This window comes from Rhinoderma darwinii, chromosome 1, assembly GCF_050947455.1.
Source record: "Rhinoderma darwinii isolate aRhiDar2 chromosome 1, aRhiDar2.hap1, whole genome shotgun sequence".
NCBI lineage: Eukaryota > Metazoa > Chordata > Amphibia > Anura > Rhinodermatidae > Rhinoderma > Rhinoderma darwinii.
In genome coordinates, this window is record NC_134687.1 from 270,259,740 (window position 1) to 270,403,918 (window position 144,179).

The window sequence follows — 144,179 nt, forward strand, 5'->3', positions numbered from 1 at the left end:
GGAGGTTCGGATTATGGAGGATTTTAATCTAAGGTCGTTGGCAGAACGTAGAGCCCGAGTAGGGTGGTAGACAGAGATGAGGGAGGAAATGTAAGGAGGTGCAGCACTGTGGAGAGCTTTGTGGGTGAGAGTAATAAGTTTGAATTTTATTCTGAAGGGGATGGGCAACCAGTGCAGTGACTGGCACAGGGTAGGGCATTGGTGTAGCGGTTGGTCATAAAGATGAGCCTGGCTGCTGCATTGAGGATAGATTGGAGAGGGGAGAGTTTGGTGAGGGGAAGACCGACTAGTAATGAGTTACAGTAGTCAAGACGAGAGTGAATCAGAGCAACAATGAGAGTTTTGGCGGTTTCCTCCGTAAGAAAAGAGCGGATTCTGGAGATGTTTTTGAGGTGAAAATGACAGGAGCATGAAAGTGATTGAATTTGAGGAGTAAAGGAAAGATCTGAGTCAAAAATAGAGATAGCGGGCGTGCTGCTTAGGAGTTATGATAGTGCTACACACAGAGATGGAGACATCAGGTTTACGGAGGTTAGTAGATGGTGGGAACACGAGGAGCTCAGTTTTAGAAAGATTCCGTTTCAGATAGAGAGAGCACATGATGTTAGAGACAGCCAACAGACAATCACTGGTGTTCTGTATTAGAGCAGGGGTGATGTCACGGGAAGAGGCATATAATTGGGAGCGTAGAGATGGTACTGGAAGCCAAATCTGCTGATGGTTTGTCCAATAGGAGCTGTGTAGAGAGAAAAGAGAAGCGGACCTAGGACTGATCCCTGAGGAACCCCGATAGCAAGGGGAAGAGGAGAAGAAGTGGAACCAGCAAATGACACACTGAATGAGCGGTCATAGAGATAGGAGGAAAACCAAGAGAACTGCGTCCTTGAGGCCAATAGAGTGGAGCATGTTAAGTAGGAGTTTGTGGTCTACTGTGTCAAAGGCTGAAGAGAGATCCAGAAGAATCAGTAGAGAATATTTGCCGTTAGATTTAGCCGCCAAGAGATCATTTGAGACTTTAGTAAGGGCAGTTTCTATGGAGTGTAGAGTGCGGAAACCAGATTGTAAGGGGTCAAGAATGGAGTTGGCAGAGAGATAGCGGATAAGGCGAGAGTAGACCAAGCGTTCCAGGAGTTTGGAGATGAAGGGCAGATTAGAGACTGGTCAGTAGTTAGCAGCGCTGGATGGGTCGAGTTGTTTTTTTCAGTAATGGCTTTATAATGGCATGTTTAAAAGAGGAGGGAAAGATACCAGAGGAAAGAGAGAGGTTAAATATTTTAGTCAGGTGACTAGTGACAGCTGGGGAGAGGGACTGGAGGAGGTGGGAGGGGATAGGGTCACTAGGACAGGTAGTAGGACGAGAAGAGAGGAGCCTAGAGACTTCTTCTTTAGTTATTGGGTCAAATGCTGAGAGTGAAGAAGAGGGAGTGCGGGAGGGAAGGGGATCGATGTTACTAGGGGACTGGGAGATAATATCATGCCGGATATTGTCAATTTTAACTTTAAAATAAGTGGCCAGGTCTTCAGCACTGAGATCTGTGATCGGTGTCTGCACTTTAGGACTAAGGAGGGAGTGAAAAGTATCAAAGAGGCGTTTTGGATTATTAGATAGTGTGGTGATGAGAGAAGTGAAATAGACTTGTTTGGCGCGGTGAAGGGCAGAGTTGTAAGTTTTGAGCATAAATTTGTAATGGAGGAAATCTGCATCCAATTGCGATTTTCTCCAGTCGTTCGGCACATCTCAAGCACAGCTGAAGAAAGCGGGATTGAGGCGTGTGCCAGGGTTGTCGTCGTCTTTGTCTGGTGGTTCGGAGTGTAGGGGGGGGGGCTGCTTCATCCAATTCATTTTTGAGAGTGTTATTGTAAAGTTTGGCAGCCAGATTGGGACAGGAGAGGGAAGAGATAGGGGACAATGAGGACTGTAGACTGTCTAGGAGTTTCACAGTGTTAATGGCATGTAGATTTCTGTATGTCTGATACGTAGGGATGACCTGAGGAGGCAGAGAATATTTGATAGTAAAGGAGAGAAGATTGTGGTCAGAGAGCGGGAGAGGAGAGTTAATAAAGTTAGAAACTGAGCAGAGACGAAAAAAGACCAGGTCAAGCGAATGCCCGTCTTCATGTGTAGGAGAGTTAGTAAGTTGTGACAGACCTAGGTTAAAGATAGAAACTGGGAGGCAGATGGGGAGATTGGGTTATTAATGGGGATTAGAGATGAGCGAACTTATCAAAAGTTCGGTTCGGCTAGTTCGCCGAATTTCACAAAAAAGTTCGGTTCGGACCGAACTAGTTCTGACCGAACCTGTCACTTACGTGCGCCGAGCATGCTACTGTCCAGGGTGCTGATAGAGTTAATGGGCTGCACTAACTCTTTCAGCAACCTTCACAGTACATGCTCGGCGCGCGGAAAATACCATTTAAATGTAATAAAAAAATAAAAATTATACGTTCGTACTTACTTTCCTCCTGTCCGGCCTCCAGCGATGACGTTTCATCCCTTTCGCCGCTGCAGCCAATCACAGGCTGTAGTGGCGGTCACGCACGTCAGGATGACGCTTCATCCCACGTGACCGCCTCTGCAGCCAATCACAGGCTGCAGCGGCGACATGAATGAAACGTCATCGCTGGAGGCCGGACAGGAGGAAAGTAAGTATGAACGTATTATTATTATTTTTTGGCATGTATGTATGTATGTATGTATGTTGGCATGTATGTATGTATGTATATCTGTGCATGTATGTTTGCATGTATGTTGGCATGTATGTATATATGTGCATGTTTGTATGTATATTTGCATGTATATATTTGCATGTATGTATGTTTGCATGTATGTATTTTTGCATGTATGTTGTCATGTATGTATGTATGTATGTATGTATGTATGTTGTCATGTATGTATATATGTGCATGTGTGTATGTATATTTGTATGTATGTATGTATGTATGTTTGCATGTATGTTTGCATGAATGTATGTATATTTGCATGTGTGTATATATATATATATATATATATATATGTATGTATGTTGTCATGTATGTATGTATGTTGTCATGTATGTATATATGTGCATGTATGTTGGCATGTATGTATATATGTGCATGTGTGTATGTATGTATATTTGCATGTATGTATGTATGTTGTCATGTATGTATGTATATATGTGCATGTATGTTTGCATGTATGTTGGCATGTATGTATACATGTGCATGTTTGTATGTATATTTGCATGTATATATGTTTGCATGTGTGTATGTATGTTTGCATGTATGTATGTTTGCATGTATGTATGTTGTCATGTATGTTTGTATGTATGTTGTCATGTATGTATGTATATATGTGCATGTATGTATGTTTGCATGTTTTTATTTTTGCATGTATGTTTGCATGTATGTTTATATATGTGCATGTATGTAATTATGTTTGCATGTATTTATGTTTGCATGTATATTTGTGCATGCTTGTATATATGTATGTATGTATCTTTGCATGTTTGTTTGTATGTATGTATGTTTTCATGTGTGTGTGTATGCATGTATGTATGATAGTTTGCATGTATATATGTGTGTATGTTTGCATGTATGTATATTTGCATGTATATATGTGCATGCTTGTATATATGTATGTATGTTTGTATATATGTATGTATATTTGTATATATGTATGTATGGCCATGTATGATACTGTCTGCTGGCGCCCTGTATCTAAGTCAACTTCGCGGCAGGCTTCTATACATGGTATAACAGTCAGTATCACACATTAAACTGAATCTAAGCCTACAACATGTTTTATTTCATTATTTTATTTTTTTACAGGTTTGGTGTTTGGACTACGTCGGTTTCGAGGACTACTTCGATGACGGTTTTTTTTCTACAATAAAATGGTTAATGAGGGTTGTGTTGGGGGTGCTTTATTTCAATAAAATATTTTATCTATATCTTTGTCTTTTTCTTTTCAAATTTTATTATTACCACTTTAGTAATGGCCGCTGTCTGAGTGACAACATCCATTACTAATGCGAGGCTTAGTGTTAGCCGGTGCAGAGGCTAACACTAACCACCATTATTACCCCGGTACCCAAAACCACCAGGGGTGCCGGGAAGAGCCAGGTACGATCCAGTACCCGACCATCTGTTGTGATGGTCGGGCCCTGGGGCGGCCGCAGGCTGGTATTATGAGGCTGGGAAGGGCCAAAAACAGTGGACCTTCCCACCCTTGTAATGCTAGGCTGCTGCTGCTGTGTTGTATCTGGCTGGTTATAAAAGTGGGGGGGACCCCACGTCATTTTTTTAAATTATTTATTTATTTACATTTTTTTTTTAAAAAAGACATGGGGTTCCACCCAATTTATCATAACCAGCCACATACAACACAGTGTTATTAGCCTGGGAATGGACAAAACCAGTGGCCCTTCCCACCCATGTAATGCCAGACTGCTGCGGCCTTGTATATGGCTGGTTATTAAAAATGTGGGGGACCCGTCTATTGCTAAATTTGTTAAATTCCAAAAAAAAAACGACGTGGGGGTCCCCCCCATTTTTATAACCAGCCCGATACAACACAGCAGCAGCAGCCTAGCATTACAAGGGTGGGAAGGTCCACTGATTTTGGCCCTTCCCAGCCTCATAATACCAGCCTACGGCCGCCCCAGTACCCGACCATCACAACAGATGGTCGGGTACTGGATCGTACCAAGCTCTTCCCGGCACCCCTGGTGGTGGTGGGTACCGGGGTAATAATGGGTGGTTAGTGCTAGCCTCTGCACCGGCTAACACTAAGTACCGCCTTAATAATGGACGCTGTCAATCAGCCAACTGCCATTATCTAGGCACTAATAAAGTTTGAAAAAAAAAACACAAAGACAATTCTTTTTTATTGAAATAAGAAATCCCCAACAAAACCCTCGTTAACCATTTTATTAAAATTTGAAAAAACGCAGATCTACGCAGTAGTCCAACGAATCGTAGATGTAGTCCAATCGGTACATCAAAATCTGCAACAACATAAAAAAACAGTTATCAATGTGAACAATACCAATACTTCTACTCACCTACACACATATATACACGCACACACAAACAAACAACCATACACAGACACACACATATATACACAAACACAACAAGATATACACACACACATAAACAGACAAACACACACATATACACGAACTCACACATATACAAACAAAAACACACATATCCAAACACACACACACACAGTTATACACACATACACGAACACATATACACAAACACATATACAAACAAAAACACACATACCCAAACACACATATACACAAACACATATACACAAACACACCCATATATACACACAAACACACACCCATATACACACATATACACATATACAAAAACACACACAAACATCTACACACAAACATATACACAAATACACCCATATATACACAAACATATACACAAAACACATATACACAAACACACCCATATATACACACACACATATAAAAACAAAAACAGACAAAGTCACATACCCAAACACACATATATACACAAACACACACATACACAAACACGGTTTCTTTTAAATCCTGCTGGGGAACCCGCTCGATCCACTATATACGGCTGCGCTACAGTGCAGCATTTAAAAGAAACAGGATCCTGACCTGTCCATAGAGTTTAAGGCAGCACAGAGTATTTCAGGAGATGAGCGTGCAGATTCAGTGCTGCTGCGAACTCTGCTCTTACCATTACGTAGCTCTCAGTCTGTTACCTCTCCTCCACTCCTGTCCTCCAGAACACCTTCACATGATTGGCAAGTCACCACGTAATGGTAAGAGCAGAGTTCACAGCAGCACAGAGTATTTCAGGAGATGAGCGTGCGGATCTTGTGCGGGGTGGTGACTTGCCAATCACGTGAAGGTGTTATTGAGGACAGGAGTGGAGGAGAGGTAACAGACTGAGCTACGTAATGGTAAGAGCAGAGTTCACAGCAGCACTGAATCTGCACGCTCCTCTCCTGAAATACTCTGTGCTGCTGTGAACTCTGTTCTTACCATTACGTAGCTCAGTCTGTTACATCTCCTCCACTCCTGTCCTCTATAACACGTTCACATGATTGGCAAGTCACCACCACGCACAAGATCCGCACGCTCATCTCCTGAAATACTCTGTGCTGCTGTGAACTCTGCTCTTACCATTACATGGTGACTTGCCAATCATGTGAAGGTGTTCTTGAGGACAGGAGTGGAGGAGAGATAACAGACTGAGAGCTACGTAATGGTAAGAGCAGAGTTCACAACAGCACTGAATCTGCTCGCTCATCTCCTGAAATACTCTGTGCTGCCTTAAACTCTGTGGACAGGTCAGGATCCTGTTTCTTTTAAATGCTGCACTGTAGCGTAGCCTTATATAGTGGATCGAGCGGGTTCCCTAGCAGCATTTAAAAGAAACAGGATCCTGACCTGTCCACAGAGTTTAAGGCAGCACAGATTATTTCAGGAGATGAGCACGGGCAGCCGTTCGTTTTTCCGAGCCGTGCTCCCATCATGCACACGACCGTAAAAACACCCGTTATTGCGGGTCGTAATTACGACCCGCAATAACGGGCTCATAGACTTCTGTTACCCACGGGTACCTTTCCGTATTCTCACGGGAAGGTGCCCGTGCCGTTAAAAAAATAGAACATGTTCTATTTTTCTATTTTACGGGCCGTGCTGCTATAATTATAATGACAGCACGGTTCGCAAAAGCGGCCAGCTGCCCGTGGCCGGCCGGCCGTGCTCGTACTTACGAGTCGTAATTACGAGCACGGCCCGTAAAATAAAAAAATAGAACATGTTCTATCTTTTTAACGGCACGGGCACCTTCCCGTGAGAAAACGGGAAGGTACCCGTGGCTAACAGAAGTCTATGGGCCCGCTATTTCGGGTCGTAATTACGACCCGTGATAACGGGTGTTTTTATGGTCGTGTGCATGAGGCCCCGTAATGATGGGTGGCTACATGTGTGCACCCGTCATTACGGCAGCGTTGCTAGGCGACGTCAGTAAGGGTATGTGCACACACACTAATTACGTCCGTAATTGACGGACGTATTTCGGCCGCAAGTACCGGACCGAACACCCTGCAGGGAGCCGGGCTCCTAGCATCATATTTATGTACGATGCTAGGAGTCCCTGCCTCTCCGTGGAACTACTGTCCCGTACTGAAAACATGATTACAGTACGGGACAGTTGTCCTGCAGAGAGGCAGGGACTCCTAGCATCGTACATAAGTATGATGCTAGGAGCCCGGCTCCCTGCACTGTGTTCGGTCCGGTACTTGCGGCCGAAATACGTCCGTCATTTACGGACGTAATTAGTGTGTGTGCACATACACTAAATAGTCACTGTTCAGGGTGCTGAAAGAGTTAACTGATCGGCAGTAACTGTTTCAGTACCCTGGACAGTGACTACCGATCACAGTACCTGTAAAAAAAAAGACGTTCATACTTACCGAGAACTTTCTGCTTCCTCCAGTCCGGTCTCCTGGCCGTTGCCTTGGTGACGCGTCCCTCTCGACATCCGGCCCGACATTCCTTGATGACGATGCAGCCTTGTGAGCGCTGCAGCCAATCACAGGCTGCCGCGGCCTCTGCAGCCAATCACAGGCTGCAGAGGCCTCTGCAGCCAATCACAGGCTGCCGCGTCAGAAAAGGTCGGACTGGAGGAAGAAGAGGGACTCGTCAACAAGACAACGACCGGGTACGTATGAAATGCTTTTTATTTTATATTTAATCAGCAGCCTCTTTTCTCTATCAGTGATTGATAGAGATAAGTGGCTCCCGATTTGTATAATGTTTTTGACCGGGTTCGGTCAAAACGGGTTCGGCCGAACCCGGTGAAGTTCGGATTCGCTGCGAACCGAACTTTACCGGAAGTTCGGACCGAAACCGGGTTCGGTTGTCCCGGTTCGCTCATCTCTAATGGGGATGTTGAAGTCACCCATGATGAGAGTGGGTGTTTCAGAGGATAGAAATTGTGGAAGCCGGGCAGCAAAATGATCCAGGAATTGGCGTGGTGAGCCCGGGGCGCGGTAGACAACTGCCACTCGGAGGGAAAAAGGGTGAAAAAGTCTGAGGGTGTGGACTTCAAAAGAGGGAAATGTGAGCGAGGGGACTGGGGGGAATGACCTGAAAAGTGCAGTGTGGGGAAAGAAGTATACCTACTCCTCCACCCTGCCTGTTCTCAGGTCTGGGGGCATGAGAGAACTGGAGACCACCATAAGATAGAGCAGCAGGGGAAGCAGTGTCAGACAGGTGTAGCCATGTTTCTGTAAGAGCCAGAAGGTTGAGAGAGTTAGCAAGGAATAAGTCATGAATAAAGGTGAGTTTGTTGCACACGAACCGAGAATTCCAGAGAGCACAGTTCAAAGAGACAGGAGAAGACATACAAGGAATGGTAAGAAGATTTGCAGGGTTTCTATGTTTGGCAGGTAAGTGGTTGAGCTTGGCAGAAGAAAAGGAAGGACCAGGGTTGGGAGAGATGTCCCCTGCAGCTAGTAGCAGGAGAATGGAGAGAGACAGCAAATGGTTCTGTGATTTATGAGAGCGTTTTTTAAGTTGAGCAGTGGGAATAGATGGGTTAAGTTGACTGAGGAAAGTGAATAGTGCATGGGAGTTGTACATGGGCGAGGAAAGAAGAGAGGGACTGATGTGGACTGTTTTTTGCCAAGGCCTAAATGGGCGATAGAATTGTAAACCAAGAGCAGCTATAATGATGAGCGCGGTAGCAAACATGTTTGTTTGTAAACAGATAGAGTTTGGAATCTAATAATTAGAGTGTGTAATAGTTTGTTTGTTTTGCTAATGCAGCTTACCTGTCACTTACCCTGTCCAACTGCCATGTATAACTGCCAGGACACTTTGACAGTAGCCGGTCGTAGGCGAAACGCGCGTCGAGGCGTTTTTTCCTTGTGCCACATCTCAGCACGTCCTTTCTCCCCACCATGTCTCTAGGTATGCTTAGACATCTTCATCACTAGACTTTTCTGCTCTTGCTGGCATTGTGCCCATTTACTTATATAGGCTTCATTGCATACCTTTGATTATTGCTCTATATACACTATGCAGCTGGTTTAGCGTTATTTTGTCTGGTAGTTCCTAGTTTATACATACATCATTCTTTATCATTTATTTTGTATGGGGTTTATCATATACAGGACGTCACATGTTGAGATGGGTTAGGTCTGTTAACCTCTTGGTATATGTATTTATATACCTGTTGCTGCTGCTTTCCGTGTGACCATTTGTATTTTTATTATATTCTATGTGATGCCGTGTATTGTTTACTAATAAAATTATACTCTTTTACTATACGTGGCTGTCATTTGTGCTATATCATCTATTGGGGAGTTTTGTCCCCTTGCTTTTTGTGCTTTTAGGTTGTTCTTACCAGTTGTTGGGGATTCCCCGTTCCTTTCTCTTTTGAGGCTGTTTTGTAGGTTTACTACACTTTGACAGTATGACACTTCGACAGAGATGACCTCTGCCTTCGTGCTCCCCTGCATTAAACTTCATTTGCCAACTGGATGCCCAAACCCTTAGTTTGTTTAAATCCGCTTGCAATTCACGAACATCTTCCATAGACTGAACTATATTACATAGCTTGGTGTCATCTGCAGAAATAGAAATAGTGCTATTAATCCCATCCTCTATATCATTAATAAATAAGTTGAATAATAGTGATCCCAGCACGGAACCCTGGGGTACACCACTTATAACCGGGGACGATTCAGAGTAGGAATCATTAACCACAACTCTCTGGATACGGTCCTTGAGTCAATTCTCAATCCAATTACAAACTATAGTATCTAAACCTATAGTCCTTAATTTACCCATCAGACGTCTATAAGGAACAGTGTCAAATGCCTTTGCAAAGTCCAAAAACACTATATCCACAGCGGCCCCTCTGTCTAGGCTTCTGCTCACCTCTTCATAAAAACAGATCAGGTTGGTTTGACAACTTCTGTCCTTAGTAAAACCGTGCTGGCTGTCACTTGTAATACTATTTATTGTCACATAATTCTGTATATAGTCCCTCAATAGCCCCTCAAACATTTTCCCCACGATGGATTTTAAGCTTACTGGTCTATAATTACCCACAATTGCAGGGCTCTGGGGTCAAATAGTAAAATAAACCCCCAAGTTTTGGAAACTGCGCTCAAGGCATTTTTTTAAGGGGTATAGTGAGCATTTGGACCCCATAGGTTTTTTTTTATTACACAATATGTTGTGCCCAGTTTGTGCCACTGAAGACAAATACCACATAAACTAAATGTTAAGTAGGTTCTCCCGTGTATGGCGATGCCATATATGTGGACGTAAACTGCTGTTTGGGCACGATGTAGGGTTCAGAAGGGAGGGAGCGCCATTTGGCTTTTGGAGCGTAGAATTTGCTTGGTATTTGTTCTGTTTGGGGTTTTGCTGGTATTTCAGTTTATAACGTGGGGGCATATGTAAGCTGTGTGGAGTACATCAGGGCATAATAAGGTGGTATAATAATGGGGTAAATAAATAATAATCCACAGACGTGAGGCCAGTGTCGCACTGATAATTGGTGCCCGATCTTATCCGCTTTTAGAACGCTCTGCACATTTTGCATTGCCATATTCTTAGAGCCAGAACTTTTTTATTTTTTCACCACCGAAGCTGTGTGAGGGCTTATGTGTTGCAGGACAATCTGTAGTTTTCATTGGTACCATTTTGTGGTACATGCGATTTTTTGATCACTTTTTATTTAATTTTTTGGCAATCAACGTTACAAAAAAAAATCAATTCTGAGGTTTTTTATTCTTTTTTTTTTTCGGCGTTCACCGTGCGCTATAAAGGACATATTTACTTTATTCTCCGGGTCAATACCATTACGGAGATACCATATGTATAGTTTTTTTTGTGTTTTACAGAGTTTGCACACAAAAAAAACAACACTTTGGTTTCAAATAATTTATTTTTTGTGGCGCCATATTCTGAGAGCTATAACTTTGACGAAAAAATAAAAAAGTTGCAGGAGGGCTTGTTTATTGCAGGATGGGCTAGTTTTTAATGGTATAATTTTGGGGTACATGCAACATTTTGATCACTTTTTTTATTCCGTTTTGGAAGGGGTAGTGACCAAAAAACAGCCATTCTGAAATCATTCTTTCGGTTATTTTTTTTGGTGTTCACCGTGAGGGTAAAATAGCGTGATATTTTTATACTTCGGGTCATTACGGACACTGTGATACCAAATGTTTACTTTTTTTTATGTATTCCATTTTTTCCTATAATAAAACTTATGAGAAAAAAGGCTGTTATTGTTTTTCTTAACTTGAAACGTTTATTTTTTGACAAACTTTTTTTTTTTTAACGTCCCACTATGGGACTTGAAGGCATGAAGCACTGATTGCTATTCCAATACACTGCACTACCTACATAGTGCAGTGTATTAGAGCTGTCAGCTATTCAATGACAGCAAGCCTATTAGGCGTGGCCTAATAGGCTTCCGTACTAGGAGGCCATTGTTAGGCCTCAGATTGCCATTAGCAACCATTGGGTGCAACCTAACCACCTAGATGCAGCGATCGCTGCATTTAAGGGGTTAATCGGCCGGATCGGAGGCTAGCTCCGTTCCAGGCCGTTATAGCGAGAGGTCAGCTGTAATATACAGCCAACACGCTCCATCATGTACAGTTACAAGAGAAGGCGCTAACACACTAGCGCCCATCAGGTAACTGTACATGATTTTGCGGATAAGTGGGCACACTGTTACATGTCCGATCTCCTCACTTTCCCACTGAGGAGATCAGACGCTGTAACAATGTTTATAGCCAGTTTTGTTGTCAAGATGTGATTGGTCAGTCACAGCGATCGCCAGCAGGAGACCGCTGTGATTGGTCCCCTGCTGTCTTACTGTGCCGATCAACTGTCAAACGGTTGATGGCACAGTTCTGTCACCTTGTCCCTTGACAGTGTGACAGTTTAGATCCATGATGTGCCAGTGCGATAAAGCATTACAATGAATGACATACCACTACGTCCTGGTGCATCAAGGGGTTAAAACAGTAAAAATGAATAATGTGCTTTAACTTTGTATTGTGTTAGGCTTTGCAGCATAGTGTGGCTATAGAATAAGGGAGGAGGGACCAGTAGTACAGACTGCAAGGTCTATGGTGTCTTATAAAGTGAAAACAACTGATCTGGAGTGTGTACACAGCTTTTAGCATCCTGAAGGATTGTAAGATGGCGCACCTTGAGTGGTCATTCAACAGTAAAAGCAGCGAGAAAAATAAACTTTACAATGTGCAGTAAAAGAACACAAATACTATATGATAAGCAATTTTTTCAGTTTTACTTTCATTTTATGTGACCTGCGACAATGCAGCTAAACAGACTGAATTTCAAAGTTTATTAACTTGCGCCATCTAGTGGTGCTAATATTTAAAGGGTCTTTCTTCACCAAATCAAAAATCAATAAAGATTTCAGAAAACACGTCAAACACTTAGACAACTTTGTGTCATGTATTTCTGACAATAGAACATGGTTTATTAAATTATTTAATAATTCTTCATTAAAATGAAACTCATTCTCTAACAAATTCAATACAAAAAAAAAATAAGGGACATCCTAATTTCCAGTCTACAACGTAATAATGTGCCCCTTAGGGTAGGTTCACACGCTTACTAAAAAACGTCTGAAAACAGCTCCTGATTTTCAGACGTTTTTTAATTAACTCGCATTTTTCACTGCATATTTGGAGCGGTTTTCTATAGAGTCAATGAAGAAGTGACATGCACTTTTTCACAGTCCTTTTTTTTTTTATACACGGCCGGTTTTCAATACAGCCACATAAAACACCGTCCCGTCGGAACAGAACACCGTTTTTCACATTGAAATAAATGTGCAGATGCTTGGAGGCGTTCTGCTTCCGACTTTTCGGCCGTTTACAGCCCGAAAATAAGCCGTGCGAACATACAGTTTACGATAACAGTAAAGTACTAAGAAAATGTTGCGGTGCAGGTCCAGTGCAGAATGTAGTCTCTAGTTTCCAAGACTAAAATAGGGATTACCAGAATAGAGGTACCTACAAAAATATATCCTTGTATTCATGTTGTGTTAATTTCAATGAAGCCGAATAATAATAATAATAAATCGTATCCTTTATTATGTCATATGGAAAGATTTATGACCACTCCCCACTTGTTCAACAGTGGCCTGGTTTCAAGCGGATTTACAATTGAGCCACTTTTTTTTAAAGTGGTTGTCCCTGTATTAAATGTTATTGCAATCTGTTATGTAATCTATCTTGCGAGATATTGCCTTTACTTTATTATAATAGCGCCTCCTTGTGTACAATCTGTACAGTAAAGTGCACATCCTACTTAGCTGAACATGCTAAGTTCCACTCTCCAATTGCCACCAGCCAAAAGAAAATGCCTTCTCTGCTTGTCAGTGAAGAAGTAGAGAAGAAGCTTTTATTCATAAACCCAGCTTGAAGTGTGGATGGAGATTCACACAGTAAAGCCTTATTCACACAAACGTGTTTTACGTCCGTAATACGCGCGTCGCACAGGCCTATGTTAGTCAATGGAGCCGTTCAGACAGTCCGTGATTTTCAGGCAGCGTATGTCCGCTGCGTAAAAAACTCACAAAATGTCCTATACTTGGTCGTTTCTCGCGCATCACGCACCCATTGAAGTCAATGGGTGCGTGAAAACCACGCATGCCGCACGGAAGCACTTCCGTGCGAACTGCGTGCTTCGCGCAACAGCTGTCAAACTCTGAATGTGATTCGCACTACAGTTGTAAAAATAAATGAATGAAAACATAAAAGCACCTCCTGCTTTTATGTTTGTAAACATAAAAACAGAGTGTCATAAGCATGGCATATGCGTGAAAATCACGCAGCCACGCAGGACATACTGATGACACACGCAACTGCAACGCACAAAAAACGTAGCATTTTTGCGCGCGCAAAACGCACACGTTCGTGTGAATAAGGCCTAAGGCTATGTTCACACGCTTAACGAAAACCGCTCCGTATTTTCATCTGTATTTTAAGGAGAAAACAGCTCCTGATTTTTAGCCGTTTTTTAAGCAACTTGCGTTTTTTACACCCGTTTTTGGAGCTGTTTTTCTATTGAATCAATGAAAAACAGATCCAAAAACAGCTCAAGAAGTGACATGCACTTTTTTACGATGAGTTTTCTTACGTGGCCGGTTTTGAAAACGGCCACGTAAAAAACACCCCGTGGGAACATAACGCAGTTTTTCAAATTGAAATCAATGGGCAGATGTTTGGAGGCATTCAGCCCTCACAATTTTAGCCGTTTTTCGGGGGGTTTACGGCCGAAAACAGGTCTTGGGAACATACCCTAAGAAACACACAGGAGAACTAGCAGCTTGCTTATATGGAGAGAGCTTCCATACAGCATTGCATACATAAAGCATTGAGCTCTCCCCTCTCCATGTGTAAGCTGCAGGCTCTCCCTCTTCTTGAATTATATAGCGCTGGGATCTCCCTCTCAAAAGACATGTAATGGGGGCATTTGTTAATCTCCTCCTAGAGAGGAGGCAGAAGCAGTGAAAAAGAAAGATCTGCCTATACAAAAGTCTAGGACAACCCCTTTAAAAAGGTAGACCAGTCGCGTGTGTGTGCAGATTCATGATGATAACATTCCTTTACAAAAATTAGCTCATTCTCTGAAAAAAGGTTGTAGATAACATTAAAAAATCTATGCCATAGGTAGCATACAATCAGTATAATTATTATTATTCTTTTTTTTTTTTAAAGCTTAGCTTCAACTAAAAGTAAACATTAACTTTGAGTCTATAAAGAATGTCGAGTAGTATTTTTCCCAGCTTCTCCACACATCCTAAACCTAGAGTACAGGACTTACATATCATCATTGTATTTAGATAGTAAGAAATCATGATCCACTGTATATACTTCTGTTGCTCTGTCTTAGACTTTATACTCCTGCAGAACTTCCTCCAACAGCAGCTTGGTAGATTCCGATTACTGAAGAAATTGTCCCCATCAGACCAACCAACCATGTGGGAGAGCATCCCCCCCATAGAAAACCAGGGGGCATCCAATGAATAGCATTAACTAGATCAGAGAGAGAGCTGATAACACACAAAAGTTCTGATCTCATCTGGAACTTAACTTCTCCTCGGCTCTTTGGAGGATCATCCCTGCAAAATAAAAGTACTGTCAAAACAATGCAACCCATATTTCCTAGTGGGACCTAATTCCCTGTAGGTCTCTCCCTCTGATCATATAAAGCAAGTGCTGCCACCATATTCCCCCCAAAAGCCCTTCTACCCAATGTGAGTGACAATGCTGGATCTACACAAGAGCATGAAGATCCAGCGTTGTCGCCCACCAACTGTGTCCTCTGTTGGTAAGATGCAGCCCAAACACATTCAGGCCACTGCTTAGGAAACACATCAGCTAAACGAATTCCAGTAAAAACAATGTGAATATACCATATTTTTCGGACTATAAGACGCAGTTTTTAGCAAGAATAAATCTTGCTAAAAAGTCCCTGGGCCTTCTAGTCCGCAGCCAAGGGACCCCCTGACCGCTTTATTACTTAACCCCTTCCCGACCCATTACGTGCTTAGCCCGCTCGATACACTGCAGGTGTCAGCTGTGTTTTACAGCTGACACACTGCTCTAACGGCCAGGAACAGCAATTTCACTGTAGAAATTTCAGAGAGATAAATAAGAATCTTCTGCGAATGCGTGAGCGGCTCTCCACTCCATTTCTATGGAGCTGCCGAACAAATAAGCCGGACACAGAACCCGGAAGTCCAAACTTCTCATGTAATGCTCTGGGTGACTTTCGGTCCCCTGTTCTTGTTATCGCCTGACCCCACATGTAGCCGCTTTCCTGTGGATAAGGGATACATGTGTTTTATAGCAAACCCCTTTAACTAATAAAATGCCGCGGTCAATAGCAACTGCAGCAATTATAGTTTTTTTTTTAATGAAGGACCTCTGGGACCCGCACCCATCTCTGGAACGGGGCCGCCAAAACCCTGTTCTAGCTTTGTGTGCTCTCCCGGCCACTTGGTTACATGTGGAGTTACTGAAATAGCGTCCCGCAAATAATAAGCCCTCACACCGCTCGATGAAAAAAAAAATATGGCTCTCAGAATAAGGTGAAACAGGAAAAAAAATTAGCTAAAAAATAATTTTGTTCTATTTTCTGTTGTCTAAAACCTGGGTGCGCCTTATAGTCAGCTGCGATTTATAGTCTGAAAAATACGGTGTTTTCTTTTGCCATGGACAACTTTACAAAACTGCATAGGACAACATCCAAAAAAGCAGAACAATGGTCTAAATCGGCCTTTAAATGGCCAAATTAAGGCCTTATTCACACAAGTGGATTTCACGTCCGAGTTACACGCGCTTAAAACAGCGGACGGCACACGGCCCTATGCAATTCAAGGGCCATTGAGACATTGTGTTTTTTACGCAGCGTGCGTTAACTGCGTGAAACTCACTGCATGTCCTACATTTATGCGCAAAAAAAAAGTCAATGGGTGCGTGATTCACGCAACAGTTGCTAAAGAAATGAAGTGATGCCACATGGGTTCGGATGCTGCTTATGCCCTTTCCCTATGGCAGAAACATGCTGGGCTTCTATTTATGGCGGAGTGAAGGGAGACCAGATAGCTCATAAGCTGAGGCAGTTATGTGTATGGCATGCTCTAGTATTAAAGGGGTTGTCCATTCTCAAAAAATTGATGGCCTACCCTCAGGATAGGCAATGAATAGCTGATGGGTCAGGGTTCGACTCTCAGGACCCCCGCCAATTAGCTGTTTTGAAGGGTGTGCAGCGCTTGTAGGAGCGCTGCTTCCCCTTCATTTCTACTTTCTCACGGTGAATAGTCGACACATGTAGCGACGATTCACAGGTAATGCAGCCTTTTCTCCCATTCCCCGACCGATCAGCTATTGATGGCCTATCCTGAGGATAGGCCATACATTTTTAGGGCCTGGACAACACCTTTAACGATAAAGTTACCACACTGTATAGAACAGCTTGCAGTCGCACTTACTCTGAAAGTTTTCCTTTGCTTCTTCTTAGCTTTATTAACGCTCTTAATGACCTATGGATGAAGAGACATAAACAAACATTATAATGTCAGCTGGTTGTCTGCATCCGGTGTGTCGTCAGAGGTTAAACATTTGACAGCCCCATTTTTCAATATTTACAGTAAGAAAAATTCATTTGGAGTGGACGATTGAGCCCGTATAAAATGTTATATTGGTCTTTTCTCATTTTTGACCAGGACAATTGGATGTTCTCCAGAGTTTCCACATTTGCATAATAACCATTATAGTAAAGGTCCACTTCTGGTCTACAATATACATACATTTCACATTATCTACATAAAAAGATACGCAACTGTAAATACTTTATTTCTTTAATACTTTATTTGGAGCCAATTTGGAGTTACATGGCTTCTACTTACTATAAAAGCACTGCATTTTCAAAACAGCCGCGTAAATAAACGCTCCGTCGGAACAGAATGCCGTTTTTCCCATTGAAATCAATGGGCAGATGTTTGGAGGCGTTCGGTTTCCGATTTTTCTGCCGTTTTCGGCCCAAAAAACTGCAGAAAATAAGCCGTGTGAACATACACTAAGGCTGCCCAATACACATTATATTTATGAATAAGTGGATCCACTGAAAGCCTACTGTGTATGGGGGTGGAAGTCAAGGGAAACAAAGATCAGGCATGTGAGATGAGCTACGGTCAGAAGTGTTCGACAGTGGCTCGTCTCCCTCTACCCACTAAAACAATCATGCATGTTTGGCTGAACATGGGAAGGTTGGGAGAACATAGTTGTTGTCTGAACAGGTGTTAAGCTTACTTATTAAACGGTTAGGTCACATGTCTGTTAGTATAGTAATAAACTCCTGTTTCCAAGTACAACCTAAACAAAATTAAAAAGTAGCTCAATATTTGTTTATTGGGAGAAAAAAAAAAAAAAAAGGCATGCACTGCATTACAACAGGTGTTTTACCTGTAAAATGCCCATGCGGATTGGATGGATCTTCCAGCCAATCACACGCGCCAGAGATCCAAAACTTTTAGGGCATTGTATATTTAATGTGGTTTCAAGTTACAATGGCCCATGAAATACCATTGTATGTTGAAAATATTGTAACCAGAGGCCATTGTAACTTCAGGGACCACTGTATTTGTATCCTTCTTGCAACACTCGAAGGCCGGATTTACACGAGCGTGTGCGTTTTGCGCGCGCAAAAAAAGCGGTGTTTTGCACGCGCAAAGGGCACTCAACAGCTCCGTGCGTCAGCAGCGTATGATGCGTGGCTGCGTGATTTTCGCGCAGCCACCATTATGACACTCTGTTTTTATTTTTGTAAACAGAAAAGAACGTGGTGCTTTTCTGTTTTCATTCATACTTTTTACTGCTGTTGCGCGAATCACGCGCGTCACACGGAAGTGCTTCCGTGTGCTGCGCGTGATTTTCACGCACCCATTGACTTCAATATGTGCATGATGCGCGAACAACGCACAAATATCGGACATGAGAGTTTTACGCAGCGGACACACACAGCGTGAAACTCATGCACAGTCTGCACGGCCCCATAGACTAACATAGGTCCGTGCGAGGTGCGTGAAAATCACGCGCGTTGGACGGACCTATATCACGTTCGTCTAAATAAGCCCTTAGACATGGTCGTATTTTCAATATTGTTTTTATATCCCCTTCTCCTTCGGATGGGTACAGGATATTTATAGGCTGAAATCTATCACGCTGTTAAAAACGGTTACACATTGATCCTCCTTAATGTTTTGGCGTCATTTACGGCTTTATCAGGGGACAGGGATCATAGACCAGTAAAGATCACATTGTGGAGATCCAGTAGGTAGGGATTCTTACAGGTAATGGTTCCTGGAAAGAAAATATGCAAAATAGGTATTTTTCTTCAATATTTTTTGCACTTAACCGCTTCCCGACCGCCCACTGTATATTCACGTCGGCACATGCTGGGCTCTGTGCAGTGCCGACGTGAATTCACGGTGGGTGTTAAAAGCGCGATCCGGGTGTCTCAGAGTAGTGCCGACACCCGGATCGCACTGTTATCACCTGCCTCTGGTCCCGGAGATATGATCGGGACCTGATTAGTTCAGGTCCCGGTCATGTGATCGCAGGGAAAGTGTGTTGTAGCAACGAACTGGAAAGTTTGTTGCTATAACAAACTGGAAAGTTTGTTGCTACAACAAACTTTCCCGGGTACCGATTGCGGGTGCTGCAGTCGGTTATATGGCAGAACCGGGGGCCATATAACAGCCCCCGGGTCTGCCATGCACAGCAGCCTATGAGAACCAGCCGGAGGCCGGTCCTCATAAGCTTCTTGTCAGTGTGACTCTCAGCGTCACACTGACAGTTTATAATACGTTACACTACCTAGGTAGTGTAACGTATTATAGCAGCGATCAGTGCTGCCAGTCTTCAAGTAAAACAAGTAAAAAATAAAGTAATAAAAAAGTTTTATAAAAGTGTAAAAACAAGTTATAAAAGTTACAAAAAATGCTTTTTTTTCCTATAATAAGGCTTTTATTATAGGAAAAAAATGAAAATTTTAAAAAAAGTACACATATTTGGTATCACCGCGTTCATAACGACCCAAACGATAAAACTATAATATTATTTTTCCCGCACGGTGAACACCGCAAAAAAAATAATTAAAAAACAATGTCAGAATCACTATTTCTTGGTCATCAACCCTCCCAAAATATCATAGCATGTCGTGGTGCGAGGGGTTATATATGGAGCGGGCTCACGCGCTGCGCCCGCTCCATATTCTGCAGGTGTCCGCTGTGTATTACAGCTGACACCCGGGACTAACGGATAAGAACAGCGATCGCGCTGTTACAGGAGCCTGTAAAATGAAATTATACTGCAATACATTAGTACTGCCGTGTATTGTACCAGCGACCTAATGATCGCTCGTTCCAGTCCCCTAAAGGGACTTTTGGGAGGTTTCCACTGTTTTGGTACCTCAGGGGATTTGCATATGCGACATGACACCCGAAAACCATTCCAGCTAAATTTGAGCTCCAAAAGCCAAATATTGTTCCTTCCCTCCTGAGTCCTGCCGTGGGTCCAAACAGCAGTTTATTACCACATATGGTGTATTTCTGTAATCAGGATAAAATGCTTTACAAATTTTGGGGTGATTTTTCTACTTTATTCATTGTAAAAATTAAACATTTCTATGTTTTTTCAGAAAAAAGTAGATTTTCATTTTCACTGCCTAATTCCACTAAATTCAGCAAAAAAACTGTGGGGTCAAAATGCTAACTATACCCCTAGAACAATTCCTTGAGGGGTGTAGTCTTCAAAATGGGGTCAGTTTTGGGGGGATTCCACTGTTTTGCTTACTCCAGGGCGTTGCAAACGCAACATGGCACTGAAAAACAATCCAGCAAAATCTGCGCTTCAAAATCCAAATGGCGCTCCCTCCCTTCTGAGCTCTGCGGTGGGTCCAAACAGCAGCTTAGTACCACATATGGGGTATTGGCGTAATTGGGAGAAGTAGCTTTACAAGTTTTGGCGTGCTTTTTAATCTTTATTCCTTGCAAATATTTTTTTTTTTAATATTTCAGAAAAAAAGTAGATTTTCACTTTCACAGACAAACTCCAATAAATATAGCAAAAGACCTGTGGGGTCAAGATGCTAACTGTACCCCTAGATAAATTCCTTGAGGTGTGTAGTTTCCAAAACCATCTCACTTTTGGGGGATTTTCACTATTTTGGCACCACAAGACCTCTTCAAACCTGACATGGTGCCTAAAATATATTCTAAAAAAAGGAGGCCCCAAAATCCACTAGGTGTTCCTTTGCTTCGGAGGCCGTTTTTTTTCAGTCCATTATCACACTAGGGTCACATGTGGGATATTTCTAAAAACGGCAGAATCCGAGCAATGAATATTGAGTTGCGTTTCTCGGGTAAAACCTTCTGTGTTACAGAAAAAAATGTATTACAAATGAATTTTAGCAAAAAAAATAACATTTGTAAATTTCACCTGTACTTTGCTTTAATTCCTGTGAAGCGCCTAAAGGGTTAAGAAACTTTCTGAATGCCGTTTTGAATACTTTGAGGGGTGCAGTTTTTCATATGGGGTGATTTATGGGGTCTATCTTGTACATAAGGCCCTCAAAGCCACTTCAGAACTGAACTAGTCCCTGTAAAAATAGCCTTTTGAAATTTTCTTGAAAATGTGAGAAATTCCTGCTAAAGTTCTAAGCCTTGTAACGTCCTAGAAAAATAAAATAATGTTCAAAAAACAATGCAAATATAAAGTAGACATATGGAATATGTAAAATAGTAAATTTAAAGAGGTATCAATCTACCCAGATCTATCGGCAGCTACTATGTTACGTAGAAAGGAATACTTACCTATGACCAAACTCCTGAGAGAAAAACGTATCCTGTACAAATGGGGATTTCCGGTCAAGCTAATAATTTCAAGGAATGGATCTCAACATGTGTGTTTCTCTCCGGCGGAAGCAAGAAATCTTCTTCACACCCGGGGTCTCCTTTCTACCCCACCTAACAGTCCGATTCATAATCAAGGCACAAGACCAGAAATGATGACTCCTCTCTTGTCTGAAAAGGTTACTCGTTCTAAGCGCAGAGCTGAGGATTGAAACTGTCCATGTCTACTTCACTTTCAGATGGCTGAGCTTCACATAAGTGTGTAACTTTCTGCTTTGTTCGCTTTGTGGCCCTTTGTCAGAGGGTAAAGAAGTTCCACGGACTTTTGCCTCCGTTGTTTTTTCCCTGAAAGAGGGATATTGGTTCTACTGTTCATGAGTTATATACTGTTGTGTGTTGAGAATAAGATTGATTACTTCCTGATTCTTTTGCAGTACCATTGATGGGAATCAAGTTTCTGTCCTTAAATGTCCATGGTTTGAATTCTCCATTTAAAAGGTCGCTTCTTTGGAAAGAAGCAGTTAAATCGAGATGTGATGTTTTATGTATCCAAGAATCTCATTTGTGTGCTAAAGATACTTCTCTCCTTAAACATTCTAGATTTCCTCATGTTTTTTCCGCTTCCATTGATAAGAAGAAGGTGGGAGTATCCATTGCTGTTAAAAACACAGTTGCGTTTAAACATGTGAAAAATGTCATTGATCCAAAGGGTAGATACGTGATCCTGATTTGTGAACTTAATGCCATTACTTTCACTATTGTATCGATGTATGCTCCTAATTCTAGACAACATTCCTTTATCAGAAAAGTGATTAAAAAAGCTAAAGCTATCCAACAAGGGGGGATGGTCTTCTGTGGAGACTTTAATATAGTTACGCATGCTTGTTTGGATAGATCTGTAGCCTCTGCTAGAGGGTCTCGTGATATAGGGGATATTTTATTAGAAGAAAACCTCCATGATGTTTGGAGATACCAGCATGCTTCAGAGAGAGACTATTCCTTCTTTTCCTCTCCTCATCAGATTTATTCAAGGATAGACATGTTTTTGGTGGATAGAGGTATGCTTTTAAATTCTATATCTTCGGAAATTGGAACTATAACTTGGTCTGACCATGCCCCTATTGAGCTAGTAATTTCTGACAAATATGACTTACCCCCTAGATCCCCTTGGAGACTTGGAACTCACCTTTTGAAGTCCCCAAAGGTTCAAACGTACATTGAAAAGGGCTTATCTGAGTTTTTTGACATTAATGCTCCCTCTGCTTCTTCTCCGGAATTATTATGGTGTACCCACAAAGCCTTTGTGAGAGGTTTATTTATACAAGTAGCGTCTAAGGCCAAAAAAGAAAGAACCCGAGAAATAGATCTCTTACATAAAATCCAACAATATGAGGGTTTAATGAAACAAAGTCCTTTACCAGGGTATATTGATATATTGAAAAATTTACGAAATAAGTTGAAATCCTTGAATTTGGGCTATTATGAAACTAATTTGAAACAAATGAAATGGAATTTCTACACTCAGGGCGATAGGCCTAGCAAATTATTGGCGAATAGAGTAAAAAAGAAATCCGCTAAAGCTAAAATTTCTCACCTCAAAGCGAAAGATGGCGTTGATACTTATGATCCTCAAAAAATAGCAGATGCGTTCGCAGACTACTATAGTGATTTATATAATTTGAAGGAAGATCCTTCTCTTCCACAAGTAACTTTAGAAAAGGCTCGGGAATTTTTGTCAGCCCTGAACTTACCAAAACTATCTGATCAGCAATTGAACTGCCTAAACAACCCTATTTCAGAGCAGGAAGTCAGGAAACTTATTAGATCCTCGAAACAAAATAAGACCCCAGGCCCAGATGATCTTCCCAATGAGCATTATAAAACTTTTATTAACGTTCTGTCCCCGTACTTTATGGGTTTGGTAAATAATATAGCACGTAATGGCTCTCCTCCCGCGGAAATGTTGAAAGCCATAATTGTTACTATCCCTAAACCTGGTAAACCCCCTGATTCTCCGGCTAATTTTAGGCCGATTTCACGGTTAAATAATGATATAAAACTCTTTGCTAAATTACTGGCTTCGAGACTTAACAGGTGCCTAGCTTCTCTGATTGCTTCAGACCAGGTGGGCTTTATTACAGGCCGTCAGGCCAGAGACGGAACTAGGAGGAGTCTTGATCTAATTCAAATTGCGCATTCCCTGAGGGTCCCTGCGGTGCTGATTTCATTGGATGAGGAAAAAGCCTTTGACAGGGTTAATTGGCATTTTCTAGAAGCGGTCCTGGACAAATTTTGTTTTCAAGCCTTTATTAAGGATGCAATCCTTTCTTTATATACCTCCCCATCGGCCCAGATCTTTACGTCTGGTTTCTTTTCAAAACATATTCAAATCAGTAATGGCACTCGTCAAGGGTGTCCGTTGTCCCCCTTAATTTTTACCCTATGCATGGAACCATTTGCTGAACTTATACGTAGTTCCCCTGATATCCAGGGCCTTCAGGTCGGCCCTATTGAGCACAAAATCGGGTTGTATGCGGATGACGTCCTGTTATTTTGTAAATCGCCTCTAACAACGATTCCCTCAATTCTTAAAGTTATAGAATCTTATTCAGCAGTCTCCTTTTATAAATTGAATGTTGCTAAATCCTCCATGATGCCTATTCATATTTCCCCACAAATGAGAGCGTCTATCTCTAAATTTAAATTTACTTGGGCGGAATCGGGTCTGAAATATCTGGGGATTACGCTCACTCCCAACCCTTCTCAGGTAATCCCTACTAATTTTTCATCTCTTATTGAGGCTCTTAAACAGGATTGTATACACTTTGAAAATCTTCATCTTTCATGGTTCGTTAGAATTCAATTAGTTAAGATGTTTTTGCTCCCCAAATTTTTATATCTATGCAGAACTATTCCATATATCCTTCCAGGTTCTATTACAGCACCACTCCAATCCTTATTTCTTAATTTTATTTGGAATAAGAAGAGAGCTAGAGTAGCTAAGAATCTCCTTTATCGCAAAATAAAAAATGGAGGGATGGGTGTACCAAATGTTGTAGCCTATAACGTAGCGGCTATTGCAGACCAACTATATCCCTTTTCGAATGATACGACCCCCTTTCTGTGGGCTGTCTTAGAAGAGAATAGTCACCCTAACGTTTCATTTAAATCTACTCTTATAGCGACTTTATTAGGAGCTAAGATACCAAAATTTACTTTGACTTCTATGACCGACTCTTTACAGGTGTGGGTACGATATGTTTTCAAAAATAAGTGGGTTCATGTGTCGAAAGATTGTATTCCACTTTCTGTTCTTGAGTTCTTTATTCCTCATATTTCCATGTCTCCTTGGGTTGCCGCAGGTATAAAGGTTATTTCTGATTTTTATAACTCTGACACTTTTCAGACGTTTGAAGACTTACAGAAGGTTTATCAACTCTCCCATAACCTTTTTTACCAATATCTGCAAATCAGACATTGTATCCAATCCATGAAACTTCCCCAATCACCTATTAATCTCACTTCATTCCACAAATTCTTAAATAAAGGGCAAGCATATTCAAAGGGTTTACCAAAGTTTTATGATTTGATCCTTGCTCTGGATAATAAGGGTAAAACAAGTTACATGTTAAAATGGGAGAGGGAACTGGGTTCAGTTTTTCCTGAAGATACCTGGATTAAAGCTTCAAATTGGGCCGCAAAACACTCTAAATGTGTAAATCATACTGAATTAATGCGTAAAATTCACCTGCGGTGGTATTTAACACCTTCTAGACTAGCGCATATCATCACGGGTTCTTCTAAACTTTGTTGGAGAGGTTGTGGACAAATAGGATCCCCTTTACATATGTGGTGGTCGTGTCCATCAGTGTCTGGCCTTTGGGTTCGGGTATTTACACTTATTTCGGAATTCGTACAGGTTCCTGTGCCGTTATCCCCTGCCATAGCAATTTTGGATATTAATCTGGAGGAAATAGATCCGCTAGATAGATTACTTATCCACCATATTCTTATAGCCACTAGAATGGCCATCGCACAATCTTGGAAATCTCCGATTTCCCCCTCTATCCAGGAGGTCATTAGAAGAGTTAATAGCCAATGTTATCATGAAACTTATTTAGTTTCTGATTTAGTTCTTCATGGTCGGAATGTAAAGAGATGGAATTCTTGGACTCATTCAACATACTATATTTAATTATGATCTTAAATGGCTAATTTTAGATGTGTTTTACTTATATGGAGTGTCATTCTAATACGAACAGTATTGTGTGTCTGTTACTTATGTGTATTTTTGTTTGGTTGTAATGTATAAAAATCTTTCAATAAAAATTTAAGATTTAAAAAAAAAAAAAAAATGAATATGTAAAATAGTAACTATTTTGTGTGGCATTACTATCTGTTTTACAAGCAGATACATTTAAAATGAGAAAAAAACATAATTTTGGCAAATTTTCTCTACATTTTGGTGTTTTTCACAAATAAGCAATGAATTTATTGACCAAATTTTTCCACTAACAAAGTAAAATTTGTCACGAGAAAACAATTTCAGAATCGCTTGGATAGGCAAAAGCATTCCAGAGTTATTAACACATAAATTGACACGTCAGATTTGAGAAAATGGGGCTGGTCATGAAGGTAAAAATTAGCTCGGTCTTGAAAGGGTTAAGACTCTCTACCAGCTGGATCTCTGCAAGGAGAATAAGTACCATCAAAGGCATCTTATTCAGCCAACGAGAACCGTACTCTGCACGGTTTCAGGAGTTGTTGCATCTCATCAGTACAGTCTTTACATGGGAGTCTCTGGCTTGGCTAATAACTCAAGTCATGTTTCAAAGGTCAAACATTGACTTACAGAGCAGTTACCTACAGGTGGCACTAAAAAGACCGTTTTCTTCTTTCTGGAAAAGATGAAAATAAATAATGTTTTAAAGGCTATGGAAACCTTTGAGCACATTTTTTTTAATAAAACCTTTTGAATTATTTTTTTATTAAACAAAAATTAAACTTTGATCCATAGAAGCTGTATCTCGAAAAGTGAAACTATTCTTTTGTAATACAAAGTTGTTTTAAATTCTCTCTTATGATGTTTTCTCGTGACATATTGTACTTTGTAAGTGGAAAAATGTGGCAGATAAATTCAGTATGTTTTTGTGAACAACACCAAAAGTTTGTGAAAATTTCCAAAAAGTTAACATTTTTCTAAATTTAAATGTATCTGCTTGTAAGATACATAGGAATACCATACAAAATAGTTACTAGTTCACAATTTTCCATGTCTATATTATGTTGGCATCGTTTTTTGAACATCCTTTTATTTTTCTAGGGCGTTACAAGGCTTAAGTTTAGCAGCAATTTCTCACAATTTCAAGAAAATTTTCAAAACCTATTTTATTTTCGGGACCAGTTCAGTTTTGAAGTGGCTTTGAAAACCTTATATATTAAAAAAAATGTCACCCCATTTTAAAAACTGCACCCCTCAAAGTATTCAAAACAACATTTACAAAGTCTCTTAACCCTTCAGGACGCAGCCTCTTTTGGCCTTGTGGCACAGCCGATTTTTTCAAATCTGACATGTGTCACTTTATGTGGTAATAACTTGGGAATGCTTTTACCTATCCAAGCGATTCTGAGATTGTTTTCTCGTAACATATTGTACTTTATGATAGTGGAAAAATTTGGTCGATAAATTCAATATTTATTAGTTAAAAACACCAAAATTTTTAGAAAATGTGCAAAAACTAGCATTTTTTTAAATTTTTATGTATATGCTTGTAAAACAGATAGCAATACTACACAAAATAGTCACTAGTTAACATTTCCCATATGTCTACTTTATGTTTGCATCGTTTTTTTGAACGTCCTTTTATTTTTCTAGGACGTTACAAGGCTTAGAATTTTAGCAGCAATTTCTCACGTTTTCAAGAAAATTTCAAAAGGCTATTTTTACAGGTACCAGTTTAGTTCTGAAGTGGTTTTGAGGGCCTTATATATTAGAATTCCCCAATAAATCACCCCATTTTAAAAATTGCACCCCTTAAAGTATTCAAAACAGCATTCAGAGAGTTTCTTAACCCTTTAGGCGTTTCACAGGAAATAAATGAAAGTAGAGGGGAAATTTACTAATTTCATTTTTTTTTTGCCGAAATTCATTGTAATACATTTTCTGTAACACAGAAGGTTTTACCAGAGAAAAGCAACTCAATATTTATTGCCCAGGTTCTGCCGTTTTTAGAAATATCCCCCATGTGGCCCTAGTGTCCTAATGGACCGAAACACCGGCCTCAGAAGCAATGAAGCACCTACAGGATTTTGGGGTCTGCTTTTTTTTAAGATTATATTTTAGGCACCATGTCAGGTTTGAAGAGGTCTTGTGGTGCCAAAACAGTGGAAACTCTCCAAAAGTAACCCCATTTTGAAAACTAGACCCCTCAAGGAATTTATCTAGGGGTATAGTGAGCATTTTGACACCATAGGTATTTTGCGATATTTAATGGAGTTAGTCTGTAAAAATGAAAATTACTTTTTTTCTGAAAAAAACATAGAAATTTGTATTATTTACAAGGAATAAAGAAGAAAATGCACACCAACATTTGTAAAGCATCTTCTCTCGATTACGGAAATACCCCATATGTGGTAATAAACTGCTGTTTGGACCCACAGAAGAGCTCAGAAGGGAAGGAGCACCTTTTGGATTTTGGAGAGCAGAGTTTGCTGGATTAGTTTTCAGTGCCATGTCACGTTTGCAACCCAAGTGACCCCATTTGGGAAATTACACCCCTCAATAAGCTTTTCTAGGGGTATAGGTAGCATTTATATCACACAGGTTTTTTTTTTTGCAGAATTTAGTGGAATTAGGCCGTAAAAATGAATATCAACATTTTTGTCCACTAAAATGTTGGATTTTATATTTTCACAAGGGATAAAGGAGAAAAAGCCACCCTAAATTTGTAATGCAATCTCTCCAGAGTATGACAATACCCCATATGTGGTAATAATTGTTTTTTTAAAAAGAAATTAATTAACATTTGCAGGACTGATCCTTTTTTGCTTTTCTATTTTAGTTTTTCACTCCCCGCCTTCCAAACGCCATAACTTTTTTATTTTTCCATCAACAGAGCGGTGTGAGGGCTTATTTTGTGCGGGAAGAATTGCAGTTTCTATTGACACCATTTAAAGTACCATATAATGTACTGAGAACCAAAAACAAATTCTTTGCGAGGGGAAATTGGAAAAATTGCGATTCCTCCATTGTTTTTTTGGGTTTAGTCTTTACTGCTTTCACCGTGCGGTAAAAACGTCAAATTAACTTTATTCTGCAGGTCAAAACGATTACGGTGATACCAAATGTATATATATTTTTTTTATATTTTACTACTTTTAAAAAAATAAATAAAGTATGTTAAATAAAAAAAAAATAGCTTTGTATTAACACATTCGGAGAGCCATAACTTAGATTTTTTGGTCAATTGAGCGGTGTGAGGGCTTATTTTTGGCGGGATGAGCTGTAGTTTTTATTGGTACTTACAACTTTTTGATCACTTATTACATTTTATTTAGAGCCAAGGTGACCAAAAAACTGATTTTGGCGTTTTAAATGCTTTACTTCATGGCGTTCCTTATGCGCTAAAAATTACAGTTTTACTTTATTCTGCGGGTCGATACGATTACGGCAATACCATATGTATATAATTTTTTTTATGTTTTTCAGCGTTTGCACAATAAAATCACTTGTTTATAAAAGAACACATTTTCTGTGCCACCAAATTCTGAGAGCCATAACTTTTTTATTTTTCAGTCACAAAAGCTGTGTAAGGGCTTGTTTTTTGCGGAACGGGTTCTAGTTTTTATTGGGACTATTTTGGGGTGAATGCGACTTTTTGATCACTTTTTATTCGATATTTTGGGAGGAGTTGTGACCAAAAAAGTGATTCTGGCATTGTTTTTCGTTTATCCCGTGCGGGAAAAACATAGTTTTACAGATTCTGTCGAACGCGGTGATACCATAGAAAAAAACACAAAACATTTTTACACTTTTGTAAAACATTTTTATTACCTTTTTTTTTACTTTTTACACTTTCTTTTTTTTACCTGCAGCTCTGATCGCTGCTAGAATACATTACACTGCCTAGTAGTGTAATGTATACCAACTGTCAGTGTAACGTCACAGTCACTCTAACAGTAAGTTCACGAGGACCAGCCGGAGGCTGGTCCTCATAGGCTTCCATACATGGCAGACCCGGAGGCCTTTACCTGGCCTCCGGATGCCATCACAAGCATCAACAACCCCCGCAATTGCATGGGGGCTGCTGATGTGCTACAAACCCCCTAAATGCGGCAATCGCAATCAAGCGCCGCATTTAACAGGTTAATTGCCGAAATTAGCGGCGTTGAGCCGCTGATCAGCAACTGTGGAGTGTCAGCTGACCTCTCGGTTCCCGATGCACAAGGTCACCGACAGTGTGCATCGGGAATGACACAGCGACATCCTGTCACTCTGACAGGAAGTCTATCAGGAGGCTTGTCTTCATAGGCTTCCGTACATGGCAGACACTGAAACCATTACTTGGCCTCCGGTCACCATGCTAGCCATCTGTAAACCTCACGATTTCATTGTGAGCTCTGCCGATGTGCTAGGAACCCCTAAAATGCGGCGACTACAATAGATCGCCGCATTTAATGGGTTAATTGCCGAAATCAGTGGAAATGAGCTGCTGATCGGCAACAGTGGTGTGTCAGCTGTCGGGGACAGCTGGCCTCCCGGTTCACACTGTCCCCGACAGTGTGCACCGTGAACCGCGCAGAAACTGTACGTCCTGGTGCGCTGAGACACTGGCCACCGGGACATACAGTTGCGTCGTGGTGCGCCTAGGGTTTAAAGCAAAGCAGAGTTGACATTTTACAAAAAACATTTCTTCCTGTAACAGAGAAACAACTCTATATTTATTGCCTAGATTCAGAAGTTTTTAGAACTATCCACAATCTAGCCAGTGTGTGCTAATGGACTGAAACTCAGTTTGCCATGCCAACCATCAGCACCACCCGCGATCGCGTCGATCTGCTAAAAACCCCTTAAATGTAGCGGTCGCTATTGACCTCCGCATTTAGGGGGTTAATTGCAGAGATCACCGCCGTTGAACCGGGGACTGCTGATCTCCTGATTACCGGAAACGGTCCGTTAAGACTTCGAGGACTGGGAACGGTCCAGTAACTGTACGTCCTGGTGCGGGAAGTAATCTTTCGCCAGGACGTACAGTTACCAACTGATGCGGCTAGGGGTTAAAAGAGCATATTTTACAAATCCTTTTGTTTGGGCATACGTTGTTAAATGGACTCAGCACAAGCTCAAACTTTGAATCAGGATTCAGTCCCTAAGGGGTTGTTCACACAGTGCAGACTTGCATGTATTTTTAAAGTCAAAACCAGGAACAGAAACAAAACATAAGAAATATGTAAAGGAAGGCCTTAGGGGTCTGCCTGGATCCAATTCTGGTTTTGGCTAAAAAAATAAAATTAAAAAAAATGCAGGCAAAATCTGCACTGAATGAACAAGGCCCAAGTGTCGATCTCAAGAACTGGGAGCACTGTTTGTTTAGTCCCCATCTGTATGAAATGCTAGAAACATGAACTACATGCAACCTAGCAGATTTTAACCGCTTGCCGCTGCAGCTATTTTTAATTTTTTTATTTTTCTCCCCACATTCCAAAGGCCATAACTTAATTTTTCCGTCGACTACTTGAAGGAAGAGTTGTAGTTTTTCATGACAGTGTACTGGGAAACTGGAAAAAAAATCTATGTTGTAGAATGGTAAAAAACTAATTCCTCCATTGTTTTAAAGGGAATGTGTTGTTAGCAAAAAATGTATTTTTTTCTTTAGTTAAACAATTAGTGTGTAGGTGATTAAACATTGTTCTAATTTTTTTTATTTTTTTCACGAGTCAGGAAATATTATAAATTAGATTCTAATTTATAATATTTCCCAATGCTGGTCACTAGATGGAGCAATTCCCAAAATTGCAGCATTGCATGTGGTAAAATTGGGAAAAACTCACTCGCTCTAGTGAGCTCTCAGAATCCCCCCCTCCTTCATCCTGGCTAGTGCCGGGAGAAACGAGGGGATTGAACGGTCAAACCTCCTACACTGTGTGTCGCTATTTTTTGAGCTAACACACAGTGTAGTAAGTTTACATACAGTAGTAAACACACACTGAAACACGAACATACATAGAAATCACTTACCTGCTCCAGTCGCCACCGCTCCCTCCGGTACGTCCGCTGCTCCATGTGCACAAGTCCGGAAGCCGCGACCGGAAGTAGTAATCTTACTGTCCGACCGCGACTTCCGGTCCACAGGAAAATGGCGCCGGACGGCGCGCAGTTCAACTTGGACTGTGTGGGAGCGGCGCATGCGCCGTTCCCACACAGACAGTGTACACCATAGTGGATGGAACGGGCCCCGTTCGCATTCACTATGGGACTGGGGCTGCCGTACTCCATGTCTGTATGTGTCGTTAATCGACACATACAGAAATAGAGTAAAAAATGGCAGCCCCCATAGGGAAGAAAAAGTGTAAAAATAAAAAAAAGTAAAAACACAAAACACACAAATAAATATAAAAGTTTTTAATAAAAGACTAAAATCAAACTGATGTTAAAAAAATTTTTTCGGGACACTATTCCTTTAAGGGTTTCGCTTTTATGGTATTCATCATGCGATAAAAACAACATGTTAATTTCACTCTGTGGGACAATACAATTACAGTGATACCAAATTTATTTAGTTTATTTTTTACTACTTTACAAAGAAAAAACTAATTGTTACAAAAAATAAAATAAATAGGTCACCATATTCGGAGAGGACCTCTAGTTTTAAGGCCCTGTTCACACAGTTTTTTTTGCATTCAGAAAATTCTGCCTGGAAAAATCAGCTCCGTTTTTTTTAAGTGGTTTTGCAGCACCCGCGTTTGAGGCCTTTCTTTTTTTTTTAGCTAGCTCAACAGAAAGGGGAATTTTACACTGAGTTTTTTGATGCGGAAACCGCGTCGGAAAACGCACCAAAAACCGGCCGAAAATGGCTCCCATTGATTTCAATGGGAGGCGGAGGCATTTTTTCCCTGCGAGCGGAAAAAAACGTCTCGCGGGAAAAAGAAGGGACATGCCCGATTTTCGGGCGTTTACGCCTCTCACCTGCCACGGACATCAATGGGAGGCAGAGTAAGCGTATTTGGCTGTGTTTTTTGCCCGTGGCGCTCAATGGCTGTGGGCAAAAAACGCTGCAAATATCGGCGTGCAGGCAGAGCAAAATCTGCCTCAAAATTCAAAACTGAATTTTGAGGCACATTTTCCGCCTGCAAAAAAGATGGATTACTTACCGGCAATCTGTTTTTCATGAACCTATGATAGCACCCCTGGAGAGACATCCCATTCGCTGGACAGGAAGCCCGACGATATAAAAAAAAGGACACACACCCAGTACTTAGAAAGAACTTAGGATGAGAATTAGTTATCTATTATTCATATATACACCGAGTGTGTATAGACACACACCCGTATTCATTTGTTATATCTTTTTTTTATCCCGCGCCACCTTAGTGAAAAACCACCTCACACTGTAAATATATCTCTCTAATATATATATATAATATATATATACACACATACACACACACACACACACACACACACACACAAAAAAGCAGAGGATTGGAGCAGCACTGTGAACAAATGCCTGACTAGGCTGGTACAAAGCTTCAAAAATAAAGGAGTGACCTCTCCTTATATGTTAGATATCCAAAAAAAGAGAACGTGAAGCAGCACTCAAATAAAGTGAATTTATTCATCCAACATGGAACCACAACGTTTCACCTCCTCTATGAAGGCATTTTCAAGTTGAAAATGCCTTCATAGAGGAGGTGAAACGTTGTGGTTCCATGTTGGATGAATAAATTCACTTTATTTGAGTGCTGCTTCACGTTCTCTTTTTTGGATATATATATATATATATATATATATATATATATATATACACACACACACCCCAAGTTAGTTTACTGAAGAGGGGGGGGAACTAGGGGGGGGGGTGCTGTCATAGGTTCATGAAAAACAGATTACCGGTAAGTAATCCATCTTTTACCCTTTCACCTATGACAGCACCCCTGGAGATGTAAAATAGAACCCCAGTTCTAGGGTGGGACTACAAATTGTAGAACTTCCTGACTGAATGCAACTGTAATCTATAATGTTTAATAAAGGTGTGGGGTGAGCTCCATGTAGCCGCCCTGCAAATCTGGTCTAGAGATATGTTGGCTCTTTCAGCCCAAGATGTAGATACAGATCTGGTGGAATGAGCTCCGAAGAACTCTGGGCAGAAATTTGAACCTTTAATGTACTGGGCTTGAGGTTTTTGTCTAGCCCTGCCTGGAGAAAGTCTAAAATCAGGGGAATATCTGGATCTGCTATGGATCTATATCAATTCCTGTAAAGGTAAGAAAAGCTTTCCAGACCCCAAAATATATCTTAGAGGTAACCTGTTTTCTACTTGACCGTAAAGTAGGGAGATGACAGTTTCAGAGATACCCCTTTTCCTGAGGATTAACCTCTCAGCCTCCAAGCTGTAAGATGCAGCTTGGAGATGTCTGGATGAACTACTGGGCCCTGAGACAGGAGATCTAGTCTGTCTGGCAGGATCCATGGTTTGGTTACGGACAACTTCCTCAGCCAGGTGAACCACGGCCCCTTTGGCCAAAATGGAGCAATCAGGATTACCGAGGAAGTGTCCCCTCTGATCCTTTTTAAAACTCTTGGAAGTAGACAGAGGGGGGGGGGGGTATAACCCTGTTCCAGGCCCCAACTCTGGGAGAGAGCATCTACGGCTACTGGATATTCCCTGGGATCTAGGGAAAAGAATCTCGGTCTCTTCTTGTTCTCCCTGGTAGCAAACAGGTCTATGGAAATATTCCCCCACCAGGCCACAATCATCGGGACGACGTCCTGATTCAGGGACCACTCCGACTGCAGCAACGGTCTTCTGCTCAAGAAGTCTACTACCCGATTGTCCCTTCCCCTTAGATGGACAGCTGAAAGGAATGATAGATGTAGCTCGGCTAGGGAAAAGATCTCTGTAGCTAACTTCATCAGAAGTCCTGACCTTGTACCTCCCTGATGGTTTATGTATGCTACTGTAGAAGTGTTGTCTAAAAGAATCTTTACCCTTTTTTCCGAAAGTATAGGAATCGTGTCTTTTATTGCCTGAAGTACTGCCCCCAGCTCCCTGTAGTTGGAAGATCTTATGGAGGTTTGAGGATCCCACTGACCCTGAAGGCCGACGGATTTGCCATGAGCATCCCACCCCCAAGGAGTTGCATCTGTTGTAATGTTCAGGGTTGGGGACATTTCCCATGAAACACCCTTCCTGAGGTTCTCTACCTTCATCTACCACCTGAGCGAGAGTTGGGCTACCGAGGAAAGGAGCAGGGAGTGATCTAGTGAGTGCTTGCTTCCCACTTTTCTAATATGTCCCTCTGCAGAGGTCTGGACCTAAACTGAGCCCACATTATGGCCGGGGTACAGGAGGTGAAGAGGCCTAGGACCGACATAGCCCTTCTGAAAGAAGTCAAAATGATCCACAGGAGGACTGAGACCCTTTCTATCAAAGGCTGGATCTTTCCCTTAGGGAGCAAAATAAATCTAGAAGGATCCCCAAAAAACTGCATCTTTTGGATGGGGTTAAGTTTGATTTGTTCATGTTTATATTCCAACCTAGATCTGTCAAAGTCGATTGTACTGACTGTAGATGGAGTGTCTATGCTTGGGCGGTGTCTGCCACCATCAAAAAAAGTCGTCTAGGTAGGGAATGATCAGAATGTCCTTTGTTTGTATATAGGATGTCATTTCTGATATAATCTTGGTAAAGACTCTCGTCTGAGAGATGCCAAACGGGAGTGCCCTGTATTGGAGGTGGATTAGGGAGTCGTTCAAAACTACTGCCACCCTCAGATATTACTGGTGAGTGATGCAAACAGGGACATGTTAATAAACATCCTCCAGATCTATTGATGCCATCATACAGTCCTTGAAAAGAAGATTTACTCTAGAGGGGATATTTTCCATCCGAAATGTTTTGTAAATCAGGAAGGCGTTCCCAGTTTTTATGATATCTAGAACCAATTTGTACGAGGAGATCCTTTCCCATTCTTGATAGAAAAGGGATAAGCAACCTCCTACCCCGCTCCCTCTGGCGTCATTGCTGGTGATCTTTATTCTTGGGATCGCTCTGAGGCCTAAACGAGAAACCCCTGTTCTTTTTAGGGGATTTAGAGGATCTAAAATCCTGTCCCTTGGAAATGGGTTTTCTATTAAATTTCCTGGGATGAAAGGAGTCTGGTTTGCCCTTGGTAGGAAACCCATTCCTCCTATCGGATGCTTTCTCCAGGAGATCATCCAGTGGGGGGCCAAACCAAAAAATCTCCTGAACAAGGAATAGCACAAAAACTTTCCCTTTGGAGTCTGCATCTCCCTTCCATGTCTTCAGCCATATTGCTCTTCTGGCTGAGTTGGAAAAGGCTGCGGATCTGGCGGCCAGACGGACCGAGTCCACCGAGGCATCAGCCAAAAAAAATCTGTGGCCTTGGACAAAACCGGGAGGGAAGCCAGTATCTGATCTCTAAGGGTCTTGTCCCGGAGATGAAGCTCTAACTGAGCTATCCAGATCCTGAGAGACCTGGCTACACAAGTAGATGCAATACCTTGCTTAAATGCACCTGCAGAGGTTTCCCAGGTTCTTTTTAGGTAATAGTCTTCTTTCCTATCCATAGGATCAGGGAGAGACCCAAGATCCTCAAACGGGAAGGCTTTTTTCCTGGATATCTCGCTACCGGGGCACCCAGTCGTGGAAAACTATCCCAGTCTTTACTTAAGTAAAGTAAAAGTATCCTCCACAAAAGTGATATTTTCGCTTCAAAATCTTGGGAATGCCTAATTTCCTGTCAGGGTTCTTCCATTGCCTCTTAATGAGGCTGGTTATATTCCCGTGAACAGGAAAAGTCCTTTGTTTCCTAGGACCCAGGCCCTCAAACAATGTCCTGAACAGACCGGCGTTCCTTGGAGTCATCGATATTCATAGTGGCCCGGACTCTTTAAGAAGTTGGTCTATGTCATGGCTGGGAAGAAGTTCTTCCCTCCCCCATCCTCGTCAGAGGAAAAACTCTGAGGAGCCTAGCTCCCCTTCCTCCTTAAACCTTTCCTCTCGCTAGAGAAATTAGAAACACCTAGCTCTTGCCGTGTCTTGCCAGACGAGGTGCTAGGACGATCCTGATTCTTTCTGAGGGATCTAAGGGAGCTCTTAACCTCTGTACGCACTATATCTCTTATGCTAGAGACAAGGCTAGTGGATTCTTCTGCCAGGATCTTATCTAAACCAAACTGGCATAACCTTGTCAAATTTTTTCCCGGGACCCTCTCTGACCTAGGAAACATGAATATACAAGGAAGGACAAAATCAATAATGGAAAAAAAGGTTGGTCCTACCATGCTTCCTAGAAGATCCCATTTTGTTTTAAAGTACCAGACTGGAGATCGTTCCACGCGTCCTGCTGCTTCCACGCTGGTTGCTTTGCTGGAGAAGGAACCGTTCTGGTTCAGGCCTTCAAATAGGCCTAGGATTGGTTGGGCCTAGGATTGGCAGGGGAGGCTCCCAGGCCACGACTCGAGAGTTAGAAAGAGGGGGGCAGTTTATCACCCCCCCCCCCCCCAAGCGATGCGATCGCGAGGTGCTGATGGTTGCTACGACAGCCTGGAGGTCTAATGAAGGCAACCAGGTCTGCCATTTTTGTGCTACTATTAATAGAAGCCTTTCAGAAAGACGACATACTACAATACATTAATGCCAGTGATCGCTGGTTCAAGTCCCCTAAGTGGATTAGTTAAAAAAATATATATAACACAAACATAATTGGTATCGCCGCGAACATAAAAGTCTGAACTACTACAATATATCATTATTTAACCCGCAAGGTGTACACAAAAAAAAATAAGAGAAAAAACGGCCAGAAGCGCTGGTTTTTTTGGTCACCTCCACAAAAAAATGGAATAAAAGTGATCAAAAACACTGCATGTACCCCAAAATGGTAGTATTGAAAACTACAGCTTGTCCCGCAAAACATATGCCTCATGACGCTTAAAATCGGCAGAAAAAAAAGAAAAAAAAAAAAAAGTCATGGCTCAGAATTTGATGACAAAGTAAATTTTATTTTTCACAATCAGTTTTTGGTAAAAAGTAGTAAAGTAAAGAAAGAAAAAAAAATAAAAAATACTATATAAATTTGATATCACCATAATCTTGTTGACCCGCAGAATAAAGTTAACATGTCTTAATTGCACAATGAATTCTGTAAAATCGAAGCGCAAAAACCAATGGAGGAATCGCGGTATTTTTCAATTTCTACCCCACAAATACAATTTTTACCGTTTCCCAGTACATTATATGGTACCATGAAAAACTACAACTCGTCCCACAAAAATCAAGCCCTCATAGGACTATAATCGGCCAATATAAAAAAAAAAGAAAAAAAAAAAGGAGTTATGGCTTTTGGAAGGTGGGGGAAGAATTTTTTTTTTTATTGGAAACTGGAAAAATGGCTGCGGCCGGAAGGGTTAAAAGGACTTCCTGCTATGGAGGACTCTTTGGCTAATTAGAATAAGGCGCGTTGAGGCGTTTAAAGTTCTTGTTTAGAGTTTTGGAAGAACCAAGACATCCTATAAATGTATGTGGACTGTGCTTTTCACAATACCATGCCAGCGGTGTAAACCGCTTGGGGGAGAGAAAATCTCGTGATAAACTGCCTTTAACCCCTTCCCGCCATTTCACGTAACTGTACGTCATGGGATGTGGTCTGTTCCAGCATCTCCACGTACAGTTACGTGAACGCTTTAAACTGTCGCCGCGCCGGGATGTGCGGCGGCAGTTTAAAACAGACGGCTGTCTGAGACAGCCAAGAAGTTGAGGATGCCGGCCGAGGATGGACCAATTGCAGATGGACCAATCACAGGTTAGTGTGACGTTTCGAACAATTTAAACTTCCGCCACACATCCTGGTGCGGCGGAAGTTTGAAAAAGACGGCTGTCAGAGACAGCCTAGCAACTCTGGATGCCGGCCGAGGACCAATCACAGCTGTCCTCGGCCGGCGATCGCTGTGACTGGTCCATCAGTGCAGATGGACCAATCACAGCTTAGTATAATTTCCCTTACAGGTAGAACTCATTCTTTTTTACGAAATACGGCTGTCCAAGACAGCCTATTAACAGGGGATGCCAGTCGAGGACCAACCACAGCTGTCCTCGGCCGCCGATCGCTGTGACTGGTCCATCAGTGCTGATGGACCAATCACAGTTTATTATGACAGTTGGAGAGGCGAGTTTAGTGTAGTCTCCGTCTCTGACCGCTTCACTTCTGTCAGGGAAGCGATCAGAGAAAGAGCGATTGCTAGTTAGAGTAAAATTTATAATTAACTATATAAATTAACCCCTGGATCACCCAGCAGCCAATCTACTGTGCCCTATACAGGTGTCCTGTGACCTATACAGGTGTCCTGTGACCTATAAAGGTGTCCTGTGCCATGTGCCCTATACAGCTCTCCCGCGACCTATACAGCTCTCCCGCGACCTATACAGCTCTCCCGCGACCTATACAGCTCTCCCGCGACCTATACAGCTCTCCCGCGACCTATACAGCTCTCCCGCGACCTATACAGCTCTCCCGCGACCTATACAGCTCTCCCGCGACCTATACAGCTCTCCCGCGACCTATACAGCGGTCCCGCGACCTATACAGCGGTCCCGCGACCTATACAGCGGTCCCGCGACCTATACAGCGGTCCCGCGACCTATACAGCGGTCCCGCGACCTATACAGCGGTCCCGCGACCTATACAGCGGTCCCGCGACCTATACAGCGGTCCCGCGACCTATACAGCGGTCCCGCGACCTATACAGCGGTCCCGCGACCTATACAGCGGTCCCGTGACCTATACAGCGGTCCCGTGACCTATACAGCGGTCCTGTGACCTATACAGCCGTCATCGCTACCGTCCTGTATTCTGCGCCTAATTGGGACATACCAAACTCCATCCACCTGCGTTGGACACCTGTTACCCGGGAGTTTTTGTAGATCTATTAAAAAAAATACCTTGGTTTTAGGGAAAAACACAAAACAAAAAAAAAACTAAAAAAAAAAAAAGTTTTACGTTACTTTCAACGCCAGTGACACCTTGTTCGTTTACAGAAGAAAAAAAAGACTAAGTGTCTGTATACTGCCAAAGAGGCATGTGCCATGCTCTTTGAGGACTCTGATTCTTGTAGTGGGGAAGGGGTGACATTTTTAGTGTCCTCTTCGTCTAGTGACTCGTCTACTGATGAACCGCCACGTAGGCGTCCAAGGGTAGGCGTCAGTAGTGCACAATCGCAGCCCAGTACAGCTGACTCCACATGGATCCCCGCAGATAATTTTGTGCCCCAGGTGCCTGAATTCACTGCGACTCCAGGCATCAATGTAGATACCGCAGGCTTCAGTGAAATGAACTATTTCCAACTGTTCTTCACTGATGACCTTGTAAATTTGATTGTGGTACAAACGAACATATATGCCCAGCAATTTATTTTCCGCAATCCAAATAATTTTTTTGCCAGGCCCCAAAAATGGACCTCCACAAACCTCACTGAAATCCGCAAGTTCTGGGGACTTCTATTGAGTATGGGCATTACCAAAAAACACACGATACGTTCCTATTGGAACAGAGACATCCTTTATCATTCCCCTCTTTATTTTCTTGCCATGCCCAGGGCCCGTTTTGAAATTGTATTAAAATTCATTCACTACAACAATAACGATGAGTGCCCACCCCCAAAACGACCCCAATTATGATAGACTGTATAAAATTAGGCCAGTAGTTGACCACTACAACTTAAAATTCAGTCAGGTCTATACGCCCCAAAAATGCCTTGCAGTGGACGAATCCCTAGTCCACTTTAAAGGCAGATTACACTTCCGCCAGTACCTGCCCAATAAAAGGGCTAGGTATGGCGTGAAGCTGTATAAGGCCTGTGAAAGTGTGTCTGGGTATACACTGCGCTTTCGTGTATATGAAGGGAAGGATTCTAAGATCGAGCCACCAAACTGTCCCCCTGTCCTGGGAATAAGTGGGAGGATAGTATGGGATTTGATCCACCCCATACTAGACCAAGGATACCACTTGTATGTGGACAATTTTTACAATAGCGTCCCCCTCCTGAAGTGCCTTTCTGCCAGGGGCACACTAGCATGTGACACAATTCGGCGAAATCAAAAGGGTCTCCCCAAGTCCTTTATAGATCATAAACTGCGCCGTGGGGAAAGCAGGGCTGTTTGCTCCGAAAATTTGATGCTTGTCAAATATAAAGACAAGCGTGATGTCTTTATTTTGACCACACTGCATGCTGATCGATCCACCCCAGTTCCAGTCAGAGGAGCAACAGAGCAGACCATCAAGCCTGTGTGCATCCAGGACTATAACCAATTCATAGGAGGGGTGGATCTTTCGGACCAGGTACTGCAGCCCTACTGTGCCCTAAGAAAATCTAAGGTGTGGTATAAAAAATTGGCGGTATACCTCACCCAAGTGGCACTCTATAACACCTTTGTTCTCTACAGAACAGCAGACAATACGGAGACTTTCCAGGGATTCCAAGAAAAAATTATTTAAAAAATTATTTTTGGAGACCAGGAAGCAGAGGGCAGCAGTGAAGGTAGCAGCACTTCTGGGATCTCCAGAATAATACATGGCCAGCATTTCCCAGGAGTACTCCCCCCCCCCCCCCACAGAAAAAAAACCAAAAACCCCAGAAAAGGTGTCGAGTTTGCTCAAGCAGAGTGATTAGGAAAGACACCACTCACTACTGTATGACCTGTCCCTCTAAACCAGGCCTCTGCATCGGAGAATGCTTCCGTTTTTATCACACCTCTGTTGATATTTGTTAAATCTAATTTTTACTACTCCAATGACATCACATCCATTCCATTTATTTCTTAAATACCCACTGGGCATTTATTTTCCAAATTAACTTGATAGCTCAATAATACCACACCCGCCTCCCCCCCCTCCCCCAAAAAAATACAAATTCCCATTATACCTCTAGATGAATACTGTGCTTGGAAGGGTGCAATTTTATTAAATGAGGCATTTCTTGAACTTACTTTATGTTCTGGAGCCTCTGCAAACATAAGGTAGGCCTTCCCTTCTGAGCCCTACAGTGTGCCCAGGCAGCAGTTAATGGCCACATATGGGGTATTGGCCTTATCCGGAGAAATTGCACAACAAATTTGGGGTGCTTTTTTTTTTTATTACCATTGTATAAAAGAAAAATTTGAGGATAAAGCAGGATAAGCTTTATTGGAGAAAATTAAATTCTGCATTTTCACGGCCCAGTGTTTACAACTTCTAAGAAGCACCTTTCGAGTCAAAATGCTCACTACACCCCTAAATAAATTCCTTAAGGAGTGTAGTTTACAAAATGGGGTCACTTCCTGGGGGTTTCCACTGTACTTGTACCACAGTAGCTCTGCAAATGCGACATGGCACCCGAAAACCATTCCAGACATATCTGAGCTTCAAATAGCGCTACTTCCTTTCTGAACCCTGTCGTGGGTCCAAACAGCAATTTAATACCACACATGGGGTATTCCCGTAATCGGGAGAAGTTGCTTTACAAATTTTGGGGTTCTTTTTCTCCTTTATTACTAGTAAAAATTAAACATTTCTACGTTTTCTCAGAAAAAAAGTCGATTTTCATATTCACGGCCGAATTCCACTAAATTCTGCAAAAAACCTGTGGGGTCAAAATGCTAACTATACCACTAGGAAAATTCCTTGAGGGGTTTAGTTTCCAAAATGGGGTCACTTTTGGCGTGTTTCCAATGTTTTGGTCCCTGCAGGACGTTGCAAACGCGACATGTCACCGAAAACCAATCCAGCAAAATCTGGACTCCAAAATTCAAATGGCGCGGTTTCTCTTCTGAGCCCTGCCGTGGGTCCAAACAGCAGTTTATTACCACATATGAGGTATTCGTAATCGGGAGAAGTTGCTTTACAAACTTTGGGGTTCTTTTTCTCCTTTATTCCTAGTAAAAATTAAACATTTCTACGTTTTCTCAGAAAAAAAAGTCGATTTTCATGTTCATGGCCGAATTCCACTAAATTCTGCAAAAAACCTGTGGGGTCAAAATGCTAACTATACCACTAGGAAAATTCCTTGAGGGGTGTAGTTTCCAAAATGGGGGCAATTTTGGGGGGTTTGCACTGTTTTGGTCCCTCCAGGACGTTGCAAACATGACATGGCATCGAAAATCATTCCAGCAAAATTTGTGCTCCAAAACCCAAATGCCGCTGTTTCCCTTCTGAGCCCTGCCGTGGGTCCAAACAGCAGTTGCCGTAATCGGGAGAAAGTGCTTTATAAACGCTGGGGTTCTTTTTCTCCTTTATTCCTTTGAAAAATAAAAAAATTCTATGTTTTTTCAGAAAAAAGGTGGATTTTCAATTTTACAGACTTATTCCAATATATCTAGCAAAAAACCTGTGGGGTTAAAATGCTAACTACACCCCTCGATAAATTCCCTGAGGGGTGTAGTTTCCAAAATGGGGTCACTTTTGGTGGCTCTCCACTGTTTTGGCACCACAAGACCTCTTCAAGCCTGACATGGTGCCTAAAATGTATTCTAAAAAAAGGAGGCCCCAAAATCCTCTAGGTGCTCCTTTGCTTCTGAGGTCCGTGTTTCAGTCCAAGACGACACTAGGGCCACATGTGGGATATTTCTAAAAACTGTAGAATCAGGGTAATGAATATGGAGTTGCAATTCTTGGCTAAAATGAATTTTGGCAACAAAAAAAAACGAAATTGGTAAATTTCACATCTAATTTGCTTTAATTCCTGTGAAACGCCTAAAGGGTTAAGAAACTTTTTGAATGCTGTTTTGAATACTTTGAGGGGTGCATTTTTAAAAATGGGGTGATTTATGGGGACTTTCTAATATATAAGGCCCTCAAAGCCACTTGAGAACTGAACTGGTCCCTGTAAAAAGAGGCTTTTGAAATTTTCTTGAAAATGTGAGAAATTGCTGCTAAAGTTCTAAGCCTTGTAACGTCCTAGAAAAATAAAAGGACGTTCAAAAAACGATGCAAACAAAGTAGACATATGGGGGATATTAACTAGTAACTATTTTGTGTGGTATTACTATCTGTCTTCCAAGCAGATACATTTAAATTTAGAAAAATGCAAATTTTCAACAATTTTCTCTAAATTATGGTGTTTTTCACAAATAAATACTGAATTTATCGACCAAATTTTTTCACTAACATCAAGTACAATATGTCACGAGAAAACAATCTCGGAATCGCTTGGCTAGGTGTAAGCATTCCGGAGTTATTACAACATAAAGTGACACATGTCAGATTTGAAAAAATAGGCTGTGTCCTGAAAGCCAAAACAGGCTGTGTCTTGAAGGGGTTAAGGTAGCCCATGTAAAAAAATATTTACAGGAGCTTGTGTAAAAAAAAAAAATAAAAAAAAATAAAACAAATACAAAAACTAGATTGTGATATGACCTACCGTACAATTCCCACCAGAAGTGAAAGACCCCAGAGGGCTGTGCTGGTGGTCCACCAATTATCAGACCTGATGTGAATAATTCCAGCATCTGCGGCCCAGGCCATATGCTCACATGGATAGTACAGCTGGTCAAATATGTTGCCCAAGACAGAGATCCACCTGATGAGGCAGTCTTTTTCCTAGCGGCATATAAACAGAGAAAAATTTTACGCAACACATTTACTTTTATTTAGTTGCATGTGTTTCATCAAATGGAATCGGTCAACATGGTCTCCTCCTCATTCCCCCCTGTAATGTCAGGATAGGTGAAAAGACACCGATTCCAGATCTGTCATTTTTAAACTTAATGCTCACTTCCATTCCGCCGCGGTAAGCCTGAAAACGGACCGTGCACCGCGTGCTAATGAAGCAGTTAAGAGTCCTGCTGTAATATTTATTCAAGCTTAGGAGTCCAGGGTATAGCAATCCCGCACACGGGCCTTATGTGGGCTCATTGTGGGGGAATGCAATTGAGCACAAAAACAAAAACCGATAAAGTTGGAATACGCGTCTTTTCACCTATCAATTACAGTAGTTTTGTTTTAGGGAGAAGGGGGGGTTTCCATTGCGTCAGATGCTCTTTAAAGTAATACAAATAGTTTATGTTGTGATAGGACAGAGGTATACCTAGCAATAGTATCGAGATAAGAAGAAAAAAAACAAACAGCAAAAAGTTCAGAGAAAGGTTTATGAAGAGAACAAGTTCAATCATAAGAAAAAAGAAACGCTATTCAGACAATATAAAAGATCTGCAAATCATAAGGTGTTTAAACAATAAAAATGGTACCTCGTAACACACACAAACAAGGATCCATGGCCGCTATTAAAAATGAGCAAATGTGTAAAAGTACCCGATTTCAGATTTTTGTCATATAATGCAATGAAGGCTGAAATGTTGAAATATAAAGACTTACAGTACTTCAGCATCCATAGTCTTATATAGGAGGAATACAACTCGGTTATAGAAAAATTAACATGTTGTCAAGACAAGTTGTCAAAGATTCGTCCAAGTAGACAACAGAAACAACGGCTTCACAGGCTCTGAAATACAAATCGGCCCATTGCTTATCAACCATGTTTTAGAAGACCTACACGGGTCATCCACAGTAAAATGAAGTGCTGGCGGTGTGTATTGCCACAAGACGCAGACACTTTGCTCCACTGAGAGACCAAAGGGGTTTCCTTTCAGGCAAACTTGTTTCCCCCATTTCCCTCTCCAATCTTTTTGGCTAAATAGGGCCCGGGTTTAGAGAACTATCCCTCCTTCCCTTGGTGGCACGCAAATGGCCTTGAAAAAGGTTCTTCTCCTCTATCCCCTCAGGCCTTCTTTCTTATGAAGTAATTAAGGCCTTATTCACACGAACGTGTCAGTTTTGTGCAGCCGACATCATTATGACACTCCCTTTTTACGTGACGACACAGCAAAGGAGGGGATTTTATGTCTCCCTTCTCTTCTTTACCAGTTGTAGCGCGAATCACTCGCGTCACCCGGAAGCGCTTCCGTGTGCGATTTGCACGCACCCATTGACTTCAATGGGTGCGTGCTGCGCGAAACACGGGCAAGTATAGGACATGTCGTGAGTTTTATGCAGCGCACATACGCTGCATGAAATTCACTGACAGTCTGAACGGCCCCATTCACTAATATAGGTCCTTGCAACGCCCGTGAAAATGACGCGCGTATCACGGACCTATAACACGTTCGTGTGAATAAGGCCTAAGGGGAAGGTGTCATGATTTATTATATTGCTTTTAATATAATGTAAACAAAAATTGTATTTATTTGTGTGGTCACTTTCTACTTTTTAATGTATTTATACTTTTACTTCTCTATGGGGGCAGCCATTTTTTCATTTCTGTATGTGTCGATTAACGACACATACAGAGATGGAATTCGGCAGCACAACGCATAGGACACCATGAACGGCAGCCGTTCATTGCCTCTGCTATCTGGCTCTGTACTGCGCAGACGCAGGTCAGTCACACAGCAGGGAAGCTGGTTTGCAGGGAGATAGCAGGCGCCATTATGAAGACCAGCTGCACTGCAGGTAAGGTGTGTGTCGCTCTGTCCCCCTCTCTCTGTCTCTCTCTCACAGACCCCCCGCTCTCGTGACTCCCAACGGGCCGCCCATGCATTGCAGACTACGAGCTGACTTAAACGGCCCTTGTATTCTGCTGACGATACCTGCAGTGCAGCCGTGGAGTGTCATCCCCTGCCGGTTTATTATCAGTGCAGCTCCTGCCGATAGAAGATCAGAACAAGCACGATATGTTAAGGGCCGTTGCTTCTTTGCGTTCCTTGAAAAATCCCTGCCCATGTATGTAGCAGTGCTGACTGTGTGTCAGATGGGGAGTGTGTGTGTGTGTGTGTGTGTAGTAGAGCTGAGTGTGTGTGTGTAGTAAAGCTGAGTGTGTGTGTGTGTAGTAGAGCTGAGTGTGTGTGTGTAGTAGAGCTGAGTGTGTGTGTGTAGTAGAGCTGAGTGTGTGTGTGTGTGTGTGTGTGTAGTAGAGCTGTGTGTGAGTGTGAGTGTGAGTGTGAGTGTGAGTGTGTGTGTGTTTCACTTCCATCACTCTAAGGGTATGTTCACACGCAGTGTTTTCAGCCGTTTTTCGGGCCGTAAATGTCCCGGAAAACGGCTGAAAAATCGGAAGCAGAACGACTACAAACATCTGCCCATTGGTTTCAATGGGAAATACGGCCTTCTGTTCCGTCGGGTGCATATCACTTCTTGGGACGTTTTTGGAGACGTTTTTCATTGACTATAGAAAAAAAAGCTCCAAAAAACGGCCGTAAAAAAACGAGAGTTTGATTAAAAAATGGCTGAAAATCTTTGTTTAGTAAGCGTGTGAACATACCCTTAGCCTTTTGGTGTGTCCTATAGCTTCTGCCAGCTGCAGAATCACACCCGAAATGGCAGTCGGACACTGCTTAGCAATTTGAAGACACCTTTTCCTCACTTGTAGGAGGGGGGGGGGTGAGATTCCCTCCCACATTTACGGCAAGTGTGAGTCAGGTTGCTTTGCCTTATTCACCTTGCTGTAATTCTGGGAAGTGCTCCCTCTGGTGGCCAACGTAGGAAAACATGTCAAATAATTATTACATTTTTAATACTTTCCACCATGTGGGGAAAAAAATACAAAATACAGCAAAAAACGTAATAATAGAAATAAGTAACTTACTAAAAAAAAAAAGTTTAATTCGCGACACATTCCCTTTAAAGAGGCTCTGTCACCAGATTTTGCAACCCCTATCTGCTATTGCAGCAGATAGGCGCTGCAATGTAGATTACAGTAACGTTTTTATTTTTAAAAAACGAGCATTTTTGGCCAAGTTATGACCATTTTCGTATTTATGCAAATGAGGCTTGCAAAAGTACAACTGGGCGTGTTGAAAAGTAAAAGTACAACTGGGCGTGTATTATGTGCGTACATCGGGGCGTGTTTACTACTTTTACTAGCTGGGTGTTGTGCATAGAAGTATCATCCACTTCTCTTCAGAACGCCCAGCTTCTGGCAGTGCAGACACAGCCGTGTTCTCCAGAGATCACGCTGTGTCGTCACTCACAGGTCCTGCATCGTGTCAGACGAGCGAGGACACATCGGCACCAGAGGCTACAGAGGATTCTGCAGCAGCATCGGCGTTTGCAGGTAAGTCGATGTAGCTACTTACCTGCAAATGCTGATGCTGCTGCAGAATCAACTGTAGCCTCTGGTGCCGACACGATGCAGGACCTGTGAGTGACGTCACAGATCTGCACTGCCAGAAGCTGGGCGTTCTGAAGAGAAGTGGATGATACTTCTATACACAACGCCCAGCTAGTAAAAGTAGTAAACACGCCCCGATGTACGCACATAATACACGCCCAGTTGTACTTTTACTTTTCAACACGCCCAGTTGTACTTTTGCAAGCCTCATTTGCATAAATACGAAAATGGTCATAACTTGGCCAAAAATGCTAGTTTTTTAAAAATAAAAACGTTACTGTAATCTACATTGCAGCGCCGATCTGCTGCAATAGCAGATAGGGGCTGCAAAATCTGGTGACAGAGCCTCTTTAAAGATAAATAATCCGCCCCAAATCGGAAATTTTCCATTATACACAACTTAACCCTTTCCTAATATGCCTATTTACGTCGGGAAAGGTTTTTAAAAATGGCGCCCGCTCAGAAGCAGAGCAGGACCCAGCGGCAGTGCTTGCGATCAGAAAGATCAAAAGGCAGGGAAGAAAAAACAAAAGCATAAAACTAAAAATTAGTCTGGCCCTGAAAGGGTTAAATATTGACTCACGACCCTACTTCGCAATTTTTATCCCCCCCCCCCCCCCGTCCTCTTAAATCTTTTGAGTACATACCGTATGTAAAACTTTCCCCACATTCTTGTGGTCTTATGTCCCTTGTCTATTCCAAATTGAACAGCGTTACCCATCATACAACTCACTCTTAGGGCGGATTCACACAAACGTGAATTGCGTCCGTGCAGGCCGCGTGGTTTTCACACGGCTCGCATGGACCAATAGAAGTGTATGGGGCAGTACAGACAGTCCGTGCTTTTTGCGCAGCGTTTGTCCGCTGCGTAAAAAGCGCGACATGTTCAATATCTCAGCGTTTTTCGCGCATCACGCACCCATTGAAGTCAATGGGTGCGTGAAAACCACGCAGGTCGCACGGAAGCACTTCCGTGCGAACTGGCTGTTTTGCGCAACAGCTGTCAAAAGGATGAATGTAAACAGAAAAGCACCATGTGCTTTTCTGTTTACAAACATCCAAATGGCGTGTCATAATGATGGCGGCTGCGCGAAAACCACGCAGCCGCGCATCATATGCTGCTGCCACACGGAGCTGTCAAGTGGCTTCTGCGCAGGCAAAACGCCGCGTGTTTTGCGTTCACAAAAACGCCACGTTCGTCTGAATCAGTCCTTATTTACACGATCGTTGCGCACCTTGGACATGAAAAACTACAGTTTCACGGCCGAGGTGCATCCGTGCTCGGCGCTGCGGGACACGATGTCACGCATCCACCATAGTTGAGAGTCTATGGAGTGATGCGTAAAAAGATAGGACATGTCCTATTTTCCCACGGACCGTTGAAACAACGGCTATGTGAACGGCCACATTCAATTACATATGTCCGTGGGACGGCCATTGAAACACATGGCTTATTTTCTGCAGTTTTTTCAGGCCGTAAACACCTGGAAAATGGCCGAAAAAAATCGCAAGCAGAAGGCCTCCAAACATCTGCCCATTGATTTATTTCAATGGGAAAAACGGCGTTCTGTTCTGACGGGCAGTTTTTTTACACGGCCGTTTGAGATGTTTTTCATGGACTATAGAAATCCGCTACAAAAACTGCCGTAAAAAAAAGTCTGAAAATCAGGAACTGTTTTCCCTTGAAAACAGCTCATATTTTCAGACGTTTTTGAGTTTGCATGTGAACATACCCTTATCTTACTAAGTGGGAAACAGATTGAAATGGCATAAGGGATAGAGATGATTGAAATGATGTGTGGGACGCAGTCTCATCCTGCTCTATTAATACAATTAGGGTATGTTTACACGCAGTGAGCAAAAACGTCTGAAAATACGGAGCTGTTTTAAGGCGAAAACAGCTCCTGATTTAACTACTCGCGTTTTTCGCTGCGTTTTTGGAGCTGTTTTTCAATGGAGTCAATGAAAAACGCCTCCAAAAACTTCCCAAGAAGTGTCCTGCACTTCTTTTGACTAGCCGTCATTTTATGCGCAGTATTTTGACAGCGAAGCGTAAAATAAAGGCTTGTGGGAACAGAACATCAAAAAAAACCATTGCAGGCAATGGGCAGATGTTTGTAGGCGTATTAGGGGCGTAATGGACAATATTGGGTTAATGAAAGATAGACAGAGATAGGAGCAGCATTCTGGCAGTGTAAACCAATATGGCAGGTGCTAGGCTTCAAAAAAAGGAGTGACCTCTCCTTAGAAGATAAATATCAAGAAACAAAGAGCAAGGAAGCAGCGCTTTAAAAAAAAAAAAAAAAAGGTGGATGTTTGAGGAGTAAACTTTTTATTTTTGAGTGCGGCTTCCTTGCTCTTTGTTTCTGGGTTAATGTGTGAGGTACATGATGGGGTTAATTACTATTAATGAGAGGCACATGGAGGTATTAAATTCATAGCACATTAATAAGTGAAAGAAAGCGAAGTGAAAGTTTTTATCTTATTTTTTTACAGCGTACATATCATAAATGTCACTAAATTTGTTATGCAGGTTATTACGGTCGCGACAATACCGAATGTGTATTTTATGTATTGTGAATTTATTTTAATCTTTATTGTAAAAAATTTGTATTTTTTTTTTTACTTTTTTATTTTTAAACTTTAATGTAATGGCATATATCTATATGCAAATACATTAGCCTGGGTACTGATAGGTATGTCCTAACAACTGCCTGTGTACTAAGTATGCCCTAACAACAGGAAATATGGTCAGACAGCCCTGGGGTCCTTTATTGGACCCCGAGCTGTCTGCCCATAAATGGTATGTCCCTCGATCGCGTCACAGGGCAATCAAAGGGGCATCCCCCTTCTCATTTTCCCCTTGAATGCTGCAGTCCGCTTTGAAATCAGCATTCAAGGGAATAGCGGCAGAGATGAGAGGTATCTGTGTAATACAGCCATTGCCCCGCTCCTGACAATAAGTGTGCGCGTGCAGTCAGCATGAGGTGATGCGGCCGGCGCTGCGCTAATGAGCAGCATTGCCAGCACTGAAGACAGATCATGGGGGTGTTTTGAAGAGCTCATTAGTGCAGCGCCGGCTTCATCACATCATGCTGACCGCGCACACACACACACACACTTGTCAGGAGCAGGGCAATGGCTGTATTACACAGCCGCAGCCCCGCTCTGACTACATTCATGTGTTACAATACTAAGATGCGTACTAAGCTGTGCTTAGTATCGAAATACATGAATTAACGGTATTGAACCGTTTGAGGGTGCACGGCATCAAAATAGGATGCATTGTGCAACCCTTGCTTCATGTATGCTCATCCCCACCTCTCAATTACTAGTCTCGTGTTTGCATAGTCCTGAAACCTTCGCAGGATATCTAACTTACACATCTCCCCTTTTTTCCTTGGCTCTCCTTCCCGCTTTCCTTGGATCTTTCTGCTTTTCTCGATACTTGTTTCAGTGCCAAAGGTTCCATTTTTGTGATTATACAGCTTTTTACACTGGAATGGCACACCTGCTGCACCTCATAAAGTCAATGTTTAATCTCCGTTACTTCTTTAAAAAAATTCTATTGTTTTTACAATGTAAAAGCTTCTGTGCTAGCTCTTGCCCGTATGTTTACTTATTGTGAAAATGTAATATAATTGTTTTGAAAAAGTTAAAAAAATAAAAATTAAATGTTTCCTGTAGTTCATAAAACGGTTCTTGTATAGCCTGGTTATCCCTACTCACACTTACATAATTTCTCCATTACTTTTACATGGACGGCCTATTCTTAGGATAGGTCATTAATATCAGATCAGTGGGGATCCAACTCCCAACACACCCAATCGATCAGCTGACTGAGGGGCCGCGGCCTCTATCGTTTACCATGCAGTCATAATCTTCCGTAGAACCTGTGCCTGGGATTGACGTTCAGGTCCCATTCAAGTGAATGGGTCTGAGCAGGAATCCCAGGCACAGCTGCTACAGAAGTGTAGGTGTACTGTGCCTAGTAAACTATGAACGATGAAGCTGCGGCCATCGTAGTCGTAGCCGCTTATTGGTGGAGGTGACGAGATTTGGACCCCCAGCGATCGGATAATGATGGCCTATCCTAAGGAGAGGCCATCAATATAAGAGTAATTGAGAAACCCTTTAACGGTGTACAAACGGAAATACTGGTGACAAAGAGGAATAAACCAAACGTTACATATTTGTAGGGAGCATACATATGAGCATTCCAAAACCAGGAACCTTGCACTGTGGAAAGCGTACAATATAAGCATTTCCTTCCACAACACAACTGTATTCTACCTGATATAGGGAAGCTATATGTGTACGAGTAGATACGTGACTGCATACTGGAGTTTAGCGCACATTGATGAACTGACCTTCTTTCCTAGACCATATTGAAGAGAGTACACCAGCATGGACAGGTCATCAAATAGTCGCAGTACCGTCCGGCAGTGGCTCAGCTGAGAGGCCACAATAAGAAGGCTCTTTCCACACTGCTGCTTCTCCCCATGCTTCTGTGTAATGGCTCCACCAAGCAGTTGACAGCTATAGCAGAGTGTCCGCATCTGACAAGAATGAGAAAGAAGCCAGTAACATGCCCTTAGAAACTCACATGCTAAAAGTTCCCGAAGACCGTACATGTTAAATACAGTGAAGCTCCAGTTAAATGAGTATTTAAAGCAGGAATGCTTCCAAATTCATATTCCCCACCTTTGTACACCAGCAGAAACCAGATCGTGACCGGTCTATGCAATACTAATACTGTTCATTTCTATATTAACAAGATTCAGGTTGCTGGAAAATAGGAAATTTCCAGCAATTCTGCAGGATTATCACTATTATAGTATAACCATCATAGGCAATTGCTAGTTATGCTCATATGCAACAAAGAACAAACAGGCAGATCTCTTTATATTAAGACAGTGTCGTACTGGGCCCCCGGAGAATCTGCCGGTGGGCCCCCAGCACCAACTTCATAATGGCAGCCTCCTGGTGGCTGGTTTACAGAACAGCATGTCTGCCGGAAGAGGCTCTCTCTTGATGTTGCCTCATAGCGGTCTTTCCCTGCAGGCAGTAATCAAGCATAGCGCTGGTTGGTCAAGCTTCAGCCAATCAGTGCTAGGCTTGTATACTGCACTGTACCCAGACTCAACAGTGCACAGTTGCAAAGCAACACTGCAGAAAAGAAGGTCTGTACTCTTCTCTTCATGCAGACTCTATGGAGAAATCAAACCTTGCGCTGGTTGGCTGAACCCTTACCAATAAGAACTAGGCTGGTTTTCTGTACCCCCCAATGCTAATAGGAAGATCAAGGAAATATCCCAAAAAATGCATTGAAAAATGTAAAGAACCCAACGCGTATCAGTGATCACAAAGTTGGCTCAGGGATGATCAATGTTAAAATTGGTCTATCTTAAAGGCTATGAACACCTTTGAAAACAATATATTTTTATATATATATATATATATAAAAATGTGTATTCGTGTGTTGGGTGCAACTTTGTAATTTCTTTTCTGTTAAAAATTATATTTACTTTTGAGATACAGCAGCTTTGTATCCTGTATATAGAGCAGCTGTATCTAGCGCTCATACCTGTATCCGTTAAAGTGATATATTTAGATAGGCAATACCCTCTTACAATTTTATATATAATATGTTGGAGTAATTCACACTAGGTGTACACCACCATTATCGATATATGAACAAAGGAACGGGGAGTGGGAAAAGTAGTGTGTTTCATCAATGTAAAAAATCAAAAATACTTTATTGAATTATTAAAAACAATGTTAGATGAAAAAGTGATGTTGTGCCAAGGTCCCCTAGATTGGCAAACTAAGACGATATTATGTCTGAATTTAAATGCTCCGTTTTATCAAGGATATATGTATCTAGCCTCCCCCTCTGTATAGATGAGGAGGCTCTGCAGTAGTCCCTAGTCCAGAGATTGGAGTGTTAACTAGTAGCAAATGGCTGTCCCCCTCAGTATTGATGACGAGACAGTCAAATTGCAAATGACACTAAAGGTTCCTCCAACGGGCTGTAAGTGGAGAAATCCCTGCATCAATATAACCATAGTGGGTATTGGCGAAAATCACGGCCGTGCACACGGCTACGGTCGTGTGCATGAGGCCTAACAGCATACACGCCGTCTAACAGCGTATCCTAAAAAGAAAGTAGTTTATAGTAAGATTCTTAGTATATACAGTATATATATATATATATATATATATATATATATATATATATACTATATACTATAAAATACTGAAAAAAATGTGTTTTTTTTTAATAAACTGTGTAAGGGACAAGTGATTGTGTGTGGGGACACTGACACACTTGTATCTGTTTCTCTCCACAGCTAGAACAGTGAGGAGAAACAGATACATGTTTTTACTTTTATTTTACAGTAGTGATCACTATGATTGGATCTCATAGTGATCACAAAAGATCAGGAACCAATACTATTGGCTTCTGATCACTGCTCTAAGAACAGAGCTGCTAGCAACAGCTCGTTCTTAGAGCAGGAGCTGTCATTTAGACACTCCCGGCGGCTCTGTACGCAGTAACAGCATGTGACCGCTGTGATTGGCTGTCACAGCGGTCACGTGCTGTTACGACGAAATCGGCAGGTCCTGATGGCTGCACTAAGAACCGGACCTGTTACTTACAGCCGGTTTTTAGTGCAGATGTCACCAGGGTGCCGATAAACCCCCTCTACTACAGCGACACCAAAAGGCGTCGCTGTAGACTGAGTACATGAACCGCCTGACGTCAAAAGACGGTGGGCGGTCGTTAAGGGGTTAAAGGAAGTGTCGCCCAAAAATGTTTTTTTATATCAGTTTGATGTTAGTGTTTTATAAAAAAACTTTCGTATTTATTTGTGTGTTTGTGTGTTACTTTTTTTTACTTTTTCTTCCCTATGGGGGCTGCCATTTTTTTTTCCATTTCTGTATGTGTCGATTAACGACACATACAGACATGGAATACGGCAGCTACAGTCCCATAGTGAATCCGAACGGGGCCCGTTCCATCCACTATGGTGTACGCCGTCTGTGTGGGAACGGCGCATGCGCCGCTCCCACACAGTCCAAGTTGAACTGAGCGCCGTCCAGCGCCATTTTCCTGTAGACCGGAAGTCGCGGCCGGACAGTAAGATTACTACTTCTGGTCGCGGCTTCCGGACTTGTGCACTTGGAGCAGCGGCAGCAGACGGAGCGGACAGGCCGGAGGGAGCGGCGGCGACAGGTAAGTTATTTCTATGTATGTTCGTGTTTCAGTGTGTTTACTACTGTATGTTAACCTTCTACACTGTGTGTTAGCTCAAAAAATGGCGACACACAGTGTAGGAGGTTTGACCGTTCAATCCCCTCGTTTCTCCAGGCACTAGCCAGGATAAAGGAGGGGGGATTCTGAGAGCTCACTAGAGCGAGGGATTTTTTCCCAATTTTGCAGCATAAAGCAATGTGGTTGCTTTACCACATGCAATGCTGCAATTTTGGGAATTGCTCCATCTAGTGACCAGTGGTGGGAAATATTATAAATTAGAATCTAATTTATAATATTTCCTAACTCGTGAAAAAAATAAAAAAAAATTAGAACAATGTTTAATCACCTACACACTAATTGTTTAACTAAAAAAAAAAAAATTTTTTCGCTAACAACACATTCCCTTTAAGTCCCTGACTAGGGCAGATATTCTGCCAGATAAATGATTGAATCAAATTGTTATTTGAACAGTACGGAGCAATGTGTGACCATCTAACATTGTGATGATTTTAACCGGTTAAGGATTAGGCTGTTTTACAGCTAAATGACCAGAGCAAATTTGACAATTTTGCTATGCGCTTCTTTAGATGACTATAACTCTGCAGGTGAATAAAGTTCATCTTTGAAGTTTACACTCTTTTTAAAGGACAGATAGGGTTTTGTTTTAGTGGCATTTGTCAGTATATATCATTTTTATTTTTTTCTGTAAAGTGGGCAAAATTGGAAAAAAAATGCAAGAATTTAGCAATTGCGTCAGTTTATGCTAGCATTTTTCACACACCGTATGGACCACGGACAAAATTAATCTCCTTTCACATTCTTCCACTTCTCCCGTGCATGGGGATGTGTGCCTTATTCACTGTGCGGGCATGTGCCAGGGCTTGGCATAAAAGGAGGCTTTTTGGTCCAGGAATTCTGCATTTGATTTTATAGCCGCATACTGTTTTCTGGGGGGCCTAATGCTGCTGAAACATTGGAAACACCCCATAAATTACTTCATTCACGCAAGTAGACCCCACAAGGTTTTCTTCAAGGGGTTTATCATATTTTTAGACAGTCCAGTTCTCTTCTGAAAGTTTCTTGAATAAGATGGATCAAAATAAAATTAGCAATTTTTTAGCAAATGCGTCAGTTTATACCAGCATTTTCACACACGGCATAGACCACGGCCAAAATTAATCTCCTTTCACATTCTTCCACTTCTCCCGTGCATGGGGATACCAAATATGTGTGCCTTATTTATCACATAGAGAAGTAGGAGGGCGGACGATAGAAGAAGCTTATTTCACATATCGCTTTTTTTCAAAGCTGGTTTTACAAAACTCAACAGAGTTTCTATAACACTTCCAAAAAATCTGCTCTTGAAGCAGAAATCCCAAAATATTCATCTAGGGGTATAATGGGAATTTATTTTTTTGGGTTTTCTAAAATAAGAAATTGCAGGTTTATGCAAATGGGGCTCTCCAGCAGATGAACTTTAGAGAATATGCAAACATGACATCCACCCCCCACCCATTCCCTCCCTCACCCTTGGAGTAAAATCAGGGGAAAAATAAAAACGTAATGTAGGGCAAATATATTTAACGAATTAACTAAAATCTAATAATTCAGAACAGTGTGGTATTTTTTAAAACATGGCTCAATGCACAGGCCTGGTTGTGAGGGACATGAGGGACAGAAATATCGGGAATCTTTGCGGTGCGCGTCTTTTCTGCAGACGCGGCACTTTTTCTGGGGGTTGCTTCTGGTTGCTGTTGGGGGAATCCAACTGATGAAGTGTCTTTCAGTCAGTCGCGTGACATCCTCAGACTGGGGGCATTCTCGGGTGTCCTGAACATCAAAAATGAGGCCTTCAATAATTTTTTCCTGGAAATCCAGGTATGTGTCTCTGCCTCTGTTTTTTTTTGTAGAGCACAAATGAGTTGTGGATGGCCACCTGTAACAAATAAATGGCCACCTTTTTGTACCAGGTTTTAGTTTTGCGTTTTACTAAATCCACCCCCCCTATGTACTTGTTATATTCGGACACGCTCACTGGTTTGTGCTTGTCCGATGTTGCCCCTCTTTCCCTCACTGCCACTGTTCCTGCGGTATGAATCGTGCTTAGCACATACACATCTTTGCGATCCCTGAACTTGACCGCCAGCAATTCTTCAGATGCATAAAGCACAGGAGTCCCCCTTTACCATGCGCTTCCCCACTAATTGCTGTGGAAAACCAATTCTGTTTTTGCGCATGGTACCACATGCCCCAGTCCTTGCAGCATGCAAATGCCTAAACAGGGGCACACTGGAATAAAAATTATCACAGTACAGGTGGTACCCCTTGTGAAGCAGAGGCTGCATTATCTCCCACACGATCTTACTGCTGGTGGAAAGATCAGGGGGGCATCCAGGAACATTTATTGTGTGGTCCCGCCCTTCATAAATCCTGAAGGCGGTGGTATATCATGACCCGCTTTCACACAATTTGTAAAGCTTAACGCCATATCTTGCCCTTTTGGAAGGCAGATATTGGCGAAAGCTAAGTCTTCCATGAAAGTTGAGGAGGGATTCGTCCACACTTACATTCTGCTCAGGGGTGTAGAGTTGCAGAAATAAATTATTCAGGGAATTTATTAGCGGTCTTATTTTGAACAACCGATCCCGGTTTGCATCGGTACTTGGGGGGGGGCTGTGCGTTGTCATTGAAGTGGAGGAACCTCATTGTCTCATAACGAGACCTGGGCATTACTGCAGAATATACTGGGGTGGCTTGGGCGGGTCTTGTTGACCAGTAAGACCTAATGGAGGGCTTTTTGACAATACCTATATTTAGGGCGAGCCCCAAAAAATTTTTTAATTCCTGCAAATTGGTGGGCGTCCAATCTCTGGCATGGGTGGATGAAGGTTTCTGCCTTATATATTGAGTGGCATATAAATTTGTTTCGTGGACAATCTGATTTAGGATGTCGTCCGTTATAAATAAATGTAAGTAATCCATTTGGACAAAATTTGTATTGTCCACGGTTATGCCAGGAGTGGCAGTAAATCCGTGAATTCTAGGCCCAAAAGATGAGGCAGGTGCCCATACAAGAGCCTGGACTGGAGGGACCAGGCTGTCCTGTGCTACAGCGCTACTTGGCCCTGCACTTTCATGTTCTGCAGTTTCAACTGCGTCAGGGATAACGTCCCCTAAAGATGAACCTGAAGTGACGCTATCATCGTCACTGCCCAAAACAGGTTCCATCTCTGATGCGGTCTCCGACTCAGACCACAGCATGGCGTATGCCTCCTCGGCGCTAAACAACTTCCTCGCCATAACGTAACTAACACTAACTAAACAAATTTTTTATTTTTTTTATAAAACACACAAACTAACTGGTATATATATCTACACTACCGCTAACAAAAAAAATAAACCGCTATTGCTATATATATATATATATATATATATATAATTATATACTCCCTACCTGCCTATTCTAATAGAATAAAAGAAAGAAAGGTAGATAGATCGAAAAAGATAGATTTCTATCTATACTATTTATCCATCCATCTATACAGAGAATGTTTTATAGTGTAACTGTATTTTTTTTTCACTGTAATCTTCTGGCAGCAATTCTCTCGAGTCTCTTCTTCTCCTCAAACTGAAACAATGTTTGAGGAGAAGAGGCAGGAGATTTACTGCCAGAAAAGTCAAAATAAAACAAATGTGGTCGCTGTGATAGGTTTTCACAGCGACCACATGTTCAGGGACCATCAGATTGGTCCCTGATATTCTGCCCAGTGCCCATGGCTGTTAGCAACAGCCAGGGCAAAGAGCTGTGTGCACGCGATCGCGCGTGCACAGTCTCTGAAGTGCCGCCGTAAATAGTCTATACGGCGGACTTCAGAGACCCTGACCGCATAAATACGGCCAGCGGTCGGGAACCTGTTAAAAGACACCGACGCGCGTTTCGCCGGTACTTCCGGCTTCTTCCAGGGGTGGCGACCGCCGGAATCAAAGGCCAGATAAGCTAAAAGTTCCTGATTGACAGGAATGGTAACCAATCCAAACAGTTCAGGACTAGAAACAAAGTAGTAGTGCAACGTGATACTTCCGGCTCATTCCAGGAATGTATCCATGTTAAGATAACACTGCCAAGGCTCAGGATGCATCAATTTATAACAAGAAGTTCAAGCTGCAGTCATGTCAGGACATTGTGCTGCACGATTAATTGCACATATAGCACTGTCCTGCAGAAACAAAATTATAAATGTGAATGTAATGGTCATAGAGGCACCTTTTCGGTAGGAAACCGATATTTAAGAAGATATTTTCACAAAGAGACACTCAACCTAGTAGCCCTGTAGAAAAACTGACAACATACTTTCCAGATTTGCTGGACCTTACGGGTCAAGAAGCAGCAACTCTGGGAGATCTTGAAGCACTTTTATCAGATAACATGACCGATGGAGATGCATACACACTGGAACCGCAGAGTAGGAAACATCTCAAAGCAAAATCTACCACTATGCCCCCTCTTGACACCTGTCCAGCGGTCAAAGTTTTTCTGGACCTGGTGGGTCAAGACATTATGCCACTCTCATATCATAGAATAGAGAATAACATCACTGAAGTGGAACGTCAGGCATTACAAGAACTCAGATTGTGGCAGGACGTTGTCTTTAATCAATCGGATAAGGGGGGGGGGGTAACATGGTTATCTGGCCCAAGGATCAATATGTACGTGAAGCGAAGAGACAGCTACTTGACAAACAGTGCTACAAGCCGTTATGGGGGGATCCAACAGTCCAATTCTTGAATAAACAATGTAATGATTTCAGAAGCTCTCTCATTGGGAGCGATCACCCCCAATGGAAAAAGTTTTCTATCCGTCAAGGACCCTAGGGTTACTACCTTCTATATGCTCCCAAAGGTCCACATAAATCTTGTGAACCCCCAGGCAGGCCTATTGTCTCTGGTGTGGGAAATCTCACGGAGAAGTGTAACAAGTGGCTCGACAACGAACTCCGTGACATTGTGTCGAATTTACCTTCCCACACCAGACACACTATGCAAATATTGAAAGAGTTGGATGGAATCAGTCTTAACCAAGATGAAATTCTGGTAACCTGTGACGTGGAGAGCATCTATACCAGCATCAATCACTCTAGAGGTTGTTCAGCGGTAGACTATTATCTATCTAGAGATCAGAATCTGAACCCCGTGAGGAAGGACTTTATTCTTAAAGCACTGAGATTCATCCTTATACGGAACTATTTCTTATTTGACGGGCGGTTTTACCTGCAAATTAGGGGCACGGCGATGGGAGCAGCTGTGGCCCCCACATTTGCCAACATTTATCTTGGCTGGTGGGAAGAGGTAATTGTTTTTTGTGAAGAGTTAAAAATTGACAGATAACCTCTGCCTCTGGAGGCGTTTCATTGACGATCTATTTGTCATTTGGGGGGCCCTAGATCTGATTTGGAGAATTTCATAGAAAAATTGAATGACAATGATTTTAATCTGAAAATTGACCCTCGACCATAATCCAGTGTCGATTCCATTTTTGGATGTTCTCATCTATACAGATCCAGAGAGGAATCTCCACACGGATCTTTATAGGAAAGTGACTGCCACCAACAGCTTATTAGCTGCTGGAAGCGCACACTCGAAAAACACAATCGGGGCAATACCGAAAGGGGAATTCTTGACTGAGACGCAATTGCTCAACTTTTATCAATTTTAAAGAGACTGTCACCACATTTATAAGTGTCCTATCTCCTACATAAGGAGATCGGCGCTGTAATGTAGGGGATAGTAATGCTTTTTATTTTTTTTAAAAACGATCTTTTTTACAACGTTAGGAGCGATTTTAGTTTATGCTAATGAGCTTTCTGAATGCCCAAGTGGGCGTACTTTTACTTTCGACCAAGTGGGCGTTGTACAGAGGAGTGCATGACGCTGACCAATCGGCATCATGCACACTGCACTAGCGATATAGTTATATCACTATGTGCAGCTACATACACAAACCCTAACCTTACTGCAGTGTCCTGATAATGAATACACATGACCATCCAGCCTGGACGTCATGTGTACTCAGAATCCTGACACTTCTGAATCTTTTCTGTGAGATTTACAGCAACGGATACGAAATCTCGTTTACCTCGTAATCTCGCGTGATTTCGTATCCGTTGCTGGAATCTCACAGAAAAGATTCAGAAGTATCAGGATTCTGAGTACACATGACGTCCAGGCTGGATGGTCATGTGTATTCATGATCAGAATACTGTAGTAATGTTAGGGCTTGTGTATGAGGCTGCACATAGCGATAGAACTAGATCGCTAGTGCAGTGTAAATGAATGGAGAGGAGTGCAGGACGCTGATTGGTCAGTGTCATGCACTCCTCTGTACAACGCCCACTTGGTCGAAAGTAAAAGTACGCCCACTTGGGCATTAAGAAAGCTCATTAGCATAAACTAAAATCGCTCCTAACGTTGTGAAAAAAGATCGTTTTTTTTTTTAAATAAAAAGCATTATTATCACCTACATTACAGCGCCGATCTCCTTATGTAGGAGATAGGACACTTATAATGTGGTGACAGAGTCTCTTTAAGAAGCGAGCAGTTGAATTGAGGGCTAGGCTGCAGGCGATACACTACTCTAACCGTAATATCAAAGAGGCCTACAACATAGCGCTTAGAACTAACCGCGAGGAACTGCTAGTTTCCAAAAAGACACGAGCCAATGTAATTATTAAAACCTCTGAAATCCCTATACAGCCAAGATTTATCACTGACTATCATGCAGACTGGGATAGCATGATGCAGATTTTAAACAAACACTGGCACGTACTCAAATCGGATCCCAATTTAAATATGATTTTGGGAGAGAGGGCCCTTAAAGGATACCGCAAAGGAACCAGTATTTCGAATATCTTGGTGGCAAGCCATTTTACGCGGGGTGACGGTACTAAGAGGGTCCAGAATACGGGATTTTTCCCATGTAAGCTATGTAGGGCATGTAGAGTATTGACCACAACTAAGCAGTTTACTGATGGATTTGGGGCACTGTATAAGATCAAAGAACATATGAATTGTAATTCCGAAGGAGTAGTGTATTGTCTAGAGTGCCCCTGCGGTTTGAGATACGTGGGCAAAACGATCAGAGCACTCAAGATTCGTATTGGAGAACATATCAGGACAATCATAAACTTTGACAAAACCGAGAGGGACTGTACACTCCAAAAGAATATATTCACACCTACTCCAATTGCCAAACATTTTAAAGGTAATGTGTCGCTGGAAAAACTTTTTTTTTTTTTTTAGTTAAACATGTAAGTGTATAGGTGATTAAACATTGTTCTAATTTTTTTTATTTTTTCACGAGTCAGGAAATATTATAAATTAGATTCTAATTTATAACATTTCCCAGCGCTGGTCACTAGATGGAGCTATTCCCAAAATTGCAGCATTGCATGTGGTAAAGCAGCCACATTGCTTTATGCTGCAAAATTTGAGAAAACTCACTCGCTCTAGTGAGCTCTGAGAATCCCCCCTCCTTTATCCTGGCTAGTGCCGGGAGAAACGAGGGGATTGAACGGTCAAACCTCCTACACTGTGTGTCGCCATTTTTTGAGCTAACACACAGTGTAGAAGGTTAACACAGTAGTAAACACAGTAAAACACGTACATACACAGACCTAACTTACCTGCTCCTGCCGCTCCCTCCGGTCCATCCGCTCCGTCTGCTACCTCCACTCCAAGTGCACAAGTCCAGAAGCCGCGACCGGAAGTAGTAATCTTACTGTCCGGCCGCGACTTCCGGTCAACAAGAAAATGGCGCCGGACGTCGCACAGTTCAATTTGGCCTGTGTGGGAGCGGTGCATGCGCCGTTCCCACACAGACGGCGTACAGCATAGTGGATGGAATGGGCCCCGTTCGCATTCACTATGGGACTGTATGTGCCGTATTCCATGTCTGTATGTGTCTTTAATCGACACATACAGAGATGGAAAAAAAATGGCAGCCCCCCACGGACAAGAAAAAGTGAAAAAATAAAAAAAAAGTAAAACACACAAATAATTTTTTTTAAATAAAACACTAAAAGAAAATTGATGTCAAATTTTTATTTTTCGTGACACTCGTCCTTTAAAGAGAGACACAATCTGGAATGGCAGACTCTGAAAGGTTGGGCCATTTGTAAACTCAACATGGGTATCAGAGGGGGTAACCTCGATGAGGCCCTTCTGAGGAGAGAAAGTGAGTGGATATTCCGTATGAATTCCGTCAAACCGTTTGGGATAAACGAGAGTTTTAATTTTGGATGTTTTCTTTGAACATGCAACGAACGATGAATTATAAGAATTAAGATCTTAGATTACCAGCTCACCGTGCTAGATTTTCAAAATCTCTGCCTCTGGCACACTTCTAGAGTAATTAATGCCAACACAGCATTGTGTATCCACGAACTTGTTCTTTCTCGATGTGAGTGTACCCATTGACAGTAGTTTTCATATACAACCTACTATATTAATTTATATCTTCTTGTCTCATATCTTGGTGATGAGATATTAATTTATTTCCATTATGTTACTGGCCATCAGTGGAATGATTGATGGACTGTACTCACAGACTGTGTAGTGGCATTATTCCAGAATGGACATTTATCCCTTCCCTTTTCTATGACCATTACATTCACATTTATAATTTTGTTTCTGCAGGACAGTGCTATATGTGCAATTAATCGTGCAGCACAATGTCCTGACATGACTGCAGCTTGAACTTCTTGTTATAAATTGATGCATCCTGAGCCTTGGCAGTGTTATCTTAAAGGAACAGTGTCATCACAAATAAATTTTTTATATGTTAAAGATGTTAGTGCTTTAATAAAAACGTTTATATTCATTTGTGTGTTTGTGTTTTACTGTTTCTTATTTTTACACTTTTTCTTCCCTATGGGGGCTGCCATTTTTTGTTCCATTTCTGTGTGTGTCGATTAACGACACACACAGACATGGAATACGGCAGCCACAGTCCCAGTAATAGTAATAATATTACTACTTCCGGTCGCGGCTTCCGGACTTGTGCACATGGAACAGCGGCAGCAAAGGGAGCGGACGGGCCGGAGGGAGCCGCGGCGGCAGGAGCAGGTAAGCGATTTCAATGTATGTTAGTGTTTGTGTGTGTTTACTACTGTATGTAAACCTACTACACTGTGGGTTACCTCAAAAAATGGCGACACACAGTGTAGGAGGTTAAACCTTTCAAACCCCTCGTTTATCCCGGCACTAGCCAGGATAAAGGAGGGGGGAATGCTGAGAGCTCACTAGAGCGAGGGCTTTTAACCCAATGTTGCAATGCTGCAATTTTGGGAACTAGCTCCATCTAGTGACCAAAAATGGGTAGTATTATAAATTAGAAAAAATTTATAATATTTCCTGTCTCTTGAAAAAAATAAAAAAAATTTGAACAATGTTTAATCACCCACACACTAAATGTTTAATTTTTAAAAAAAAAACATGTTTTTCTGGCAACACATTCCCTTTAACATGGATACATTCCTGGAATGAGCCGGAAGTATCACGTTGCACTACTACTTTGTTTCTAGTCCTGAACTGTTTGGATTGGTTACCATTCCTGTCAATCAGGAACTTTTAGCTTATCTGGCCTTTGATTCCGGCGGTCGCCACCCCTGGAAGAAGCCGGAAGTACCGGCGAAACGCGCGTCGATGTCTTTTAAAATCATCACAATGTTAGATGGTCACACATTGCTCCGTACTGTTAAAATAATTTGATTCAATCATTTATCTGGCAGAATATCTGCCCTAGTCAGGGACTTAAGCATGTCAATACCGCATGTTGGGCTGCAAACCCGGTCACAATACATGGAGGGACGGAGCTGAGCTATGCTTGAGTTGCGAGCACACACAAACAGCTGACCGCGGCTCACCTCCTCTCAACCCTTCCCGCGTATATGTGATTGACTTTGGCCGCCTCATCTGCACAAAGAAAACAAACTTCGATTTAGTAATATAACTGCCTGACAGGCAGAACACTTAGTTACGTGGGATTGGAGATCACTGCTGAGGCACACTACCTGTGTGGCCGCCTGCCCGTCAATGTGGCTGATCAGTCACTCCTTCCTGTAGAGTTGTTCTCACGTAGCAGTTACAGCTCTGCTATGTCCAGCTATGCTGGAGTTGCTAATACACTCAAACAGCTGATCGCGGCTCACCTCCTCTCAACCCTTCCCATGTGTATGTGACTGACTTCGGCAGCCTTATCTGCACAAAGAAAACACACTTCGATTTAGTGATATAACTGCCTGACAGGCAGAATATTAACGGTTACGTGGGGCTGGAGATCACTGTGTGAGCACACTATCTGATCAGTTACTCCTCCTGCAGAGTTGTCCTCACGGAGCAGTTACAGCTCTGCTATGTCAAGCTTATACATAGAGGACTAGATGTAAATGCATTACACTGCAGTCACATCTAGTGAAAATGTCTCTCCACTGTCATCTGTGGTCGCACTGAGACAGCCGATTACTGTTTACGTATTAGCCTTTATAAATCGTGACCAACTCTGGCAGCTGGGTTTGTTTGCAACTAAACAAGCTTTGTTGCAGTCATTTAACTGCCTGACAGGCAGAAAATTTAGCGTCACTTCGATTTTAGAGCGCTGTCCAGGTATACCAACTGTGCGGCCATTCGTCTGTGACTGTTGCTTGTCCCTTACTCCTTTTTCCTGTGGGGCTGCCAATACCCACTATGGTTATATTGATGCAGGGATTTCTCCACTTACAGCCCGTTGGAGGAACCTTTAGTGTAATTTGGAATTTGACTGTCTCGTCATCAATACTGAGGGGGACAGCCATTTGCTACTAGTTAACACTCCAATCTCTGGACTAGGGACTACTGCAGAGCCTCCTCATCTATACAGAGGGGGAGGCTAGATACATATATCCTTGATAAAACGGAGCATTTAACCCCTTAATGACCAGCCTATTTAACCCCTTAATGGCCAGGCTATTTTTTACGTTTTTCCATCATCGCATTCCAAGAGCTATAACGTTTTTATTTTTGCGTCGACATAGCTGTATAAGGTCTTGTTTTTTGCGGGACAAGTTGTATTTTTTAATAGCTCCATTTTTAGGTACATATTTACTGATTAACTTTTATTAACTTTTCTGGGGGGGGGGGGGCGAGGGGAATAGAAAAAAAATCTGAAATTTCGCCACTCTTATTTGCGTCCTAAATCGACGCCGTTTACCGTGTGGTATAAATAACACAATAAGTTTATTCAGCAGGTTGTTACGATTGCAAAGATACCAAATTTGTATGTTTTACTACTTTTACACAGTAAAAACGCTTTTTTTTTCAAAATTATTTCTTTTTGTGTCTCCATATTTGAAGAGCCGTAACGTTTTTATTTTTTTGCCGATGCAGTTGTTTAAGGGCTTTTTTTTTGCGGGACGACTTGTAGTTTTTATTGGTACCATTTTGGAGTAGATGCGACTTTTTGATCACTTTTTAATCACATTTTTTTAAAGTCAGAATTCACAGAAAACAGCAATTTTTCCGCTGTTTTTTATTTCATTTTTTTACGGCGTTCACCATGCGGGTTAAGTACTGTAAAAGCTTTATAGTCGGCGTCGTTACGGACGCGGCGATACCAAATATGTGTAACTTTTTAACTTTATTTTTTTTTTTTTAATAGTAAAGCAGTTTTTTTTTTTTAGGAACTTTATTAAACTTTTTTTTTTACTTTTTTACTGGTCCCACTAGGGGACTTTAATATGCCAACGTTATTATAATACACTGCAATACTTCTGTATTGCAGTGTATTATGCCTGTCCGTTTAAAACGGACAGGCATCTTGCTAGGTCATGCCTCCGGCATGATCTAGCAGGCATTCGCTCCAGGCAGACCTGGGGGCCTTTATTAGGCCCCCGGCTGCAATTGGAGACACAAACACTCGGCGATCGTATCGCCGGGTGTCGGTGGGATGAGAGGGAGCTCCCTTCCTCTCTCCAAAACCACTCAGATGCTCGCTATTGAGCGCCGCATCTGAGGGGCTAAACGAGTGAGATCGATACTAATATCGATCTCACCCGGCAGAGCAGGGATGCCCCCAGCCCTCAGCTGCCTCTAGCAGGGAGATTTGACAGCTCCTTGCTCTGTTTACTTATTCCGATGCCGCGACGTAAAAAGTCTATGGCATCGGAATAAGGCCCGTTAGTGACCGACGTAAAAAGACTATGGGCCGGTCACTAACAGGTTAAATTCAGACATAATATCGTCTTAGTTTGCCAATCTAGGGGACCTTGGCACAACGTCATTTTTTCATCTAACATTGTTTTTAATAATAATTCAATAAAGTATTTTTTTTTTTTTACATTGATGAAACACACTGCTTTTCTCACTCCCCGTTCCTTTGTTCCTGTATCCGTTAAATCAGCGGTACTGACCGGTTCAGTGAGAGTGGGTCCGATCAAGCAGTTATCGATCACATCTAAGTTATACACACAGGACCTGTTGTCACTGAACAGCGTACGATACAGCTGATCTGTATACAAAACAGCTGTATCTCAAAAAGTAAAAATCCTTTTCAATAAAAAGTCATTACAAAGTTGCACCAAACACACGAATACACCATTTTATTTAAAATAATCTTTTCAAGGGTGTACATAGCCTTTAAATAGTATAGCCAATTATACATATGTAAAAACCTGTGAAGCAAAGGAAATACAGTTTAAACTTAATCCTACCTATGCATTCGGGAGGTAGGGTTAAGTTTAAAAACTGTACCTGCTTTGCTTCACAGGTTGTTTACATACGTATAATTGGTTATACTATTTAAGATAGATAAATCTTAATGCCTTATGCACACGACTGTATGAGTCGGCCGAGTCCCATCAGAACACGTCCTATCTTTCCTCGGATTGGAGACTCTGATCATTTTTCACTGACCCGATTTACCCACTAAAGTGAATGGGCCCGTGAAGACTATCGGGTGCCACTCGGATGCCGTCAAAAATGGCCCTAGTGGCACGACGGTCGTTTGCATGAGGCGTAACGCTGTGCATCCCTGAGAAAGCCAACTTTGTGAGCGGCTATACAAAGTTAAGCCGCTGTGTGTCTGTGCACTGCCAGAAGCTGGGTGGTAACGAAGAGAAGTGGATGATGCTGATTCGTCAGCATCATACACTTCCATTCACAACGCCCAGCTAGTAAAACAAGTAAAAACGCCCAGATGTAACACACACAATACACGCCCACTTGGACATAACTTTAAACACGCCCAGTTGTACTTAAGAAAGGCATAAATTTGGGTCATTCTCAGGCTATAAAGTCAATGCGCAAAAGAGTCAATTACTTTACTTGAAGGAATCAGGGGCAAGACCACCCTTGCAGGGTACGGTGGAAATAGCCAGATCTTATATCACATACCTGGGGATTAAAATAGGCAAATTTCCCTCTTCCCTCTATAAGCTAAATTATTCACCCTTGTTTGAAAAAATTCATAAGGAACTAAATCGATGGGCGTCACTGCCGTTGTCATTGTTTGGGAGAGCTGCTCTTTTAAAAATGATAAGCTTTGCTCGTCTGCTATATCCAATGCAAACCATACCCATATTGATCAAGCATCTAGATAACCAGAAATTACAGACAGCATTTCTTCAATTCTTGTGGCAAAAGAAGAGACCTAGGATTGCATATAAAAAATTGGCACTGCCCAAAGTGGATGGAGGTATTCAGCTACCACTTATACGATATTACAATTTAGCGGCCATCTGCAGGCATATAGGGGATTGGATACATAACACTAATTTGTACTCCAATGTTCAGCTGGAGCAGGATTTGGCTGGATCGGTTCCGCTGCAGGCCCTGTTACATCTGCCATATGCTTAACTGCCTAATAATGTTAAGTCAATTCTGTTGCTGAAAGATACAATCGGCGCCTGGAAGGCGGTGCGGAAGCTTTTTGGTCTTCCGTTGGTCTTTCTAAATTCTGGCCGTTGTGGGATAACCCCATGTTCCCACAGGGGAGTCAGAATAAATTGTTTTCGCAGTGGAGAGATGAAGGGATCAATGTCCTGGGCCAACTCATGAATGTTGAGGAGGGAAGATGGCTTACGTGGCAGGAGGTCTCTAGCAAATATAATCTGAGGGGAAATCAGTATCTGCAATATGCTCAAGTAACAGAGCTATGTAAAACCAAAGTCTGCAATATTGATGTAGTGGAGATGCGGGGAGCATTTGATGGGATGGTGCCGCAGGGTGGTACGGGAAGAAGTCTTGCAAGTTTATATGGTAAACTTCGGAATGCTTATCTTGATTCCTTTAGTACTTCCTGCTTTAGAACGTGGGAGGTGGAGCTGGAGGATCCAGAAATCTCCAGCAAAATTCGAGATAGATGGGAGAGGGTGAGGAAGGTCATGGTAAATGAACAGTGGCGTGAGATGCACTTCCGGCTTATGCACAGAGCGACATACGCCTTTAATTTATCCTATAGGGACGCTCCAGCACACTATCTGCATAGTTGTCCTAAATGCGACTTACACAAAGCTAATTTACTTCACGGGATGTGGTTGTGCCCACAAATTCAGACTTTTTGGGATCTTGCTCTACAATTTATTAAAGACACCTGGGGGGGGAAGAGGTGCACGCAAACCCACAGGCAGTGTTGTTTCACTATATCCCCTTGGATCCAGGTGGGGGGGGGGGGGACCACCTATAGTGGCCCGGAAAGGAATACAGAAGTGCATCTTGCGCCACTGGTTACAGGCATCGGTCCCGGAAATTGCGGAGGTCGTGACTACTCTCAAGACTTTATTGGGATATGATAAAACGGACCTAGAAAGACACAAAGAAAGGTCTACAGAACAATTTTTTAAAACTTGGCGTACATTCATTGAACAACATTATCCCACAGCAGAGATAGGGGTGTTCATGCGCACATTTCGACACACATCATGGTATAGTTCACAGAGTACCCAGGGCACGCTAGGCATGCTGATGGCTAGTTAAGAAAATGTTCACCGAGATGGAGGAGAGTTGGGGGGAGGGAAGGGAATTGTTGGCTTTGTTTTGCCTTATTAATTGCTTTGTACCTTAAAGAGGCTCTGTCACCAGATTTTGCAACCCCTATCTGCTATTGCAGCAGATAGGCGCTGCAATGTAGATTACAGTAACGTTTTTATTTTTAAAAAACGAGCATTTTTTGGCCAAGTTATGACCATTTTTGTAATTATGCAAATGAGGCTTGCAAAAGTCCAAGTGGGTGTGTTTAAAAGTAAAAGTCCAAGTGGGCGTGTATTATGTGCGTACATCGGGGCAGTTGATTCTGCAGCAGCATCAGCGTTTGCAGGTAAGATCGACTTACCTGCAAACGCTGTTGCTGCTGCAGAATCAACTGTAGCCTCTGGTGCCGATGTGGCCGTCACGATGCAGGACCTGTGAGTGACGTCACAGATCTGCACTGTCACAAGCTGGGCGTTCTGAAGAGAAGAGGATGTTACTTCTCTTCACAGCACCCAGCTAGTGAAAGTATTAAAAACGCCCCGATGTACGCACATAATACACGCCCACTTGGACTTTTACTTTTAAACACACCCACTTGGACTTTTGCAAGCCTCATTTGCATAACTACAAAAATGGTCATAACTTGGCCAAAAATGCTCGTTTTTTTAAAATAAAAACGTTACTGTAATCTACATTGCAGCGCCTATCTGCTGCAATAGCAGATAGGGGTTGCAAAATCTGGTGACAGAGCCTCTTTAACCCCTTCAGGACCGAGCTCATTTTGGCCTTCAGGACCAGACCCATTTTTACAAATCTGACATGTGTCTCTTTATGTGGTAATAACTCCGGAATGCTTTTACCGATCCAAGAGATTCTGAGATTGTTTTCTCGTGACATATTATACTTTGTTAGTGAAAAAATTTGGTCGATAAATTGAATATTTATTTGTGAAAAACACCAAGATTTAGAGAAAATTTACAAAAATTAGCATTTTTCTAAATTTAAATGTATCTGCTTGTAAAACAGATGGTTATACCACCCAAAATAGTTACTAGTTAACATTTCCCATATGTCTACTTTATGTTTGCATCGTTTTTTGAACGTCCTTTTATTTTTCTAGGACGTTACAAGGCATAGAACTTTCTCAGCAATTTCCTACATTTTCAAGAAAATTTCAAAAGGCTATTTTTTCAGGGACCAGTTCAGTTGTGAAGTGGCTTTGAGGGCCTTAAATATTAGAAAGTCCCCATAAATCACCCCATTTTGAAAACTGCACCCCTCAAAGTATTCAAAACAGCATTCAGAAAGTGTTTAACCCTTTTAACCATTTCACAGCAATTAAAATAAAGTAGAAGGGAAATTTACAAATTTCATATTTTTTGCCAAAATTCATTTGTAATACATTTTTTTCTGTAACACAGAAGGTTTTACCTAAGAAACGCAACTCAATATTTATTGCCCAGATTCTGCAGTTTTTAGAAATATCCCACATGTGGCTCTAGTGCGCTACTGGACTGAAGCAAAGGCCTCAGAAGCAAAGTAGCACCTAGTGGATTTTGGGGCCTCCTTTTTGTAGAATATATTTTAGGCACCATGTCCAGTTTGAAGAGGTCTTGTGGTGCCAAAACAGTGGAAAACTCCCAAAAGTGACCCCATTTTGGAAACTACACCCCTCAAGGAATTTTTTTAGGGGTATAGTTAACATTTTGACCCCACAGGTTTTTTGCTGAATTTATTATAATTAGCTTGTGAAGATGAAAATCGACTTTGTTTCTGAAAAAACATAGAATTTTCTAATTTTTACAAGGGATAAAGGAGAAAAAGCCCCCCAACATTTGTAAAGCAATTTCTCCCGATTACGGAAATACCCCATATGTGGTAATAAACGGTTGTTTAGACCCACGCCAAAGCTCAGAAGGGAAGGAGCGACATTTGGATTTTGGAGCGCAGATTTTGCTGGAATTGTTTTTGGTGCCATGTCGCGTTTGCAACGCACTGGAGGGACCAAAACAGTAGAAACCCCCAAAAGTGACCCCATTTTGGAAACTACCCCTAAAAAAATTCCTTGAGGGGTGTATAGTTAATATTTTTACCCCCCGGGTCTTTTGCTGAATTTATTAGAATTAGTTTGTGAAGATGAAAATCGACTTGGTTTCTGAAAAAACATAGAATTTTCTATTTTTTACAAGGGATAAAGGAGAAACCCCCCCCCCCACATTTGTAAAGCAATTTCTCCCGATTACGGCAATACCCCATGTGATAATAAACTGTTGTTCAGACCCACAGCAGGGCTCATAAGGGAAGGACTGCCATTTGGAGCGCAGATATTGTTGGAATGGTTTTCGGTGCCATGTCGTGTTTTCAAGGCCCTGGAGGGACCAAAACAGTAGAAACCCCCAAAAGTGACCCCATTTTGAAAACTGCACCCCTAAGGTATTCACCTAGTGGTTTAATGTACCGCTAGGTTTTCATAGCCAGAATCATGGTATTTAGGTGGTAATTTTTTTACCAAATCTATTATTTTTGGTACATGGTTGCCTTCCACAGCATATTAACCCGTAGAAGTGCATTTGCCAGTGTATGTAACTGTGTCATGCCAACAAAGCAGATGACCAACAAATGTGTCAGTCCACAGCTGTTAACAACAGTTAAAGCAGGGAGAATTTAAATTAGAACTGTATTGGACTGAAGGGCAATATATTTGAGAACTGGAGGAAAAAAAATTAGAATTTGAGCATGTTCACAGGATGAAAGAACAGGGCTTTATAATGTCACTTCTTTTTTTCAAAGGGACTAGTCATACAACATCTCTTTAGCCCCATCAATCAGTTATAATAATAGGCAAACTCAGTAAAATTATTAAAAAATATATGTATTGAAGGAATATTACATTTATATGAAATGATGCTGTCAAATAAAAATTTAATTTTTATCTCAAGTATGCCATTTCAGTGATTCCAACTGACATTATTTTGAAAACTCTACCCTTCAAGGTATTCATCTAGGGGTATAGTGAGAATTTTGTTAGGGGTTTTTCAAAAATATTTTAATTTTGTGTGACCAATTATAACGCGAAACCACGTAGGTATTTATCTAGGGGTATAGTGAGAATTTTGTTAGGGGTTTTTCAAACATTTTTTAATTTGGTGTGACTAATTATAACGTGAAGCCACTTTAGGTATTCATCCAGGGGTGCAGTAAGAATTTTTAGTTTTGTTTGGGCTTCTTTTAAATTTTGTGGGCAAAAATTATTTGATATAAAATTACTCTGCTTCAAAAATCAATTTAGAATGGCCAATTTGTAAAATAAACGGGTGTATAAATAAAATAATCTAAAACTCAGTGGAGGTATGGTAAATTTTGAAGCATTTATTGATGCATAGGCTTGGCTTTTTGGGGCATGTCTCACACTGGTGGATAGTGTCTTTCCTAATGCCTTTTTTGGAACACACACGACATCTTTTCTGGGATCTTGTTTTCTTGTCAGTGGGGGGATTTACTGAGGGAAAGTGCTAGCCTGGGATTATACGGCAACTATAATCTCCCAAAGAAGTGCCCTCGCCTCCTGGGTTGTCAAACAAAAGGGCCTTGATTATTGTCTCCTGAAATTGGAGAAATGTGTTTCGATTGCCTGCGTATCTGGACACCACAAATGCGTTATACATTGCCATTTGGGTGAGGTGGACTGCCAGCTTCTTGTACCAGGTCTTACTTTTACGCATGGCACTATACGGCTTTATGACCTGATCAGATAGATCCACCCCACCCATAAAGCGGTTATAATCCAGTACGCAGGCAGGCTTGGAAGTTGTGGTGCTGGAGCCACGAACTGGAACATTGATGCTGCTATCCTTATGGATGCTAGTTAGAATGTGGACATCTTTCTTGTCCCTATATTTCACTAGCAACATGTTGTCACTGCACATTGCTTTGCTTTCCCCTTTTGGCAAAGTCTGGCCCAGGAGGGTTTTGGGGAGGCCCTTAGAATTTTTTTTGATTGTGCCACCGGCCACAGTCGCTCTTGCCAAAAGGCACTTTTGGAGAGGGATGCTGTTATAAAAATTGTCTATATAGACATGATATCCCTGGCCAAGTAGCGGGTGTACAAGATCCCACACAATTTTTCCGCTGACAGTAAGGGAAGGGGGGCACTCTGGGGGATCGATTTTGGAATCCCTTCCCTCATAAATCCGGAAACAATGGGTGTACCCGGTGGAACTTTCACAGATCTTATAGAGCTTTATTCCATACCGGGCCATTTTATTTGGGAGGTATTGACGGAAGTGGAGCCTTCCCTTAAAACTGACGAGAGACTCGTCGACCGCAATATTTTTATCTGGGGTGTAGATTTGGGCAAATTTTTAATTCAAATGATTTATGACAGGCCTTATTTTAAATAAACGGTCATAATTTGGATCATTGGGGGGTGGGCAGCGGGTATTATCTGCGTAATGCAGAAATTTGAGGACGACCTCAAATCTTCTTCTGCTCATAATGGTGCCATAAAGGGGGGTATAATATAGGACATCCGATGACCAGTAGTCCCTAATGCTGGGTTTCTTTATGAGGCCCATATTCAGTAACAGGCCCCAAAATTTGCAAAGCTCCTCAGAGTTTGTGGGGGTCCAATTTTGGTCTTTGGCATAGTAGGATGTGGGATTGTTGGCGAGAAATTGTTTCGCATATAAATTAGTCTGTTTGACCATTAAATTTATAAATTCAGCGGAGAAAAATAATTAAAAAAAAAAAAAAAAAACGAACTCTCCAAACCCCGTGGTCTCCACTTGGATTCCCGAGGATGCGGTGAAGTCGGGAACCTGGGGGGCATAACTTGTAGCAGGCATCCATATCGCCTCACTATCGGGGGGGGGCAGAACCAGCAACTCGTCTGTGCTGCTGGGGGGGCTCATCACTCGCTAGACGAAGATGATGTCAGCACGAACTCCATTTCATCTTCGCTAGCAGAGTCTGTATCTGAGCACAGCATAGCGTACACCTCCTCTGGGCTATAAAATTTCTGTGCCATATTGTAGTAATGGACACTACAATGTAACAGCTCTAATTTTATTGTAACCCTAAAATGTAACTGTCACTAAGAAAAAAATTATTTTTTTAGAATTTTTTTTTTTTATATAGTTTTTTTGTATATTTTTTTTTTTTATTAACTGGAAACAAACTGGCGCTCTCAAAAACGTAGGAGCGGGATGGAACGGACTGGGTCACTGCGTAAAACTGTGACTGTATGTGGCACGGCAACAGTGAATGGTGGCGATCTGTGTGTATCGGACTGGATGCTGACACGGATCAATGTTCTCTCGCTGGGCAGTGAGGGGACGATCTGGGGGTATTTAGGCTATTGCCTAACGTAATATGGCGCAGTATTTTCACTGGGGTAATGGGTGGGCGATTTGGGGATTATTTTCTAACTACTGGGACAGGAGAGATCTGAGGAGATCTGGGAGGATCTGGGGAGATCTAGAAGAGATCTTTATTCACTGTATTTTAACTTTTTCTGTCTGACAGGGCTTCACACGACGACTCTCACAAGCTCTTTGACAGAAATGAGCTTGTCAGAGTCGGCGATGAGGAGAATTCTGTTTTGTTTACATATGCTGTGATTGGTCATTCATTTTTGAATGACCAATCACAGCCATCGACGTCACAGGACCACTCTGATTGGTCCTGTACCGGCGAGCAGCAAGTGTTTGTTGCTACTCGCCGCCGTGATCTGCCTGCTGTCACCATGTCAAGTGACATGGTGACAGTTTATCGTCTGGACGTAACTGTACGTGATAATGCGGGAATGCACCGCAGATTATGACGTACATTAACGTGATCCGGCGGGAAGGGGTTAATGATGACAAGTAAAATGGAAAATAATTTTGGAGCTGGAACACATTGTTATTTGATGTACGTATTATTGTATGTGTGACACACACTGCATACTTGTAACTGTTCTGGCTTTGAATAAAAATATATTTGAAAAAAAAGAAAGGCATAAATATAAAAATGGTCATAACTTGGCCAAAAATGCTTGTTTTTGAAAAAAAACACGTTACTGTTATCTACATTGCAGCGCCGATCACATGCAATAGGAGATAGGTTTGAAAATCTGGTGACAGAGCCTCTATTACATTTAGGGATGTGCCAAATTATTCTCTAATCTTCTGTGTGACAGTCCCTGACACACTGAGGCACCAGAAACAGCCAGTAGCTGCTTCATCATTCAGCCTAGTACAATAAGGAGGGTTGGCTTGCACTGCTGCATTTTAAAGCGACCCTCCAGTCCCCACCGAAAAAATGACTATGTATTGAAAATGTATAGTCAACTTACCTGAATGACCCAGCCTCCGTTCCGGTTCCCTGATTTTCAAGATGCCCACAGCAGTCTCAGACATTGCTATGGAGAATTTCTTCGGAAGTCTAAGACACTCCCCCGCCTCTACAGGCGTCATTAGGGATTGCAAATGATCCTGAAAGTTTGGAAATCAGCCTCATGCATATTCTTATGCATGAGACAGTTTACTTTGAGCAGGAGGACCGTGTGTGGCGGCACAGTATGAAAGGTAATAAGTATATATGGAGAGGTTCTCTGAACCTCTCTTTACGTACTTCTTTAAACTCTCGTACTGTGCCGTCAGCTTGGCATTGCCCGGTGGCTCCTAACGACGTCAGTTAGGCACCGGCACATTGAGCCAGTAAGGCTCCATGTGTGCGCCTGCGTGGCGACATTAGGAACCACCTGGCGGTCCCGTGCTGGCATCACCAGGAATTTAGAAGGGCCGCTAAGGACAGAGGACTAATCCTCCATAGAAACGCAGAAGGAGAAAGACAAGTTTCTTCTGTGGCAGTTCTCGGGTCAGAGTCCTCACAGGAGCTAGAGGTTAGAAGATCGCCAGCCCTGGACGTCTGTGGTGCTTTCCCTGCGCCATCAACCCCTTTTTTCCCCCATTGCCCCGTCGTCCTATATCTCACCCCAGCCACTCTGTTTGTGTGTATTGTCCAACAGTGTGATCCTCCGGGGTCATTTGCCCCCCCCTACATGTCTGCTGCTAACCCCATCACCTCGTTATAGGGGGGTCTCTCTCTCTTCACCTCACCCCTTTGCTCGTGTATGCTTATCTGAGTTCACAGGTTCCGGTGGGAATCTGGGGCAAAACTGCAACATTTTGCTGCAATTTTTTTACAATTTTGACAAAATTCTACAATATAAATTGTACGAGATAATGAAAAGAAAAATCATCGTGTGTGTATAGAAGACTGCACATTTTTGGTTTTGGGGAGGTGCTGTATAGTACTGCTTATATTATGCAGGTTCATACCCCACCCCCATGAACCACAAATTTGCGCAGTCCAAATTATATTGATTTCGGGGGGGGGGGGGGTGCAACAGGCAGGAAACACACATTATTTGACAAGTTCCACTGTTAAAGAGGCTCTGTCACCAGATTCTCAGATCCCTATCTCCTATTGCATGTGATCAGCGCTGCAATGTAGAGAACAGTAACGTTTTGTTTTTTTTAAAAACCTTCATTTTTGGCCAAGTTATGAGCCATTTTATATATATGCAAATTAGCTTTGACATGGACAATTGGGCGTTTTTTTTTCGTTATGTCCAACTGGGCGTGGATTGTGTTTTTAACTGGGCGTGTTTACGTGTATGACGCTGACCAATCAGTGACCAGTCAGCGTCATACACTCCTCTCCATTCATTTACACAGCAGCGATGTGCAGCCACATACAGAGATTAAAGAGACTCTGACACCACATTATAAGTGCCCTATCTCCTACATAAGGAGATCGGCGCTGTAATGTAGGTGACAGTAATGCTTTTTATTTAAAAAAACGATCTATTTTCACAACGTTAGGAGCGATTTTGGTTTATGCTAATGAGTTTCTTAATGCCCAAGTGGGCGTAATTTTACTTTCGACCAAGTGGGCGTTGTACAGAGGAGTGTATGACGCTGACCAATCGGCATCATGCACTCCTCTCCATTCATTTAGACAGCAGAATCGCGTTCTTACTAGAACATGATCTGCAGCCACATACACAGCGATTCTGCTTGATTAACATTAATCCACTGTCCTGATAATGAATACACATGACCATCCAGCCTGGACGTCATGTGTACTCAGAATCCTGACACTTCTGAATCTTTTCTGTGAGATTCCAGCAACGGATACGAAATCTCGCGAGATTACGGAGGTAAACGAGATTTCGTATCCGTTGCTGGAATCTCACAGAAAAGATTCAGAAATGTCAGGATTCTGAATACACATGACGTCCAGGCTGGATTTCATGTGTATTCATTATCAGGACACTTGATTAACGTTAATCTCTGTGTATGTGGCTGCAGATCGCTGCTGTGTAAATAAATGGAGAGGAGTGTATGACGCTGACTGGTCACTGATTGGTCAGCGTCATAAACGTAAACACGCCCAGTTAAAAACACAATACACGCCAAGTTAGACATAACGAAAAAAAAAACGCCCAGTTGTCCATTTCAAAGCTCATTTGTGTATATATATATATATATATATATATATATATATATATATAAATAAAATAGCTCATAACTTGGCCAAAAATGAAAGTTTTTAAAAAAACAAAACAAAAAAACTTTACTGTAATCTACATTGCAGTGCCGATCACATGCAATAGGAGATAGGGGTTTGAGAATCTGGTGACAGAGCCTCTTTAAAGTTCTGCTATTTCAGTTATTTTTGCTTTTACTTTACTTCTGCCCTGGTCCCTGAGTGACCGGTTTCGTGCATCAAGAAAGGTAGTGTTCTACACTTATGTTCAGTGTGTAACATAAACAAGCTCAGAATTACCTAAACTCACTATTTATGCATGAAAGCTAAGTTATAGTAATGTTTCCCTGCAGAAATAGCGAGTTTTTAACACCAAGTATTCCTACTAATTATTAGTTTGAATTACTGTAAATGTACTCCTCCTTGGCTAAAAATACTTCTCGAAAACGCGAAGAAAATATGCAGTGCGACCTCTGCCCTCACCCAGTCCACTGCCGTTTGACGACGGCTACTCATATCAGTGCTGTGCCTAGCAGCACCGGCATTATTAGCGAGAGTGTGTAGGTGATGGCACTATGCAAGTCGTTTTAAGAGTAAGGAAATGTTCACACGCTATGCAAAAAACGGCTGTAAAACACGGAGCTGTTCTCAAGGGAAAACACCCTCTGATTTACAGACGTTTTTTATGCGTCAGGCGTTTTTTGATGCGTTATTTACGGCTGTTTTTGTAGCCGTTTTTCTATTGAGACAATGAAAAACGTCTCAAGAAGTGACATGCACTTTCTTACGGGGTGTTTTTTATGCGCCATTTTTAGAAACTGCGCTTAAAGAACCGCCCCGTGGGAACTAAATGCCTTTTTTTCCCCATTGAAATCAATGGCCAGATGTTTGGAGGCATTCAGCCTCCGTATTTTTTAGTCTGAGGAGTTTACGACCCAAAAGACGGCTGAAAATAAGCAGTGTGAACAAACCCTTACAATGATCAAATTCATCACGTTTTGCCAATAGACAGCATTAGTGTAGCTTGAAGTTCCTAATGCTCTACCTATCCCCCAGCTAACAGCAATTCTACTATATGTAATAGTATCATGTAACAGTGGATCCAAATACACGATAAACACGAAGTCATCATTTATGTAGTGTAGTAAGACTAAGACAAGAACCAATATCGCCTGCATATAGAGCGGTTCTATAATTTTGGGAATGTATATGAACCGAGGCAGGTCTGAACTTTTTTGGCATATAAATATATTAAAAAGGGGCACTATGCTTTCCTGCGGGTGGCGCAGCAGAGAGGAGCCCTCGGCCCTCCTGCGGGTGGCGCAGCAGAGAGGAGACCCTCGGCCCTCCTGCGGGTGGCGCAGCAGAGAGGAGACCCTCGGCCCTCCTGCGGGTGGCGCAGCAGAGAGGAGACCCTCGGCCCTCCTGCGGGTGGCGCAGCAGAGAGGAGACCCTCGGCCCTCCTGCGGGTGGCGCAGCAGAGAGGAGACCCTCGGCCCTCCTGCGGGTGGCGCAGCAGAGAGGAGACCCTCGGCTCCCCTGCGGGTGGCGCAGCAGAGAGGAGGCCGGGACCCTCTTTTGGCTGAGAGTATTGTACTTAGCCCCATTTAGTCTGACATATGTCAACATTATTCGTAGCTAAATGCTGGCACTCTGCGCCATTCGAAAAATAAGTCGCTGCATCATTGAAAACAACGATAATTGTGCGGGCTCAGGAGGGGGCAGGCTCAATGTATCCAGCTGAAGCGCGTCGCTGAGGCCCAACTATGGCCACTGATGGTGGACCTGTCCATCAGTGACGTAGCTAGGGGTTTAGCACAGGGGGGGGTTAAACACATCTAAGTGCCTCCCTACACAGTATAGGGTCGCTGAAGCTGCTCCTACAGCGACTTCCTACACCGTACAATGCCCCTACAGCGACTTCCTACCCCATACAATGCCCCTACAGCGACTTCCTACACCGTACAATGCCCCCACGGCTGCCCCCACACAGTACAATGCCCCCACGGCTGCCCCCACACAGTACAATGCCCCCATGGCTGCACCCACACAGCACAATGCCCCCACAGTACAATGCCCCCACGGCTGCCCCCACATAGTACAATGCCCCCACACACACATGATAATGCTCCTATAGCTGCCCCTACACAGGATAATGCCTCTATAGTGTCTACCCACATAGAATAATGCCCCTATAGCTACCCTCCCAGACAGTATAATGTCCCTATAGTTGCCCCCACACAGAATAACACCCCTAGTTTCCCCCACACAGTATAATGCCCCTATAGTTGCCCCCCCACACAGTATAATTCCCAAATGGCTGTCCCAGCACAGTATAATGCCCCATAGCTTTCAGTATATTGCCCCCGCTCGCTATACTCCATATAATGCCCCCATAGTGCCTTATTATTTTTCTATTAAATAATTACTTACCTATTCCCGTTCCCCTCCTTAGGTCCGTGCTATGAGTAACTCGGCGCGGACAAGCACTACATCGCGCCTGTCTGCTCACGGATCAACGCATAGTGGATGATGGAGAAAGGAACCGTCAGCTCATTGCTGCAGCATTCAATTCAACTGTATCTGCGTCCTGAGGAAGCAGATACAGTTGGAACCAGACATCGGTGAGTGGCTCGCGACCACCCGAAGGTCGTCATGCGACCCCCCCCAGTTTGGAAAACGCTGGCATAGAGGATCTTTCCGGTCTCCTGTGTTGTGTAGTATAGAGGATCTGTCAGTGTATCAATTTTGGATGCCTGGCGTGAGCTTTTAATTTGATATCCGTTCAGTACATTAACCCCTTCCCGCTCCTTGACGTACTATTACGTCATGGCAGCTGTATCGTTCGCGCTCCATGCCGTAATAGTACGTCTCGGGAGTAACGGCCGTTTCGGCCGTCCTCCCGACACATACAGGAGCTGTGACGCTGCTGTCTTGTTCAGCAGCTGTCACAGCTCCTACAGCGGGGACCGATCGCTGTGTCCCCGCTGATTAACCCCTTAAAAGCCGCGTTCTATAGAGATCGCGGCTTTTTAGGGGTTAAGCTGCCATCGCCGGCCTGCTACGCGATAGCGGCCGGCGATGGTGACTATGGCAACCGGACACCAAACAATGGCGTCCGGCTATGCCATAGACGGAAGCCTAGTGGGTCCTGACAACGTCAGGACTCACTATGCTTGCTGTCAGTGAGTAGCTGACAGTTCTAATACACTGCACTACGCATGTAGTGCAGTGTATTAGAATCGCGATCAGAGCCTCCTACCCTCATGTCCCCTAGTGGGACAAAGTAATAAAGTGAAAAAAAAGATGTGTCAAAATAAGAAAATAAAAGATTTAAAAGTAATAAAAGTAAAAATCCCCCTTTTTCCCTTATCAGTCCTTTATTATTAATAAAAATATATAAACAAACAAATAAACTATACATAATTGGTATCGCCGCGTCCGTAACGGCCTGAACTACAAAATTATTTCATTATTTATCCCGCACGGTGAACGCCGTAAAATAAAATAATAATAAACCGAACCACAATCACAATTCTTTGGTCACTTCACCTCCCAAAAAATGGAATAAAAAGAGATCAAAAAGTCGCATGTACCTAAAAATGGTCCTGATCGAAACTACAGTTCGTTACGCAAAAAATAAGTCCTCGCACGGCTTTATTGATTGAAAAATAAAAACGTTATGGCTCTTAGAATAAGGGAACACAAAAAGTGAATGATTGTTTACAAAACGTATTTTATTGTGCAAACGCCATAAGACATAAAAAAAACCTATAAACATCTGGTATCGCCGTAATCGTATCGCCCCGCAGAATAAAGTGAATATTTTATTTATAGCGCACGGTGAACGCTGTAAAAAAAAACGTATACAAAAACAATAGTAGAATTGCTGTTTTTTAGTCACCACGCCACCTAAAAATAGAATAAAAACTGATCAAAAAGCCGCATGCACCCCAAGAAAACTACAATGGATTCCTCAAGGGGTCTAGTTTCCAAATTGGGGTCACTTTTGGGGGGTTCCCAATGTTTTGGCACCACAAGACCTCTTCAAACCGGACATAGTGCCTAATAAAAAAGAGGCCTCAAAATCCACTGGGTGCTCCTTTGCTTCGGAGGCCGGTGCTTCAGTCCATTACCGCCCGAGGGCCACATGTGGGATATTTCTCAAAACTGCAGAATCTGGGCAATAAGTATTAAGTTGCGTTTCTCTGATAAATCCTTTTGTGTTATAAAAAAAATGGTATAAAGAGGATTTTCTGACAAAAAAAAAATGTAAATTTCACCTCTACTTTGCTCTAAATTTTTGTGAAACACCTAAAGGGTTCATAAACTTTCTACATGCTGTTGTGAATACTTTGAGGGGTCTAGTTTCTAAAATGGGGTATTTGATAGGGGTTTCTAATATATGGGCACCTCAAAGCAACTTCAGAACTGAACTGGAACCTAAAAAAATTAATAAATGAGGCAATACTTCGCTTCTTACATTATACTGATAATGAGCCGTGCCCACCCCGAGATTACCCCAGTTTTGACCGTTTGTCTAAACGGAGACCCCTATTAGACCGTTCCAGTGCCCGGTTTTCCCAAGCATACACCCCCGAGAAGTGTATTTCTATTGATGAGTCCCTGGTACATTTTAAAGGGAGGGTTCAATTCCGCGAGTACCTGCCGGGTAAGAGGGCAAGGTATGGCGTGAAGATGTATAAGCTGTGAGAGTGCATCAGGGTATACCTACAGGTTTAGGATATATGAAGGAAAGGCCACCCCCAAACCAGACTGCATCCTGGACTACAATAGGTACATGGGAGTGATGGACTTGTAAGATCAAGCCCTGAAGCCCTACAGCGCCATGCGGTGTGGTATAAGAAGCTGGCCGGGCACATCATACAGATGGCTTTGTACAATGCGTACGTGCTACGTCGATGTGCAGGCCAGACGGGAACTTTCCTGGAATTTCAAGAGGTGATTATCAAGAACCTAATCTTTAGGGACCAAGAAGGGGGGGCACCCAGTACTTCTGGAAGCGAGCCCACACGCATCGTACCAGGGCAACACTTTCCAGGGGAAGTTCCCCAAACTGGCAAGAAGGGAAAAAGTCAAAAGAGGTGCAAAGTCTGCTATAAGAGGGGGATAAGGGAGGACACAATATATCAATGTGACACGTGTCCCGAATAACCAGAGCTCTGTATGAAAGTGTTTTAAAATTTATCATACATCCCTTGGTTTATAATTTACCCCAATTTTACTTACCCTGATGCACTCCGCACAGCTTATCCCCACTCGTCTTTCCCCTCTGGGCCCTGCTGTGTGTCCAGGCAGCTGATAACAGCCACATGTAGGGTATTGCCATACCCGGGAGAACCCACATTACAGTTTATGGGGTGTAGGTCTCCGGTCAAAATGGTCACTACACCTCTAGATGAATGCCTTAAGGGTGTAGTTTTTAAAACGGGGTCACTTCTTGCGGGTTTCAACTGTACTGGTACCTCAGGGGCTTCTGCATACATGACTTCGCACTAGAAAATCCCGAGTAGGCCAAATGGTGGTCCTTTCCTTCTGAGCCCTCCCATGGGCCCAAACGGCAGTTTATCACAACAAATGGGGTATTGCGGCACTCAGAACAAATTGTGCAACAGAATGGGGTATTTTGTTTCTTGTGAAAATAAGAAATTTTCAGCCAAAACTACATATTATTTGACAAAAATAATTTTGTTTTCATTCCCAGCCCAATTCAAATAAGTTCTGTGAAGAAACTATGGGGTCTAAATGGTCACATTACCCATAAATGAATTCCTTGAGGGGTGTAGTTTCCAAAATGGGGTCACTTCTGGTGGGTTTCCATTGCTTTGATACCTCTGGGGCTCTGCAAATGCGACATGGCACACGAAAACCAAACCAGCAAAATCTGTACTCCAAAGAACACACAGCGCTCCTTCCCTTCTGAGGCCTCCCATGGGCCCAAACGGCAGTTTATTGCCACAAATGGGGTATTGATGCACTCAGGAGAAATTGGGCAACAAAATTGAGTATTTTGTTCCCTGTGAAAATAAGAAATTTAGGTAAAAAATTACATCTTATTGGAAAAAATGACATTTTTTTAATGTCACAGCCCAATTGAAATAGGTGCTGTGAAAAAACTGTGCGGTCAAAATGCTAACAACAACCATAAATGAATTCCTTGAGGGGTGTAGTTTCCAAAATGGGGTCACTTTTGGTGGGTTTCCATTGCTTTGATACCTCTGAGGCTCTGCAAATGCGACATGGCACCCGAAAACCAATCCAACAAAATCTGGACTCCAACAAACATATAGCGCTCCTTTCCTTCTGAGCCCTCCCATGGGCCCAAACGGCAGTTTATCACCACAAATGGGGTACTGCCACACTAAGGACAAATTGGGCAACAAAATGGGGTATTTTGTTCCCTGTGAAAATAAGAAATTTTGATCACAAATGACATTTTATTGGAAAAAATGACATTTTTTTCATTTCAGAGCCCAATTCAAATACGTGCTGTGAAAAAAATGTGCGGTCAAAATGGTAACAACAACCCTAAATGAATTCCTTGAGGGGTGTAGTTTCCAAAATGGGGTCACTATTGGGGGATTCCTACTGTTTTGACACCTCAACACCTCTTCAAACCTGGCATGCTGCCTAAAATATATTCTAATAAAAAAGAGGACTCAAAATGCACTAGGTGCTTCTTTGCTTCTAGGGCTTGTGTTTTAGTCCACGAGCGCAGTAGGGCCACATGTGGGACATTTCTAAAAACGGCAGAATCTGGACAATACATATATAGTAGTGTTTCTCTGGTAAAACCTTCTTTGTTACAGAAAAAAAAATGAATAAAATTGAAATTCAGCAAGAAAAATGAAATTTGCAAATTTCACCTCCACTTTGCTTTAATTCCTGTGAAATGCCTGAAGAGTTAAAAAACTTTATAACTGCTGTTTTGAATACTTTGAGGGGTCTAGTTTTTAAAATGGGGTGTTTTATCAGGGTTTATAATACATAGGCCCCACAAAGCCACTTCAGAACTCAAGAGGTACCTTAAAAAAAAGGCTTTTGAAATTTTCTTAAAAATATGAGAAATTGCTGTTTATGTTCTAAGCCTTGTAACGTCCAAGAAAAATAAAAGAATGTTCAAAAAACGATGCCAATCTAAAGTAGACATATGGGAAATGTGAACTAGTAACTATTTTGGGTGGTATAACCGTCTGTTTTACAAGCAGATGCATTTAAATTCTGAAAAATGCAATTTTTTCAAAATTTTCTCTAAATTTTGCAATTTTTCACCAATAAACACTGAATATATCGACCAAATTTTACCACGAACATGAAGCCCAATGTGTCACGAGAAAACAATCTCAGAATCGCTTGGGTAGGTTTAAGCATTCCGACGTTATTACCACATAAAGTGAAATATGTCAGATTTGAAAAATGGGCTCTGAGCCTTAAGGCCAAAACTAGGCTGCGTCCTTAAGGGGTTAACATTTTTATTTGAATAATAAATATATTTTTTTCTATTGTGCGATCATATAGGCACATTACCTACACAAAGAAGAGCGGTCATGTATTACTTCTATTTATCTGAAGAGTAGGCCCTAAGTATGATTTAATCTGGTGGGCCCAAGCAGGGGTGTAACTAGGAAAGACTGGGCCCCATAGCAAACTTTTGACTGCTCCCCCAGGTGCCACACGCAGCCCCCCTGTAGATTGTGCCATACGGTCCCTCTGTAGACCGTGCTATATGGCAGCCCCCCGGTAGATAGTGTCACACCCTACTTGTCGATATCGGCATAAAGCCCCCCTGTATATAGTGCCACACAGCCCCCTCCGTTGTATATAGTGCCACCCCCCCTTAGTAGATAGTGCCACACACAGCCCCATGTAGATTCCGCCACAGCCCTCCCCTTGTAAATAGTGCCATACAGCCCCCTAGCAGATGGTCACACAGGCGCCCCCCCCCCTTAGTAGTGCCACACGGCCCTAAAATATCATATCCAAATCACGCCACCCATCAACTCGCTGCAGATCATACAGTGACTACATTACAGCTTAGAGGCAGAATAAACATTTACATTAAGGGACGTCTCAGATTCTAGTTCTTTTCTTCTCCATCCGGTACAGACCTCTGATGGATTTCTCCCGGCCACTACCCATTTCTGCAGTTTGCCGCTCAGATGTCTTCAGCTTCTCACTTTTCAAACATTTCTCCACCTATAAACGAAGATAAAATTCTCAACACCTCTAAATATAATAGCGCCACACACTGCACCTCTAACTGTAATAGCGCCATACACTGTGTACCAGACACACACCGTTCCCCCTGTAGATAGTGCCCCACACCGTTCCCCCTGTAGATAGTGCCCCACACAGAAGCACCTGTAGATAGTGCCCCACATTTGGACTCCAGAGCTGCAAGGCAATAGTGCTAACCACTAAACTACCGTGCTGCCCTACATATAGCATCCCCTATAGATAGTGCTCCACATATAGCCCACCTCCATACAGGGGGAGCTATATGTGAGGCACTATTTACAGTGTCCCACATATAGCCCACCCCTGTAGACAGTGCCCTAAATATAGCCCCCTGTAGATAGTGCCCCACAGGTAACCCACCACTGTATATAGTGTCCCACATATAGCCCACCCCCATAGATAGTGCCCTACAAATAGCTCCCCCTATATATATATATATATATATATATATATATATATATAGTGTTCCACATCCCCACATACAGACCCCACCCCTGTAGATAATACCACTCACAGATTTATTATAAAAAAAAATGCTGTGGGCCCCGTACTGCTGCTACAGCGGTAGTTAAGCCACTGGGCCCAAGGTACTCTAGTACGGCAGTGTATTAGGGCATCCATTAGATTGATCCTGCTTTTGCCACCTTAAAGAAGCACGCTATTTCCCCACCCGGTTTGAAAATGTGATCAAATGCAACGTGCTGAAGTGTACTAGCATACCGGATGCTTTATTTTTCTGTTAGCCTTTCTGTCCCTGGCAGTAGTTGAGTCATAACGTCTATTTTGACTTTCCAAAGCCTACAGCGTCTGCTGTAAGGACCGAAAGTAAATGTGTCAATGCAAGGCTAGGAGATCCTTGATGCGAGTCTCATATCTGCATTGAGAGACTGACCTCCAGTAGACACTGTAGGATTTGGACCGAATAAAAGGTCACGTGACCCAAATGCGGCCAAGAACGGAATAATGAAGAACCCGATAAGCCACTATACAGCACTACATTACACGTCAACACATTTTCAAACAAGAGGAAGGGGTGGAAAAAATGTAATTTCAAATTTGCAAGAGTGCTTCTTTAACTTTCTTACTAGAATGAAGCTGGTCACAAGATCCTATGAGCGGATCAGCTGTTTAAAGAGTGGTGTTGCATCCATCACCGCTTGCAGCATGTGAATGGAAGTATGTATGTATGTGTATATAATATATATGTAAATCTCTGCAGCATTATAGCGCTAATGATTGATTTTAACTACTGAGTGACAGCTACAGACCACAAGATTGCATGCAACTCAATGTACTCATTTGGACTGCAGCTGTAGCTCAATAGATAAAATCAATTAATAGCGCTACAAAAAGTAATGGTGCACCCCCGGTTATATGGTATTACAACCTATTTAACAAATCACATCTCTTTCACAGTACCCTCTCCCATCCAGAGTGGGGGAGGGGAGTTGTGGGTGCAAGCACAAAATTAATGCGCTAATTTAGAGAAATCTTCCTTGAGACAGAGTCTCCTTAAAGCGCCGCTAAGTTGTTGTATTAAGGTGGGTACTTATATGGGATAACTGGAACCTCCTGTAATAAGAGACAGTAAAGTACTATATCCACTCACCATCCTGTCTCTGCCCCTGTATGACTCCAGGACATTTACCACTGCAGATACCGCCTTCGCCATACCGCAAGTCCGGGAACATGTACAGTAAACACAAACGGAAAACCATACGACAAGCTCTAATATATGCACATAACACACTACTACACTAAATTGAACTTCAGACTTCTGCGTTCCAAGCCTCGTTCTTGTAGGCCCCGCCCAGAAAATGACGTCTCACATTTTCATTGGCTTTGCTGTCTACCTGTCGTAAGATACATATAGGCTTCAGACAGCGCTCTGACTAGAGCTGTGTAGCCTGCAGCTATGTGAGGAAACTAGGCAGCAGCGGTTAATTAGTAAACTTCGGACCGTCAGCTGACAGTGTCCTCAGAGCATGTACGGGAATACACGCTCTCATCCAATCAGATACTGACTTTTATTTTCATTAAAACTTTAAGGGTATGTGCACACGGCGGGGGTCCGTAACGGCTGAAATTACGGGGATGTTTCAGCCTGAAAACATCCCCGTAATTTCAGCCGTACTGGCATGTGCAGGCGCTTGAACGCCGCGTCAATTACGGCCGTAATTAGCGCTGCTATTCATTGGAGTCAATGAATAGCGGCTCCAATTACGCCCAAAGAAGTGACAGGTCACTTCTTCTACGCGGGCGTCTATTTACGCGCCGTCATTTGACAGCGGCGCGTAAATATACGCCTCGTGTGAACAGACAAACGTCTGCCCATTGCTTTCAATGGGCAGATGTTTGTCAGCGCTATTGAGGCGCTATTTTCAGACGTAATTCGGGGCAAAAACGCCCGAATTACGTCCGTAAATAGGCCGTGTGAACATACCCTCCCCGTAATTTCAGCCGTAACGGCATGTGCAGGCGCTTGAACGGCGCGTCAATTACGGGCGTAATTAGCGCTGCTATTCATTTGAGTCAATGAATAACGGCTCTAATTACGGCCAAAGAAGTGACAGGTCACACCTTTGACGCGGGCGACTATTTACGCGCCGTCTTTTGACAGCGGCGCGTAAATTACGCCTCGTGTGAACAGACAAACGTCTGCCCATTGCTTTCAATGGGCAGATGTTTGTCAGCGCTATTGAGGCGCTATTTTCGGACGTAATTCGGGGCAAAAACGCCCGAATTACGTCCGTAAATAGGCCGTGTGAACATAAGGGTATGTTCACACTGCCTATTTACGGACGTAATTCGGGCGTTTTTGCCCCGAAATACGTCCGAAAATAGCGCTGACAAACATCTGCCCATTGAAAGCAATGGGCAGACGTTTGTCTGTTCACACGAGGCGTATTTTAAGCGCCGCTGTCAAAAGACGGCGCGTAAATAGACGCCCGCGTCAAAGAAGTGACCTGTCACTTCTTTGGCCGTAATTGGAGCCGTTATTCATTGACTCCAATGAATAGCAGCGCCAATTACGCCCGTAATTGACGCGGCGTTCAAGCGCCTGCACATGCCGTTACGGCTGATATTACGGGGATGTTTTCAGGCTGAAACATCGCCGTAATTTCAGCCGTAACGGACGCCCTCGTGTGAACATACCCTAACGGTACATTAAGACCAAGACTCTATGGGTATGTTCACACACACTAATTACGGACATAATTCGGGCGTTTTTGCCCCGAATTACGTCCGAAAAATGCGCCTCAATAGCGTTGACAAACATCTGCCCATTGAAAGCAATGGACTGACGTTTGTCTGTTCACACGAGGCGTATATTTACGCGCCGCTGTCAAATGACGGCGCGTAAATGGACGCCCGCGTCAAAGAAGTGACTTGTCACTTCTTGGGGCGTAATTGGAGCCGTTATTCATTGACTCCAATGAAAAGCAGCGCCAATTACGTCCGTAATGGACGCGGCGTTCAAGCGTCTGCACATGCCGTTACGGCTGAAATTACGGTGCTGTTCTCTCCTGAAAACATCCCCGTAATTTCAGCCGTTACGGACGCTGCCGTGTGAACATACCCTTATTGGCTGCCAAGTGCAATGCCGCTTTTCTTTTCTCCCTGAAACACTACATAAAGGACTTGTCTGCATGTGGGACAACGCACATGTAATGTGAGGGTATGTTCACACGGCCTATTTACGGACGTAATTCGGACGTTTTAACCCCCGAATTACGTCCGAAATTACGGCTTGAAAGCGTTGACAAACATCTGCCCATTGAAAGCAATGGGCTGACGTTTGTCTGTTCACACGAGGCGTTTATTTACGCGTCGCTGTCAAAAGACGGCGCATAAATAGACGCTCGCGCCAAAGAAGTGTCATGTCACTTCTTAAGACGTAAATGGAGCCGTTTTCCATGGACTCCATGGAAAACCAGCTCCTGTTACGTCCGTAATGGACGCGGCGTTCAAGCGCCTGCACATGCCGTTACGGCTGAAATGACGGGGCTGTTTTCTCCTGGAAACAGCCCCGTAATTTCGGCCGCTACGGACGCTGCCGTGTGAACATACCCTCAGGGTATGTTCACACGGCCTATTTTCGGCCGTTTTTCGGGCCAAAAACAGCCGAGAAATCGGAAGCAGAACGCCTCCAAACATCTGCCCATTGATTTCAATGGGAAAACGGCGTTCTGTTCCGATGGAGCGTTTTTCGCTGCGTTTATTTACGCGTAAAAAAACGGCCGCAAAAACGAAGTGCAAGACACTTCTTGGGACGTTTGTGGAGCTCCTGAATTTCAGACGTTTTTGCAAGTACTCGCGTTTTTCACGGCTCCAAAAACGTCCCAAGAAGTGTCCTGCACTTCTGTGACGCGGGCGTATTTTACGCGCCTTCTTTTGACAGCGGCGTGTAAAATGACAGCTCATCTGCACAGAACATCGTAAGACCCATTGCAAGCAATGAGCAGATGTTTGCAGACGTAATGGAGCCGTCTTTTCAGGCGTAATTCGAGGCGTAAAACGCCTGAATTATGTCTGAAAATAGGTCGTGTGAACATACACTTAGGCTGGATTCACACGAGCACATTAACGTCCGTAATGGACGGACGTATTTCGGCCGGAAGTCCCGGACCGAACTCAGTGCAGGGAGCCGGGCTCCTAACATCATAGTTATGTACGATGCTAGGAGTCCCTGCCTCTCTGCAGAACAACTGTCCCGTACTGTAATCATGTTTTCAGTACGGGACAGGAGTTCCACGGAGAGGCAGGGACTCCTAGCATCGTACATAACTATGATGCTAGGAGCCCGGCTCCCTGCACTGAGTTTGGTCCGGGACTTCCGGCCGAAATACGTCCGTCCATTACGGACGTTAATGTGGTCGTGTGAACCCAGCCTTAGGCTGGATTCACACGAGCATGTTCGGTCCGTAAAGGACGGACGTATTTCAGCCGCAAGTCCCGGACTGAGCACAGTGAAGGGAGCCGGGCTCATAGCATCATAGTTATGTACGATGCTAGGAGTCCCTGCCTCGCTGCAGGACAACTGTCCCGTACTGTAATCATGTTTTCAGTACGGGACAGTAGTTCCACGGAGAGGCAGGGACTCCTAGCATCGTACATAACTATGATGCTAGGAGCCCGGCTCCCTGCAGTGTGTTCAGTCCGGGACTTGCGGCCGAAATCCGTTCCGTCCTTTATGGACCGAACATGCTCGTGTGAATACAGCCTTGGGCCTTATTCACACGAACGTGTCCGTTTTGCGCACGCAAAAAAACGCTGCGTTTTGCGCGCGCAAAAGTTCAGTGTGGCATCTGTATATGGTGCGTGGCTGCGTGATTTTCGTGCAGCCGGCATCATTATGACACTCTGTTTTTAGGTTACGAAACAGTAAAGAAGGAGGGGCTTTTATGTTTCCCTTCACTTCTTTAAGGCCTCATGCACACGAACGTGCTTTTGCGGCCGCAATTCCCCCGAAAATCCACGGAAGAATTGCAGCCCCATTCTTATTACGGACATGTCTTATTACGGCCGTGTTCTTCGGTCCGGGCTCATTGAAAATAATGGCCGCGGCCATGTGCATGGCCTGCGATTTGCAGACGGCTCGCGTCTTACAGTCCGCTGCCGGCCAGCCCGAAAATCACGGCCGTGCACATGGCTACGGTCGTGTGCATGAGGCTTAACAGCTGTAGCGCGATTCAGGCGCGTCACCAGGAACTGCTTCCGTGTGCCGTGCGCGATTTGCACGCACCCACTGACTTCAATGGGTGCGTGCATCGCGAAACACGGGCAAGTATAGGTCATGTCGTGAGTTTTACGCAGCGCACGTACGCTGCATGAAAATCACGACCTGTCAGAACGGCCCCATTGACTTACATAAGTCCGTGCGACGCGTGTGATTTCCACGCGCGTAGCACGGACGTAATACACGTTCGTGTGAATAAGGCCTTACTGTGGGAAAATTGTGTTTGTATGTGCCAGGTTCCAAACATTACAATTGGAAAAAGAAAATGGTCTTTTATCCTCCCTCTTCCCACCAGTTTTTGTTTTTTCATTCTAGTTTTTTCCTCCTCACCTTCCAAGAGCCATATCTTTCTTTTCGTTCCACATAGCCGTATGAGAGCTTGTTTCTTTGCAAGGGACAATTGAATGTACCATATCATGCACTGAAAAATTTGAAAAAAAAAATTGTGTGGTGGAATGTGAAAAAACAGGAATACCACCATTGTTTTTGGGTATTCTTTTTATGACATTCACTATGTGGTATAAATAACATGTTAGCTTTATTCTGCTGATCAGTATGGTTACGGCGATACCAAATTTATATTGTTTTTTTAAAGAGAACCTTTCACCTGCCCATACATGTGAGTCTCACTTTACTTTATTTTTTCCCTATCCTCCTCCGTTATTTAGATATTGGTGCCGTTATATTTGGCGCCCGATATGTAAATAACCCCCTGGACTGTCAATGGGGCGTTTCTTTCTTTCTAAATGGCATGGGGACGTGTCACTTATCGCTGTGACACTGTCCAATCAGCTATGGACAGTGTCACAGCGACTTCCTTCACTGTCTGACAAGAGCTGGAGAGAGGAGATCGTGCGTGCACGCACATCGCCGCCGCCACGGAACAGAAGAGGAGAAGAATGTGAATTCTTCTGTTCCGCAGCGGGAGTATCATCGGCAGCGGCGTCGGAACTGTGCGCACATGCGTGCGTGCACACGCGCACGCTCTCACTCTTCAGCTCTCGGCAGACAAGGACGACAAAACTGTGATCTCTCGAGAGATCACACAGTCCTGTCATCCTTGTCTGCTGAGAGCTGAAGTGTGAGAGCGTGCGCAAAGCTCAGACGCCGCTGCTGACGATACTCCCACTGCAACGGAACAGAAGAAGAAGAATTCACATTCTACTTCTCTTCTGTTCTGTTCTGTGGTGGCGGCAGAGCTGCGCGTGCACGCACACGCTCTCCTCTCTCCAGCTCTTGTCAGACAGTGAAGGAAGCCGCTGTGACAATGTTCGTAGCTGATTGGACAGTGTCACAGCGATAAGTGACACGCCCCCATGTCATTTACATGCCCATTGACAGTTCAGGAGGTTATTTATCAGTGGCGTAACTAACGCTATAGCAGCCGTAGCGGCTGCTACGGGGCCCGCAGCATGAGGGGGCCCGTGCCACCTGCCGGCACGGCCCCCTCCCATGGCCGGAGGCTCCGCTAGCAGCTGCTATGGCTGCTACAGCGCGACGCCACTGAAGGGGTTGTTTCCTACAAAAGACATGCATCCCCTATCCACAGGATAGGGGATGCATGTGTGATCGCTGGGACGCCCAGCGATAAGGAGAACGGGGGACCGAAAGTACCCCGAAGTTCCCCATGACAAACCTCGGACTTCCGGGGTCTGTCTGCAGCTCCATAGAAATGAATTGTGCACTGGTCGCGCTTGTGCGCATGCGTGACTACCGCTCCTTTCATTTTTATTGAACTGCGCATACTCCGGAAGTCCGAGGTTAGTCATGGAGAATTTGGGGGGACTTTCGGTCCCCCGTTCTCCTTATCGCTGCCAGCGATCACACATGTATCCCCTATCCTGTCGATAGGGGATACATCTCTTTTGTAGGACAAACTATAGGCCGTTTTTTTGGGGGGGTCTGTATGGCGTTAACTACAGGGGGGCTGTATGGCGTTATCTACAGGGGTGTCTGTATGGCATTATCTACAGGGTGGTCTGTATAGCGTTATCTACAGGGGGTTCTGTATGGCGTTATCTACAGGGGCGACTCTGTATGGCGTTATCTACAGGGGGGACTCTGTATGGCGTTATCTACAGGGGGGACTCTGTATGGCTTTATATACAGGGGGGACTCTGTATGGAATTATCTACAGGGGGGACTCTGTATGGCGTTATCTACAGGGAGGCTGTATGGCATTATCTACAGGGGGGTCTGTATGGTGTTATCTACAGGGGGGGTCTGTATGGCGTTATATACAGGGGGGGTCTGTATGGCGTTATCTACAGGGGGTACTCTGTATGGCGTTATCTACAGGGGGGGTCTGTATGGTGTTATCTACAGGGGATGTCTGTATGGCGTTATCTACAGGGGGGTCTGTATGGCGTTATCTACAGGGGGTACTATGTATGGCGTTATCTACGGGGGGTTCTGTATGGTATTATCTACAGGGGGGTCTGTATGGTGTTATCTGCAGGGGGGTCTGTATGGTGTTATCTACAGGGGGGTCTGTATGGCGTTATCTACAGGGGGGCTGTATGGCGTTATCTACAGGGGGATTGTGGCTGTAAGACGTGTATGGTGCTATCTATAGGGGGCGCTGTGTGGTGGAATCTATAGGGAGGCACTATCTACAAGGGGGGGGGGTTGTGTGATACCCAGCAGAGGGGGCGCCCCAGTCAAAAGTTTGCTATGAGGCCCAGTCTTTCCTAGTTACGCCCCTGTTATTTATACATCGGGCGCCGAATATAACGGCACCGATAAATGTATATATAAATACAGTCCTGGCCAAAAGTTTTGAGACTGACACAAATTTGGTTTTTACAAAGTTTGCTTCTTTAGTTTTTATAGTGACAATTTGCATTAAAGAGACTCTGACACCACATTATAAGTGCCCTGTCTCCTATATAAGGAGATGGGCGCTGTAATGTAGGTGACAGTAATGCTATTTATTTAAAAAAACGATCTTTTTTCACAACGTTAGGAGTGATTTAAGTTTATGCTAATGAGCTTTCTTAATGCCCAAGTGGGCGTACTTTTACTTTCGACCAAGTGGGCGTTGTACAGAGGAGTGCATGACGCTGACCAATCAGCATCATGCACTCCTCTCCATTCATTTACACTGCACTAGCGATATAGATATATCGCTATGTGCAGCCTCATACACAAGCCCTAACATTACTAGTGTCCTGATAATGAATACACATGACCATCCAGCCTGGACGTCATGTGTACTCAGAATCCTGACACTTCTGACTCTTTTTTTGTGAGATTCCGGCAAGTGAAACCAAATCTCGTTTAGCTCCGTGATCTCGCGAGATTTCGTTGCTGGAATCTCACAAAAAAGAGTCAGAAGTGTCAGGATTCTGAGTACACATGACGTCCAGGCTGGATGGTCATGTGTATTCATTATCAGGACACTGTAGTAATGTTAGGGCTTGTGTATGTAGCTGCACATAGTGATATAACTATATCGCTAGGGCAGTGTAAATGAATGGAGAGGAGTGCATGATGCCGATTGGTCAGTGTCATGCACTCCTCTGTACAACGCCCACTTGGTCGAAAGTAAAAGTACGCCCACTTGGTCATTAAGAAAGCTCATTAGCATAAACTTAAATCGCTCCTAACTTTGTGAAAAAAGATCGTTTTTTTAAATAAAAAGCATTACTGTCACCTACATTACAGCGTCGATCTCCTTATATAGGAGATAGGGCACTTATAATGTGGTGACAGAGTCTCTTTAACTCTAGATTGTTATGAAGAGTGATCAGATGAATTGCAATTAATTGAAAAATCATTCCTTGCCGTGAAAATTAACAGTCACAAAAACCCCATTTCCACTGCATTTTAGCCCTACCACAAAATGACATGCTAACATCATTTCAGTGATCTTCTCGTTAGCTCAGGAGCAAGGGTTATTGAGTACAAGGCAACTGATATCACTCTGTCATGCTGATTGAATTATAAGGCCCTATTCACACAACAGGGATTCCTGGCTGTGAGAAAGATGTTTTTTGAACGGCCGTCACACGGCCGCAGTAGGAACAATAGACCACAAATGGGTCTAATCACACGGCCGAAAAAATGGAGCATGCCCTACATTGGGCCGTTCTCCCGGCCGCACGGCTCCCAAAGTCTATGGGGCCGTGTAAAGCACAGCTGTCACTCGGATGTGATACGAGTGACGTCCGTGCTTTCTGCCGCTCGTTCGCTCTCTTCTCCTTCTCACAGTGCGAAGTGCATGTAAGGAGGAGAGTATTTTTTGCTCTCTGTAGGAGCGGAATCCCCGGCCACAGCATTGCCGAAGATGTGGCCGGGGATTCCGCTCCAGGAGAAGTCCCTAACTTCACTGCCTATATATGGACAGTTACGTTAAGGACTTCTCCTGGCGCGGTCCCCTACTCCTGAAACGGAATCCCCGTCACTGTGGCCGGTGATTCCGATCCAGGAGAAGTCTGTGACTTCACTCTCCATATATGGACATTGAAGTCAGGGAATTCTCATGGAACAGTCCCCTACAGGGGCGCTATCTACAGGAAGGTAGGGTGGTGCCATCTATGGGGCGGGTGCTATGTAAAAGGTGGCTGTGTGGTATTACCTACAGGGGGCTGTGTGGCACTACCTACAGGGGGCTGTGTGGCATTACCTACATGGGGCTGTGTGGCACTGCCAACAGGGCGGCTGTATGGCGCTACCTACAAAGGGGGCTGTGTGGCACTACCTACTGAGAGCTGTGTGGCACTACATACTGGGAGGCCGTGGCAGTGTCTACAGAGGGTAGTGTGTGGCATTATCTACAGAGGGAAGTGCGTGGCAAAAAATGTACTAATGAAATTCATCCGTTTATAAAACGGAGAGGGAAAAAAACGGGTCAAATCGACTGTTAAAAACGGAAACATGGAACGGAAACGGAACGGATGCAAAACGGCCGAGAAAAACGGACCGAAACGGACGTTTTTATCGGTCGACACTCGGACCCTGTCGTGTGAATAGAGCCTAAGAGCAGACTGATTGTTTTAAAAGAGGGATGGTGCTTGAAATCATTGTCATCTTCTGTTAAAGAGGCTCTGTCACCAGATTTTGCAACCCCTATCTGCTATTGCAGCAGATAGGCGCTGCAATGTAGATTACAGTAACGTTTTTATTTTTAAAAAACGAGCATTTTTGGCCAAGTTATGACCATTTTTGTAGTTATGCAAATGAGGCTTGCAAAAGTCCAAGTGGGTGTGTTTAAAAGTAAAAGTCCAAGTGGGCGTGTATTATGTGCGTACATCGGGGCGTTTTTACTACTTTTACTAGCTGGGCGTTCTGAAGAGAAGTATCATCCACTTCTCTTCAGAACGCCCAGCTTCTGCCAGATCACACTGTGACGTCACTCACAGGTCCTGCATCGTGTCAGACGAGCGAGGACACATCGGCACCAGAGGCTACAGTTGATTCTGCAGCAGCATCGGCGTTTGCAGGTAAGTAGCTACATCGACTTACCTGCTAACGCCGATGCTGCTGCAGAATCAACTGAAGCCTCTGGTGCCGATGTGTCCTCGCTCGTCTGACACGATGCAGGACCTGTGAGTGACGTCACAGCGTGATCTGGCAGAAGCTGGGCGTTCTGAAGAGAAGTGGATGATACTTCTCTTCAGAACGCCCAGCTAGTAAAAGTAGTAAAAACGCCCCGATGTACGCACATAATACACGCCCACTTGGACTTTTACTTTTAAACACACCCACTTGGACTTTTGCAAGCCTCATTTGCATAACTACAAAAATGGTCGTTTTTAAAAAATAAAAACGTTACTGTAATCTACATTGCAGTGCCTATCTGCTGCAATAGCAGATAGGGGTTGCAAAATCTGGTGACAGAGCCTCTTTAACCATAGTTAACTCCAAAGTAACACGTGCAGTCATCACTGCTTTGCATCAAAAGGGTTGTACAGGAAAGGACATTGCTGCTTGTAAGATTGCCCCGAAATCAACCATTAATCGGATGATCAAGAACTTTAAGGAGAGAGGTTCGATTGCTGTGAAGAAGTCTTTAGAGCGCCCAAGATAGTCCAGCAAGTGCCAGGACCGTCTCCTAAAGAGGATTCAGCTATCGGATCGGTTTAACACCAGTGCAGAGCTTGCTCAGGAATGGCAGCAGTGGCGTAACTACCGCCGTAGCAGCAGTAGCGGCTGCTACGGGGCCCGCGGCATGAGGGGGCCCGTGTCGCCCACCGGCACGGGCCCCCACCATGGCCGGAGGCTCCGCTCGCAGCCGATATGGCTGCTACAGCGGGACGCCACTGAACACTACTGCAGAGCAGGGAGGTATCTCCCCGCTCTGCCATTAACTGGTTCCCGACCGCTGGCTGTAGTTTTGCGGTCAGGGTCCTTAAAACCCGAGCAATAGACTTTCTACGGCTCGGGTTTTAACTTGCTGCCCGCGCGATCGGACAGCTGAATGTCGGGTCTCCGGCTATCAGTGACTGCCGGGGACCCTGAGGAGAGGATAGGAGCAGCTTTCGCTGCTTCTGTCTTCTCTGATCACTTGTACACAGCGCTGAATGCGCGCTTTGTACAGGAATAGAGACAGCAGAGGCGGCGCTGTCTCTATTCCTCCCAGTGATCATGTGACTGCAGTGGCGGATTAAGAAGACCATGGGCCCTGGGCTGTTACCCAAACTTGGGCCCCCTTTCTCCACCACCACCCTGCCGCGCCGTAACTATTGCTAACACTACCTAAACACTAGTACACAAAGTAGGCACATTATGCACAAAGTAGGCACATTATGCACAAAGTACGCACATTATGCACAAAGTACGCACATTATGCACAAAGTACGCACATTATGCACAAAGTACGCACATTATGCACAAAGTAGGCACATTATGCACAAAGTAGGCACATTATGCACAAAGTAGGCACATTATGCACAAAGTAGGCACATTATGCACAAAGTAGGCACATTATGCACAAAGTAGGCACATTATGCACAAAGTAGGCACATTATGCACAAAGTACGCACATTATGCACAAAGTACGCACATTATGCACAAAGTACGCACAGTACACACATTATGCACAAAGTACGCACAGTACAAAGTAGGCACATTATGCACAAAGTACGCACAGTACACAAAGTACCACATTATGCACAAAGTACGCACATTATGCACAAAGTACGCACATTATGCACATTATGCACAAAGTACGCACAGTACAAAGTACGCACATTATGCACAAAGTACGCACAGTACAAAGTACGCACATTATGCACAAAGTACGCACAGTACACAAAGTACACACATTATGCACAAAGTACACAAAGTACACACATTCTGCACAAAGTACACAAAGTAGGCACATTATACACGAGTATGCACATTATACACAAAGTACACCTTGTAAACACATGAATATACACATTAAACATACATTAATATGGATATTAAACACACATGAATATGGACATTAAACACACATGAATATGGACATTAAACACACATGCACTTACCTTTTATGTCTTCACTGCAGCTCTTCTCCTGCTCACAGCACAGAGCCCGCCGACAGTCTCCCCTCCCCCATGTCCCGACAGCTAGCAGCAGAGATGTTTAGAGCAGGGAAGGGGGGCTGGAGGGGGAGCTTCTAAAGCAGCACAGACCACGGCTGCTAAGTAGAAGCAAAGCTCCCCTCGCCTGACAGGTGCGGTCCTGGCACCGGGGCTCCCTCCGGTGCTAGCGACGCCACTGGGCATGAGGGGGTTCGGGCGGTCATAGGCTCCCTGGGAGCCTTGGGCCCCCTGGCAGTCTTGGGCCCCGGGCGACCGCCCGAAACGCCCTAATGATAATCCGCCACTGTGTGACTGGTCACATGATCGCCGGGTGCTGTTAGTGGCAGGCTGCTGCTGGGTCTTACTAGACCCAGCACAGCCCTATTAGTGACAATCGTCACTATGAGAGGGCTGATTTCCCCTGTAAAAACATGGTGTAAAAGAAAGAAAAAAAATATATAAAGTTCCCCAAAGGTCTTTTTTGACCTTTGGGGGGACAGACCATAGTAATAAAAAAATAATAAAGTAAAGTGCAAAAAAAATGTAAATAATAAATACACATAAAATACCCACCCCAAAAAAAAACGTTCCCCCCCCCGCCAATCATTGTTGTAACGCTAGCGCTGACCCAATTACCCTAATATAGACATGTAATATATAAAAATTTACGGTAGACAATGACGATCACAAATAAAAGGTCTATTTTAGGGTAAAACTATGTTATTACCAAAAAAAAAAATAGCTGAAATGTAAAAAAGCTTATTTTTTTACTATTATTTTCAAACTTTATGAATAAAAATTCTAAAATAGCAAAAAAGGTGTGTATAAAAACGATAAAAAACGAAACCTGCATTGTCTACGGAAAAAAACGTTGCAAAAATCACGTCGTTAGCCCAACAAATAAAAAAGTTATAGCCATTTAACTAACACGTGCTAAAAATGGCTAAACGGTGTCTGGTCCTGAAGGCGCAAAATAGAGCAAAAGACATGTATCCCCTCTCCACAGGATATCCACAGGACAGGGGATACATGTGTGATCGCTGGCATTGATAAGGAGAACGGGGGACTGAAAGTCCCCTGAAGTTCTCCATCACAAACCTCGGACTTCCGGTCGTGCTTGTGCGCATGCGTGACCAGCGCTCCTTTCATTTTTATTGAGCTGCGCAGACGCCGGAAGTCAGAGGTTTGTCATGGAGAAGTTCAGGGGACTTTCAGTCCCCCGTTCTCCCTATTGCTGCCAGCGATCACTCATGTATCCCCTATCCTGTGGAGATCCTGTGGAGAGGGGATACATGTATTTTGTAGGACACACTGTAGGTCGCATTTTTTTGGGAGGGGGGACGCTGTATGGCGTTCCCTACAGGGGGGGAACGCTGTATGGCGTTCCCTACAGGGGGGGGTGGCTGTATGGCGTTCCCTACAGGGGGGAGCTGTATGGCGTTCTCTACAGGGGGGGGCTGTATGGAGTTCCCTACAGGGGGGGCTGTATGGCGTTCTCTACAGGGGGGGGCTGTATGGCGTTCTCTGCAGGGGGGCTGTATGGCATTATCTACAGGGGGGCTGTATGGCGTTATCTACAGGGGGGCTGTATGGCGTTCTCTACAGAGGGATGTATGGCGCTATCTACAGAGGGGGGGCTGTATGGCGTTATCTACAGGGCGGGCTGTAAAAAAGGCACTATCTACAAGGGGGGGGGGGTTGAGTGACACCCAGGGGAGGGGGGGCCTCAGTCAAAAGTTTGCTATGGGGCCCAGTCTTTCCTAGTTACGCCCCTGAATGGCAGCAGGCAGGTGTTAGTGAATCTGCACGCACAGTGAGGTGAAGGCTTTTGGAGGCTGGCTTGGTGTCAAGAAGGGCAGCAAAGAAGCCACTTCTGTCCAATAAAAACATCAAGGATAGACCGACATGCTGCAGAAAGTATAGGGATTGGACTGCAGGGGACTGGGGTAAAGTAAGGGTATGTGCACACGACCTCTTTTCAGAGGTAATGGAGGCGTTTTACACCTCGAATTACGCCTGAAAAGACGGCACCAATACGTCGGCAAACATCTGCCCATTGCTTGCAATGGATCTTACGATGTTCTGTGCAGACGAGCTCTCATTTTACGCGTCGCTGTCAAAATACGCCGCGTAAAATGACGGCTCGTCAAAAGAAGTGCAGGACACTTCTTGGGACGTTTTTGGAGCCGTTTTCTCATAGACTATTGAAAACGGCCATAAAAAAAACGCTGCGAAAAACGCTGCGAAATACGCGAGTTGCTCAAAAAACTTTTGAAAATCAGGGGCTGTTTCCCTTGAAAACAGCTCCGTATTTTGAGACGTTTTTGACTCTGCGTGTGAACATACCCTTATTTTCTTCAGACTGTTTGGGACACCTGGAATAATGATTGTCCGGAGAAGAAAATATTCGCTACCATGTGTCCTGTGTCATGCCAATAGTAAAGCATCATGAGACCATTCATGTGTGGGGATGCTTTTCATCCAAGGGAGTGGGCTGACTCACAATTTTGCCTAAGAACACTACCATTAATAAAGAATGGTATCTAAACATCCTCCAAGAGCAACTCCTCCAACGATCCAGGAGCAATTTGGTGATGAACAATGCTTTTATCAGAATTAGGGTATGTTCACACGCAGATTCAAAAACGTCTCAAAATAGAGTCTATGGAAAACAGCTCCAATACCCCTTCCGGACATGCAACGTTTATATACGACGCAGGCTGAGAGTGAAAATATGGAGCGAGCTCACAGGCTGAGCCCACTCTAAAACTTGCGCATTTCGAATGTATGTTACAGCCGATACCTTACTGCAAGAGCGGCATTACACTCGTTTATCTTCTAATGCTGGGTTCACACGAGCATGTTACGCCCGTAATGGACGGAACGTATTTCGGCCGCAAGTCCCGGACCGAACACACTGCAGGGAGCCGGGCTCCTAGCATCATAGTTATGTACGACGCTAGGAGTCCTTGCCTCGCTGCAGGACAACTGTCCAGTACTGTAATCATGTTTTCAGTACGGGACTGTAGTTCCACGGAGAGGCAGGGACTCATACTGGTGTATGACCTAAAGCGTAGCAGACGGCACAACACGACTCCAACACTAGAGAGGGCACAGGCACAAATACAGCACGGGATACAGGACAGGGAACACTTTTTTTTTTTATTCGCGACACATTCCCTAATAGGAGCCTGTAAAGATCCAAAGATCTCTGGTTTAAGTACCCTAGGGGGACAAAAAAAAAAAAAAGGTAAGTTATATAATAATAGAAGGATTTATATATATATATATATATATATATATATATATATATATACACTACCGTTCAAAGGTTTAGGGTCACTTAGAAATGTCCTTATTTTTGAAAGGAAAGCACAGTTTTTTTCAATGAAGATAACATTAAATTAATCAGAAATACACTCTATACATTGTTAATGTGGTAAATGACTATTCTAGCTGCAAACGTCTGGTTTTTAATGCAATATCTACATAGGTATATAGAGGCCCATTTCCAGCAACAATCACTCCAGTGTTCTAATGGTACATTGTGTTTGCTAACTGTGTAAGGCTGGTTTCACACGACCATGTTACGTCCGTAATGTACGGAACGTATTTCGGCCGGAAGACCCAGACCGAACACAGTGCAGGGAGCCGGGCTCCTAGCATCATAGTGATGTACGACGCTAGGAGTCCCTGCCTCTGCGTGGAACTACTGTCCCGTACTGTGTTCGGTCCGTACATTACGGACGTAACATCGTCGTGTGAACCCAGCCTTAGAAGGCTAATGGAGATTAGAAAACACTTGAAAACCCTTGTGCAATTATGTTAGCACCGCTTTAAACAGTTTTGCTGTTTAGAGGAGCTATAAAACTGACTTTCCTTTGAGCTAGTTGAGAATCTGGAGCATTACATTTGTGGGTTCGATTAAACTCTCCAAATGGCTAGAAAAAGTGAGCTTTCATGTGAAACTCGACAGTCTATTCTTGTTCTTAGAAATGAAGGCTATTCCATGCGAGAAATTGCCAAGAAATTGAAGATTTCCTACAACGGTGTGTACTACTCCCTTCAGAGGACAGCACAAACAGGCTCTAACCAGAGTAGAAAGAGAAGTGGGAGGCCCCGCTGCACAACTGAGCAACAAGACAAGTACATTAGAGTCTCTAGTTTGAGAAATAGAAGCCTCACAGGTCCTCAACTGGCAGCTTCATTAAATAGTAACCGCAAAACGTCAGCGTCTACAGTGAAAAGGCGACTCCGGGATGCTGGCCTTCAGGGCAGAGTGGCAAAGAAAAAGCCATATCTGAGACTGGCTAATAAAAGGAAAAAAATTAATATGGGCAAAAGCACACAGACATTGGACAGAGGAAGATTGGAAAAAAGTGTTATGGACAGACGAATCGAAGTTTGAGGTGTTTGGATCACACAGAAGAACATTTGTGAGACGCAGAACAACTGAAAAGATGCTGGAAGCATCTGTCAAGCATGGTGGAGGTAATGTGATGGTCTGGGGTTGCTTTGGTGCTGGTAAAGTGGGAGATTTGTACAAGGTAAAAGGGATTTTGAATAAGGAAGGTTATCACTCCATTTTGCAACGCCATGCCATACCCTGTGGACAGCGCTTGATTGGAGCCAATTTCACCCTACAACAGGACAATGACCCAAAGCACACCTCCAAATTATGCAAGAACTATTTAGGGAAGAAGCAGGCAGCTGGTATTCTATCTGTAATGGAGTGGCCAGCGCAGTCGCCAGATCTCAACCCCCTAGAGCTGTTGTGGGAGCAGCTTGACCGTATGGTACGCAAGAAGTGCCCATCAAGCCAATCCAACTTGTGGGAGGGGCTTCTGGAAGTATGCGGTGAAAATTTTCCCGATTACCTCAGCAAATTAACAGCTAGAATGCCAAAGGTCTGCAATGCTGTAATTGCTGCAAATGGAGCATTTTTTGACGAAAGTTTGAAGGGACTAGGCGGCAGGTAGACGTCAGGCGAGGTGAAGCAGGTCAGACGTGGATACATATAAAACACAAGAGAAAGAAAAAGAGTCAAAAACTATCAATAAATGTAAATTTGCCAATGGCATAGAAAAATATGTTTTATTGGACAATACAAATAACACGATTAAAAATAGACTACAAATCAAAGTGAACTGTATATCTCCAAATGGTATGGGAGAGGGACGTGGGTCATGGAGGTAAAACAGTACAAACAACAGTTTATAACAGTAGTTCTAAGCGGTTTTGCCAGCAAATAGATACAGAGGAAGCGAGGGTTAGCTACAACCATATACAATGTCGGTATATATCAGCAGGAACGATTAATCTAGTAACAGGCATGAAAAGTGTAAAGAGCTTAATAGTTAAGCAGAGAACGTCTCCATGTAACCAGACCTGCAAGCTCAAAAGGGTAAATGTATCAATCAGAAATCATCTATTTAACAGTTGCCAAAGAAAACACCGCTAGTACTGACCCATATCGTTCCAAGGATGTGGTGACTCCCAAAGGTGGAGAAACCCGAACGCGCGTTTCGCGTGGATGGCTTTTTCAAGGGGTATGTTCCTAATCATTTGAATTGCGCCTCTTATGCAATACGTCACAGGGTCAGCTGAGCTCATCAGCCAATAGGGGAATGATTTCAGCCGTGCGCGTCCAAAGAAAAGGCATCGCGATACTTAAACTCCGGGCCGTCAAGACACGACCACGCATGCGCGGCTCCGGAAACCGCGCAAGCGCAGATGCGTACAATGAACAATCCAGGCAAGTCCCGACGATGACAGAACTGACACACACGGATAAAAGACATGATAAGGTAAAAATAGGGGACTCAATATAGCACTAAAAAATATATAATAAACGGGCCAATATCAGTGCCATTTGTCTAATTCACGGCCACATTCAGTAAGACTATCACACTAACTCAAATATCGGAAAAAATTGATCGTATAAACAGATCATTCAGATATAAACGAAACAGATACCATAGTCAGATCAATCCATATTACAGTAATGTGATCAGTACTAGAGTAACTAAAAACATTCCTGTGGAGAAAGTAATCATGATAAAAATAATACTAAAAATAAGCATAAAAATTAAACTTTACAAATTATAAGCTAACAATGTGAAGAAAATCTCATAATAAATGAGCTAAACAATTATATTTATAAAATTATATATTTATAAATAATTATTAATATATGTGATAATTACAGAAGACAACACATAATTATAAGTGTCAAAACTAGACAAAAATAAGATGCTTGCTAGCAAAAATATATTTATAGCAGCAATTAGTGAAATACCACAGTTATAAAGAGATAAATTCGTATAAAGTGAATTACAAAAAGTGATAACTAAAAGCGGTAAGTCTCTACTTAGAAAACATAGTTCGTGCACAATGCAGTACAGGAAATGTCACATAACAGAAATGTATTGTCAAAGAATGAATATACATTACTAACATATCAACACCATATAAATTGATCAAATATACAATATAAGATATTGAAGAGTCTCCTATGCCCAAATCCAATCCCTCAGAATCTCAGAAGGCACGCTCGCAGATGGTCTAAGGCATACATGATCAGCAACAGAGGAAATGACTAAATAGAACAAAAACACATATTAATAGACATACAGTTAAAACAGATTAAAAATACATATAGGCAGGAAGTTCATAGAAATGACACAAAACTTAATGTCTCATTCAGACCAACAGGGGCCATAGTACCTAAAGTGACTATCCACTTACATTCCCTCTGGGCTAGCAGTTTCTTGACGTCTCCGCCTCTAATCCCAGGGAGAACTCTATCAATACCCCATGCCTTAAATGATTTGGGATCACAGGCATGGTGTATTTTGAAGTGCTTAGGGATGGTCTTAAGGAGTGTGAGATCATCCACATCTCTTGCAGCCACTATGTCACGCACGTGTTCACGTATTCTGACACGTAATTGCCTTGACGTTAGACCCACGTATACTTTTTGACAGGCACAGGTGGCGTAGTAAATAACATTCATTGTACTACAAGAGATGTAGTGTCTAATATCAAACTCCCTGTTGTCAATCATTGATACAAATTTAGTTGTACGGACCAGATTCTTACAGGACAGGCAATCACCACAAGGATAACAACCATGTCTAGGGGTACTTGATGTAAATGGATTGCACTGTCTTGGTACATAGTGACTTCTTACCAGCATATCCTTCAAGTTCATACTTCGTCGAGCCGTCATAAGTGGTTTGTTGGAGAGATTGCCTGCCAGCGCGGGTTCTAAGTGCAGAATTGGCCAGTGTTTCTCTAACACGGATCTCATCGTATGCCACTGGTTATTGTATGTAGTGATGTATCGAATTTTGATATCATCACTTTTCTTTTTTCCCAAGGAATGTAGAATTGAGTTCCGGCTCGTAGATTGTGCCCGTCTATAGCCCCTCTTGATACTTCTATGGCTATAACCCCTGTCCAAAAATCTTTCTTTTAAATCAGTAGCTTGTTTCTCAAAATTTGCTTCTGATGAGCAAATACGTCGCATTCTCAGGAATTGACCAGTAGGGACGGCACCAATCGTCGACCGGCTGTGGGCAGAGGAAGCATGAAGCAAGGAATTAACCGACGTCTTTTTCCTAAAGACATCGGTCTGAAGACAGCCTGTAGAGTCAACCTCAATGCTAATGTCCAAAAAGTCGACCCTGTGTTGATCGTACACATAGGTCAACTTTATGTTCATGTCATTGACATTAAGGCATTGCATGAAGTGTATAAGCTGCATCTCTGTCCCCTGCCAAACAAATAGAACATCATCGATGTATCTCATCCAGGACAGCACATGGTCGTCGGCGTGGGCGCCGCCATCATGGAAAACCTGCCTCTCCCAATGCCCGAGAAACAGGTTTGCGTATGACGGCGCACACGCCGCCCCCATGGCCGTACCCTGTTTTTGTACATAGAACACATCCTTAAAGACAAAGAAGTTATGTGTCAGGATGTATTCCAGTAATTCCACAACCAGTCGACAAGTGGGGCCGTCCCAACTGCTCGTCCCCAAGAAGAAACGTACCGCATTTAACCCATCAGTATGTCGTATGCTGGTGTACAGCGACTCAATGTCCGCTGTCACCAGGATCATATCAGCATCTAAATTGATGCCATCAATTCTTTTTAAGACATCAGATGTGTCTTTGACGTGAGATGGTAAGCTTTCTACCAGTGGTTTTAGATAATGGTCAATGAACCTACAGATAGGATCGCACAGTCCTCCTATCCCTGACACTATGGGACGTCCCGGGGGGTCTGTCATATTTTTGTGAACCTTGGGCAGGAAATATAAAGTTGGAATTCTTGGGTATTGTGTCATTAGTCCGGATAATATGTTTTTCGGAATAATTCCCTGCTCATGGGCCATCGTGAGGATCTTACATAACTCTACTGAAAAAGTTCCCAATGGGTTATAAGTAAGTTTAAGATAGGTATTTTTATCTCTAAGTTGTCTATATGCCTCCTTTTCATACTTATCAATAGGCCAGATCACGATGTTCCCACCCTTGTCCGCCGCTTTGAATACCACATCCTCATATCCTTTTAGTTCTTCTAATGCATCGCGTTGATTTTTTGTTAAATTATCAAATTTCCTATTTGACGAGATGCGTTTAAAGTCGTTTATTACCATCTTAGTAAAAATCTCGACTTGTGGGCATATGGACAAGGGTGGGAACCTCAATGATCTGGGTATAATTGATTTTGGGAACCTACCTTGATCAGTAGAAATTTGCTCTTGTAACAGATCCTCAAGGGCCTTAAGTGCTTCTTTCTCCAGAGCACTGTTCAGTCCCACATCTATTCCAGATCTACTATGTAACTTTTTAAGAATTAGTTTTCGTGAGAATAGATATAGATCCTTCATAGCTGCAAAGAAGTTAAAGGAATTACAGGGTGAGAATGTCAGTCCCTTACTCAGTACATCACATTGTGTCTCCGAGAGGGAGTGCTCAGATAAATTAATCACCTCTAGTGTATTCCTTGGTTTCTTCCCCTGTTGGTATGTCTGGTTGTCCTTACGCCTTGCCACCTGTCTCTCCCTGTTTCTACGAGGGTAGATGGTTTCTTGAGGGGTGGTTATCTCATCATTGCGTTTTAATCTTCCAAGATTATCACTGGAAATCACAGATGAGAAAGATGTAGACCTCGATCTACTAAAAGATCTAGATCGCCCATTACGCCATCTGTACATCTTCCCTTGCTGAGAGTCATTGTTGTCTCTCTGGAATTTGGAGGATTTGACAGAAAGAATTTCCTGCTCCCACTTTGAAAAGTCCCTGTCAAGGTCATCATTTAGTTTCTCAAGTTCTGTGTTGGAGAGGTCATTTTTCAGATTGGTTTGCAATTCTTCAATTTCTTTTTCCAGATCACATAAAGTCACTTGATTTGCCTGGGACAACAGATGCATGAAGCCTCTAGAGCAATCGGAAGCAAACCCCTCCCATTTGGATTTAAAGACCTCATCCTCAATCGGAAAGGAGGGAAAGATTTGGACCCGTAGGCCCCGTGGTATTAGGCCCTTGGAAAGATATCTTTCCAAGAAAGCCCTATTCCACCAAGTTTTGGTTCTCCTTTTGTGTAAATCTTTGAACCTAATAATAGATTCCTTGTGATCTCTGCCATTAGTAGTTAAAAATAGATTTGAGTCATCTTTAAAAACCTCATTTAACTGTGAGATCCAGGACTGGTCTCGTGTCCTGAAGTCCATTTTTGGCCCAGAGCCAACAGCTGTGAGAAATACACAGAAACACAATAATGTCAACATATGTCTCATGGGACTATACAGTCTATGGGCTAAGTCACCAGCAAGTGCGGTTATATTTATTCAACTCCCCAGTAATGATAGAAACTCCAAATATCAGATAAAACACAAGAGAAAGAAAAAGAGTCAAAAACTATCAATAAATGTAAATTTGCCAATGGCATAGAAAAATATGTTTTATTGGACAATACAAATAACACGATTAAAAATAGACTACAAATCAAAGTGAACTGTATATCTCCAAATGGTATGGGAGAGGGACGTGGGTCATGGAGGTAAAACAGTACAAACAACAGTTTATAACAGTAGTTCTAAGCGGTTTTGCCAGCAAATAGATACAGAGGAAGCGAGGGTTAGCTACAACCATATACAATGTCGGTATATATCAGCAGGAACGATTAATCTAGTAACAGGCATGAAAAGTGTAAGGAGCTTAATAGTTAAGCAGAGAACGTCTCCATGTAACCAGACCTGCTGTCTAAGTAGACGTAAATGTTTTGCAGCTAAACCTATCGCAAGCTCAAAAGGGTAAATGTATCAATCAGTAATCATCTATTTAACAGTTGCCAAAGAAAACACCGCTAGTACTGACCCATATCGTTCCAAGGATGTGGTGACTCCCAAAGGTGGAGAAACCCCAACGCGCGTTTCGCGTGGATGGCTTTTTCAAGGGGTATGTTCCTAATCATTTGAATTGCGCCTCTTATGCAATACGTCACAGGGTCAGCTGAGCTCATCAGCCAATAGGGGAATGATTTCAGCCGTGCGCGTCCAAAGAAAAGGCATCGCGATACTTAAACTCCGGGCCGTCAAGACACGACCACGCATGCGCGGCTCCGGAAACCGCGCAAGCGCAGATGCGTACAATGAACAATCCAGGCAAGTCCCGACGATGACAGAACTGACACACACGGATAAAAGACATGATAAGGTAAAAATAGGGGACTCCATATAGCACTAAAAAATATATAATAAACGGGCCAATATCAGTGCCATTTGTCTAATTCACGGCCACATTCAGTAAGACTATCACACTAACTCAAATATCGGAAAAAATTGATCGTATAAACAGATCATTCAGATATAAACGAAACAGATACCATAGTCAGATCAATCCATATTACAGTAATGTGATCAGTACTAGAGTAACTAAAAACATTCCTGTGGAGAAAGTAATCATGATAAAAATAATACTAAAAATAAGCATAAAAATTAAACTTTACAAATTATAAGCTAACAATGTGAAGAAAATCTCATAATAAATGAGCTAAACAATTATATTTATAAAATTATATATTTATAAATAATTATTAATATATGTGATAATTACAGAAGACAACACATAATTATAAGTGTCAAAACTAGACAAAAATAAGATGCTTGCTAGCAAAAATATATTTATAGCAGCAATTAGTGAAATACCACAGTTATAAAGAGATAAATTCGTATAAAGTGAATTACAAAAAGTGATAACTAAAAGCGGTAAGTCTCTACTTAGAAAACATAGTTCGTGCACAATGCAGTACAGGAAATGTCACATAACAGAAATGTATTGTCAAAGAATGAATATACATTACTAACATATCAACACCATATAAATTGATCAAATATACAATATAAGATATTGAAGAGTCTCCTATGCCCAAATCCAATCCCTCAGAATCTCAGAAGGCACGCTCGCAGATGGTCTAAGGCATACATGATCAGCAACAGAGGAAATGACTAAATAGAACAAAAACACATATTAATAGACATACAGTTAAAACAGATTAAAAATACATATAGGCAGGAAGTTCATAGAAATGACACAAAACTTAATGTCTCATTCAGACCAACAGGGGCCATAGTACCTAAAGTGACTATCCACTTACATTCCCTCTGGGCTAGCAGTTTCTTGACGTCTCCGCCTCTAATCCCAGGGAGAACTCTATCAATACCCCATGCCTTAAGTGATTTGGGATCACAGGCATGGTGTATTTTGAAGTGCTTAGGGATGGTCTTAAGGAGTGTGAGATCATCCACATCTCTTGCAGCCACTATGTCACGCACGTGTTCACGTATTCTGACACGTAATTGCCTTGACGTTAGACCCACGTATACTTTTTGACAGGCACAGGTGGCGTAGTAAATAACATTCATTGTACTACAAGAGATGTAGTGTCTAATATCAAACTCCCTGTTGTCAATCATTGATACAAATTTAGTTGTACGGACCAGATTCTTACAGGACAGGCAATCACCACAAGGATAACAACCATGTCTAGGGGTACTTGATGTAAATGGATTGCACTGTCTTGGTACATAGTGACTTCTTACCAGCATATCCTTCAAGTTCATACTTCGTCGAGCCGTCATAAGTGGTTTGTTGGAGAGATTGCCTGCCAGCGCAGGTTCTAAGTGCAGAATTGGCCAGTGTTTCTCTAACACGGATCTCATCGTATGCCACTGGTTATTGTATGTAGTGATGTATCGAATTTTGATATCATCACTTTTCTTTTTTCCCAAGGAATGTAGAATTGAGTTCCGGCTCGTAGATTGTGCCCGTCTATAGCCCCTCTTGATACTTCTATGGCTATAACCCCTGTCCAAAAATCTTTCTTTTAAATCAGTAGCTTGTTTCTCAAAATTTGCTTCTGATGAGCAAATACGTCGCATTCTCAGGAATTGACCAGTAGGGACGGCACCAATCGTCGACCGGCTGTGGGCAGAGGAAGCATGAAGCAAGGAATTAACCGACGTCTTTTTCCTAAAGACATCGGTCTGAAGACAGCCTGTAGAGTCAACCTCAATGCTAATGTCCAAAAAGTCGACCCTGTGTTGATCGTACACATAGGTCAACTTTATGTTCATGTCATTGACATTAAGGCATTGCATGAAGTGTATAAGCTGCATCTCTGTCCCCTGCCAAACAAATAGAACATCATCGATGTATCTCATCCAGGACAGCACATGGTCGTCGGCGTGGGCGCCGCCATCATGGAAAACCTGCCTCTCCCAATGCCCGAGAAACAGGTTTGCGTATGACGGCGCACACGCCGCCCCCATGGCCGTACCCTGTTTTTGTACATAGAACACATCCTTAAAGACAAAGAAGTTATGTGTCAGGATGTATTCCAGTAATTCCACAACCAGTCGACAAGTGGGGCCGTCCCAACTGCTCGTCCCCAAGAAGAAACGTACCGCATTTAACCCATCAGTATGTCGTATGCTGGTGTACAGCGACTCAATGTCCGCTGTCACCAGGATCATATCAGCATCTAAATTGATGCCATCAATTCTTTTTAAGACATCAGATGTGTCTTTGACGTGAGATGGTAAGCTTTCTACCAGTGGTTTTAGATAATGGTCAATGAACCTACAGATAGGATCGCACAGTCCTCCTATCCCTGACACTATGGGACGTCCCGGGGGGTCTGTCATATTTTTGTGAACCTTGGGCAGGAAATATAAAGTTGGAATTCTTGGGTATTGTGTCATTAGTCCGGATAATATGTTTTTCGGAATAATTCCCTGCTCATGGGCCATCGTGAGGATCTTACATAACTCTACTGAAAAAGTTCCCAATGGGTTATAAGTAAGTTTAAGATAGGTATTTTTATCTCTAAGTTGTCTATATGCCTCCTTTTCATACTTATCAATAGGCCAGATCACGATGTTCCCACCCTTGTCCGCCGCTTTGAATACCACATCCTCATATCCTTTTAGTTCTTCTAATGCATCGCGTTGATTTTTTGTTAAATTATCAAATTTCCTATTTGACGAGATGCGTTTAAAGTCGTTTATTACCATCTTAGTAAAAATCTCGACTTGTGGGCATATGGACAAGGGTGGGAACCTCAATGATCTGGGTATAATTGATTTTGGGAACCTACCTTGATCAGTAGAAATTTGCTCTTGTAACAGATCCTCAAGGGCCTTAAGTGCTTCTTTCTCCAGAGCACTGTTCAGTCCCACATCTATTCCAGATCTACTATGTAACTTTTTAAGAATTAGTTTTCGTGAGAATAGATATAGATCCTTCATAGCTGCAAAGAAGTTAAAGGAATTACAGGGTGAGAATGTCAGTCCCTTACTCAGTACATCACATTGTGTCTCCGAGAGGGAGTGCTCAGATAAATTAATCACCTCTAGTGTATTCCTTGGTTTCTTCCCCTGTTGGTATGTCTGGTTGTCCTTACGCCTTGCCACCTGTCTCTCCCTGTTTCTACGAGGGTAGATGGTTTCTTGAGGGGTGGTTATCTCATCATTGCGTTTTAATCTTCCAAGATTATCACTGGAAATCACAGATGAGAAAGATGTAGACCTCGATCTACTAAAAGATCTAGATCGCCCATTACGCCATCTGTACATCTTCCCTTGCTGAGAGTCATTGTTGTCTCTCTGGAATTTGGAGGATTTGACAGAAAGAATTTCCTGCTCCCACTTTGAAAAGTCCCTGTCAAGGTCATCATTTAGTTTCTCAAGTTCTGTGTTGGAGAGGTCATTTTTCAGATTGGTTTGCAATTCTTCAATTTCTTTTTCCAGATCACATAAAGTCACTTGATTTGCCTGGGACAACAGATGCATGAAGCCTCTAGAGCAATCGGAAGCAAACCCCTCCCATTTGGATTTAAAGACCTCATCCTCAATCGGAAAGGAGGGAAAGATTTGGACCCGTAGGCCCCGTGGTATTAGGCCCTTGGAAAGATATCTTTCCAAGAAAGCCCTATTCCACCAAGTTTTGGTTCTCCTTTTGTGTAAATCTTTGAACCTAATAATAGATTCCTTGTGATCTCTGCCATTAGTAGTTAAAAATAGATTTGAGTCATCTTTAAAAACCTCATTTAACTGTGAGATCCAGGACTGGTCTCGTGTCCTGAAGTCCATTTTTGGCCCAGAGCCAACAGCTGTGAGAAATACACAGAAACACAATAATGTCAACATATGTCTCATGGGACTATACAGCCTATGGGCTAAGTCACCAGCAAGTGCGGTTATATTTATTCAACTCCCCAGTAATGATAGAAACTCCAAATATCAGATAAAACACAAGAGAAAGAAAAAGAGTCAAAAACTATCAATAAATGTAAATTTGCCAATGGCATAGAAAAATATGTTTTATTGGACAATACAAATAACACGATTAAAAATAGACTACAAATCAAAGTGAACTGTATATCTCCAAATGGTATGGGAGAGGGACGTGGGTCATGGAGGTAAAACAGTACAAACAACAGTTTATAACAGTAGTTCTAAGCGGTTTTGCCAGCAAATAGATACAGAGGAAGCGAGGGTTAGCTACAACCATATACAATGTCGGTATATATCAGCAGGAACGATTAATCTAGTAACAGGCATGAAAAGTGTAAGGAGCTTAATAGTTAAGCAGAGAACGTCTCCATGTAACCAGACCTGCTGTCTAAGTAGACGTAAATGTTTTGCAGCTAAACCTATCGCAAGCTCAAAAGGGTAAATGTATCAATCAGTAATCATCTATTTAACAGTTGCCAAAGAAAACACCGCTAGTACTGACCCATATCGTTCCAAGGATGTGGTGACTCCCAAAGGTGGAGAAACCCCAACGCGCGTTTCGCGTGGATGGCTTTTTCAAGGGGTATGTTCCTAATCATTTGAATTGCGCCTCTTATGCAATACGTCACAGGGTCAGCTGAGCTCATCAGCCAATAGGGGAATGATTTCAGCCGTGCGCGTCCAAAGAAAAGGCATCGCGATACTTAAACTCCGGGCCGTCAAGACACGACCACGCATGCGCGGCTCCGGAAACCGCGCAAGCGCAGATGCGTACAATGAACAATCCAGGCAAGTCCCGACGATGACAGAACTGACACACACGGATAAAAGACATGATAAGGTAAAAATAGGGGACTCCATATAGCACTAAAAAATATATAATAAACGGGCCAATATCAGTGCCATTTGTCTAATTCACGGCCACATTCAGTAAGACTATCACACTAACTCAAATATCGGAAAAAATTGATCGTATAAACAGATCATTCAGATATAAACGAAACAGATACCATAGTCAGATCAATCCATATTACAGTAATGTGATCAGTACTAGAGTAACTAAAAACATTCCTGTGGAGAAAGTAATCATGATAAAAATAATACTAAAAATAAGCATAAAAATTAAACTTTACAAATTATAAGCTAACAATGTGAAGAAAATCTCATAATAAATGAGCTAAACAATTATATTTATAAAATTATATATTTATAAATAATTATTAATATATGTGATAATTACAGAAGACAACACATAATTATAAGTGTCAAAACTAGACAAAAATAAGATGCTTGCTAGCAAAAATATATTTATAGCAGCAATTAGTGAAATACCACAGTTATAAAGAGATAAATTCGTATAAAGTGAATTACAAAAAGTGATAACTAAAAGCGGTAAGTCTCTACTTAGAAAACATAGTTCGTGCACAATGCAGTACAGGAAATGTCACATAACAGAAATGTATTGTCAAAGAATGAATATACATTACTAACATATCAACACCATATAAATTGATCAAATATACAATATAAGATATTGAAGAGTCTCCTATGCCCAAATCCAATCCCTCAGAATCTCAGAAGGCACGCTCGCAGATGGTCTAAGGCATACATGATCAGCAACAGAGGAAATGACTAAATAGAACAAAAACACATATTAATAGACATACAGTTAAAACAGATTAAAAATACATATAGGCAGGAAGTTCATAGAAATGACACAAAACTTAATGTCTCATTCAGACCAACAGGGGCCATAGTACCTAAAGTGACTATCCACTTACATTCCCTCTGGGCTAGCAGTTTCTTGACGTCTCCGCCTCTAATCCCAGGGAGAACTCTATCAATACCCCATGCCTTAAATGATTTGGGATCACAGGCATGGTGTATTTTGAAGTGCTTAGGGATGGTCTTAAGGAGTGTGAGATCATCCACATCTCTTGCAGCCACTATGTCACGCACGTGTTCACGTATTCTGACACGTAATTGCCTTGACGTTAGACCCACGTATACTTTTTGACAGGCACAGGTGGCGTAGTAAATAACATTCATTGTACTACAAGAGATGTAGTGTCTAATATCAAACTCCCTGTTGTCAATCATTGATACAAATTTAGTTGTACGGACCAGATTCTTACAGGACAGGCAATCACCACAAGGATAACAACCATGTCTAGGGGTACTTGATGTAAATGGATTGCACTGTCTTGGTACATAGTGACTTCTTACCAGCATATCCTTCAAGTTCATACTTCGTCGAGCCGTCATAAGTGGTTTGTTGGAGAGATTGCCTGCCAGCGCGGGTTCTAAGTGCAGAATTGGCCAGTGTTTCTCTAACACGGATCTCATCGTATGCCACTGGTTATTGTATGTAGTGATGTATCGAATTTTGATATCATCACTTTTCTTTTTTCCCAAGGAATGTAGAATTGAGTTCCGGCTCGTAGATTGTGCCCGTCTATAGCCCCTCTTGATACTTCTATGGCTATAACCCCTGTCCAAAAATCTTTCTTTTAAATCAGTAGCTTGTTTCTCAAAATTTGCTTCTGATGAGCAAATACGTCGCATTCTCAGGAATTGACCAGTAGGGACGGCACCAATCGTCGACCGGCTGTGGGCAGAGGAAGCATGAAGCAAGGAATTAACCGACGTCTTTTTCCTAAAGACATCGGTCTGAAGACAGCCTGTAGAGTCAACCTCAATGCTAATGTCCAAAAAGTCGACCCTGTGTTGATCGTACACATAGGTCAACTATATGTTCATGTCATTGACATTAAGGCATTGCATGAAGTGTATAAGCTGCATCTCTGTCCCCTGCCAAACAAATAGAACATCATCGATGTATCTCATCCAGGACAGCACATGGCCGTCGGCGTGGGCGCCGCCATCATGGAAAACCTGCCTCTCCCAATGCCCGAGAAACAGGTTTGCGTATGACGGCGCACACGCCGCCCCCATGGCCGTACCCTGTTTTTGTACATAGAACACATCCTTAAAGACAAAGAAGTTATGTGTCAGGATGTATTCCAGTAATTCCACAACCAGTCGACAACCTCCATGACCCACGTCCCTCTCCCATACCATTTGGAGATATACAGTTCACTTTGATTTGTAGTCTATTTTTAATCGTGTTATTTGTATTGTCCAATAAAAAAAAACATATTTTTCTATGCCATTGGCAAATTTACATTTATTGATAGTTTTTGACTCTTTTTCTTTCTCTTGTGTTTTATCTGATATTTGGAGTTTCTATCATTACTGGGGAGTTGAATAAATATAACCGCACTTGCTGGTGACTTAGCCCATAGACTGTATAGTCCCATGAGACATATGTTGACAAACGTGGATACAGCATGACACGAATTTGGCACAGCACAGTGCTAGACCAGGATGGTATGGAATGCAAGGAACAGGAACAGGTACAAGAACTGGAACAGGAAACACACTAGGAGGCCATCACATAGACAAACTAGGAAACATCAACAACGCTCAGGCATAGAAGCAGGGGGCTGGACCCCTCTTATAGTCCAGGGTACTCTCGGGTCAAAGTTCATCAAAAAGGTCCGGTGCACGCGCTGCCCCTTTAAGAACGGGCAGGAACGTGCGCACGCACCCTACGGGATCCAGCTGTGGTGAGTGGACGCGAGCGCTGGCATCTTCTGAGGAGGAGGCTCGGGGCTGCGGCTGTCAGAAGGGGATTGGAGCTGACAGCCCGCAGCCACGAACATTACTCCCCCTTTTCTTGGGACCAGAGCGAAAGAGAAACTTCTTCAGAAGTTCTTCACTAAATAAAAGGTCTTTCCTCTCACTTTTTTGGTGTCCAGGATCTCGTGAACTTCAAAGGTGTCTGAAGGGCCGCTGGAGGAAACCACAGGGCTAGGAGTCTTGGTATAGCGGTTCAGGACCACCGACTTCAGGAGGGAGACATGGAAGGAGTTGGGGATCTTAAGGGTAGGAGGCAGCCGAAGCTTATAGGCGACAGGGTTGATCTGCTGTAGTCTCTCGAAGGGTCCGAGGAACCTGGGAGCAAATTTGCCAGATGGCACCCTTAGTCAGATTTTCCTGGTAGACAGCCAGACCCTCGTGCCAGGAAGAAACTGAGGAGGTTCTCTTCTCCTTGTGTCAGCCTTCCGTTTCATGCGGTCGACTGCCATCAGGATGGAGGATCGAGTCCGCTGCCAGATCTGTAGGAAGTCTCTAAAGGTGGAGTCAGCCGCTGGAACCTCGGAAGTATCAGGCACCGGGAGGGGAATTCGTGGGTGCTGGCCGTAAACAATGAAGAACGGCGTATTCCTTGTGGACTTGCTGGTGTGATTATTGTAGGAGAATTCTGCCCATCGGAGCAACTGCAACCAGTCATCTTGCTGCTTGGAAATGAAGTGGCAAAGGTAGTTCTCCAAGATCTGATTGATCCTCTCGAGCTGACCATTGGACTGAGGATGGTAGGCTGATGAAAAGTCCAATTTCACACCGAGGAGTCCGCAGAGGGCTCTCCAGAACCTCAAGGTAAACTGAACCCCCAGAGCAGACACAATATGCTGCGGCAAGCCGTGCAGGCGGAAGATGTGCTGGATGAATAGCTTGGCCAGCTGAGGAGCAGAAGGAAGACCGGTCAGAGGAACGAAGTGGGCCATCTTCGAAAATCGGTCCACCACCACCCAGATAGCACTGCTTCCAGCAGAGAGAGGAAGATCCATAATAAAGTCCATAGCTATATGCTGCCAGGGAGCATTGAGCACAGGCAATGGCTGGAGCAGACCAGCAGGTCTGGAGTGAGCGGCCTTGTTGTCTGCACATACAGAACAGGAAGAAACTAAGTCCATAATGTCCTTGGGCAGCGTGGGCCATCAGAAATGACGAGCAATCAGATCCCGGGTCTTACGGAACCTCGCGTGACCTGCCAGTCTAAATGAGTGTCCCCAGTGGAGGATTCTTCCACGATCAGCCAGGCGCACAAAAGCCCTCCCTGGAGGAATGTCCCCAACTTGCAGGTGTGTTGACAGATAAAATGCAAGACGGATCAATAATATTCTATGGACCCTCCAATGTGTTTTCCGTATCGAAAGACCTGGACAAGGCATCGGCCCTCAAATTCTTGTCGGCCAGGCGATAATGGAGCTCAAACTGGAACCTTGTAAAGAACAGTGACCACCTGGCTTGACGAGGGTTCAGCCGTTGGGCTGTCTGGAGGTAGGTCCGATTCTTGTGGTCTGTAAAAATCAAGAACGGATGAGCTGGGCCCTCTAGTAGATGTTTCCATTCTTCCAGGGCCAATTTGATGGCCAGAAACTCCCGATCCCCAATCGAATAGTTGCGTTCTGCGGATGAGTAGAGCTTAGAAAAATATCCACATACCCTTGGCTTGCCCTTGGGACCTCTCTGGAACAGGAGTGCACCAGCGCCGACAGAGGATGCGCCCACCTCCAACGAGAACTGCAGAGAGACATCCAGGTGATGGAGGATAGAGGCTGCCGTGAAGGCGCTCTTCAGGCTATTGAATGCGGACTCTGCCTCGGGAGTCCACACCTTGGCATTCATATCCTTCTTAGTAAGGTTAGAGATGGGAGAAGTCAGTGAGGAGAAGTTTGGAATCAACTGCCTGTAAAAATTAGTGAATCCCAGAAAGCGCTGTATGGCCCTCAAGCCTTGAGGGCGTGGCCATTCCAGAACAGACTTTACCTTCTCAGGATCCATCTCGAGACCTCAATTCGAGACGATGTAGACCAGGAAGGGTAGAGCATGTTTGTCAAACACGCACTTCTCCAGCTTGGCGTACAGACGATTCTCCCTTGACCGTAGCAGTACTTGACGGACATGTCTCTGGTGTGTTATAGGATCTGGAGAAAAAATCAAGATGTAATCAAGGTAGACTACTACACAAACATAGAGGAGATCACGGAAAATGGCATTCACAAACTCCTGGAAGACCACGGGAGCATTACACAGGCCGAAGGGCAGCACAAGATAATCATAGTGTCCATCACGGGTGTTAAATGCAGTCTTCCATTCATCACCCTCGCAAATCCGGACTAGGTTATAAGCCCCACGCAGGTCTAGTTTAGAAAAAATCTTGCCACCACGTATACGATCAAACAGTTCAGAGATCAGTGGCAACAGATATTTATTTTTCACGGTGATCTGATTGAGACCTCGGTAGTCGATACAAGGACGAAGAGAACCATCTTTCCTTTTGACGAAGAAGAACCCGGCTCCTGCCGGGGAGGAAGACTTTCGTATAAAACCCCTCTCCATGTTCTCCTTCGCATAGGTGAACATGGACATAGTCTCTGGCAAGGAGAGAGGATATACCCTACCACGGGGAAGGGATGAACCAGGAATCAGCTCGATAGGGCAGTCATACGCCTCATGTGGAGGCAATGTCTCCGCCTCCATCTTGCTGAAGACGTCCGAAAATGCAGCATAATGACTAGGCAGTGAATACTGAGCCGACCGAATCTGCACCAGGCAACGACCTTGACACTCAGGGCCCCACTGGAAAACCTCTCCAGAATTACAGTCCAGAACTAGGGCATGCAGTTGTTGCCAAGGCAGGCCCAGCAACACAGGGTTAACAGCTTTGGATAGCACATAGAAAGGCAGAAGTTCGGAGTGAAGAGCTACCACTTGGAGCCTCTGCGGCTTCGTCACAGCTATAACTGGGTCTGGCAGAGGTAGTACATTCACTGAAGCAACTGTCAATGGGTGTGGTGGGTAATTGCAGAAAGTCCACAAGGTCTCTACGGATTAAATTAGCAGCGGATCCAGAGTCTAGATGTCACGGACACTGGGTTTGTGGACCCACTAGGCCGCTCCGCCGTAGCGGGGAGGCAGCTGACCAGGTCACAGTCTATGTGAAAGTAAGATAGCAGACAGTAATGCTTAGGTACCTGAAATAGTCCGGACGGTGACTGTGGCTTCAGCACGGATGGAGGCAGGTGCGGAAAGTGGCGCCAGACGTGGCGGGCAGTATCCGATGAGCAGATGGCACTTGATGTGGCAGACGGCACTTGACGTGGCAGACGACACTTGACGTGGCAGACGGCACTTGACGTGGCAGACGGCACTTGACGTGGCAGATGGCACTTGACATGGCAGATGACACTTGAACACGGGTAGGCACAGGAACAATGCGGAATACAGGAACGGTAACAGGGCACGGGTAACAGCTGGAACGGGAGACACTAAGGGACCATTTGCGAGACAGACAGGGAAAGTCTAACAACGCTCAGGCAAGGATCAGAAGGGCTGGGGCATTCTTATAGAGCAGGGAATCACGTGGGTTAATGATCCCGGCCGGACGGAGCGGAAGTGAGCGCTGGCATCTCCTAGGAGGGAGACGGAGGCCAGCGCTCACAGATCCATGGCTGCGGGCGTCGGGAGGTGAGTGAACCCGACGGCCCGCGGCCATGGGCGCTACAGTATCCCCCCTCTTACACCCCCTCTTCTTGGGGCCAGAGTGAGAGAGGAACTTTTTAATAAGAGCAGGAGCACTGAGGTTCTCTTCTGGCTCCCAGGACCTCTCCTCAGGACCAAACCCTCTCCAGTCCACCAGATAGAAAGTCCTTCCTCCTACCCTCTTGCGGTCCAGGATCTCCTTTACCTCGAATACATCAGAAGGACCGCTGGAAGCAACTGTGGAACTATAGGTCTTGCTGTAGCGGTTCAGGACCACTGGTTTCAGGAGGGACACATGGAAGGAGTTAGGGATTCTGAGGGTAGGGGGCAGCCGCAGCTTATAGGAAACAGGGTTAATTTGTTGCAGGATCTCGAAGGGACCAAGGAACCTGGGAGCAAACTTATATGAAGGCACCCTCAAGCGAATGTTTCGAGAGGACAGCCAGACTTTAGTCCCAGGAAGATATTGAGGCGGCTCTCTTCTTTTGGTATCTGCCTTACGCTTCATGCGATCTACCGCCTGCAAAATAGAGGACCGGGTCTGTTGCCAGATTTGCAGGAAGTCCCCATATGCAGAGATAGCAGCGGGTACCTGAGATGAAGTCGACACTGGAAGAGGAACTCTGGGATGTTGACTGTACACGATGTGAAACGGAGTGGAGGTGGTGGACTCACTTGTGTGGTTATTATATGAAAACTCCGCCCATGGTAGAAGCTGTACACAGTTATCGTGCTGTGAAGAGATGAAGTGGCGGAGGTAATTTTCCATGATCTGGTTGATCCTCTCAACTTGCCCATTGGACTGGGGGTGATAGGCAGAGGAAAAGTCCAAACTCACATCCAGGAGTTTACAGAGGGCTCTCCAGAACTTGGAGGTAAACTGAACCCCCCGGTCGGACACAATGTGAAGAGGCAAGCCATGCAAGCGAAAGATGTGCTGAATGAAGAAGCTTGCCAGTCGAGGAGCAGAGGGTAGGCCGGTTAGCGGGATAAAATGGGCCATCTTAGAGAACCGGTCCACCACCACCCAGATGGTGTTGCATCCTGCTGAGAGAGGAAGGTCCGTGACGAAGTCCATAGCGATGTGCTGCCAGGGGGCACTGGGTACAGGCAGGGGATGAAGCAGGCCGGCAGGCTTGCTGTGAGCCACCTTATTAGAGGTACACACCGTGCAAGCAGAAACAAAGTCCAGAACATCTTTAGGTAGCGTGGGCCACCAGAAGTGACGAGCGACCAGGTCTTGGGTTTTACGGACACCAGCGTGCCCAGCCAGTTTAGAACTGTGTCCCCAGCGGAGAATTCTTTTTCTGTCAGCCAACCGAACAAAAGTTCTCCCTGGAGGGATATTTCTAAGCTGCAGAGGATTGGCGGTGACAACGCAGGATGGGTCTATGATCGTCTGAAGGGACTCCACCGTGTCTTCCGTTTCGAATGATCTGGACAGGGCATCGGCCCTCACGTTCTTGTCCGCGGGACGGTAGTGGAGCAGAAATTGGAAACGGGTGAAGAACAGTGACCACCTGGCTTGACGAGGATTCAGTCTTTGAGCGGACTGAAGGTAAGTGAGATTCTTGTGGTCGGTGAAGATCAGGATGGGGTGAGCAGCGCCCTCCAGAAGATGTCTCCACTCCTCCAGGGCCAATTTGATAGCCAGTAGCTCCCGATCTCCAATGGAATAATTGCGCTCAGCAGAGGAAAACAGTCTTGAGTAGTAGCCACACACTACTGCCTTTCCTTTGGAGCTCCTCTGGAACAGAAGTGCGCCTGCACCAACAGAGGAAGCGTCCACTTCCAGTGAGAACTGCCGAGATATGTCAGGGTGATGGAGGATCGAAGCTGAAGTGAAGGCTTTCTTGAGGCTAATGAATGCGGACTCTGCCTCCGGAGTCCACACCTTGGCGTTCACACCCTTCTTGGTAAGGGTAGAGATGGGGGCCGTCAGAGAAGAAAAGTTCGGAATAAACTGCCGGTAGAAATTGGCGAAACCAAGGAACCGCTGTATGGCCCTTAGGCCTTGAGGACGTGGCCATTCCAGGACAGACTTTAACTTCTCAGGGTTTCATCTTAAGGCCTTGATCCGAGATGACATAGCCCAGGAAGGGCAGAGACCTCTTTTCAAATGTGCATTTCTCTAACTTGGCATACAAGCGATTCTCTCTTAGTCGCAGAAGAACTTGACGAACGTGCCTCCGATGGGTCATCAGATCTGGGGAGAAGATTAGAATATCATCGAGATAAACTACAACACACGTATAGAGGAGATCTCGGAAGATGTCATTAACGAACTCCTGAAATACTGCGGGAGCGTTACACAGTCCGAAGGGCATCACTCGGTATTCGTAGTGCCCATCGCGGGTGTTAAATGCCATCTTCCATTCGTCACCCCGGCGAATCCGTATTAGATTATAGGCCCCACGCAGATCTAGCTTGGAAAAATTTTTGGCTCCTCGTATGCGATCAAACAGCTCGGAAATGAGTGGCAACGGGTATTTGTTCTTGACCTTGATCTGATTGAGACCACGGTAGTCAATGCAGGGTCGGAGAGATCCATCTTTCTTTTTAACGAAGAAGAATCCTGCCCCGGCCGGGGAGGAAGATTTTCGAATAAAACCCCTCTCCAAGTTCTCCTTGATATAGGCTGACATTGATAACGTCTCTGGCAAGGAGAGAGGATATACTCGTCCACGGGGAAGAGAAGCATTGGGAACCAGTTCAATGGGACAGTCATAACTCCGATGTGGAGGCAACGTCTCAGCCTCTCGTTTGCAGAAGACATCCGCAAAACTGGCATACTGAGAAGGTAGATCGGAGAGTGACTGAGGCAGAGGGGGCACAACGGGACGGACTTGTGACAGGCAATGGCTATGGCATCTGGAACCCCATTGAAAAACTTCTCCAGAACTCCAGTCGAGTGTCGGGGCGTGTAGACGGAGCCATGGCAGACCCAGCAGGATAGGATTGATAGCCTTGGGTAGTACCAGGAAGGAGATCTGTTCTGAGTGAAGAGCTCCGACCCGTAATGTCACCGGCTCAGTGATGAGCATGATTGGATCAGGCAGCGGTAGACCATTCACAGAGGCAACTGCCAGGGGTCTCTCCAGACGGACTGCGGGTAGTTGAAACCGATCCACTAGATCTTGGTGGATAAAATTAGCAGCCGCTCCAGAGTCAAGATAGGCGGAGGAAGGATGTGATGCCTGTCCGGTGACGATGGCCACAGGTATCGATAATTTGGAAGAGGTTTTAACGTTTGGAGACGTTCCACCTAGAGTTGCCTCTCCAACCAACCCTAGGTACTGGAGTTTCCCGGTTTCTGTGGGCATTGACGCACAAAACGACCCTTGAGGCCGCAATACATGCAAAGTCCAGAGGAGCGTCTGCGCTGCTTCTCCTGTTCAGATAACCGGACTCTGTCTACCTGCATGGGTTCCTCAGGTAGCGCGCTAGGAGTGGACAATTGTGGTCTCTGGACAGGGGGTGCTGGTCTGTGGGCCCGGCTCTCCTGACGAACCTCTTGAGAGCGCTCCAGGATTCTCATATCAACCCGGGTGGCTAACAGGATGAGGGCATCCGAGGTAGAAGGAAGGTCGCGGGCTGCCAGTTCGTCCTTGATGTGAGAGGACAGTCCCTGCCAGAAGGTTTCCACCAGTGCCTCATTGTTCCATGCCAGCTCAGCTGCTAGGGTACGGAAGGAGATCGCATACTCCCCTACTGTAGAGCCTTCTTGCTTGAGGGTCAACAGAGTGGCTGCGGCAGAGGATGTTCGACCCGGATCCTCGAACACGGCACGAAAGGACTGCAGGAACAAGGCTAGGTCCGTGGATACAGGTCCTTGTTGCTCCAAGATTGGGTTTGCCCATGCGAGGGCCTTGCCAGCGAGGAGGGAGATAATGAACGCTACTTTAGCCTCCTCGGAGGGGAAGAGATGAGGCCGTAGCCTAAAATGCACCGTGCATTGATTAAGAAATCCTCTGCATGCTCTGGGATCACCGTCATAGCGAGGAGGAAGAGGCAGAGGAACTGAGGATCCGGAACAAACAGGGGGAGCAACAGGCAGTGGCACGGCAACAGCTTCTGGAGGAAGAACAGGGGGTGGAACAGCGAGTAGATCCAGGCGGACCAGAATAGAATTCACCGCCTCAAGGAGTTGGTCCTGACGAGTGCGTAGGTCATGCATCTCTGTCTGAATCTTCTGTACTGTGGTCTTGGGCTGGCCAGCGGGTTCCATGGCCTGAGCGTACTGTCACGGACACTGGGTTTGTGGACCCACTAGGCCACTCCGCCGTAGCGGGGAGGCAGCTGACCAGGTCACAGTCTATGTGAAAGTAAGATAGCAGACAGTAATGCTTAGGTACCTGAAATAGTCCGGACGGTGACTGTGGCTTCAGCACGGATGGAGGCAGGTGCGGAAAGTGGCGCCAGACGTGGCGGGCAGTATCCGATGAGCAGATGGCACTTGACGTGGCAGATGGCACTTGACGTGGCAGACGGCGCTTGACGTGGCAGACGGCACTTGACGTGTCAGATGACACTTAACGTGGCAGATGGCACTTGACGTGGCAGATGACACTTGAACACGGGTAGGCACAGGAACAATGCGGAATACAGGAACGGTAACAGGGCACGGGTAACAGCTGGAACGGGAGACACTAAGGGACCATTTGCGAGACAGACAGGGAAAGACTAACAACGCTCAGGCAAGGATAAGAAGGGCTGGGGCATTCTTATAGAGCAGGGAATCACATGGGTTAATGATCATTGTTTTCATGTGCGCGCGCTGGCCCTTTAAGAGCGGGCGCGAGCGTGCGCGCGCACCCTACGGGACCCGGCCGGACGGAGCGGAAGTGAGCGCTGGCATCTCCTAGGAGGGAGACGGAGGCCAGCGCTCACAGATCCATGGCTGCGGGCGTCAGGAGGTGAGTGAACCCGACGGCCCGCGGCCATGGGCGCTACACTAGATACGCAGAGACCTGATGCGTTTTCTCGCCGGACACTATGGTCACAGGTATGGACAATCTAGACGGAAGTCTATTCGTACCCAAGGTTGTCACTCCTAGCAACCCTAGGTTTTGGGATCTTTGGGGACACAGGCGCACGAGATGGCCACCGAGGCCGCAATAAAGAGTCTAGATGTGCATCTGCGTTGTCTCTCCTGGGTGGATAACTTACACTGGTCCATTATCACAGACTCCTTAGGAGGATCGACATCTGAAGACAGCAGGGGTTGCTGTAAAGTAGGAGCTAAACTGGGAAGGACTCCCTCCCGTCGAACATCTTGGAGGCGTTCTTGGATCCGTATATCAATCCGGGCAGACAGAAGGATGAGGTCGTCCAGGGTAGACGGCAACTCTCGAGCGGCAAGTTCGTCCTTAATTCTAGAAGCCAGTCCATGCCAGAATGCAGCCACCAGAGCCTCATTGTTCCATAACAGCTCTCCCGCCAGGGTGCAGAAGAGGATGGCGTACTCACTCACGGAGGTTTCTCCTTGGCGTAGGTTAATCAAGGATGCCGCTGCAGATGAGACCCGTCCAGGCTACTCAAACACCATGCAAAAAGTCCAGAGGAAGGCTGGGAAGTCACGGGTCTCTGGTTCTTGTCTCTCCCAGATAGGGTCCGCCCATACAAGAGCCTTGCCAGTGAGGAGAGAAATGATGAAAGCAACCCTTGCGCCATCAGACGAAAATGTCCTACTATACAGGCTGAAGTGGATCTGGCATTGATTAAGAAATCCACGATAGGTACTTGCTTCTCCGTCATAGCTTTCAGGAAGTGGCAAAGAAACACGCGGGTCAACACTGCCAAGAGGTGTAGTCAGAGGCTCAACACTGCCAGGAGGTGTAGTAGGAGGAACAGCAGCTTGTGCCTCCTGCCGACGTGCAAGGATGTTCAACACCTGGAGGAGTTGGTCCTGTCGAGACCGGAGGTCCAGCATATCCGCTCGCATCTCCTGTGACGTCGTCATGCTCTTGAATCGACCAGCGGGGTCCATGACCTGAGCATACTGTCCCGAAGGGTCTGTGGACCCACTGGCCTGCACCGCCTTGCCGGTAAGGCAGCTGGCCAACAGGGAGCAGGTGAAAGTCTATAGTTCGTATAGGTACCTGTGGCAGCTCAGACAGCAGCAGGGCAGGCTCGGCTGGGACTAGGCAGCAGGTAGACGTCAGGCGAGGTGAAGCAGGTCAGACGTGGATACAGCATGACACGACTTTGGCACAGCACAGTGCTAGACCAGGATGGTATGGAATGCAAGGAACAGGAATAGGTACAGGTACAGGAACTGGCACAGGTACAGGAACAGGAGACACACTAGGAGGCCATAACATAGACAAACTAGGAAACATCAACAACGTTCAGGCATATGGGATCCGGCTGAGGTGAGTGGACGCGAGCGCTGGCGTCTCCTGAGGAGGAGGCTGGGGCCAGCGCTTGCCGACTCGTGGCTGCGGCTGTCAGAAGGGGTTTGGAGCTGACAGCCCGCAGCCACGGACATTACACACACATATATAAGAACAAAAGTAAAAAAAAAAATGTTTCCCCATTTTTCCCCAAAAGCTATGTAAAAAAAAATTAACATAACTGGTATCACCATGCCCGTAAAAGTCCGAACTATTACAATATAACATTTACCCGCCCGGTGAATCCAAAAAAATGCAAACATTTAAAACACAAGAATTACTTTTTTGATCAACTCATCTCCCACAAAAAATTGAATTAAAAGTGACAAAAAAGTCTTATATACCAAAAAATGATACCAATAGAAAGTACACACCCTCACATCGCTCAATCAACAGAAAAAAATTATGGCTCTCAAAATATGGCGACGCGAATTTTATATTTTATAAGTCGTATGGCCTGATGCAAATGCTGGCTCAGCGTCGAAACGCGTAGCCTTAATAAAGTCTGCTTGTACCATGACAATGCACAATAGAGTTCGGTTCTGCCTTACCTTTTTCTTGCTACTGTACCAATTCGTAATAATTCACTGTATTTCTTCGATATATATTAACTTGTGCTCCCACAAGGTATAGGAAATTGTAATTCACTGAAGTGATATATGAGTAAAACGTATAAATTTTATTTCATAACTCTCTAAAAACAGGGGTATAGTCACCACTGTGAAAAGCCCCACTGTGTGCATTAAAAACGTATTAAACACATACTCCAAGTCCTGGTTCGTTTGTGAACCCTCTCTGACTGGGTATACTTGAAAGATGCAAAATATGGGATCAACGTTTCAACATTGGTGTAACAGTGGATTAGACCCTAAAACACACCGGAGCCTGCAGTTACCGCTCCTAAATCTCCTGGTGCTAAGGTACACAACAATGCCACTGTTCCCTACGCTATGATCCCTCACTAACCTGACCCTACGCATTTCTATACATATCATCAGGGGTCTGTAACTTGGTCATTCTGGCTAGGATGCCAGCGATATTAATTCATTAGCAGATATTCTGCTGTACAACACGGAAGCGTGCACACATAGATGTCAGCGGCACGCTGCACTTCGGGACTCAGAGTTGATATAACTAATACTCCTCCCCCTGGCCTCGGCAGCGCACTTCGAAACAGCCAATCACACTAGCCCACCTCATTCGTGACGCCTGACCATGTGACTCCCGGCCGTCAGCTGACGTACCCGGAAGTAACATCGACCACATCAAACGAACGCACAGGCGCAGTGGGAGGCTGTAGGCGCATCTCCTTACTGCACATAAGCCCATTCTCATCGAGGATGGAGTATGATAATAGCAAATAGGGTAGATATTGCGGATCAGCTCAAAACCGCAACTCGGCTGCCATAGATAAAGCACCTTCTCTGTAAATACACTTGGTATGGATAAATAAGCGATATTTATATTTGCCACACTTTCGAATTTTAAAACACTTCTTTTGAAAGGAACGGCTATACCTGTTAACAAGGAATGGTGTACTGCAAGTAACTGTATTGTAACCAGAATTGACAGCCACACACATACTTTAACAGCCATAAATAATAACATTGAAATGTGTATTTAAATGAAACAGGTATAGTTTGTTTGCTCATTTAGACCTTCAGGCTGTATACAAGCCAGTCTATAAATCCACTGGGCCTCTTTACGCAGAATAAGATTGTCCCAGTCCCCTCCCCGTTTTGGAGGACGTACCAGTTCAATCGCCTGTAATTTTAAGCATTCTGCTCTGCCATGATGTTTAGCATGTACATGTTTGGATATGAGAGTATCTCTTTCATTTGTAACATCTCCAACATGTTCTCTAATCCGGCGCCGAAACTGCCGCACCGTTTTGCCCACATAATTCAGTGGGCATGGACATGTTATCAAATAAACCACCCCTGCCGTTTTGCAATTGACAAAGTATCGGATATCATACTCGACCTTGGTGGTAACACTTTTACATTTTTTCCCATTCTGAATAAAGTCACAAGCTTTGCAACTGCCACATCTATGTGGGCCTGGTATCTGCCTATCCAGCCAGGTTCCTTTTTGTGTTATAGGGTCAAAACAGCTGTGCATCACCCTATCCCTGATGTTTTTGCCTCTACGGAACGTGACTGAAGGCCATTGTGTAATCTGATCCACCAAGTCCACATCTGCACCTAGGATACGCCAGTATCTTTTTAATATTTGCATGATCTCAGATTCCTCTTTACGTTGTCTAGGGACTAAAAGACTCTGCCTATCTGCATCCCTCGCTCCCACATAGGCCTTTCTAATTACCCCCTTCGGGAAGCCTCTCTCCTTCAATCTATTTGTGAGATCCTGTGCCTGTATCTCAAAATCATCCATCGAGCTACAGTTCCGGCGTACTCTCATAAATTGGCCTCTGGGGATACCTCGTTTGAGGGGATAAGGGTGACAACTATTACATTGTAAAAAGCTGTTAGTTGCTGTCTCCTTTCGGTGTACTTTAGTACGTATTGTGCCTTCCTTAGTTTTCATAATCTTTAGATCTAGAAAAGATAATTCCTGATCACTGATTTCACATGTAAACCTCAGCCCTAGATTGTTTTCATCAAGGGCTGCCACAAAGGCATTGAATTCCTCCACTGTAGAATTCCAAAGCAACAACACGTCATCAATGTATCTAATCCAGATACCTATTGATGAGGGACTTCGTCAGGCACCCAGGCTGTCATGCCAGCCAACGGCACCCCCCGATCTCGCTTGGGGCGTTACAGGGGATTGCCCCCTGGTTTTTAATCATTTAAATGCCGCGATCGCTATTGAACGCGGCATTTAACAGGTTAAACAAGCGGGATCGTGCTCGAACGGGATCCCGCTCGTTACCCGGAAGTGTCGGCTGTAACACACAGCTGACACACTCGCTCTATGGAGCGGGCTCAGCCCGTGAGTCCGCTCCATATTCCCTAACCCGGCGTGCGCCGTATATATATACGGCAGATGCCGGGAAGGGGTTAACACTCTAATTAACCCAATAAAACACAGAGACTTTCACTAGGATTGAATTGGTCACAGCGGCCATTTTATTAACAAACAACAAAATAAGTAAATAAATAACATTCTGCACATAAGTCCAATTTTTTACCCCCAGCTGTCCAAAACACAGGCTTAGGGGCACCGTGACCAACCGCAGATGGCTAAACTTCAAATGTATTTAGTCCTCGGGGGCCCCACACAGCATGAGCTCAAATAAGCCAGAACCCCCATAATCATAATTTGGGAGTGACTATCCCTACTATGAATCCCTCCCCCACAAAATTGAACCAACCCCAAGGACCCCCAAACCCGCCAGAGCGAGCATATCTTGACCATCTCAAATATGCGAGTTCCCCCACAACAACATAGCCCACTCAATTCCTTCCTGAATCCTCAACACCCACAGATCCACACCCACCGCATTCAAATGCACACCATCTGCCAACCAAAAATTGCCCAAACTATCTTCAAAATCATCGTGATGAACACACACACCACCATTCCTCATCACAAATGCAGACACAGCCCGATTCACCTTCACCCGTGCCCTATTAATCGTCGACACCGACCTGATGGCCCTTCACAATCTACGAGGTACAATTGCCGACCATACCACAATCATTCGGGGGAAAACGGACCATAGATTAAGCAGATCGAAACGTATATCCCTGATCAATTGCCGGATAGGCCGGAAACCCCAACATTCCCCGCAACATGCAGCACCAGGATGTCCAGCGCCCTATCCAGCCCTGCAGAATGATGGAACTCCGATAGGACCCTTTCCCACGACATGCCGCAGAATCCAAGCGAGTGCAACGTAGCCGCCGACCTAGAAAAACCGAGCTGGCGCCTGTCAGGCCGAACCTCCACCCGAACTGCCGCCTCCCAATGGACATAAGAGTGCCCGAAGATCCATACCAGGCACGGGGAATGACCTTAAAGAAAAAAAAAACGTTAAAAAAGAACACAAAAAATATTACAAAACATCATCAAACCGCACTGACCACACCCCACCAGGAACTACATAAGCATATCAGAATGAACATATGACTGGAACCGCCGAGATTCACACCTCCCAATATGGCGCACCACCTCAGGTCCCAACTCCCAGCTAGCCGTCTCCATGGCCGATCCGATACGGCACAAAAGCCCTGCAATCCAGGCCAATAGAAACTAAACACTTACGAGCAGGGGCGTCGCTAGCACCGGGCCTTCGGGGGCCTAAGCCCCAGATCTTTGGCCTGGTGCGCCGGATCCCCGGCGACTGCCACATTCGGGACGCAATTGCGACTGGGTCTCAGCGGTCGCAATTGTGACCGGAACGCGGCCGCCCGCACTGCATATATAAAAGTTACTATAGTAACTGGGGTCTATGTAAGAAAATACACAGGCCCCTGTTACTATAGTAACGACACATACTTACCCATCTTCCTTCACGAGCGCAGCGGAAGTCCTGACGTCTTCTCGCGTCATGATGCCATGACTCTGTGCGCCGCAGATGACATGCAGAGGCTAAGGCGGAATTCACACGACAGGGTTTCCCGGCCAGTTCATAAATGGGCCGTCACCCGGCTGCATTAGGAACAATAGACCCCTAATGGTTGCTATTCACACGACCGATTTTTTGACGGGCCGGGAAAACCGGCCGTCAAAAAATGGGACATGCCCTATTTTCGGCCGGGTGCCCGGCTCCCATAGAAGTCTATGGGGCCGGGTAATACACGGCCATCACCGGAATGTGTCCCGAGTGATGGCCGGGTCTACCGTCGCTCGTGCACTCTCTCCTCCTCCTCACAGCGCAGAGTGCATGTGAGGAGGAGGAGGAGGGTCTTTTTTTGCTCTCTGTAGGAGTCGGAATCCCCAATCCCCGGCCGGGGATTGGGGATTCCGCTACAGGAGAAGTGCGTGACTACACTGTCCATATATGGACGCAGCGAAGTCACTCACTTCTGCAGCGGAATCCCCGACTCTATGGCCGGGGATTCCGCTACAGGAGAAGTGCGTGACTACACTGTCCATATATGGACACAGCGATGTCACTCACTTCTGCAGCGGAATCCCCGACTCTATGGTCGGGGATTCCGCTACAGGAGAAGTGAGTGACTACACTGTCCATATATGGACACAGCGATGTCACTCACTTCTGCAGCGGAATCCCCGATGCTATGGCCGGGGATTCCGCCACAGGAGAAGTGAGTGACTCTACTGTCCATATATGGACACAGCGATGTCACTCACTTCTGCAGCGGAATCCCCGACGCTATGGCCGGGGATTCCGCTACAGGAGAAGTGAGTGACTACACTGTCCATATATGGACACAGTGACGTCACTCACTTCTGAAGCGGAATTCCCGACATGTGGCAGGGAATTCCTCTCCAGGAGAAGTCAGTGACTACACTGTCCATATATGGACAGTGAAGTCAGTGACTTCTTGTGGAATGTGGGGGGGGGGGGTGTAACCTATAGGGGGCTGTGTGGCATCACCTACAGGGGACTTGGTGGCATCACCTACAGGGGGCTGGGTGGCATCACCTACAGGGGGCTGGGTGGCATTACCTACAGGGGGCAGGGTGGCATTACCTACAAGGGGCAGGGTGGCATTACCTACAAGGGGCAGGGTGGCATTACCTACAGGGGGCAGGGTGGCATTACCTATAGGGGGCGGGGTGGCATTACCTGCAGGGGGCTGGGTGGCATTACCTACAGGGGTCTGGGTGGCATTACCTACAGGGGGCTGTGTGGCATTATCTGCAGAGAGCTGTGTGTGGCAACAAATTTAAATGAAATTCATCCGATTTTAAAACGGACAGGGAAAAAAACGGATGCAAATCGGCCAATAAAAACGGCAACACGGCCCGGAACGGATGCAAACCGGCCGGGAAAATCGGCCAAAAACGGACGATTTTCCCGGCCGACACTCGGACCCTGTCGTGTGAATGAGGCCTAACACTACCCCTCATTATTACCGTGGTACCCACTGCCACCAGGGGTACTGGGAAGATACGATCCAGTACCCAACTATCTGTAGGGATGGTCGGGCAATTAGGCGGCCGCAGGCTGGCATTATTAGGCTGGGAAAGGAAAAAAACAGTGGCCTTTCCCACCCTGGTAATGCTAGCCTGCTGCTGTGTTGTATCTGGCTGGTTATGAAAATTGGGGGGGACCGCCATTTTGATAACCAGTCAAATACAATAAAACGGCCTCAGCCTAGCATTACCAGGGTGGGAAGGGACACTGTTTTTGGCCCTTCCCAGCCTAATAATACCAGCCTGCGGCCGTCCCAGTGCCCGACCATCGCTACAGATGGTCAGGTACTGGATCGTAGTCGGCTCTTCCCTATACTCCTGGTGGCGGTGGGTACCGGGGTAATAATGGGGGGTTAGTTGCAGCTTTTTTACTAGCTAACACTAAGCCCTGCCTTAGTAACGGACGTCATCAAACATAAAACGGCCATTACTAAAGTGCTAATAGAGAGACATAAGAAAATAATTTTTTTATTGAAATAAATACTCCCCCACACAAACCTCTTTGACCATTTTATTTAAAAAAAAAAAAAAGTAGATCACGGATGTAATCCAATGAATCTACGACGTAGTCCAAACGGTCCAGTGGAACCTGCAAAACAAAAAAAATTAAGTTAGTAATATGCCACTGATTCTTCAGTCCTTGTTCCTGCTGTTAATCGCCATGTAGTTACACGGCGGTTCACAGTAGAAGCAAGGAACGACGGAGCAGCAGTGCTCGCCGCTGATACTTCAAAACAGCCGCCAATTAGCTGTTTTGAAGGAACAGCGGCGGGTCCCGCTGCTCCGTCGAGCGCCCCCCACACACACACACAAACCCCCCAAGCATGCAACTGTGCCACACACAGACCCCCCCCACACACACAACTCTCCCCCCCGACACGCACACACACAACTTACCTGCATGTTTGGGGGGGTTTGTGTGGGGGGGCGCTCGATGCAGCACTTGAGTGGTATGAAAGGTAGTGTAAATTCAAATAGTTGCAGAATTGATGCAGATAGACAAAATCTGAAGAGACCTATAAGTGGGGTTAATTTTAATACTATGCATAGTCTGATCAAAATATCTCTATATCAGGATTCGCTGAAATAGGAAAGTGATTGACCCCAAGATGAGTAATTACAACTTACACATCTAGTGAGGGAAGATGAAGGTACAGTATGTCCCTTGGCCCATACTGAATCACAAGGGCTATTCAGCCCCTATCTACAAAATGTAAGGTCAAAGACTCTCGTTGAGACCATGGGGATTGATGGAATTTATCTGAAAGAACAATTGGCTCTCCCTCTTCAGGAGAGCTTCATCCAAATTGCCTCCTCTAATGCCCAATGTGAGTTGACAAATTGCCCAGCTTCTCAGACTTTTCCAGTCCAAGTTGTGACTCTGTACTGCCTGGCAATTGGGGTTGGGATAAAAGGATCCGTCATTAAATCGACATTTTCGCAACGCGACAACAATTCCCGCACACAAACCAACGAATCACGGAAACTATCAGGATCCCCCCGACCCCCACTACCAACAACAGATTCCCTAACTACACCCCCAGGGACACCCCTCCCCGCCCCGGGGTCCTAAATATAGCGGTAATCGAGCAAGGAAACGAAAAAGACTCACCGGTCTGCATAGGAGCTGTGATCCCACCAGCCAGAAGAACAGGATCATCCAGTCGGCCTCCACGAAGTTCATCAGCATCACCGGAATTGCCCACTGCCTGCATCACAAATCCAGAAGTCGAACCTGAAGGGCAGCTCCCGCAGCCCTCCGCCCGAGCCGGAAAAACAAGCGATGACGTAGCCCTCGCGGGCCGACGACCCTCCACCGCAGAGCCAGCAGGGTGCCGCCCACCGCCGTTCCCCCGCACGACCATTGACTGTGGCCTGCGAGAGGTTCTAGAGCCTCCGTCATGGGAACAGGTGGGCTGCCCGGCTGGAGCATCGCCAGGCCGACCCGCCGCACATTTAGGTGAAACTGAACTGGGGCCAGAGGGCGTCTCCCACCACATGGGGACCGGAACCCCCCGCACCCACTTGATCCGGCTGGGAAAACGGATTCCTGCCAGACCGGGGTCTGCGTCCAGGATGAGAGGGCCCAAGGCCCTGGCCTCCAGGGGCTGTGTGGCACTACCTGGGAGGGGGGCTGTGTGGCACTATATCGGAAGGGGGCTGTTTGGCACTAACTGGGGTGAAGGCTGTGTGGCACTACCTGGGAGGCGGGCTGTGTGGCACAAAATTTGTGGGGGTACAAATGTAATCTATAGAGGGCACTAAATTTGTGAGGGTACAAGGCCTAACTTCTATATGGGGCACAAAGTGACGTTTTCTGCCATTTTACTGCCACCGTGAGTTCCCCCGCAAAGGGGCCCACTAAGTCTGTGTCGCCTATGGGCCCACATAAACCTGGAGCCGGCCCTGTTGGTGAGGGTCCCACCAGTCCAACACGACAATCAAACATGGTCTTATAGCAGACCCATTCAATATGTCATAAATGTGTACATTGGGAAAACACCTTTAGTAGTCATTTTGATGCCCACGCGAGAAAAAAATCTATATCTTTATAATTAAAAAAAGCCATATTGTTGCAAGAACAGGTTAAAACATCCGTTTCAAGCAGGATCTGAATGATCCACAATGTTATATAAAGGGGGAAAGCAAAATAGTGATGAACATCACACACACACCGACGACTCATGAGTGGGCAGGCCAAAATATCATCTGATACCTCATGTTTATTATTATTGTAGGATGCAGTTTGGTCTTGTAATGTTGGGGGGAATGGAGTGTCAGTACTTTGTGTGATACACTCAGAAGGTGCTAGGCTAATATTGCCTAAGATTCAACGCACCATACCCAGTACGGATATAACTAAGGCTTATTCACACAAACGTGTATTACGTCCGTGCTACGCGGGTGGAAATCACGCGTGTCGCACAGACTTATGTAAGTCAATGGGGCCGTTCTGACAGGTCGTGATGTTCACGCAGCATATGTCCGCTGCGTAAAACTCACGACATGTCCTATACTTGCCCGTGTTTCGCGCAGCACGCACCCATTAAAGTCAATGTGTGCGTGCAAATCGCGCACGGCACAAGGAAGCACTTCCAGGTGACGCGCGTGATTCGCGATACAGGAGAAAAGAAGTGAAGGGGAACATAAAAGCCGCTCCTTCTTTACTGTGTCATAACATCAAAACAGAGTGTCATAATGATGCCGGCTGCGAGAAAATCATGCAGCCACGCACCATATACAGATGCCACACTGAACTTTTGCGCGCGCAAAACGGACACATTCGTGTGAATAAGGCCTAAAGGTGTATAACAAATGCAGCGTATTATTTGGTTTACTGTTTGCTTGGGGATGTCACTTTCTGCAAACATCATCTGTCTCAGTACGGTTTGATCATGCCTCAACCATTACACTGAAAGAAGAGTCATTGTAAGCATGAAATACTATAAAATGGAAATAACGTTTCTGTCATTTTCCCCATTTTAATATATTTTAAGAAGTAAACATTTAGTAACCATTAAACTGCAAAGTATATTGTATCATTTTAGCAGGAAAGAGTCAAAGAGGGCAGTAAGGCATAAGCTAATGAAGTGCTGAAGTGAGTTAATGAATACACGTACAGTCTGCTAGCGGCGTGATCCAAGCCCATATGTTATTCACCACTTGTAATTGCAGTTCTGGTAATACAGGAAAGAGAAACTTTTTATTTCCCCATGAATGATGACCAGATATACCTGGATGAACAAATTGCACTTTTACATTTCAGACACCATTTACTGCCCGTAAATGACATTAGAATTTGTAGTTTTGCTGCGCATCATACATAGAGATCCATATTTAGCCCACATATTTAGACACACTTACGAATATTTTTGAAAAAGTAGACGGGGCTTCAGAATTGAACTTATTTATCAACTTTTTTATCAAGTTGGAAAACAACACCAGGTCTGACCTGGAATTGTTATTAATTAGATTGCTCAACAAAGGCTGCGCCTTTTTGGTGAATATGGCGGAGAGACTGGCTGTTTTCATGTTTTGTGTAAAATTTGCTCAATTGCTGTTTGTTTCCTATTTAGATTAATTTTGACAGTCTTAGGCCTCATGCACACGACCATTTGTAAGTATGGCCTTTTTCAGTGTTTTTGTATATGTCCCCTTGTTTTTATCGGTTCTGCTCATGCACACGACCGTAGTGTTTTTCTGGTCCGCAAATTCCAGGACCGTGTTCCGTGAAATGTCCTCCGTAGTTCATCCGTATGTAATCCGCAGTTCATCCGTATGTGATCCGCAAAATGCGGATGAAAAAAAAAAAAGCCTAGGTAAAACAGGATGACGACAGAACTCATTCCCGCTCGTCGCCTAGCAACACTTCCGCAAATACGCAAACTGCGGTTGACACACGGAGGTGTACCCGCATTTTCCACGGGCCCATTGACTTCTATGGGCATGTCCGCATCGAATTTGCGGGCCGTAATAAGACATGTCCTGAGTTTCTGCGGCACGGATTTGCGGACATGCGGAGACCCGTGAAAACACGGATAGTGTGTATGGGCCCATAGAAATGAATGGGTCCCTAATTCTCCCGTGGATTTGCGGGGGAATTGCGGACGCAAAAACACGTTCGTGTGCATGGGGCCTTAATGCACTGAGGCGTGGAAATTTTAACTTCTCTCCTAAAAAATGTATAGAGGCAACAACAAATTATATAAATAGTCATGAAACCCGATCTAAACCACCTTGACAGTGTAAGGGCTCGTCCACATGTAACGGAATTGTTGCAGAAAATTTCTGTAGCAATTCCGCAGAAACTACCAGAAATTCCGCTGCGGGAAAAACCACACCATTTCCTGCGTTTTTTACTGCAGAAAATAGTGCAGATTTTGCTGCGTGTTTTTGAATCTTGATAGAGGGTGACATTTCTTCTGAAAAATGCAGCAATTCAGTCCACTTTCCGCAGCAGGAATTGACATGCTGCGGTACTAAAATGATGCACCGCGGGTGAATTTCTGGTCAGAAATTTTACACAGCGTGTGGATGACATTTGTTAAGTCTCATCCACTTTTATGCTACTGTATTCTGCCGAGTATTTTCCGTCCGCAATTCCGGACGGAAAATACGCAGTATTTCTGTTACCTGTGGACAAGCCCTAACGCTGGCAGCGGCGGCCTCTCCCCGCCCCACCCCCAGGCTGTGGGTCCACAAATCTGCTGGTCATTACAGGTTCTCTCCTGTATATGCTAGTTTTATAATTCACCTGGTGGCGTAGTCTGTTATTGTCCCTTTGCTACTATTGCTATCATAACAAGCCAGTCTGCATTTTATGTGTTTACTTGTAAAACAAGAAAACAAAGTTTTGATTAAAAAAAAACATTAAATCTGAGTTATTTCCAATCTCGACCATTGCTGAGATAATCTGTCAATTACAGCCATTCTTCTGCGGGTGATGGTTCAGACACCGCTTCTGTGCCGCGTCACCACTATGCTATATATTAACAATGCTGGCTTCCAGCACCGTACGGCCTCTGGCACCAAGGGGTTAACCATTGGTTTTGTGAAGCTGACAGATTGTATATACCACATTATATACAGCATGGACTTTCAGCTTACAGCAATGATATCCGATTGCAGTAACAGACAGATGATGTTTACAATGTATGATGTCTTCACATACTCAGTAGCAGACCAGAGTAAGTAAAAACCTTATAAACAATCTTATTTATGATTTCATAGAAACATTCCAAGTACAAATATTTGTTAATGGTGCTCCTTAATATAACTTACTCAGTTCTGTGCCAGACAACAGTGTTGCCAATACTTACTATCCAGATAATGCGACAGCTGCTCTGTGAATAGCTTTGTGTATGTTAGGGGCATCAATTTCTCGTAAATGGCTGACCACAAACAGACAAATACTTCTTCTTTTCTAGAAATAAAATATTACAAACTCTCAGCACGTGGCTAATAACATCATGACTGCATTTATAATAAATCATGTAAAAATGTATACGTGTTCTCATTATGATTGGATGGATTAAAGACCATGGCCCCCTCTTATGTGATTGGAGAGGGAGGAGACATGGTCAATATTGATTGGATGGACTAATGGCCATGGCTCCTCTTATGTGATTGGAGAAGAAGACATGGCGAACACCCCTTTTAATGATCTATAATCTATGTATTGTTTCCTAATAAACCAGAGAATCAGATTGCACTTACATGGTGTCAAGTGTGCTTATTCCTCTACGATGCATCGTAAATTCTTGAATGCTCTCCCAAAAATTTGAAACCAGATAGAGACTACAACCAGGTCCAGTTGATGACCTGCCTAAATTGATGTCCCTAACAGTATACAACCTAAGCTACTAAATATAAGAAATAAGGAGACTCCCTGTGTGTTGACAGTGAGCTGCTGTGAGCTGCGGGTGGATGGGCAGGAGTCTCCCCGCAGAGTGGAGCGGACCACTAGAGAGCAGCCTAATGCCCAGTTCACAGAGTTTTATGCTGCTGATTTTGATGCAGAAACCACGTCGGAATCAGCGCCAAGAAACATCAGAAATTACCTCCCATTGATTTAATCATTTGATTTTAATGCGGGCGGAGGCTTTTTTTTCCCAAGCGGCTTTTGGCTGCTTGTGTGGAAAAAAAGCGGCATGTCCTTTCTTTTTGTGTGTCCGACCCTGACCTCCCGATAAAATCAATGGGAGGCAGAAAAAGCGATCTTCGCTGCATTTTTTGCAGTCATTAAGGACCGCGGGTGAAAAACACTGCGAAAAATGCTGCAAAAGCCGCGGCAAAAGAGTGCAGGCAGGTCAAAATCTGCCTCAAATTTCCTTATTAGTTACCAACATTTTTTTTTTTCCAGGGACACTTAGGGTGTGTCATAACTAATAGGTGTGTCTAATGGGGCGTGGCTTTCTGCCCAGCATTTTTGCAGACAATAATAGAAGATAATCGAACAAAAATTTCTCCACTGGTTTGGCTGACAACTAATATGGTGGCCGCTATATCTCTCTGGTTATCCGGTTGTTTACAGGCAGGTAACGTCTCACTTTATCACTAGGGTTAGGTGATATGTACTGACCACTAATGGTAGCGTAAAATCCAGCGTAGATAGTGCCAAACTCAGTGCCACATGTAGATGGTGCTCCACACTGCCCCCAGTAGATAGTGCAACATACTGCTCCCTGTAGATATAGTGCCACTCGGACACTTTTTAGATAGTGCCACAGTGCCCTCTGTAGATAATGCCACAGTGCCCTCTGTAGATAATGCTACAGTGCCCCCTGTAGTTAGAACCACACAGTCTCCTTGCAGATGGTGCCTCAGCGCCCTCTGTAGATGGTGACACCGTGCACTCTGTAGATGGTGCCACAGTGCCCTCTGTAGATGGTGCCACACACCCCCTATAGATAGTGTCACACCCCCTGTAGATAATGCCAAAGTGCCCTCTGTAGATAGTACCACACAGCCCCCTGTAAAAAGAGCCAAAGCCCCCTGTAGATAAAGCCACATTGCCTTCCGTAGATAATGCCACACCCGCTGTAGATAATGCCACACCACCTGTAAATAGTGCCACATTGCCGACTGTAGATAGTGCCACAGGCAGTGCCCTCTGTAGATAGCGCCACTATGCCCTCTGTAGATAGTGCCACACATTCCCTATAATGCCACAGTGCCCTCTGTAGATAATGCCACAGTGCCCATTGTAGATGTCACAGTGCCTTCTGTAGATAATGCCACACACCCCCTGTACAAGGTGCCACACACCCCCCTTGTAGATGGTGCCACACACTCCCTCTTGTAGATGGTGCCAAACACACCCCCTTGTAGATAGCGCCACACCCTCCCTCCCTGTAAATAGAGCCATTGGGGCTCCCTCTGGGAGTGGCACGCTCTGGCCGAGGATTCCTCTCCGGGTGGAGCCCCTGATGTCACTGTACATCACCAACGCTCTGGCCGGGGATTTCGCTCCTGGAGAACCCCCCCTGGTGTCACTATCCATATATGGACAGGGACGTCAGGGGCTCCCACTAGGGACGGAATACCCGGCCAGAGCGTCGGTGATGCCACGATGGCCGGGTATTCCGGCTATCGTGGTACCTTTCTGTTCAGTGCCTCCTTGCTACCCATTTACCATTCATTGCCTCTTTAGTGCCCTTCTGTGACGGGTGCTAAAGGACAATGAAGGACAATTTGGCACCAAGGGGACACTGAACATAAGGGTATTAAATGGAAAATGTGCACTAAAGAGGTCACTAAATCACACTAAATAGGCACAGAATTTGTGCCACCTTGGTGCTGATTTGCCATTCATTTGCCCTTTTGTGTATTTCTGTTCAGTGCCCCCTTACTGCCCATTTGCCATTTATTGCCTCATTAGTGGTTTTCTGTGATGAGTGCTGAAGAGGGTATAAATAGGATATTAGCACCAAGGGGCACTGACCAGAAGGTCACTAAAGGGGCAATAAATATTAAATTGGCACAAAGACAGCATGGAGGCAGAAGGGCAAAATCGAATCGACACTAAGGTGGCACTGAATGACACTTAAGGGGCACAGCATTTAATACCCCCTGATGCTCTTCTTTTTAGTGCCCCATTGCTTCACATTTGCCTCTAATTGACCCTTTAGTGCCCTTCTGTGACAGGCACTAAATGGTGCTAAATAGAAACTGAATGGAACTTGATAGGCACATAAGGGTGCTACATAGGCAGTGAAGTCCCTTAAAGGGCTTGAGTGCCCTTGTAGGGGTGCACTCGTACTTACCTCTCCCCCTGGTGCAACGCAGGAACACGGGTTCGTCGGGCGGCACAGCAGTCGGCTCCGGATGGAGGAGCATCTTGGGCGTCATGGCAACGGCCGCGCTGCCGACAGCCATGACGCATGCGCCCAAACAGGGCGAAGTCTCGCGACGCCGGGACTGGAGGAAGGGAGGACCGGATGCTGAGGGGGGCGGGAGCGTGGAGAAAAGCGCGCGCAAACAGGAGAGAGCGGGAGGGAGTTAAAGAGTAGGAGGAGCACGGTCAGGTGTCCGGACAGCAGAAAAGCAGGAGAAAGCTACAGGGAGAGAAGCGGAGTGATAGAAAGAGAGAGGAGAGGCTGTAGAGGCTGTTGGACTCGCAGCTGCAGAGAAGAGGGTTAACAGTGTGGCAGCAGGAGGACATTGAGAAGGAGGAACGTGCCTTCCCGCAGGGGAAAGGAGCAACAGGAGTGCACCAAACGGAGGACTGCCTGAGCAAGAGTGGAGTGGAGCATCAGCATCCACTGCAGGTACCAGTCACACACACACGTAGCCTAACTAGGACCCTCAGACCTCCCCAGGCGAAGTTCCATTAGTCGCATGTAACCCTGC

The 144,179-nt window shown here is 44.1% G+C and overlaps 1 protein-coding gene across 3 annotated transcripts; it reads right to left on the reverse strand.

The window, feature by feature from the left end:
• Window positions 1-12,320: 12,320 nt before the first annotated feature.
• On the reverse strand, window positions 12,321-88,697 carry PEX11G (peroxisomal biogenesis factor 11 gamma). Of its 3 annotated transcripts, none has more exons than XM_075864002.1 (6): window positions 65,189-65,401; window positions 65,042-65,090; window positions 52,231-52,419; window positions 44,117-44,295; window positions 17,065-17,115; window positions 12,321-15,189 (listed from the first exon to the last, which is right to left on the reverse strand). In XM_075864002.1, exons 3-6 carry the CDS (start codon window positions 52,417-52,419, stop codon window positions 14,964-14,966), a joined length of 645 nt encoding a protein of 214 aa, XP_075720117.1. In that variant the 5' UTR covers window positions 65,042-65,090; window positions 65,189-65,401; the 3' UTR covers window positions 12,321-14,963. The 3 variants fall into 3 exon arrangements, with proteins under 3 accessions (XP_075720117.1, XP_075720110.1, XP_075720125.1); XM_075864010.1 differs by lacking the exons at window positions 65,042-65,090; window positions 65,189-65,401 and adding exons at window positions 26,339-26,384; window positions 88,522-88,697 and having other exon boundaries at window positions 15,102-15,189; XM_075863995.1 differs by lacking the exons at window positions 65,042-65,090; window positions 65,189-65,401 and adding an exon at window positions 88,522-88,697.
• Window positions 88,698-144,179: the final 55,482 nt, after the last annotated feature.

Excerpts from the sequence above, each read along its gene's own strand:
- PEX11G (XM_075863995.1), bottom strand. The coding sequence starts at position 88,584 with ATGGCGAAGGCGGTATCTGCAGTGGTAAATGTCCTGGAGTCATACAGG. Across the intron at positions 17,116-44,116 it reads CTTCTGGTGGGAATTGTACG|GTCATTAAGAGCGTTAATAA; the intron begins GTAGGTCATATC and ends CTTCATCCATAG. Across the intron at positions 15,190-17,064 it reads AGCAAAGGAAAACTTTCAGA|GGATGATCCTCCAAAGAGCC; the intron begins GTAAGTGCGACT and ends TTTATTTTGCAG.